This window comes from Alnus glutinosa, chromosome 7 (assembly GCF_958979055.1).
Source record: "Alnus glutinosa chromosome 7, dhAlnGlut1.1, whole genome shotgun sequence".
NCBI classification, from domain to species: Eukaryota; Viridiplantae; Streptophyta; class Magnoliopsida; order Fagales; family Betulaceae; genus Alnus; species Alnus glutinosa.
The window spans coordinates 21,820,502-21,964,680 of record NC_084892.1 but is presented as its reverse complement, the minus strand read 5'-3'; the positions used below and the strand labels follow the sequence as shown (position 1 = coordinate 21,964,680).

Sequence of the window (144,179 nt, the reverse complement as noted above, 5' to 3'; positions counted from 1 at the left end):
ATGACAGTCCCCTCAGCCACTTGTGGAGTGGTGGGAATTACGCGAAAACCACCACGTACAGATAGGCTTCCTTCTTTGCAAAGCTCGGGAACTGAATGTGAACGAGGAATGGGTCGACAGGCCCCTCCTTTCTATATAGTGAGGAATTATGTAAGAATCAACTAGAGAAGTGGATAACACATTGAAGGTACATTGAAATGCCAAATTATAATTATGACGTCAAATAAGTAAATAAGCTATTTAAAATAAAATAAATGAATAAACATTCACAAATTTAATTAGAATATAAATGACAACAAAGTGTTATGAACTCATGCCACTCTGGATGCAGGTTAACTGATCAAGAGAGAGATTTAACAAAGCAGTGAACTCTATATCAGAAATGCAAGAGTATGATTCAAAAACTAATCCAGGAAATTCTAGATACCTAGATGTTAAGCTCTGATAAGGAAATACATGCGATGCACCATTAGACTGATGAACCAACTAGAATTTTGTACCTGGTCTGACTCTACCTGTTATAACGACCTTTCCTATGTTTCGTATGGGAAGAAAATGTTCTGCATTGGTCTGAGCAGTGGAATATATAGTACAGAAGATGAGGGTGAAGTCAGGGAATGGCTTGGCACACTACCTGCCTTACCAGCCATAAATGTGCTCAACAAATTTAAATTTTTAAAGTTACTTGGCTTTATGAATAACAAAGAAGTTTGGCATCGACATTAGAAACCAATAAATTTCAGCGAGTAGAGAAAATTTAAGCATGTTTATGATAAGATGACAAAAGAATGAATGCCCTGAAATCAGAAGATCTGCAAACAGTTCAAGGGTTAAATTCAATTTAACTGAGGCAAAAGATGAGGGGGAAGTCAGGGAATGGCTTCACAAACTACATGCTCTGTCACTGATCTTCACAAATTTAATTAGTGGAAATTAACTGGCTTTCTGAAAGACAAAGAAGTTTGGTGTTGACCTGGAATATCATGAAATTTCAGCAAGCAAGAAATTTGACTAAGTAGTGAAACTAAAGCACATTTACCATAAGGTTACAGCAATTGATGTCCTTAAATCATGAAATTTGCAAATGTTTCAGGGTTTAAATGTGATTTCGCAATATATTTGAGAATAATCAAATGATTTTTACATCTACAAAATAAACTTTCAATTAAAAGTGTAAGATGCTGGATTAGAACCTCCAATAGATATTACAATTTTCGGTCACAATGATGCTCACCATCTATATGTTAATTCATACGAGAACACAACGTGGTCATTTAAAGTATTCAACACATAGTAATAGTTCACAAGCTAGCAAGTGGCTGATACTCACAACAGAACTTAACGGACTGGTCCTGTTCCCTCCATGCATTGACTCTGGATTTGAGTGAGCAATTGGAGTTCCAGGTACAGATGATGCTCTATTCATTTTCGGTGTGAATAGCTTTGTAAGAGACAATGTCCTTGAAATCCGACGTTTCTCCCATATTCTTGCAGGTGAATCTCCCAGTGCTATAATAGCTGCCTTCTCAATGTCTGACGTGCTACTTTGACGTTTGAAACTTAGTTTTGGAAGAAGGCTTTTTATGGTCAATTTGGTTTTTGATGATGAGGGACCTGGGGACCAATTAACTTTCACAAATTTAGGGCTGGGTAATGGTGAAAAATTTACTCTTTTAGGAGTACAACTTGGTGTTTGGGGCATGTTTATTCTCACATAATCCTCCCTGGCATCCTCAATAATTATCGTTGGTTTTTCTGATACAAGGTGATTTGGACTCTGATGGTGACCAGGTGGGGTTTCTTCAACTATTTCAGTTGAACGTTCAACCTATAAAAGAAGGAAAAGCGCAAAAAAAAGCCTTGGATCAGCACAAAAGCAAAGTACTCATTTAGCTTTTGTAATCAACCTTAACATTGATACAAGAATGTCAACAAGCATAACATGTCTCATACATGGAGAAATTACAAATGACCATTGAGAATTGGCATCAGTCAATTTAATTTGTTCCGCATAGATACGTCGAATGACAGCGCTGCAAATCATTGAGGAAAGACCAAAGGGGGGCCATGAATTGCTAAAATGTGAAATATGAATGACATATTGACAAAATAATTTTTCCTTTTTAAATTTATGCCCCTGTATAAAGCAATATAGAGATGCAGGGTTCACGTAGGTGACCCCAAATAGTCAATGAGAAAAGCTTTCTCAGATTGACTTTAGTTGAAATTTTAAAACATGCTTAAATTCTCAAAGGCTTCTAAGTGAATTGAGTATGCTACCATGCTTAGTACAAGCCAATGATGTAAGCCAACTATGCTTAGTACAAGCCTCAGCGGATTATTGAGTTGAGACTACAAACTTCTTTCAGGGTTCTTTATTTAGGAGTTGTGCTAAAACCTAGCTTTTCTTATGCACGGACTAAATATGACATATCCAGCACATATTCAAGTAAGAAAAATCTGAAAAAACTAGAACTTTTATTTTGCCTTAATTTTGAAACATCTATGGCTTCAATTCTTAGAAACCGAATTTTCAGAGAATTTAAAGAAGACCCACAAATATATGTTGTTAAGCTACTTTCAACTGGAGAAGTGGTAGAAACTGCACATGAAAAGAAGGGGACACATAACAAACTACAGGGCCCATGAGCATGAAAGAAACAGAGGAAATTGTAATTAATGATCAACCAAACGAAAAAATTAAAAAGTTAAAAAAAAATAAAGAAAGAAGAGAGGATGCCGGCCTGTCACATATTAGTAAAAAGGAAACCCCATTTCCAGTTTAGTGACATGAAGCTATGAATTTTACTAGAAGCTAAAGAAAAAGGCAGAGACAGAACAGAGGAGGGCAGCAGTGCAGAGGAACCAAAACAAAGGACCTGTTGAAGAGGAGCATCGTCCTTGCTGGTGGTGGAAGCGCTTTGATCCTTCTGCTTAGCAAAGGGTTCTTCATTCTCCATATCCGGTAAAGGAATTTCAGAAGAAAAGAAGGGAGCTTCAGGAGGTCACAACAGTGAGGTATAGCTGCGAGAGCCAAAGACACACTAAGCCAAAAACCCTTTAGACCATAGAATTATAAAATCTGAAGAAACAGAGGAGGAGGGAAAGTAAAGCAGAGTCACAAGTGGCTTCTCGGATTTGGAGCTGGCGAAGTGCAAGTGAAACTGCTGAATATGTTTTGTTTTCCTTTTGCATGGGCCCCTGGTTTCGGAGACATGACATATGACATGGTCAGTCGACCGGGAACTAGTTTCGGAGACGCGACAATTTAGATACTTTTACGGTGGTTTTGAAAAGTAATTAAATTTATTCTTGATTTGAAAAAGTATTTTCATATCTTTTAGGTGTAGGATTCATTGCGGGCCCAACGCAACAATGATTAAAAGGATTTGATTCCTACACTACACCAGTGCAAAAAGTGTATAACATCTCCTTACATGGAGGTGTGTTCATACATTGGGCCTCTTTTCTATGTGAGAGAGTGTTGTGCACTTGTTGTGGTGGTGTTGTAAATCTATCATTTTTTATAGAGAAATGATCCCTACACTCATTTCTCACAACAGCCCCACAACAAGCTGACGTGGCTAGTAATATTTTATTATTTTTTTTGTTTTCTTTTCTTTTCTTTTTGTAAAAAAATAATAAAATATTACCAGCCACGTCAGTTTATTGTGGGACTGTTGTGAGAAATAAGTGTAAGGATCATTTCTCTTTTTTATAATTTAAAACGTTAGCCTATTAGTGAAAAATATTTTTAATTTTATTTTTATTTTAAAATATTTTGTATTATAAATTATTTATTTATTAATATTTTTTTTGGGTAAAATTCACGAAGAAATGTTAGAGGTACTAAATCTTTTACTAAGAGATGAGTACTAAGATGATGTGGAGATTATTCATTGGTATGATGTAGCATTTCTTTTTAGTAATTGTTTTGATCATCTCTAATAAATAAGCTTCACATCATCTCAGTACTCATTTCTTAGTAAAAGATTTAGTACCTCTAGCATTTTTCAAGTTCATGTACCATCAAACTAACATCCAATTGACAGTGTCCACCCCTAAATTACCAAAAATCGTCAATGTTCCTCCAAGAACGAAAATATCCTTAATAAAATAATAAAATACTAATTTTTTTTTTTAAAAAAAAAAAAAAAACTAAAACTATAAAATAAAATAAAATAAGAAATACATAAAAACCAAGGGTGGGCAAATTTAAAAATTAAAAGGTTTGAAATTTTTTGTTTTTTTAAAAGAAATTAAAAAATTTTGGTTTTTTTAAATAATAATAATAATTTTCGTTTTTAAAAAAAAATTAAAATAATAATAATAATTTATTTTTCTATTTTCAAATTTATAGGGTTATTTTTTGTTTTATTGAGAAAAAAAATTAAGGTTATTTTTGTTTTTTTGCTGGCCTTGGGACATTGATAATTGTTTGGTAGTTTGGAGGTTTTTGCTGACCTTGGAGACATTGATAATTGTTTGGTAGTTTGGGGGAGGACATTTTCTCAATTAAAAGTTTGGAGGGACATTGTCAATCGGGTGATAGTTTGAAACAAGTATATGGATTTTCCCCTAATTTTTTTTTATTTTTTTTTTTAAAATATAGTTTTAATTTTGAAAATAAAATATTGTTTTGTGTATGGCTTGAATACCAGCGGGTCCTATGAGAGCCCATCCACCGAAAAGTTCAACTGTCCTCTAGAAGTATGAATAATCATGGGTTAGGGACTCGACAACATAACAGTCAGACGGCTCATAGCTTCGCCAGCTATTAGGATCCAAGTGCACCTTCAACAAAGGGATGTCAATCACCAAGCAACCAATTCTCTCTCCGCCAACTAATTTAACTGAACACCCACGACATGCTTCCACTCCTAACATATTGAGGAAGTGAATTTTTACGTTGGGTAACAACTTCTTGGCGGGAGTCCCACAAATCCTAACGGAGCTAAGATTAACCTTACAAGTATGCAATCTGACCCTTAGCAAAATCTACCAAAATATTCTTTCACCATATTCTTACTAACTTAGACATTGGAATGGCTTCACCGAATCCCACATGTGAACCATTCTAACCCTTTGTCTCTCTTGCAAAACTCTTCCATTGAAGGTATTTTTGAAGTCACTATAGAGCCTTGCACCAATATTTTGATTTAAAAAAAAAAAAAAATTATATAAAAAAAAAAAAAAAAAAAAAAAAAAAAAAAAAAAAAGCATTTTAAATTCTTCGCACATGTTGAGTTGATACAAAGTTCAAATAAATAATAATGGTAATAACAATAATGAATCCATTGAGTAGTTGGAATTTTGAGTTAAATGATAGAATTGAGGACTAGATAAGTAAGGGGGGAGGAATTATTGCTCAAAAGGTCAACCCGGATGCACCATGTACGTGGGGTGGGGGGTGGGTGATATAGACCTTTTGATTATTTTCGCGTTAAATTACTAAATTAAATAGTTTTAGAACCTTTGAGAAGTATTTCTAAATTAGCGTAAAATTCTGATGAGTATAATAAATATATTTTATTTTATCGAAAATATTTAGTTAATCGTGTTGACTTTTTGAACAAAAACTTTAAGAAAATACTAAGCACGCCAATTAGTTCCAATCATTAAAAGAAGCGTGCTGCGGCAAAAACCAATCATCACTGGCTCACTGCCATAAAGAATATCTGAATATGAGAGGACAAGGCTAGTTTGTTAATTTTTTTTTAAAATTTTTTTTTTTGACCTTTTAAAAATTAAAAATATTAACAAACAATTCATTACATAAAATATCCATAAAACATTTAAAATTATTTTTACTTTTATAATAATAATAATAATTACTACGTTCACAAAAATTTACTTATATATATATATAGATTGTAATTTAAATTGAAAGACTTAGTTCAATTTTCTTTTCTTTTTCTTTTTTTTTAGATGAAAGACTTAAGTTCATGAATAATGAGTACTTTTGTTCTGTTTGTTTTGGCGTAAAATATTTTTTAAAAAATATTTTTTATATTTTTTTATGTTTGATGCAACCGAAAATAATGGTCAACGGAATTCATTTTCAATTTGATTGTAACAGCCTCTTTAATTTTTGGAAAACGATTTATGGTTTTGAAATTCGTAAATTGTTTTATGTATTTAAACTCTTCATTATTGCATGTATATTTGTAGGAATTCGCCACCGCCGGGCATGTTGGAAATAATTTTGGATGGTGCACAAAATTCTTATTGAAATAAAATAATATCAATCTTGAAAATTAACAATTAAATAAATAATTGTTAAACAAATAATTGGTTGAAAAATTATTGTTGATACTAGACTATATTGATCCGAAATAATAATAATAATAATAAAATAAATACTTTACAAGATATTAAAATTAAATTAAGGAAATATCTCACAATGCTATAGAATCACGCAAGAAGAGCGTTGTCCTTAAATGTTGATTCGTGCCTCCCGGAGTGTATAACTCGGTGTGATCGGATCTCTTGACACGCAACCTCCCAGGATTAGACTATAGCGTCTATCTTCGTTAAGGACATACTTCCAAGAACGAAGATAAAATAGAACAACCCTTTGATCAAAGTGGATGGGGGACTTCAAAATATTTTTTCTTGTAGAAAAAATATTAATATAACAAATAGCTTCTTGGCTTAAAATAAATTCACTCCGGAATAAACTACACGCTGGAAAATATGTTGGAAGCCAAAGAAGGAGTAAGTTCTCAAATACTCATTGGGAACTTAATATATATATGAAAAAATGAACATAAGTTTTTTCTTTCTCTTTAATGACCAAGACAAGAGTTTTAATCACCAACGGTAAAAAAACGTTTAAAATATTAATAGTCAAAACCGTTTAAAATGTTAATGCATCTTAATGACCAAACGGTTAAAACAAGATTTAATGATTTGTAAACACCCAACGGTTATATTTTGAGATTTTATGACTAACCGTCATAATTCTTTAAGAAAAAATAAACGGTCAAAACACTTTAAGATAAATTATAAAACTGATTTTTCTTCCTCATAAAAACTCATAAACATTTTGAGAAACGGTAATATGTTTTAAATACTTCAAAAAAGAAATAATGTTTGTAACAAATACAACGCATTGGAGTTTGTTCGTTTCCTGAATCTACCGCCAAAGAATTCGGCTATTCTATGCCGAATTTCGACTAGTTTGGCCAACCCATATTCTGGCGAAACTAGCTGGAATCTGGCCATTGCAATCTCTGGAATCTGGCAACAGTAGCAGTAATCCAGTGAAAGTGGCCGAAATCCTGCCGACCCATGACAAAATTTCGTCACCGGTGATTTTTTCGTACGAGCTAAACACTGAAAAATATTTTCAAAAGAATCATTTTTTCTGAAAATAATTTCTTATGAAAATTGTTTTGTTATTTCTTTCATCAAGTTAATTTATGAGGATTTGTGCAATGACAATTAAAAGCATTCATTTCTGGCCTTTTTTATTTCTTTTTTGGTTTGTTTATCTGATTACTTTGACGTATGTGTAGGGATAGAGCCAAAAGCTCTTATGGACAGGGGCCAAAAAAATTTATTGACAGAGGCCAGTGGCTAAAAAAATTTATTGACATGGGCCAATGGGCTAAATTTTTAACTTTTTATCTTATATTTCTTTTAAAAAAAAATAAAAAAAATCAACCTCCTAATCTTTTTTTTTTTTTTTGAAGAAATTGTCCCTGCTAGCTCCCTCCCTCCCTCCCTCCCTCCGTCACTGCCTACATGGAAGAAGGAAGAACCGTATATGGGGGGATTATTCTGCAACGGACCTGACGTAGACAAGATATTAATTGGATAGGATTAACACTTAATTATACAAAAATAGTAGTGCTAAGCTCTCATTTACCATTCTCAGCCTATCTTTACGGGTTTTAATAACAATAATGCTTTGCTAATGATGTCACCAATGGACCGGTTCCTTTTCTCCTATTTTTAAATGAGAGCACGCCACTTGTTAAAAAAACAAAAAAAATCATCCAAAGGTTTAAAAAAGGCCAAGTCACTCCTCTCTCAAATAATCAAATTTAAGGTAAGCCGGCTCCAATTCATTGTTAAACATATGATAGATTGATAGCATTAAGATTTAATGTAATTAAGTAAATTGTTATAGGACTCCCATATAATTAAAATGTTATAGCAAAAAATTAGTTATTGATTTTTTTTTTTTTTTTTTTGTTTCTTACAAGCTTATGTTGATCTAAATGTTAATTTTCATTGTAGTTATATGTCAGATTGTCTGTCGTATAGTCTATTAAATATTATTACTCTATAAACAAAGCAGAAAATTGAGTAGAAGGAAGAGAATATGAGAGGTTGTAATGGAGTTTTTTTTTTTTTTTTTTGAAGTGTAATGGAGTTATTTAACAGAGAATGATGTGGCCTTTTTTAAACCGTTGGGTGATTTTTTTGACAAGTGCCGTACACCCACTTAAAAATTAAAGGGGAAGCGCTGAGTAATTCTAAAAGTTCCTCTAGTATCCCTTAAAAAAATGATGTACCTTTTAAAATCACCATACGATCAAAATCTAATAGTGATCTATCATAAATCAAATGGTTATTTTAAAAGTCACATTATTTTTTTAAGGACACAAGAACACAAGGGAGACTTCTAACATTAATTTGTTATGAAACCTAATTAAAATTTCATATTTAATAACATTTATATATATATATATAGAGAGAGAGAGAGAGAGAGAGAGAGAGAGAGAGAGAACCTCATTATATTTTACAAGCCAAAATAACTAAAAATCATTTTTCTTTTTTTAGCTATCCACTTTTATTATTTTATTTAAATATTATTTTTTAAAGATTTCTTTATTAATTCTTTCTTAACCTCTATATTTTTGAACGTTTGTCTTTTTCTAAAACCATTGGTTAATGGTTATTTGGGTGTATATAGGGGGGGTTCAGTGAATGAGAAACAAGAAACAAAAATATATATTAGAAATAATGCAGCATCAATGGCATTCAATTCCTAAATTATTCAGTTGCGGGCAATTAGAAGAAAGGATTTGTTTAGTGGATAAAAATCAATGCACATTATTCTTTTGTTTTGTTTTTTTTCCCATTATTCTAGTGTGAAGGCAAGAAGCACGTAGCACCAGCACGAGCACCGTCTCCTTTTTCCTCAAAGAGAAGGTCATTAGGACGTTACAAAGTTGGCATCCTCCGCCTGGTTTGACAATCAAGGACCCCATATATGAGTCATGAGTCTCATTTCACAGGTAGTCTAAATAGACATTTATGGATCCACAGAGAAATGAAGTTGTTTTTCTGTACACATGTTGTGTAAACTCTTCCACAAAATGCACCTTTAAGTGAAAAGATTTTTGCTCAAAGCTTATAAAGCCCACAACATACCTTGGCAATGTGGGACTAACCTTAACACACCCCCTCACGTGTGTCACTATTTTTTAAACACGTGTATAACGTGAGAGAAAGCCCGACATTGTCTAAGGTACTAAGGCTTTGATACCATGATAAAGTCCATTGAGCTTTTTTCTTTCACAAAAGACACCTTAAAGGAAAATGTTTTCTCAAGACTTATAAAACTCACAACCCAAACATACCTTGATAATGTGGGACTAGTCTTAACATTGCAAAATCATGACTCTGTCTATTTTGATAAGTTAGAGAGAGAGAATTGGAAAAGCAAGTTAATTAGTATCTACCAACAAAAAATTCCAATTGGGCTTTAGGCCCAAAAGAAACACATGGGCTTTATAAGCCGAAACCCAAGCTTCCCTCCATGTTCGGTTGTTCGACTCTTCTGTTTCTTTTCAATTACAAGCAAACAATGAAAAAACTGAGGACTGATGCCTGGAGAAGACTCAGTATTCAATAAATCTTCTTCTTCCTCTTTTTCTCTTAGCTAATCTCGTCATATTGTATTATTTTGGTCGGGTTATAGACAAAGTCAACTACTTTAGATGTTAGGCCCCAACTTAGGTCATGTCAACACTAACAAACAGCACAAAATTTGTTAAATTGTTAGGCTGAGTAGATGCTTTGTCGTACGTATTGGTGTATTTATGTGAATAATTGAAAGCAAATGCCAAGTCGTTTTTTTTTTTTAACACATTATGTTGATTGTTGATGCAATGATTTTGTTGTTTTTCATTTTCTATTTTCTAGTTACTTGTTTTGTTTTTTTGTTTTTGGCAAAATAAAACAGAAAACTAGTTATTTGTGAAAATAAAAAATAAAAAAATCTGACATTTAAAGTAAGTTTTTTTTTTATTATTATTTTCTTTTTCGCTTAATTTGTGTACAGAGTTTAAACACGTAATGCAGTAATTATCTGAAACGTTTAAGATTGGTCATAACAATTTTAATACAAATAATAATAAACAAATTTGAAAATAATGCGGTTCATAGTGATCGATGGGACAAATTGAAGGGGTTCAACTCTTAGATGTTAAAATAAATGTATAAGTATTAAGTTTGATCCATATTTTTTATTTTAATTAAATATTTTACGTGTTTGATTTTACCTGTTAAAAATAAATTTGAGCATACTTGTGAGAAGGGTGCTAAAATATGATTAAATGACTAAATTTATCTTTTTTTTTTATTAGTTTAAAATCATGTTAAATGGTTCTTAGGATATTGAATGGCCTAAAAATTGACATGTCATTCCAAAAAAAAAAGATTGCATTTCTTTTTCACTATTGTTTCACATTGCCACCCACGGCTGCCTCTCCATTTACTCGTCTGTTATCTTTCTAACTATGGAGACATTCTATTTCCTTGTGTCCTTACTCCTATTAATTCATAATTACATTTCTCTTCTCCCTTCTCGCCTTAGAATAATGCTTTACATATTTTCATTCCTACATTTTCACTTTCATATTTTTTGATGTGACTATTAAAATCACAATTGAATTTGGAATGGATCACTATTGAATTTTAATCTAATAATAATTTCAAAAGTGACATTAGGGAGTGTAAGAGTACTGTTGGAGTGAAAGTGTGTGTGTATCATTTCTCTTCTTCCTTACCCTTTAAAGCTCGAGTTCCAAGTTAATATCACACACTTGTCAGAACATTCCTAGTTTTGCATGGCGTCAACACATACTTAATCTATTATTTTATTTCTGTATTTTTAATTTTATAAATTTCTTTGGCTTTTATTTTTCCCAAGTGCTATAGGGGCCAGCTCCATGCAATGCCTAATTGTCACATGGTATTACTAAGTTATTTTGATACGATTTGTAATGACCTAGGAAAGCGATAGCCCCATATCTGCGCTATTATTTTAAAATGACTAGTCAAGTTGTAATTAGAATTCTTTAAAATTACTTATAAAACATAGTTTCCCCTAATTATATTAGTTGCATGAGATAAAATATTTTATTAAGAAAAAATATAATAATATTTTATAAATTTGGCTCCCTAATAGAAAAATGTAGGAAAATTGATCTGCGTTGCATGCACATCAAATGCAGCTAAAACACACCAGGATTATGCCTCATAGTTTTGCACACGTCACAACTTAAAAAAAAAAAAAAACAAAAAAACAACAAACAAACTTTTATTCAACTAAACATGAGTAACTTTACTTCCAAAAAAAAAAAGACCATGAGTAACTTAAATCAAGGTAAATTGTTTTGTGCTCTTAGAACACTTAGGGCTCGTTTGAATGTGTGATTTTTGAAAAAAAATTACGAATATCAAAAGAATTTATTTTTTAAAATTATGTTTAGATGGTTTAGAAAACATGAGACAAAATTAAAAAAAATAAATAAAATCTAAGTAGAATTTGATATTTTTAAAAAAAATTCTCACCGAAACATACCCTTAAAAATCTTCTCCTCCATGCCTATTTAAAAGCTAGGAGAGTGGGCTCCTTAATTTGTTTTCTCCTTGGCATGTGGGCCTAGAGAAGGAGTGAGAAAACTCTTTTCTCCCTCCAATAAACCCTTAGTCACACACCCTATAGGGACAAAATAATATATAAATGGCCACCCCTAATAGGTCATTTTAAATAGCTTGATAAGGAACTTAAGGAAAAAAAAAATTGCTTCATCGGGCTTTAGACTTTTGTTATCTCATAAATAGTTCAAAGTTACTACTAAATATTGTATTTGACTCATCCATAAAATATCTCAAGAGAAATAAAGTTGAGTAAATTTATTATCACTTTATTTATTCTACCTCTTATTTCCTTTGAGTATCATTAACTACTAAATATTGCATTTGACTTATTCATAAAATATCCCTAAAGAAATAAAGTCAAATAAATTTACTGTCATTTTATTTATTCTACCTCTTATTTCCTTGAGTAGTTAATTTAATCTCTTGATTATTTTTCTACTCTTAGAATTAAATTCTATAAAGTATATTTATTTTAGTAACTCTTTATTAAAATGTTTATGCCTGAAACTCAGAATAATCAATTCTCACTAAATATATTGTACATGGATATTTTGTATCTCAAAAAGAATTATAGATTCCATCCTGAAGGTTAGTATTCCCACAATGCTAAATGTGATTACCTAACGTATTGAGGCTTTTACCAAACAATGTTTCGCACCTATATACATCAAAGTAACTTACATGTCACGTTTAAGTTCATAGTTCTCTTAGGATTATGAGTCAATGCTATTAGCAATTGTTGAGTTTTTAATATTGGCAAATTCGGTGTCAAAACTTATTTGGTTAATTCAAGAAAGGAAAGAGCCAAGTAAAAAATAATATTGCAAAGTATTTCTCAAGAAAATGAAAGAGCTAGCCAAGAAAGAAAATATTGCAGAATATTTTTCAAAAAAAGGAAATAGTTGAGTGGTGAAAATATTACAGAATATTAATCAAGAAATAAAATATCTAAGATGTGAAAAATATTCTTCATAATTAATTGTTCCTAATTGGTCCTTATTTTGTTGACAAAAAGATTCATTATCAGCATACTTTTCAAGGACACCGTGATTCAGAGTTTATTTCAAATAATATTGCAAAATATTTATTCCAATATATAAAGAATTGTACAAGGCAAGATCTGCAATATACTGCTCAAGAAATGAAAGATTTTGAGACAAGGAAGATTCTGACAACTTTACAGATGTCAAAGTAGATTTTTCCTTCAAACCGTCTGAACGACTTAGAGGAAGCGTTCGGATACTAGTCAGTGTTTCATCCTATCCAAACAATGTATCAGACACAAACCATAGGGACTTGGTGTTCATATAACTGTTCAGACGCCCAGCGGATGCGACCCACAGAGAGCAAATGTTTGCTTCAATGTCCGAACGCAAATGCGGTAGCTATGAACAGTGAAGGCTAGGTGTTCTACACAACCGTCCGAATGCTAGGGCAAGTCGTCAGGACGCGCTTCGACAAACTTATGAAGAACGCTGCTTATAGTCCGGACGCCGCCTATGGAAATCCGATTTCTTGTAGAATTAGGTTTTCCATAGTCTATTGAAAGGGGCTTCTAGGTTGTGCTTTGTAAGAGTTCAATGGTAGAATTCTTAGTGTGCTAAGAGAGGGTGTTTAGACAGATATTGTTAGATGTGCTAACTATCTTAGAGTTTTTATTGTGTGTGATTTGATCAACCATTGAAGTCTAACTTTGAGAGGAGCTCTAAGTTAAATGAATCCATTGAATAAATCTTCAGACAGAAGGTCAAGTTGAGAAGCGTTCATATATAGGTACGTGTTAGAGTTTAAGGTACGACTACTGCAATCGAATTTGTGAGTACAACTGTCTTGTAACTAGTTATTTCTTCTAAATAGTAGATTTCTTGAGTTTGGCTGCCGCTGAGTGGTTTTTCTCTTTGTTCAAAAAGTTTCCACTTCGACACCAAAATATGTGTTAATTACTTTATTTACTGCTTTATATATTTTGGTAGCATGCTTAGTTGTGATTACACACACCCATTAGGAGTCGTTTATTTTTCAGCAATCATGGGATAATTATTCAATTGATAGTAGTTCTTAGAATATAATAATGACGATTGAGTCCAATATATTCTAAATATACCAACATACCAATATGAAGTCTCCCCTTCCATAATCAACATAACACCCAGGAAAAATATAAACTAAAAGGAAAAAAAAAAATAGAATAAGATTATGCCAACACTCTATAGAAATAGTGATATTCTGACAAAAGTGGGATAATAAGTTAAAAGTTAGAAGATAAATTTGCAAAAGTGACAAGAATTGGCAGTTTTTACACAAAATGGTAATTCGGTGTATCCAATGTCACACTTGTCAGTTCATGAGACCAACTCAAAAACGGGTGATAGTTCATGAGATTTAAATATATTTACCCCTTTATCAAATGAAATGCCCAATTTCATTATTGACTACGAACTAATATTCATAAGTTACAAGGAACTTGTGATTTGGATATTATGTGGCCGGACTACATTCATCAAATGAATGTACCCTAAGGAATACATTCATAAAATGATTATGCAGTGCCCAAATTCTTGGAAGATAAAACATTTTTAATTTATTAAATGAAAATGTCATACAAATTTCTTAACAATCTCTCACTTGCCCTCCAAGCCAACTTGACATACATCTGACTTGTTGGTACAGTTTCCGGTATGGTGTGAATCTGCACGTTCCTTTGATATTCTTCACGCTTCTTAATAACTCTGCAAAATAACAAAACCTAGGGACCCTTCCGGGGGTCCCGCTCCGATGCCTAAGTTAGCTTCTGTGAGAGAAATAATGCTCTATGCATAAAAATTGAGACTTCGTTTATACCTGGGGTATGAGCCTATTTATAGACATAGAGGTGGAGTCAAACCTGGATTAGGACTCCTGCTCCTTGTTGATCTAGAACTGCTGTCCGAGTTCTAATTGGACTTCAATCCTTTACTAGACTTCTAATTGAGTATCTTCTGATCTGATATCTTCTTAGACTTCTGATCTGATATCTTCTTAGACTTCTGATAATGATCATTATTCTTATCTGATCATTATTCTTATCTGTCTGGACCTTATTAGACTTTTGAATCTCCTCTTTGGATCGGGTTGAGTGGGATTTATCCCCAACAGTTACCCTCCAATTCCCTTATCCAAAGCTTGCTTGAATAATGGGAATTCCATGTCTAAGGAAACCCGATCTTTGTCTCCTTCTGAAAACCTGCTAACCTGCAAAACCCGAGGGTTAAATCTTACCCCCCAATTACCTTCTTGTTTTTCCTTAGGGTTTTCTCCCTGTATCTTGAAAAACCTGCAAAACCCGAGGGTTAAATCCGACCCCCCGAGAAGTTTCTTCTTGCTTTCGGCTAGGACTGATCCGAGAGTTTTCTTCTTGGTCTCGGCTAGGACTGATCCGAGAGTTTTCTTCTTGGTCTCGGCTAGGACTGATCCGAGAGGCTCCTTCTCGGCTAGGACTGATCCGAGAAGTTTTTCTTGCTCTCGGCTAGGACTGATCCGAGAGGCTCCTTCTCGGCTAGGACTGATCCGAGAAGTTTTTCTTGCTCTCGGCTAGGACTGATCCGAGAGGCTCCTTCTCGGCTAGGACTGATCCGAGAAGTTTTTTTTTTTTTGCTCTCGGCTAGGACTGATCCGAGAGGCTCCTTCTCGGCTAGGACTGATCCGAGAAGTTTTTCTTGCTCTCGGCTAGGACTGATCCGAGAGTTTTTGCCTGCAAAAGAAACAACATCAACGGGTTCCTGGTCCCTAGACCGGGAACACTCCGATGCTTAAGTCAGCTTTATTCATTTATTCTGAAAATACTTATTCCCAAAATCTGGGGAATTTTCTGTCTAGTCTGAATTAAAAATAAAAATCTAGTTCTTTGCAAATATAAATGCTAAAAAATAAAAGCAAGCCTGAAATTCCCGAGAGTCCTTTTTATGGGATCACGGGCAGATACTGCTGTTGCCTCGGCTCTCTATGCCTAGGGCTTCTGCTTCCTCGGTCCTCTCTTCTTTCTATGTCATCTCGGGGAGCATTCCCTTGATGCCTTTCGTCTAGCTGAGGACGGTCTCGGGGATAGTAATCCCGTGGCTGTTGATCTCGGGGTTGATAGTCCTGATGATTCCGAGGCCTGTTATTTCCTTGATGGTTCCGTCGCTCTCCCAAGAACCGAACTAGCTTGCCATTCTTTATGAATTCTTCTATTAACAACCTTAGGGTTACGCACCCCTCGGTGTAATGACCTGCTTGTTTATGGAAATCACAATACTTCCCTGCATTCCTATAAGGAGGATTACCTGGTATCTTTTGCGGTTCCCGAAACGCCGGATCTCTCTTGATCTCCATGAGGACTTCTGATATCTCGGCATTGAGAGGTGTAAAGTTGTAATCTTTGAACTTCTTTACCTGCCTCTGCTCTTCCCCGTCAGCTTTTCTAAATTCTTTCCTTTTCTTTTCTGGGGCTGTCTCTCGGGGTAGTCTAGAACTGGCCATAGACTTCAGCGTCTCTTCCTGGTTAATGAATTCTTCTACCTTATCCATGAGGCCCTGCAAGGTATTCGGTTGCTTCCGGATCAACTTTTTCATCAAAGGCTCCTCGGGTAAAATTCCCTGATAAATGGCAGCAAAGATCATATCCTCGGTCGGATCTTCGACTGTAGCCTTCTCTCGGTTGAACCGAGCCATAAACTCCTTAAGACTCTCATTGCCCTGCTGGTGCAATGATAGCAAATATCCTGAAGGCTTCTTCCTTGTCCGGAAAGCCAAGAACTCCGTTAGGAATATCTTGGACAATTCCTTGAACTGATCAACAGAATTCGGGGGCAGCTTCCTGAACCAGTCTCGGGCATTCCCCGAAAGAGTAAGAGGGAAGGCCCGACATGCTACTTCATCGGGTGTCCCGTGAAGGTCTAGATGAGCTTTGAAATTCTCTAGGTGATCCAAGGGATCTCTGTCTCCTGCATAACTTATAATTTGGGGTACCTTAAACTTATTGGGAAGCTGATAGTCTGCCACCCGTCTGGTGAAGGGTGAGTCTGTACCCATTAGGAGCTTGTCCACCATTACGGATCTGCTTTTGTCCTTTCTTTCCATCTCCATGTACGTGCACCTTCTCTCCAGCTCGGCAATAACTCTGCTCAGATCTCCTTGGCGGTCATCCTCCCTCCGAGAATTAGTGTTGCTGTTGTGATCTTCTTCCTCACGCTCATCCCTGTTCATCTCGGGATTGGGCTGTTCCGGCCTCCTGCGCAGCAACTCGGCATTCCGCTGTGTTAAGGATTCAATCTGGGCTTCCAACTCTGCTATGCGATCTTGATCTCCACCCCCCGGGGGAGGGTTCGGTGGAGGCTGCTGATTATTCTGAATACCTGGCTCCATTCGGACTATGGGCTCTCGGTTGGTCTGGCTTCCGGAACGTGTGTTCATCACCATGCTGGATCTTATTTTTCTTTTATGAGGAACGAATAATCGTTTCCCACAGACGGCGCCAAACTGTTGGTACAGTTTCCGGTATGGTGTGAATCTGCACTTTCCTTTGATGTTCTTCACGCTTCTTAATAACTCTGCAAAATAACAAAACCTAGGGACCCTTCCGGGGGTCCCGCTCCGATGCCTAAGTTAGCTTCTGTGAGAGAAATAATGCTCTATGCATAAAAATTGAGACTTCGTTTATACCTGGGGTATGAGCCTATTTATAGGCATAGAGGTGGAGTCAAACCTGGATTAGGACTCCTGCTCCTTGTTGATCTAGAACTGCTGTCCGAGTTCTAATTGGACTTCAATCCTTTACTAGACTTCTAATTGAGTATCTTCTGATCTGATATCTTCTTAGACTTCTGATCTGATATCTTCTTAGACTTCTGATAATGATCATTATTCTTATCTGATCATTATTCTTATCTGTTTGGACCTTATTAGACTTTTGAATCTCCTATTTGGATCGGGTTGAGTGGGATTTATCCCCAACATGACCCATTCCCTCCAAATGAGACTCAAAAGTCTTCTATGACAGGGTCTTGGCAAAGGTATCAGTCAGGTTTTCTGCAAATGCACTCTTTGCTATGACCATATTTAACTATTAGTTGAAACTCTTGTGTTAATACTATAGGATAAAAATGTAATTTATAACATTATTCAATTATTAAATCCAGCCGTGTGCATATGTACCGTTTGTCATTTGCATGTTAATCCTACTTAATTGGTTTGGTGGGTGGGAGAGCTTTTTGCGGCGTATAAATGATATAATATAAATGCAACCATATACATTGAAGCTTTTGGACGTGTGGGGGGCATTCAATCCTGTAAGCATCAAAGGGACCACAAGTGAGACTGTGAGAGTGATATTATTCGTAGAAGTGCTCGTAATTAATGGACAGGCAGGCAAATAAAAGTTGATGGGATTCTTCTTTTATATTTCATACTGTAGGTTACCAACGAGATTTTTTTTTTTTTTTTTTAATCTTGGATTAATAATACTTTCTTCTTTCTTATTTATTTATTATTATTATTTTTCTATTCAATGGCCTCATAATATATTGACATTGCTTGGTAGTCTCTTTACTACCAAAACTTTCAGTCACCTTTCTTATTAATTATGGTATTATAAAAACCACACGCCCATGCTTTGCAATATTGCAATTGGAACATGATCAACCTCTTGTACTTATGTTTCATTTGTTTCGGATTAAAATATTTTCTTAAAAAAGTGTTTGAAATTTTTTAGTGTTTGGTGAGGGTAAAAAAAAATAATAGTCAACGAAAATCATTTTCAATTTGACCGTAAAAACTTCTTTAATTTTTAAAAATAGTAAATCGTTTTTTGGATTTAAACTAGATCTTCATTCTTGCATACACATTTGTGGTAATCTGCTACCGTCGGATATTAGCTAGAGTTTATTGGTAATCCGAATCTACTGTCGAAGGTTTCCGAATTTTGGTATCCGATAGCCGGATTCCGACGCTAGCGACTACCACCGGATTCCAACAAAACGGGTTGGATCTGACCGGTGCCGGAATATGATAAAAATGATCAGATTCCGACGAAATCAGTCTATAAAAATGTCATATGTTCCTTTATATGTGAGAAATACGTGCTTTGCTTTTTAATAAAATTTATTTCAATTTTGCCCTTATTATTAAAAAAGCATGAGCGTTTTACGTGACATTTTTATAGGTTGAGTTGAAAAAAAATCTTTATCCAAAATAGAATACCAAAATTGAGAAAAAAACCAAAAATTCCCATTGGGATTTCTACTCCCGTAGAAAAGAAACTAGGGACAAACAAGAGAAGACCAACACCAGCGACAACCACCTTGGGACTTGCCCAAAAGGCATAAATTGTTCTTCGGCAAAGGCTTTTCGGTTTTTTTTATTTTTTATTTTATTTTTTGGGATCTCAGAGGAAAGCTTGGATGTGTTTAATTTTGGGGCATAAAGTAGTCTTTTTTAGATTAACGAAGAGAAAGACATATTTTTCATAAAGTAGTCCGCCGATGGTAACTAATTTCGTTTCTCTTAATATCTGAAAAACAAATATGTTTTCATAGGTTGTGATTCACACATATTTTTTTTTTTTATATATATATATAGTATTAAATGTTTGTTGCACAATAGATATATACACTTTGTACAATAAAATTAACGTGAAAATTTTATTTTATTTTATTTTTAAAAAAATATCTTAAAAAAATTCTTATCGTGTCTGGGTCTGACATCTTGGAGCGAGGGAAGTCTTGTGAATGGATGAAAATTGTTGCAAATCCTCTGCTTGGGCACGGGCTTGTCCAACGCCATCCAGAATCCCGTTAGCAGTTGGGCCCTACAACTCACAGTTGAAAACTTTTTCTCCCTTTATTTTTATTATTATTATTATTATTATGGATTGAAATCACATAAATGCCCACATAATTTGCTTTAAATTGAATATCCAAAAGTTCGTTTAACAAATCAAATTTGAGCTAAAAAAAATAAGGTTTGATTGTTTAGATCCGTCAACAGACTTATTAAAACATCATATTTTTCTATTTTAATTACTTATTTAAAAAATAAAAAATAAAAAATTCTTACATCCAATTCAACATTTTAACTATACATTTCTATTATTCTATTTACATATTATTATTTTTTATTCTTTCTCTCATAATCATATAATTCTTAAACAGGTTATTTTGGGCGGTCATTTACGCAAGATTGAAAACTAAGGTACTATTTGTGATACTTAATGAAACCACATGAGGCATAATATGAAATTAATAAAACCACATGAGATTCAAACTTACATAATTCACATACATATGTCAAACTACAAAATCACTTAACAAGTGCAACACAAGCAACTAACAATATTGCAAACCATCACAACAACAAAGCACACATAAAAAATTTTCTCTTGCCCTATAGATGTCATTTTCCTTTTCTAGACACTTGATGATTTCCATGTGTTTATCATCTCCCTTCTCCATTTGCTTAACCCTTTTCATGTAATTGTCATTTTTATTCTCCAATTCTTTAATCCTTACCACCAAGGTACCATTTTCATCCTCTAGATCATTAACCTTCATCACAATGGCAGAGCCAGGAATCTGTTTTAGTAGGGGTAGAATTAAAATAATAAAATATAATGATAAATAATTTTTTTTTTTATCATATTTTCTATTAAACTATCAAAAATTCAAAACATCAACAAAGAACCACAAAAAAAAAGGACACATGTCCTGACGGCTCACTCTCTCACTCACGACTGTCTTCAGCCTTTTTTTTTTTTTTTTTTTTTCGTATTCACTTTTCAGTTTTCACTCACAGCCTACTCTTCTTCCTCTCCTCATCTCTGTCTTCTTCTTTTTTTCTTTTCTTTTTTCTCTCTTTTTCGTCTAATCATCTCTTTGACTCATTATGTGATGATACTCAAAAGTTCATAGTTTAAAATAAAAATCAGAGACAGAGAGACTTAAATACAAAAATACTTACAAGTTACAGGCTTACAACGTAGGAGAAGCGTAGCAGCTCGGCCTCGGCGACAGGGGATTGAAGAACTGAAGAAGAAGATTTGAGGAAGATTTGCGTGTAGAGGAAAATTTGCTAGTACCCTAGTAGCGTGTAGAGAAAGATTTGAGACGTGTCGATCATTCATGGTGTCTAATTTTGGTTTTGGGTTGAGATTTTTTAGTTTTGGGTTGAGTTTTCTTAGTTCAATATCAGCCTAAATTTGAGGGTAACTTTCACTTTTTAAAGGTGCTGCTGGGGCTGGGCTAAGCTATCTTGAATTTTTTTTTTTTTTTATTATTATTATTTTTTTTTCTTATGGGCAAATACAGATGAATGAATATTTTGATTTAATTTGTAGGGGCATTATTGTAGGGGCAGAATAGAGTTTGAGTTAAAAAATTACATAGTTTTTTATTTTTATTTTTTTTAGACATTTATTGGGGGGGGGGGGGGGGGGGGGGGGGGGGGCACACCCCTTGCACAAGTTGGTGTGTCCAGCCATTTGAAATATTTGCATGCAACTTTTGTTTGTATGTTGAAGTATAGATAGTCAGCAAGAACTCATTCAAATTATCTAATGGAAGTACTTTAATCATAAAACTGCTTACTCTTGAGTTGTAGGTGGCCCATCCCCAAAATCTTTTTCCAGATTTTCCTGAGTACATGAGGTCTTCAATGGTGTTGGTAAATCTCAAAAACATCGATCAGACATCTCAATAAGCCCCACTGAGAAAGATCCAGAAGATAACTTCATTTGATTCAAATGTCAAAATAACAAAACAAAAACAAATTTTTTTATCGGCCGATAAAAAAAAATCTAAACAAAACTCAAAAACAAAACTCAAAAACAAAACAATGGGTTAAGAACACACTTTGTCTAAAGAATGGAAAACTTCTTTCCCTTCCGAAGCTGTGAACAATGTGACTTAATGATGCCATTCGTCCAATTGTGAAGTAGATTTTGGGAGAAACAGTTGTGCCGAAGCTGTGGGAAGCCACAAAAATCTACGTCAACCTTATCTTTAGGCTATGATTGATTCTTCGGATTCCTCCAATCTTGGCCTCACTTAATACTTTCTTCTTTCTTTTTTATTTTATTTTATTTTTCTATTCAATGGCCTCGTAATATATTGACATGAAAAATAATCCCTACACTCATTTCTCACAACAACCCCACAACAATTTCATTTCTCCCTCCAACTAATTTTCACCCAAAACAAAAAGAAAACGAAACAAAACAAAAAAAATAATAAAATATTACCAGCCACGTTAGCTTGTTGTGGGGTTGTTGTGAGAAATGAGCGTATGAATCATTTCTCTATTGACATTGCTTGGTAGTCTCTTTACTACCAAAACTTTCAGTCACTTTCTTATTATGGAATTTTAACAACCATACATGCCCATGCTTTGCAATATTGCAATTGGAACAGGATCAACCTACTAATACTTTGTTTGTTTCGGTGTAAAATGTTTTTTTTTAAAAATATTTTGGCATTTTTTGTGTTTGGTGAGGGCGAAAATAATGGTCAACGGCAATGACGGAGAGAGAGGGGGGGCCAGTGGGGGCCATGACCTCCCCTCAACTCTTAAGAGAAAAAAATAATAATAAAAAATAAAGGTAAAACAAAAAAAATTAAATTAAGGTATTTTGTTTTTTAGATGAATCAAATTAATGTTTTTTTTGCCTATTGGCCCCTAGCAAGATTTTTTTTTTCCTTGCCCCCTTCCCTTTTTTCATCTCTTCAACTATCATCAAAACTTTTTTCCTTTAATATTTTACGGGTAGCAATGGACATGCCTGAGAATGTAACAATGAAATGATCTTTACAAAGTTGTAGAGGCTTTGTTCAAAGTAAACGAAAATGGTTTAGTAAAGTAGTGCATTGGAAGAAGACAGATGTAGATTTGAGGAGTCACAAACTTAATCAAGCTCGATTTACTAAGAATGTGCGGAAAAAATAACTGAGACTTTTTTTATTTTTATTTTTATTTCTTATTTTTTATTTTCTGAATCTTTGGACTGTGGTTTTCTTTACTTTTTTTTTTTTTCTAAAAACTCTTTTTACTTTTGCTTATTGATTTTTAATTTGAATAGAATAATAAAAATATCAAAACTGGGTTATATTTAATTTACTTAAAATTTGCCTTTATACATATACTTTAATCCCTACTTAAGAAAAAAAAATTTTCGGCCTCCTCCCATTAAAATGTTTGGCTTCGTCCCTGGTCAACGGAAATCATTTTCAGTTTGACTATAAAAACTTCTTTACTTTTTGAAAACAGTAAATTGTTTTTTAAATTTAAACTCTTCATTCTTGCATGCACATTTGTGGTAATCCGTTATCGTTGGACATTGAAATTTATTGGTAGCCTGAATCTACCGTCGAAGGTCCCTGAATTTCGGTATCCAATTGCTGGATTCGGCGCTAGTGACTACCACTGGATTCCAGCAAAATGGGCCGGATCTTATCGGTGCCGAAATCCGATAAAAATGATCAAATTTCGACAAAATCGGTCTATAAAAATGTCATGTGTCTTTTTGCATGTGAGAAATACATGCTTTACTTTTTTAATATTTTTTTTTTCAACTTTGTCCTTACTATTAAAAAATTATGAGTTTTTTACCTCTAAAATGATATGCGACATTTTTATAGATTAAGTCGAGAAAAATCTTTATACAAAATAGAATACCAAAATTGAGAAAAAAAAAAAAAAACCAAAAGTTCCCAATGGGATTTCTACTCCTATAGAAGAGAAACTAGGGACAGACAAGAAAAGACCAACACCAGCGACAACCACCTTGGGACTTGCCCAAAAGGCAGAAATTGTTCTTCGGCCAAGGCTTCTCGGTTTTTTTTTCTTTTTTGGGGATCTCATAGGAAAGCTTGGATGTGTTTAATTTTGGGGCATAAAGTAGTCTTTTTTAGATTAACGAAGACAGAGATACTCGCCGATGGTAACTATGAAAAATGATTGCTGTCCTCCTCCACCCAATTGATATTAAAAAATTTGATTTTTTATTAAAAAATTGTCTCTAATGTGATATCGTTTCCTGTCTATCAGGATTCAGGACTCTAGATATATAGTATTAAATGTTTGTTTGTTTTTTTATTATTTTTACGTGTCCATAACTTCAATCAAGCAGTGGTAAAAACTTATTGATTTTTACCCTCCAACGAGAGATTGACACGTCACCCTTAAACAAGAAAAGTAAATATTAACAAAACCTAACAAAACATTGAATCTAAACCCTCTCTTTCACTCTTTTAGTCTTAAAAAAAAAAAAAAACCATTCCGGCCAGACACCGCTGCTGCCACTGCCCCACGCCGGAATTGGGAGTGGCTGCCACCACGCGGCTGTTTCTGGCGTGGAGTAGTGACGGCGGCGGCAGTGATGGCGGCGTTTGAGATAGGTGGTAGTTGGGAGTTTTTTTTTTTGGTTTTTTTTCAGACTAAAAAAAAAAAAAAAGGGGATTGCATTCAGTGTTTTGCAAATAATTATTATTTTTTGTTATAGATTGATGTGTCAATTTTTTATTGGTGAGCATAAAACCAATATTTTCTCATTTTTGGGATAGAAGGGATTCTCTAAATGTATACACACCCTGAATAATAAAATTAACGTGAAAATTTTATTTTATTTTATTTAAAAAAAATTCTAATTTTTTCTACCCATCTGGTTTGTTTAGATTTTTTTTTTTTTTTTTTTTTTTAAAAAAAAAAAAAAATAAAAAATTTCACGTCAACTTTATTAAAAATCGTTATCGTGTATCGTGTCTGAGTATGACATCTTGGCGTGAGGGAAGTCTGAGTGGACGGATGAAAATTGTTGCAAATCCTCTGCTTGGGCATGGGCTTGTCCAACGCCCATTAGCCGTTAGCCGTTGGGCCCTACAACTCACAGTTGAAAACTTTTTCTCCTTTTTTATTATTATTATTTTGAATTGAAATCACACAAATGCCCACATAATTTGCTTTATATTGAATATCCAAATGTTCGTTTAACAAATCAAATTTGAGCAAAAAAAATAAGGTTTGATTGTTTAGATCCGTCAACAAGCTTATTAAAAGTTCTTTTTTATTTATTATTTTTTTTATTTTAACTACATCCAATTCAACATTTTAACTACACATTTCTATTATTCTATTTAAATATTATTATTTTTTCTCTCACAATCATATAATTTTTCTTATGTGTGCTATAACCTTTTCACTATTTAAATTATGGAAAATTATATTCATTAGTTTATGTGGTTTACTTAAATAATTATAAGATATTTGTAGTAGACGAAATTTATAAACTTCTTTCTAAAGTCATTTTTCATCCACAAACTTAACATAAATCGTTAGTTGCCATGTCAATTCAATAAAAATGTGCATGTGCCCATGGGGAGGTGGTGAGCCACCCTCCCAAAACTTCTATTTTTTATTTTTAAAAAAAAATAAAAAAAATGAAATTTTAGGTTTTTAATTTTTAATATATCAATATTTTTTTTTTATTAAGAGTAATTCGTATCGTGTTTTTATGGGATTAACGTGACAATTTAACGGTTTTGTTAAGTTTATGGATTGAAAGAATAATTTATAATTTTCACCTACCACAAAAAAGTCATAATTCTATTTTTTATACCAAATTTGTAATTTAGTTCGATTACAAAGACTAAAAATGCAATTTTCTCTTTAAATTATTCCAATGTGAACGCTCATGCTTTTCAATAAAAAAACAAAAAAAAAAAAAAAGAAAGAAGATGGGCTCTTTCATTTCATGTCACCATGTGCCTCTGCCCCTCATCCCAATTTTTTATTTTTATTTTTTTAGATCCCTATCCCAAATTTCCAATCCCTAAAATAATTAAGCGCCACGTTTGTCAAGATCCCATCATAAAAAAAAAAAAATGGATTATTCGACCTGTCACTATCAAAGGACAAGTGGGCTCCGCGCTTTCAAGTAATTGGGCCTGCTTTACAGCTAAGTTTGTTGTGAAGCTTCCTGGTAATGCCACAAACCCCTTGACGTCAGCCCAGGTCTCCCACCGACAAAGCCCCCCCCCCCCCCCCCCCCCCAACCCCATAATTATAGAGCCTCGTAGTGTTGGCTCCTTCGCTCAACAACTCACACTCCACAAGTTCACTTCCACCTCCACGCAGGTCCCAATCCATAGTTTTGGATCCAACAGTTCCAAAATCTAGGGTTTGTGAGAATCTAACACAGATAAAACCCCATCATACAGAGGCGTAGTATAATGTGATGTGATGTAGATTTCTGTAATCAATGCTCCGATTCAAGATGGGGTTCGAGCCAATGCAGCCAAGGATTCCGAGAAGGGTCTGGTTAGGGTTCCAAAAATCAATGGGAGTCCTCGTGGGTGGGAATCACACCTCCTCCAGGTTTTGCACTCGCTAATCTCTCTGTCAATCTCTGTTTTCGGCTTAATTCCTCTCAAGTTTTTACGCAAATCCCTCTTTGAGTGTTTGTTAAAATCTTCCAAACCAACTCTTCGATTTACTCGAGGATCCCAAAAAACCTGTCCGTTTCATGGATCTGAAGGCCGTGAAATATCAGATCCTTCATGGGTCTATTGCGAGGCGCCTGCTTTATCGCACTTTCGTAATCTCCTCGGTGATTTCAATCATTCCCTTGCTGCACATCTTATCTGGTTCCGATCTGGGAACATTTGCCTCTATGACCTCTAGTGACTGTGCCGTGAATTCGGGCATTGCGATGGCTAGTGAGGCTCCGGGCACGAATTTGTTTCATACCCAGATCCTGAATCCCATATGGGACTCACTGCAATCAATGCAGTGCAAGAGGAATGTGAATTTGACTGTTAGTGTGGTCAGAGAGCTGGTGAGCAAGAAGTTGTTGAATTATAATGCGAAAGCTCTCTGCGTTGGAGAAGGCTCGGCCTTCGCCTTGTTGGCATTGCGAGATTTGGGATTCTCCAATGCCCGCGGTGTTTACAGGCGCCACTTTTTCTCGCTTACGCGAAAACTGTTCGTTCATGAGTTTGATTACGCGGACAATTCATTTGATTTCGTGCTGTCCAAGGATATAGACCAGGTTCCTGTCCCTGCATTGCTCGTGCTTGAAATTGAGCGCGTTCTTAGCCCTGGTGGAATTGGTGCCATTCTTGTGGGTGTTAGCGGTTCCTCCCCGAATAGCTTGATTAGGTCTGCCACCCCGGTTTCCTCATTACTGAAATGTTCCAATGTTGTGTATGTTGGTTATGTGCACAACTTCACTCTGGTTGTCTTCAAGAAAATATCCGAAAATGGCAGTTACTTCAAGCAGTATACCCTTCCGGCTGACTGCCCATCTATTGCGAATAATAAACCTGTAATGGACCGAATTGAGCCTCTAGTGGAGGAAAAACCAATGGGATTTGAGAACAGGTTTTCTTATTTGCCCAAGCTCATGGATATTGATACTAAGAAGCGGTTGGTCTATATTGATATCGGGGCAGGGGTGCATCTCAACTCTAGTGTCATGAACTGGTTCCTGCCATCTTATCCCGTGGGTCGAAAAGCTTTCAATGTTTATTTTGTTGACCATAACACATCGGTCCTGTTATCCTATGTCAAAAGGCCTGGTATCACCTTTGTTTATCATCCGGGCTTGGCTGGAAATGAGGCTACGGCCAACGTTAGCACTGAAGAAGACGTTGATCCACCTTTGGAGAAAGAAGGGTTCAATTTTCTTTCTTGGTTTAAAGAAACAGTGCGATATGCAGACTTTGTGGTCCTGAAGATGAACGCAGGCAAAGTGGAAATGAAATTTCTCACCGAGTTATTTGAAAGCGGAGCAATATGCTTTGTTGATGAGATGTTCCTTCACTGCTCGGGCAGTGTGGATGGTGAAGAAGGTGAAATAAAGGGAGACTGCATGGACCTCTTCAAGGGCCTTAGAAACCGTGGCGTCTTTGTCCATCAGTGGTGGGGAGACTAAACTGCATTGCTTTCTTGTATTTCATTTGACCTGTCTTCAGTCTAGTACTGTGCTGTGTGGTATGTTGTTTTGAGTCTGTCGTTTAGGATGTATGAACATCCAAGTTGCTTTGTGGTTGGGCAATTAAGCTAAATAAACAACCATATGTTTTATGTTGTTTCGAGTCTGTCGTTTAGGATGTATGAGCATCCAGGTTGCTTTGTGGTTGGGCACTTAAGCTAAATAAACAACCATATATGTTTATGTTGTTTCGAGTCTGTCGTCTAGGATGTATGAGCATCCAAGTTGCTTTGTGGTTGGGGGCACTTAAGCTAATAAATAAACAACCAAATGCTTATGTTGTCGTTTCATCAATAAGTTGTGTGAATGTTAGATTAGGATCTCTCAAATTATTTGTCAAAATTTGCGTAGTTAATTGTGAAATATCACTTATAGAACCCACTTGACTAAATGGACTAGATAAAGTAGTTAGACAGTATAATTTTTATTTGATCGGGTAAGTTTTATAAATAGTTTTTTACAATCATTGTTTGAATTCTCCCAAAGAAGATAAATAATTTAAGAGGATCTTGGGCAAGTTTTATAAATAGTTTTTTACAATCATTGTTTGAATTCTCCCAAAAAGATAAATAATTTAAGAGGATCTTGGGCCGTGATTGTATGGGTTTGAATCAATAATTAATTTCTATTCACGTTGCCACCGACCTTGGATTCCCCAGAGAATCCAATGTCTTTCGCTTCTTGTAATGCTAGAGCCTAAAGAACCAATATTATTATGCCACAGTCCCACAAGTAGAACGTGCCCCAGCAGTCAAGCATCTGGCTTTGGGATGGAATGGACTCACATTTTAGGTTAATTAATCAGGATTCGCATTTCATACTGCTCGTAATTTGTATTAAACTAAAATTCAAAGAAAAATTTCAAGGGAGCATTCACAGGTCCTGGAACTGGGGTTTTCTCACAATCGCCTTAACTAAATTGATCCTTCTTGAAAAATGAAGGCAAATGGAAAACCAAAAATAAAATGCAGCAAGCATGTATCATATACATATATTTTCGAGGAATTGACACAAAACACTCACCCAAGCATACAGAAGGCAGTGCCAGCATGTTACCATGCCAAACTGCTTATCAAATATATATTCTCTTTTGATAATTCTAAAACCAAAGATGTAAAAGAAGAAAATAGAAAAAGGAAAGAAATACAACAACCGGGCTATACAGCATTCGAGTGGCCGAATATATATATATATATATACTACACTTGATCTTAGCCATATATATATATCCTCTTTTCATTCCTCAGATTCATTGGTGACCTTAATCTCCAAAAGCCTCTCAACTAATTGTCTGCATATTGGGCACCGGTCTGTCTGGAACCTTAAAACCTTAGCACATCCACTGCACATACACTGCAACATGGAAAGAAAACCAATCAATACTACAAGAATAACAAGCTATTAAGTAATTATCTACATTCAGGATATGTAAATGGGCAACATAACATTTTGCTTAGGACAGAAAAAGGATTGGTGCATCCCATTATAGCCCATATTTACCTTTAGTAGCAATATGAGCAAAATTGATGCTCTTGAACATGTAGCCTGGGAAATCAGTCCACAATACATCCTAAGATTTCAGGATGAAATCAATACATGCAATTGCTAACCATGGCATATCAACTCACTATAAACAAGGGTTGCGATTAATTCAGGTTCACAATGTTACTTTTTTTTTTTTTTCATGGGCCGGGGTGTTAGGGAGGGTTTCCGAGGTCAATGCAGTAAAATGGCTCCCATACTAAAAATGAAGACAACCCCAACAGGGCCAACACGCATGATATAAGTTGCTCTGATAGGCTGAGAATTGCAACCATTGTACAAGAAACTAATTTGGGCAACTTAATGTCTAATCATACAACTTTAAATGGGAAAACAAGAGAGTTTGATTACCATATGTCTGCAGGGAAGGACGGTTGTGTCCCGGGGTTCTGACAAGCAGATGACACATTCTTTTCCCAGGTCATTCCCATCCAAGTCACCCTCAACCGAATTGCCAATCCCGTATATCTCCTGCAGCTCATACCTCATTCTATTGACCCACAAGATCTGCTTTACTACCCTCACCCGGTATTCACCTTTCTCCTTCTCAAACACCGCCTGAGTTATCTGAGAGTTTGTGGTTGCAGGTATTGGGTTTCCATCTGTACCATTCTTGATAACTGGAATTGCCTCTGCCTTAACTGCCAAAGGGTAGACGTCCATATCACCCACCTTCCGTAACTCTGTCTCCTCAAACATTGAGAAGTCAATCCCAGTTCCAGAGGACTGCCTGAACTTCTGGCCCAGACCTTGTTGGAAATTTACTGTCACTGGTGCAAGAAGGTTTTCCTTCTTTGGTGTCAGGCTACAGTCTCCACCTTCTTCTTTTGCAAAGAAAATAATGGTGATGCTGTTGAGCAAAGCAAATGAAACTTCTAGTCAAGACAAATATTAAGAAAAAATGTCATATAAATAAAAAAAATAAAAAGGAAGAAAAAAGAAAGCAAAATATCTGAAAGGTGGAAACACCATAACAAAGAAAGACAATATTTGAATATCTCAGTAAATATCAAAGAACCAAAATTAACAGTCTGATTATAAACAAAATGCTCATACTGGACAATAGAAAGTGATGCTCTGTTGCAGATGAGACTGCAAATTGAACACCAAGGGAAACAAAACTACAACCAAAATATGCTACTTGATCATACCAAATGGAAAACATTTTAATAACAATGATCCTATAATACCATATGAAAGCCAGGTACTGTACTACTAAAGGAACATTGTAATGATTGTGATCTCATAATAGTTGAGATCTTCGAGTATAATGCATAGAACAAAATATCAGTCTTCTCAGTTTTTAATCAGCAGCAACATAAACCACCATAACAATGAAAGCTGAAATGGAATCATGCATACACCAGGACAATATCTTTGAATTTTTTTTTCTAAAGATCCAAATACAGACTAAGGTCTCCATAAGATCATTTTGTATTTGCCTGAAGAGACATGTTGAACGTCCTACTCAGCCACCTTGATCTATTCTCACTAATTAAAGAGTGCCACAAATGCTCACCACTTAAGATGAATAATTAAAGAAGCAAATAACTCATTATCGTCATCCAAGCCTTCATGCCATCTCTATTGACGACACAATCTTCTGCAACCCACTTTATTGAAAAAACAATTTGCTTGATTCCAAAAGTTTTTCCATTACTCTCACTGTGCTCAAACTCGAAGCCTCATTTATCAACTTTTCACCAATATCGTGGCCAAATATCCCCCCCCCCCCCCCCCCCCCCCCCCAAATTAGCGACACCTAAAAGTTTCTACGAATATCATTAAACCATCTCAATCATCCCTCTACCTGTTTAAGCTTTATTATAGTTTCTCCAAACTTTCTTCACCACTCACAATCTTATCACTCCCAGTGTCACTAGATAAAGTTGTAAGAACACTGACCTAATCTTTAATTCCAACTTCCTCGCTCATTATAATCTTTAACTCCAACTTCCTCCTTCATTACAATCACAGCAAGTTATTTTCAAGGGCCATACAGCAATAGTTATAAAAACACATTCAAACACGAAAATAGATTGAGACAGAATACTAATTTTAGTCTTTAGAAAGCATGGAAGCATTGTTCTTAATTTTAAGCTTCAACTCTTTCCCAGCTATAAATCTATGATGCATATAAATACGTAAGTGCAACCTGATATAAAAATAATAATAATAACATTAGGATATAATTGAGGCAAGTAAGATTGGAACTTTCATAATTTATAAAATTAGTTTCTATATGCCACTTGGTAGGTCAGAAAAGTAGAAGCCCCCACGAGACACATGCAAGGTTCAAGTGGTTCAGTTGTCCAATCTGGTCTAGGATAAATTAACAATTAGCATCTATAAGTGATTTTTTTTAATAGAAAAGGAATTTTTTTTTTTCATTCTTGATCCACGGATATCTATAGAAACTGAAGGTCATTCTGGCATTGTACAAACTAAGAACACGATGTTCATCTACATGAGGTAAAATGTGAAACCTTCTCCATTGCAACAAACATGGTGCCCATTCAAGAAAGGTACACATTAGTGACTGTTTCCACTACTCTTTTTCTTCTTATTTAAGAAACATGCAGCTTGTCTACTCTTCCACCAATACTAGTTGCAATATTTCTCTCCTCTCACAGAATCCTAATATACTCTTCAGCAACCAGATTCCACCTTTAGCTATCTTCCCAGAAAGGTAATGCAAGTTTAAAAGCCATAGCAAACCTGATAAAAGCTCTCTCATGGCTAGCAAACTCCTGTTTTTTTTTTTGATAAGTAATGGATAGCAAACTCCTGTTACCATCAACTTCAGCTCGTGGAGAATTATAATGATAACAACTAATTAAACATTACATCCAATCTTAGAAGATTATGTAAAATGCAAAAGAAAATGCCATATTTAGAGGATTTTGGCCCATGCTCAGCCAAACCTAGGCAACATAATGCTTCCTTTTTATTCATATATTTCAGCATGCCTAATTCCATTAAAATTAGAGTCAACGAGTACAACTACTGCAAAAGAAAATGGAACTAGCTTCCTACAGGGACATTTGACTCTTTAAGACAAACAAACGCCACGGATTACTAACTTATACTGTATACAATATGGAATTTTAAGCGAAAGTACTTCAGCGATAATCACTAAAATCACTTAGTTGTAGCAAATTACAAAGTTCTCCAAAATACCCACAAACCCATAAACCTCTGCACCAACAAAGAAATAACACTTTCCCATAGCATCTCTCCTTCATCAAGAGAATACATTTTTTCGAAGTCATCAATGCATCAAATTACTTAATTTACATGTGCAAGGGACCGGATATGCTAAAAATAAAAAAGCAAATTATAACCAGACTAATATTAACAAAAGGGACTATAGATCATAATATAGAAATCTCATTCGCAGCTAGTGATTTGAAAATTCTCAACGTCATTATCCAAAACGACCTCCCTTATATTTAACCACACAGATTGACCCGGTAATGAATTATATATAAGCAGCGAATCCTAAAGCAACGCATCAAACAATTGACAACAAAGTTGAAAGCTGAAACACATTTCAACATATTGTACAGGAGAATCCCCATCTATATACGAACAAACTCTAGCTCTTTTAAGAAATTAAAAAACCAAACAAGCACAAGCTTACATACCGCCCGGTAACAGTGGCATCGAAGGTGAACGATACGAGAAACCGGCCGGGATTTTCCTCGTCCGGTTCGATCCTCAGAGTCTCTTTCTTCAGATTAACATCGTTCCGTATAGTAACAGCCTTCTGGTGGTCGACATAGGGGGTCGGAGGACCCGGGTAACTCCCGCCGACCCAATGGGCCTGGGCCTGGGACGGGTCTAGGTGGGGATGGGCATGAGGCCCACCTCGGTGGTGGTGGTCGTACGGAGCCGGTAGAGACGCCGGAACGGCCGGTGGCTGAGGGCCATAGTAGCCTGGGTATTGGGAGTACGGGAGGTGAGGGTGGCTAGGGTTTGGATACGGTGTGGCGGCGGCGACGAACACGTAACGGTTGGCCGATATCTCCGGCTGAGGCGGCGCCGGGGGAGGCGGAGGAGGGTGGCTCCGACGGCTCCGGTGTCTCCGAGGGCCGTTCACGCCGCTACTCACGACGTTTCCCATGGAATTTTTCCTCCCGAAGTCCGAGAAGCGAGACGGCACACCCCGAGAGAAAATCCCAAATCTTTCTCCACCCTGTTTTCAGCTGTCGGAAACGAAGCGCATCCGATTGCGATAGGAGGTGCATGCAATGTGTCTCATTTTCTTTTCCTTCGCAAAGCAAGAGAAAGTGTAGGATTCGACACCGCCAGGAACTTTAAAGAAGAAAATGAAATGCAGTGGAAGGAGAATTGTGGAGACCGAGGAGGTGGGGCTCAGGAACAGGAATCCATGGATAGTTGGTATAATGGGATTGCGTAAAGCTCCACCAAAACACCATCGATGGATTTGGAATACCATCGATGGATTTGGATTTGGATTAGGGAAATGCTAAAGTTAATTGCAACTGCTTTTCCTTTTTCCTTTTTTTTTTTTTTTTTTTTTTTTTTTTTTTTTTTTTGTATTTTTCCTTCTTCTTTACTTTTTAATAATTATTATTTAAATGTAAAGAAATATAGGATTTCCTTTTCTTACGAAAATGCCCTAAAGTTCTGCTTACTCTTTGTTTGTTCTGCGATGCCTTTTTTCTGCTTTACTCCTGGTGTAAAAGATGCCATAATGCGATTACACTTTGGCCAAAAACGGAATAAAACACAACTTGGTATATATATTTTTCAATTCAATCTAGCAATCATTACTAATAAGACAGAACTTGGAATACTGCTAAAGATAAAGTATTTTATTGGCCATATTTAGAGGGTGTACATGCTGCTGATATTAAAGGTATGTATTTGCTATCCATATATGATATTTTTGCATAAACGAATGTAGATGCAATTAACAAAAATTATCATACGCATATACAAATGTGAATATCAATTTTAAGGTATGCAAAAACGATTAATAATCATGTCCGCGTTTCAAAATGATGTTGCTTTGATGTTTAATACAAAAGAGATGTCATTTTAGATTAGATATCGGTTATATTTACATTAGTTTAGTTGATATATTGTCTTTGGGGCTATCAACGTCGTCAATTCCTCTCCTCCCATAGTCTTTCACAATCATGCCGGTGCCCATCTTTCTTTTGTACTTGTCCATAATTGTATCACAATTAACCTTTCACAAAGCCTTGGTGGGCATTGACCACTTTTTTTTTTTTGGATAAATTGGGAATAATGGGGAAATGGGATAAATCCACACAGCCTAGTTGAGAGAGCAAGAGGTTTTCAATCGAGAACGCAAACTTAATCCAACACATCTCACAAAAAAGGTCTATCTCTTGATGGGGGGAAGGAGCTTATATTCTCAGCCTACTGACTTTGTTTAACCGGTGTGGGACAAACACACTCACACAGAGTAAAAGCATTACCACTTTTACAATAGCATTTTTGAAGTCATTCGGGGATTCCAATGCTTTCCTCACAAGTTGAATACGATGACTAAACGCCCCTCCATAGGCCGCACAATTCCTCCTAAACCACATATTTCAAGCCACTACCGCCGTGAGCTCAAGATCCTCATCCTCCACCTTATTTTGCAAACCCTCCACTATATTGATAAAACCGTCATTTTCGGAGCAACTCCTCTAAAGTTTCTTTCCACATATATTCTATGCATCTAGGGGTGTAAGATGAGCTCGGCCACTCGTCAGCTCGGCTTGATTCGGTTCGGTTAAACTCGATTCGGTCTCGGCTTGAATAATAAATGAGCCGTTCGTGAACACAATAATATATTCGAATATTAAACGAGACATACTCGTATAAACTCGGCTCGATTCGGATAGACTCGGATAAGCTTGTATAAACTCGTATAACTTCATTTTTACAATTTTTTCTTACTATTATTTTAATTTTGTAATAAGAACATCTTAAGTAAAAATGAATCATTATCCAAATATGATAGATATAGCTTGAATTATTGTTGTGAGTTTAATTTTATAGATTTGTATGTACATAAGTGTGTTTGTGAGTATGTGTGGTTATATGTGTTTGTGTGCACACATGTAATTTGTGTATGTGCATAATAAATTTATATACATACATATAAACTCGAGATTATATTATTTAAGATTCAAGTTAATTTATTTAATGAACTCAGATGATAAAATTTTAATAAGACTTGATTAATTAATGATTAATATGGATTTATGAAAATATAAACAATCATGATATTTACTTTATATAAGAAATGAATAAGTTAATTGAGCAGCTCGTGATAAGATCGAGCTCGACTCGTATTCGAAATAAAATTAAACGAGCCAAGCTTGAACAGAATATTTCGTTCGATGATAAATTCGAATTCGACTCGTGTTCGAAATAAAATTAAATGAGCCGAGCTTGAACATTCAATACTCGATTCGACTCGGCTCGAATACAGCCCTATATGCATCTTTTGCCGTAAGGCAACTCTACAAAATATGTTTCGTAGTCTCCGTCTAAAGAAAAAATTAATTACAAGAGATTTTAATGGATAAAAATGTTAATTTTAAAGAATTTATCTCCTAAAAAAAACATATTATTTAGAAAGAAAGAAAAAAATTAAAATTTTCGAAGCTTACCTGTATTTCCGTGAGTAATGTTAAAAGTTTCTTTTGTGTCCCTCTAAAAATGAAGTAGCTCTTAAAATTAGTATTAGGCTTGTGATTAATCACCATTAAATTTTGATTAAATGGTAATTTTAAAAGTCACCTTATTTTTAGAGAGACACAAAAATAATACATAAAAGACTTATAGAATTACTCGTGAGCTCTAGTGAATTTTGGCAATGATTTTGTCAAAAGAGTTTTTTAAATATTATTTTTATTTTTTATTCAAATCAAGGTAAAAAGGAGTCAAAGATAGGAAGGAAAGGATATGGGAAACAAATTCAGAATAGGGATATTATATACGTATATGGTTGGGTGGAGTAGTAATTTTAGATAACTAAATTATAATGGCTGAAGTGAAGTACTTTAAGTGGTTGACATAAAAAATTATTTAAAGACATTATATCAACCGATATAAATAATATGTGCAAGAATAGAATTACTCTTTGTTTAATTACTTTGAGGCGATTTGTTTAGTTGAGGCATTTTTTTTTTCCTAAGAAAATTACAGGGGAACGAGACGGGGGAATAAACTACGCAGAACATGCAAAAAATAAGGGTGAGGCAACTCAAAACAACTCCAAAACAACCAATACAATGCTTAAAAGCCTAAGATCTCTGTCTGGATGGGCATAAAGATTGGCATGATCTCATGAGTTACCGACTCAAAAGCCAAGAGAGGGGCCACCCAAGTTGGCGGTTTGAAGAGGCAAGAAGTTGCCTAAAACACCTGTTACAACAACAAGATTTGAGATTCCCGGCCAGGGGTTAATGGGAGGAGGGGCCCAAATAATTATTATTATTTTTTTTTTAAAGTAGGGGTTAATATATATATATATATAAAGGCAAATTTTAAGTAAATTAAACATAACCCAATTTTTATATTTTTATTATTCCCTTCAAATTAAAAATCAATAAGCAAAATTGAAAAGAAAGTTTTTTGAGAAAAAAAAACCGTTATCTAAAGATTCAGAAAATTTTTTTTTTTTTAAAAAAAAAAAAAAAAGTCCCAATTTCTGTATTGAAATTGAGAAATTTTAGTTGAATAAATTATGTACTTCTCGGTATTCTCACAAGGCTTTACTGGGATGACATGACTCTTGAAGCTAAAATTTTCTTGCTCATTTTGTTAGAACAACCCACTTTAACTAACACAGTAGCCCACTAACAGTTATACAAACACATTATATATATTCTACACAAAACACATTATGCTAAACATAACACAAAACAAATGAAACACATATCTTCTAGACTTTTCTAATGTCATCTAGTTATATTGAAATAAATCCCCATTTTACGTTATCTTTGCCACGCATTTTTAGGAAATCGAACTTTGCCAGGCATATGATTCCTCAAGTCCACATTTGTCTTATTCCAATACACTGCTTTACTAAACCCCTTTCATTTACTTTGAATAAAACATCTGCAACTTTGTAAAGCTCCTTCCATTATTACCTTCCTCAGCCATGTCTGTTGTTACCCGTGAAATATTAAAAGCAAAAGTTTTGGCAATGAAGTTATTGTTCCAAATGAGATGAAATCAGTTGAAGATATGATAAAAATGAAGGGGCCAAAAAAATTTCTTACTAAAAGTCAATAGTCAAAAAAACCTTATAATTTTTATTTTTTATTTTTACCTTAAAATTTTTTCTTCTTATGAGTTGAACGAGAGCCATGGCCTATACCGGCCCCCCTCCCTCTGCCCCGTCCACGACAAGAAGAGGAGCACTAAAGCTTACTAAACCGAAGCCGCAAAAAAGGAGCACCATCGTGGCATATATATATATATATATATATAGAGAGAGAGAGAGAGAGAGAGAGAGAGAGAGAGAGAGAGGCACCCAAAAACTTAAGCTTGGTGGACACCACCTTTTTGGTTGAGGTTGATGGGCAAGTGGGTGAGGATTTTGTCCATCCTAGTTTTTCAAATGCAAATTAAAAGGGAGAAAAAAAAAAAATCTTAATTGTGATCTATCAGTCTATTATATGTTTAATAGTAATTTTAAAAATTAAATCAATTTTAAAAAAAATTAAATAAAACATTAGTCTTTATTTTAGTATTACTCTAAAAAGAGTGTAGTGATAAATCATAAATAAACCTTGATCTCCTCTATTTGCTTGATAAAATCTTAAAGTGCACAAAACAAGGTTTGTGTATAGACACGCAGGATTGATGGTCTATCCATTATAATAATGATGTGCCAAACTGCCAATTCAAAGTTTATTTTGCAATGCCAAAGTAGGAATAACAAATTGAAATACGTTACTCTTTTAGATGATCATTCATAACAAAACAAAGAGAAGTATATTTAATGACAAAAGAGAAATATGGTGTCAGTTGGAAAAAGGAGTGTCTTTTTCCCATCCAATAGGGAGACGTTACGTTGCCCCACGAGTCACGACGACGATAAAAGACTAAAAGAGTGTAAAAAATCCCCCCGATTGAGATGGTCGTATCTACCACAAATTAGTTATGAAAATAATTGAAGATATTCTTATCCTACGCCTACCTTTTTTTTTTTTGTTTTTTTTATAAACCACTAATTTGTCTGAGTCTGAACCTGCCTTGGGTGGATGGATGGTGGGTGGGTGGGTGAGAGTGAAATGACTACATGCATTGTGCATACGTTTCTGTTTGGCCACGCAATCAAGCTGCAGTGTAAACCAAGTAGCCACTCTGCCATACCATAAGGGGGAGTCTTGATCAATGATTGGTGTAAATCATTTTAGTTTCCATTAATGTTATGGTGGGAGGGGTCATACTATACTACGATTCAATCAGATCTGAATGAGTGCTTGCGATTTCTACTGTTTAGACCCCTTTTTTCATATGCAACTCCCATTGAATATTTGCTACACTGATTAAGCCCGAGTAAAATAGTTACAGTTAGTTTCTATTAGCTGCTATTTTTTGAATAAGAAAGGGTAAAGCGGCTCAATGGCCATAGTTTGGTTGATAATTTTTAATACGATTCGTAAAATATAAAGTTAGAAGTGATATTTAGGGCTAGTAATTTTTTACACGACCCATGTACTGAATACGAAATTAACATATCGATTATGATCGATGAATCTGACAAATTTAATTAAAAAAAATTAATCTATATAATCTTCTATTTATATTTCTCAATACGAGAGGATCTCCAACATAATAAGTAAATGATTTTTTTTTTTCTCTCTCTTTCTTTTCCTTCTTTCTCTTTATTTCTCTTCCTATTTCTTATACACTTTTTTCTACGTAAAATAATATTTAAAGATAAGTAGAGGGTATAATAAATAATTTATTAAAAAAAATATAATTAAAATAAAATATTGTACTTTTTGATTATTATCAGAGATGCTCTGATTCGAATGGGACAAGCGAAGACGACACCGCACGGCACCGGCAGGCCACAAAACAGTAAAAGAAGCGTACAAATATGTGTTGAGTTGAAGGGCACTCGAGTGAGACTCAAGTGTCTTCTCCACTTGAATAGACTCGAGAGTGTGTGCTCCATTTTTTTGTTTTGATCATCATTATCCTCCTTTGATTTTGACAGTCTATCAATCCCGCGCTACCAAACGAAACGTCTGATTTCAACGCCACACGTGTGATTGCACATTTCGCATTCATTTTAATATTTTATCATATTACATGTACGGCGACGTGACATGAGAGAACCGAGATAGGAATTTTTTTTTTTTTTTTTTTTAAGTGGTCAATGATAAAATAAATGTAAAAGTACGATTTTTTGAATTTTTAATCTAAATATAATTTAGTACGTATATTTCGAAACAAATAAAGTTAAAAAAGATGTTAGAATAATTTGATTTTTTGAGATAAAATTAAAATAAGTGAAATAAAATCTTATTTATTTTTAAAAAACTTGAACACCGTAGCAAATATCAAGATTTTTCTTGTTTCCAAATATATAATTATTCTTAAAAACACTTATGATGAGACATTCCTGTCTTCAAAACACGAGCTACATACGAAGATGTTGGAGTTTATCACTAGGGTGTGTTTGGTAAAGAATGTTGAGTTGAATTTTTTTGTGAATAATTATAAGAAAGTGAGCGGTGTGATATACGGTATAAATGATTTTTTTATGAAAAAATGAAAATGTTTTGTATTGTAGTTGATTTTTTTATGTGAATAGTAATTAAAAATTATTGATGTTTATATAAAAAAAAAAGTGAAAAAAATTAAAATGTTTTGAAGTTGATTGTTTTTTGAAAAAGTAAAAATAAATTAATTACCAAACGAGTAATTCTAAATGTACATCAAGTGTCCATAAAAAATGAGATGTCTTTTAAAATCACAATTTAATCAAAATCACAATTTGATCAATTATACGCTCAATGGTGATTTTAAAAGCCATCTCATTTTTTGATGGACAGTTAATGTACATTTAGAATTACTCTTACCAATCAGTCTCGTTTAAATGGTAAGAGTTATTTTATTTCATTTTTTTTTTAATTTTTTTTTATTTGATGGTATAGCTATAATTTTGTAAAAGCAAAAATGAAAAATGGAATTTGACTGTCATACAAAGACACTCAAACAAACTGACGCATGCTTTGTAGGATTTGTTGTAGAGAAGGGGAAGTGTTTGTAAAAAGTTTTCTCTCAGAACTTCTGGCCCATGAGAATGCTTTGTTATAGCTGTAATGTTGGTAGATCCTGTGTTTATCTCATTGTAAAGTTCTATTGGATTAATGGAAGTTTCTCATTTGATTCAAACACTTCTACCTAATTCACGTGAGTATGTTGATGTTGGACCTAACGATGTTGATGTTGTTTTCACATGCCATGAACGGAGATAACTTCATATTTTAGTTCAATGGCACAAAGAAAAATTATATTTTATGACTAAAAATCAAGTTTGAAATCTCGATGACTTATCAAAATGAGTTGCAACCATAGGTTGGAAATGAGCTAAAACAAACTAAAAGAGATGCTTTTGGTAACGTTGAACAATGTAAAGCTAGATTTGTAGCCAATAATTTTACTCAATATGAAGGCATTGATTATCACGAAACCTTATTTCCAGTATCTAAGGATTCATTTAGGATAATCATAATATTAGTATCTATTTTTGATCTAGAGCTATGCCAAATGGATGTGAAAACAACTTTTTTAAATAGAGATCTTGAAAATGAGGTTTACATATCACAATATGAAGGTTTTGGTGAAAACAGTGGGAAGGCTTGCAAAATAAGGAAATTTATTTATGGTTACTAGGACATGCCTATCGCCAATGGTGTCTAAAATTTCACAAGGTTATTACTTTGTACGATTTTATTAAGACCTTGTTGATCAATGTATATACCTTAAGGTCGGTGAGAGTAAAATTATCTTTCTAGTCATTTGCGTAGATGATATTTTGCTTGCAAACAATGATTTGGGTTTGTTATATATCCTCTCTCAAAACTTTGAAACAAAGGATTTATGTAATACCTCTTATATCATTAACATAAAGATTCACATAGATATAAAATAAAAAATATTAAGATTGTTTTAGAAGGCTTACATTGAAAATGATTTGGAGAGATTCGGAATAAAGGATTGTCCACTTTTAGTAGCACTTGTTATTAAAGGTGACAAATTTTGTAAAGACCAGTGTCCTTAAATGCATTGAAACGAGCAAATGAAAAATATTTCATATACATCTATAGTAGACAGTCTGATGAATGCACATGTTTAAACTAGATTTGACATTGGATTGGCAGTAAGATTACTGGGTCGGTATTACTGGGTCGGTACCTAAACAATCCATGTTTGAAACATTTGAGAGGTACAAATAAATTTTTGCGGTATATACAAAGAACCAAAGACTACAATTAGACATACAAATACACCAACCATTTTGAAGTGATTAATTATTTAGATTCAGATTTTATTAAATGTCTAGATAACATAAAGTTTACTTTAGGTTATATTTTTCTTCTTGCTGGAGGGGCTATATTTAGGAAATGCAATAAGCAAACTATGATTGTTATGTCTACCATGTAAACATAATTTATTAAATGTTATTGTATTTCAAATCAAAGACAAACTCGAACAAATATAGCTAGAGGTAGGTCTAAATTTTTCACTGAGTATTCTAATATATTTTCTTATGTGCTAACAACATGAGCTTGACCAAACCAAAAAATGCGATCATTCATGAGAAAAGAAATCAAGCTTAATCTTGTCTTTGAACCAAATCATCTTGTTTAAACCAAGTTTTAACAATTTAGTACTTAGGAAAATGTTTGGGTGATTTTTGTTTTTCAAATACTGTTTGTTAGAATTCAAATTCTACTTAGATTTTATTCATTTTTTTTTTTTTAAATTTTGTCTTAGGTTTTTTAAACCATCCCAACATAATTTTAAAAAACAAATTCTCTCGGTATTTATAATTTTAAATATTTTTCAAAAAAATTGTACAACCAAACGAGCCCTAAAGTTGATGGGCATACTTGGAATCACGTGTTATGCACGGTGAGCAAAGAAGTTGACAGCCTTTGAACATTATCCCTGTGTTTATCATGTTGGGCTTGACAGGCCCATTGGTTAATATTGATCTAAATCTCTATCCTTGTCCTATTTTGTCTTCAGGCTGGACGATGAACCTAAACTGTGGGCTTCAAGATAAAATCAAGAACACAAACAGGCCCAATACTATAAAATATTTTGGAAATGGTAAAAATTAAGAAATATTTTTTTTAGAAAAAAGGCCTATTAAGGGCCACCGGATAGATCAGCAACTACAATTGTCAGACAGACAGATTGGAGGTGGTGGCCGTCACGCAAATCTAATTGTTACCATGAGACTAGTAGACATATTGACGGCCATGGGTGGTCGCCAACAGATCTGTCTGGTGGCCACATCTAGTGACCAAAACAACGGCTGCCATGCATATTTGCTTGCCTCCCCTTTTCTTTATTATTTTTTATATATAAAAGGACAACCTCTACAAAACACCTAGAAAAAAAAACAAAAAAAAACTTGTCTCTTATTGTTTGAAAAGTATTAGATGTTTTAGAATGTGTTTTGTAGTTTGTTTTAAAATATATGTTAGTGGTAGGATCATATGTGAAAACTCATTTAAATAATTATTGTTTGAAAAGTATTTTTTGAGAAGGATTTTTTGTTTAAAAAAATTTCTGTCAAACCGTGTCTGCAGGTCCAAAAAGGGTCATCCATAAATCCAACGAATATATATTAAATTTAAGAAAAAATAGAATAAGAGAGAGAGAAAAGAAGAAGAAGAGAAAAGGCTGTTGTGGCAATATAATCCGAGGTTTCCTGGATTTATTTATTAATAAAAATTACTAAAAATAAAAATAAGAAAAGAGAAAAAAATTAAAGTAAAGGCTCATGTGGCAATATAATCCGAGGCTTCCTGGATTTTTTATATTTATTTTTTAATAAAAATTACTGATTTCCTTGAAGACATAAAAATTGAGCATATTACCCTAACAAAACAATATTGTTATAATTAAAAATTTCATCCATCCATACATAATTTATGACTTGTTTAACTGCTGATTTAACTAGTCTATGAGCAACAGAATTTGCTAATCTTCTAACATGACCAATATGCTAGTAGTTCATCAAATTTAGTACTCTTTGTGTCCTCTGCAAGTTGTTCATATCTATTCTAATTTCGTTCATTTGTTGAGAAAAAAAATAATTCAGATTTCATTTATTTATCAGGAAAATAGAGCAGATAAACTTTAACAAAACAACGTTACAAATACATTTTTAAATTTCTTCCAACCAAATATCATATTTGACGAGTTTAATTGCGAACTCAGCTAAGCTGTGTCGTAGAATTTGCCTCTAGGAGAGAATGTACAATTTGTCAATTAGACAGTAAAACAATAATTGTCCGTGCTTTTTTACTAGCTGTTAAGGGTGAAAATGCAGATGTGGATGCAGTTATTAGCAATATCTGCATCCGCATCCGTGCGATTGTTATTCAATATCCGCGTATGAGGTAATGAGAGTTTTGGATTAAATAATGCGGTTATTATTATATGCAAGTTTAAATAAATTAAGATTTCACTTGTTACACAATTTATGATTATCAACTATAGAGAGTCATTGTCTCATATAGCAATCGGGATTTGGATTACCCAAAGAAAATAAAAAAAAGTAACTGTAGTGAGGTATGACTTTGAAATTATAGGAAAAAAAACCTAACATAACCTAAAAATCATAAACTTACCAAATTCAAAACGACATCGTTTTAGTGAATTTAATTAAATATATATAAAATGAATATTATATAAAGAGAATGCAGATGTAGTTATTGCATACCTTAAAACTGTTATCTGTATCCGCATATGCAGATAATGGGTTTTGATAACTTCATCTGCATCTGCGTATGCGTATGCGGATATCGACTAGCGGTTAAATGTGGATAGCGGATACGGACGGTTATTATCGAACCGCATTTTTACCCCTACTAGCTATACAAATCTACTAAGTATAGTAGTAGTACATATCCTATAGGTGGTTCAAAAGCACGGACGATGCCTAGAAAACTTCTATGGTGGGAGGAGCCTAGAAGGGGATTCAGAGGGCCGGTAGAAGTTTGAAACTTTGACTAAGGGACCGTCGATTTGGTGTAATTTTTTTTTGTCAATTGCTGACGTGGTCACATATGGTGGTAGGTGATGGGAATTTTACAATCTTGACACGTGTGAATTGGGGGTGAAAATCTGCGGTCAATATTTATTCTCAAACTTGCCTATCCGTTTGGCCTGGGTCTTTTGGCCCCCCCTGTTCACCTTCGGTGACCTTCCTAGATTCTGCCGAATAAACGTTTTGAAAGCTTTCGGCTGTTTTTCGTGTGAAATACGATACGTGTATAATTACTATTATTATTTTCTTAAAGCTCGTTTAATTTTTAATTTTTTAAATTAATTATTAGATCTATTTTTTTACATGTGAGTTTTATATATTTATATATTTTAAATTTTTTTTGATAGAATTGTATAAGAATTTTATAGAGATTGTAAAGGTATCATATTTCTCTTTGCATTAATTGTTTACCTTTTCTCTCTCTTTTTCTCATAGCATTTAATTAAAGAATATTTAAATGTTATAGAAAAATAATTATAGAAGCTATTATGGAGTGCACTTAAAAATTCAAGCAAAATATGATTAATTAGTTCCTAACTTGAGGAAAAGTTTAAGAGAAGCTCCTACTAGTGTTATTAGATAGTTCTAATTGATTTTAAGGTTAAATCCATAACTGATACGGGTTTCTGTTCTTTATAAAGAAAGGTGCTTAATTTTTTTAAAAATTCTACAAAATTAACACATGCATTTTCCAAATATTTATTAAATATTTGATACCTATATTCATCAACCGACATCTATTACTATATATTGGGGGTGGAGGCAACCTCCATCCCCACAGAGAAAGGGTGGAGGTGCTGCCACCTCAACAGATGGAAGGTGAAGGCAGGCCTCTAGCCCTCCACAGAGGAGTAAAGGTCCGCGTTTTATTTAATTTTGTTATTTTTTAGACGTAATCATAATTTCAAGGAAATTTTCTTGTATTTTCCTATCATTTTCATATTTTTTAATTTTGTGTAGTTCCTACAAATTTAATGATTAATTCTAAAATAAAATAATAAAAAAAGACCCAAAATATATTAAATAGCATGTTTGATGATGATATAATGTATACACTTTATTACATGGTATGGGTGAGTTGACGACGACTAGCTGGAATGACATAAATTCTGTCAATAAAGTTACAAGGAAAAACTAACAAAATGAGTGATTTTTAAAGTGATGAAAAGTTGGGAAATTAATTTTTTATTTTTGAAACCTAGGAACGAATTTTTAAACACAAAAAGTTTGGGACTATATCGTTAATTTTGAGATCTGTGCACATGTATAAATACATTATAATATCTATATAAATAATTTTTTATTTTGACCTAAAATCATGTTATGTTATGTTATGTCATTAAGGGATCGGATATGCTGTAATTTTCAAAAAAAGAAAAAAAGAAAAAAGAAAAAAAAGAAATCTGACTTGTTCTTTATGGTTTGACCAATGAAAATGTTTAACCAGAAAGTCAATTTAACGTGCCAGTTTAATTTTATGTATTATAAACATTTTATGCCAGTTGATTAATTATAGGCTTTTAGCTAACTTTATTTCTTCAATTAAATCCAATTGAAGCCGTCAAAGTCCGACCACACTGAAGAAGTCTATGTATGAGAGAGAGATATTGGGAGGATACAATCCACAGTCTTGGTCTGCCTAGCTGACCCCATTTCTGCTCTCCTTCCATTTTCTTTTCCTCCATAATCTTTTTGATTAATCCATATTTCAAGATTTCAAGGAGAATTCAGCAGAATTACGAGATGAAGAACCTTTGCATGAATTGCTTCTCTTCAGCTTCACCAACGGATATAAGCAGGCAAGGTAAGTTTTGGACACCCTTTTCGCTTTTCTCTTCCTCATCATCTTCGTCTTGTTAATTCATATATTATGTTGATCGGTGGTCTCTTGATTGCTTTCTGTACATATCCCACCAATTCTAGAAGAAAGAAATCAAGAAAATTTCCGCGTGTTCTCTTACAACGAACTGAAATCGGCCACCGGCTGCTTCCATTCCTCGAGCAAGATCGGAGAAGGCGGCTTCGGCTGTGTCTACAAGGTTAATATATATCTCTTTTCCTTCATATATCTCTTTATTTAACCTTGTAGACGTACAGTGCCTGAGGCTGTTTGGTTTGACTTTGTAGGGCCGGCTCCGAGATGGCTCGCTCGTGGCTGTGAAAGTGCTTTCAATTGAACTTGAATCGATGCGAGGCGAGAGAGAGTTCATATCTGAAATAGCTACCCTCTGCAATATCCAACACGAAAATCTTGTCACCTTCAGAGGATGTTGCGTTGATGGGGCTAAAAGATTTATAGTCTACGATTACATGGAAAACAATAGCCTTGCACACACCTTTCTTGGTAATTATATATCTTTCTTTTACTTGGAATTAATCATTCTTGGGTATATATTTTCAAACTGTTCTAAACACCAATTGTGTGTTGATTGGCAGGGGCAGAGCAAAACAGGTTGAGATTTAGTTGGGAAGCAAGGCGGAATGTTTCGGTAGGTGTGGCTCGCGCGCTCGCCTATCTTCTTGACGAGGTTGAACCCCGCATTATCCACAGAGATATCAAAGCCAGCAATATACTTCTTGACAGAAACTTCACCCCAAAGGTTTCGGATTTCGGTCTGGCAAAGCTACTTATAGACAGCAGTTCCCATGTCAGCACTCGTGTTGCCGGGACATTGTAAGTCGATTCAATTCTCTGTAATTCTGCCCATCTTTTTGGATTTATCTTGTTGAAATTGCTAATGGGGTTAATTTCTTGCAATCGAAAAATGCAAAAAGAGGCTATCTTGCTCCAGAATATGCCGTCAGCGGACATTTGACACGAAAATCAGATGTTTATAGCTTCGGAGTACTACTGTTAGAAATTGTCAGCGGGCGGCCGGTGGTGGATTTTGGCCTTGACTACAGGGAACAGTACCTAGTTCAGAAGGTAACGAAATTATATATATATATATATATATATATATATATATATATAGCTTTGTTATTTGTCAGACTGTTTGATCAGAATATATAGTATATATAGTATTCATGATGTGTATGGTTTCATGGCAGGCATGGCAAGCCTACGAGGCTAATGACCTTGTAAGATTAGTGGATCCTACACTTGATAAGAACTTCCCGGAGACAGAAGCCGTCCGGTTCTTAAAGGTGGGTCTACTTTGCGTGCAAGAAACTGCAAAGCACCGGCCAGGAATGTCGGCGGTCGTGGGGATGTTGGTTAATGACGATATCAGAGATGTTCAGATTTCACCACCCGGGCTTGTTGCTGATTTCATGAATATCAGATTGCCCCAATCGCATTTATCAACCGGGTCAAGTTCCACTTTTGGGATATCCATGGTGGGTTCAGTCAATCTTGGCCGTTGATCCAACCAAATTTTTAACGGGCAGGGTACGTAAAAGAGTCCAGCACTTAAATAGAAGAGAAGAAAATGGAGCTATGTTTTGACCGCTTGAAATTACGTGTGATTTACGTACGTTCAAAGGAGACCAGTCTTCTAATTCCATTGCACATTCGCAAATAAGAAGATTGCACAAAACTTTAACTTAATTTGTTCTTGATCATGTGGATCCTGTTCTTAAGTTTTATTTTTTATTTTTTATTTTCTAATGTAAGTGATTCCATTGAAATTTTTTTGTTAATAGTACAAGGCAGTCATTCTTCAAAATGAAATACAACAAATTAATTTGATTTGTGCAAGAATTACTATTGATAATTATGTAAACGTGTTAATCTATAGCAACAAGATACCCACAAGGCAAGAGGGCAAAACATTGATGCTAAAGCCTAAGGTAAAACACAATGATTGTTCGTTACCGCAACCGCTTTTGCGCTAGCGCGTATTGCAATCGCATTGAATGAATGATTGATCGGAACTCTAAAAACAACAATCCTTTCAAATAATCATGAGTAATCAAATGAATGAAATACCTCTAACTCCATTCGGGCCAGCACATGTCGTGTTCTATCGAACAAAATAAAAGAGATCTATAAGACCCAATCACATTTGTAATTAATTAAGATAGTAAAAAATAAAAAATTAATATAAATTCATCTTTATTCATTTTCTGCTTATCTCATTTTTAAATTTATTATTGAAAAAGCCGATATTTGTTTAAGAAGATTCTTGGCCGGCATGGTAATTTCCTTACAAAATCTTCTTACAAATCGACCATAGTAAAAATTGTTTTTATTAGGGGTGGAGAAATTACCACGCCGGCCAAAGAATCTTCTTAAAAAAATCGACCATTGTATATTCCCCCTTATGAAACCTTCTAGAAATTTGGATGGTCAATTCAAATTGCACTACCGTGACAAGAGATAGCTTGCTTTCTTGAGAGCGTGACACAAATTTGATTGAAGTCCAAGGCAAAATATTAAATAAAAGTACGGATAATGATAATAATAATAATAATAGAAGTAACTTTTGGAGTAGAACTACATTGTATATGATATATAATTTTTTTTTTTTTTTTAAAACAAGTATATTCAAGTTATCATCTAGAAAAAGTGAACAAAACTATATTATAAAAAAATATTGTGCATAAAGTTTTCATTAGAAGTTGTTATGAGCTTGGATATTTGGCAGTGTGAAATGACAATAAAAGTAATAGTTTGGCATTTCAATGGGCCAAATCCTCTTCTAGCATATGGCTATAACTTTACGGGTTTTCTGATGACAATACTTTTGATATTCATTTTATTGATGATGCTGAATTTAAATACAACTAATTCAAATAACTACCAACAAGAATGCTACTTAATACCTACTACTCACAATATAGGATAACTTGTACATTTTGAAGTTTGTTTTCCATGAAATATTCTTGTGCATTTTGAAGGGCAATGAACCCCATAACCAAAGGCAGACCCATTAAGGGGCCGGGGGGTCCCTGACCCCGAGCCCTAAGATTTTTCTTAAAAAAAAAAAAAAAAAAAAAATTTATTCCTGAATTTTTCTAATTTTGCCCCCCCTAAATTTAATTTAGCCCTTCCAAATTATCAAGTCTAAGCCCGACACTGCCCGTAACACTCAAAAACCATCAAAGCAGCCTATGAACTTTCACTATCATTATGTTCTTTTTGATTCCCTTATAAAACACTCAAAATTATTTTTATTTTTACTTTTATTTCGTATCAAAACATTGGTGGTATGGTAGTACTGATTCCACGTGAGAATGACTCTTGTAGATTCCTTCAAGCTTCAATTCCGCCGTGATGCAAGTTTGAGAATTTCTGAATTTACGCTTGATCGCATCTCAGCCATTGATATTCTATAGAGGACGGCTAGTAATTAATTAACCGCCGGATCGTTAAAATTTGTAGTGTAACCAATGGCCAATGGCTGAGATGCGATGCGGCTTATATTATCTGTGAATTCAGATATTGTCCGACAATATACGCGTTGGAAGCAAGAAGTAGGGTGGGCATGGGGCGGGCAGGGGCCAGGGGGCGGTTTTTCGCCTTTTTTAGCCCGGTCTTGTATCTCTGTGAGTTTACAAATTTACACTTGTAGCCCGTTAAAAATTACTGATATCCGTGCGGTGTGGGTATGGTGCAGGTTGCGCGGGTATCCCTGATTTAGGCCAAAACATAAGAAACCATCAAATCAAAACCAAATTCAATACTTAGAAAGCTAGTAAAGATTCAGTACCCATATTCAATGCCTAAATTCAAGCCATATTCATAAAGAAATGATAGCAACAACATATGGGTGAAATTTAGAACCACATGTGTGAAGTAGATGGCTGTCGCTATCCTAATCAGATGTGGAGCTTGAAATTTCTCCTAGTAGGGGCGAAATTAGAATAATAAAATAAATTTTTATTCTCATTATATATTTATTTATATATAACACAATATGTAGATATGAATTATAAAAGGTATATATATTAGACATATAAAATGCGTCATAATTAATATATTAATAAGTTGTCTTGTAGGCAATAGTATAAATCTAAATTGAAGTTTTTAGAAATTAGGTAGTTGGAATCTACATATTTTTTCTTAAAAAATATATCAATTCTTTTTGACTTGCTCGTGTTGTAATCTAAGATTTTTCGGAAACAAGAAAATTTATTTATTTATTAGTTTTAAGTGTTTTTACACTAAAAAAAATTCTCTACTTACAATACATATTCCTATGTATAATTAAATTATTACAATATTATGATCACTATTAATCTAATCAGTCTTAAAAAAACATCTTAATAAAATGACCAAATAATAACAAATAACGTACCTGAAAGTGGTAAAAATTTACTGAAACTTGTTGACACAAGCAAAATCTTAAAGTATGAAGAAAACCTTCTTAAAAGATGCCAATGTTGTTTTTATCTGAATAAGAAAACAATTATAATAAAAAATGATGGTCAGTAAATTTATTTCTAATCACATAAATGTAAAATAAATAATCCAAAAAATTGTTAGCATAAAAAAATTATAAATTCATGATACACCACAAGTGGATAATACTAAGACTATTTAAATAGTCAATACATCTTTACATCTACTGATCTACAAAACACAACTATGCATTAAAAAAAATGCATATATATAATTAAACATAAAATAATTTTTTATTAAACAAAATCACACAAATTTGTAAATTGTAATTTATGAATGAAAGAAAAAAAATTATGTATGATGATTGATGACACATATGAGTGGTGATCGTGTAGCTAGTGTTTAAAAAAAAAAAAAAGTGAAAAGGACAAATAAAAAGATGGTCTATGTATCTAGATTCTAGGCTTTATGATGAGTCTATGACAAATAAATTATGCCAAAAGACAAATAATTTTTTTTAATAGGGGAGTTGGGCCGATAAAGGCAATGAACCTGTTTGGTAAGTCATTGTGTTGTGGAATAATTATTTGAATAATAATAAAAAATGATTGTTGTGATATAAAATTTGAGAATGTTTTAAAGAAATGTGAAAAAGTTTTGTTTTGTAGTGGATTTTATTTTTATTTATTTATTATTATTATTATTATTTTAATAGTAATAAAAAATTATTAATGTGATATAAAAAGTGTAAAAAAGTTAATTTTTTTTTTAAAAGTTAGAATTTATTTTTAGGGAGAAGTAAAAAGAAATAGAGGAAAAGTTATAATAGTTTGCCAAACAGCCCCATTGATACAACAGACATCAAAGCTGAAGTTCTGATTTCTGAATATTGATGTTGTATAGCGACTGAAAATTTGAACTTTCGGACAGATCAGGAACTGTATGATTAGTTTCTTAAAAAAAAAGAAGAAAAAAAAGAACTGTAGGATTAGAGTTGCAATACATGTCGTTTCACACAACACGAAAGTCGACACTGACACAAGCATGATTCTGAACTCTCTTTTACTCCATCTCCATCTCTATAAACCAAGACTCCATTTCCAGAAGACTTACAAAAGTACAGAACATAATGCTTACTTTTTATTCATCTCCATTACTTCTTGAGCGATTTTCTTCAACTTTCAGCCCAACGGTAGCAGCAATAGGTTTACAGAAAGAAGATTATGAAACTGTTTGTTTCATAAAAATTATTACTTTTATTGTTTGCTTCGTAGCTTCATATGAATCAGATTGAGTTACCGACGTATAAAGACTAAAGATATAAGAATATTATACGTTTGTAACAAGGTAAAAAAGTTTGGTTGAGTAACTTGTGTTGATTTTGTGAGAGGTTAGCCCAAATTTGAGGGCAACTTAATTTTTTAAAGGACAAAGCAAGTTGATTAGGCTTAAATTTAATTTGTAGGGACTAGAAACAAAGGTTTCATGCTCAAACATTTATGTCAACCATGTAATTCCCCTAGCTTTAAGTCTATTGGAAATTTTGTTTTTTTATTATTTTATGTTCTGTTTCTGTGCGCTATTTTTCCTTCCTCCGTGGCACTTTTGACAACTTGACGCTCGAAGCCTAGTGCATGCTTAGATTCTTTAAGGGGATTTACGTATGGACAACATTAAAATTCTTTGTTCATTTCAGAGTCAAATGATTGTGGGATTTCTGGATTCTATGATTTCTATTTAGTTTATGGTTTTTTTCCTTTTTTCTTTTTTCTTTCTTGGTGTTATGTATGTAGGGGATTATGATTTATAATCGCCTTTAGGAAACGCAGGGCGGGGCAGGGATCCGGGCAAAAAAAATTACTCAAACCCATGCCCCGCACAAATAGGTGACATTAGGATCCGATCCCGCGTTTTTTAGCTTAAAAACTGCTTGGGCCGGGGAGGGGACAGCGGGTCAGCGAGGTTTACCATGCGCTTGCACACCCCTAGTAAGAAGGTATGTAGAGCAACGAGTTTAATGAGGAGTCAGCACTTACCATTACGAGAAATCTACTGCCTGTGAATACTCTTAAATGCAAATCTACTTAATTAATTTTGACTCTTTCAGTTAGTTTACGTACGATTAAAACACAAAACAACAAAAAAATTTTGGAGTTCAGTTAGCCTTCCGCCTGTTTTTAGGGTAATACTTGGGTGAGCAAAATATTCAGATAAATTTTGAATATTTTGCTTCTCCATAGCACTGCTCTAGTTTTTATCGGGCGGCCTTCTGTGATGATGATGATGATGATAACGAGGAGTAGGTGCTTGGTCAAACTTAAGAGACGAGTTGCCAGTTGCCACAGTGAGGACGCGGAAACCCATGATGGCCCATGTTTTGACCGCTATAGCTCGTTCCAAGAGCAATTGCGTGGGCGCGCCATATATATATATATATATATATATATATATATATATATATATGTTCAAAGAAGACCATTTCTCCCAATTAATTGCAAATAGGCATGAGTGTAATATATAATAATGTGTAATTGGAGGAGCGGGAAGTTTTTCTCTTGATCAAGTTAATGATTTTCTGACATTAATTACGAAGTCATTATTCAAAGTTAGGCTGCACAAATTTGTACTTTCTAGAAACTATTATTCTGCATTTTTTAATTGGGCCAACTAATATGATTTGAATATTGAACAAATTGCACGGACTTCTAATTTATTTTCATACAACGGGTCAAATTAAATAAACTACGTACATCATCAAAAACAGAAGCAAGTTAAAGGTTAAAGGAGGTGGTGATCTGATCCATCACTTAGGTATGCTAGGAGAGTAGGAGGAGCTGGACCACCTTCAAAATATATATATTTTTTTGGAATAGTCCCTTATCTCAGTATATCTTGGGTGTGAAAGTATATTTTGAAGATGGTCTAGCCGCCTTTACTAATGGTGGCTGGCCGGACCATCTTCAAAATATATATATTTTTGGGATGGTCCATGGAGAGGAATTCAATTGCAGGGGATGTCCTTCAATATATAATTAATGGGGTACAACATTAATTAAGATGATCTTAAATTAGTTGTTTGAATTTGAGAGAATTTGAGTAATAATTGTGAGAGACCATTTATAAAACCAACTGATCAAATAAAAATTAAGCTACCTAACTACTTATCTGGTGAGGTGGGTCCTATAAGTAATTTTGCATAATCACCTGCTCAAAACCTCTTAAATTTTGACAAATAATTTAAGAAGATCCTAATCTGATCCTACAACATTAGTGGAGTGGTTGTGGTTGGAACATTAATTCTTGGACCATATAGTTAACCCAATGTACGTCTAGCAGTGCAAAACATGGAGATGTATCGCGATATTAACGGTCGCGATTCAGAATCTAATTTCGAGAATTTGTATCACAATCTTGTTCTAGTTCGGGAATAACTTGGTCGGGATGAAGAGTTTGTTGATGAAGAGTTTCAACATGAAGAAGACGTTGGAGATTATTCTCAATTTTTTGTAGATTAGAATTCTCCACCAACTAATGATACTTATATATGTCAATGATGAAGATCTTATAGAGGTAAATTTTTATTTTTTATTTATTTTTTTATATGGTCAAGATGTTGAGCAAAAAGTGGATAATCATGTGTTTAATGAAAGTTCAAATAGTGGAATATCTCAATAGGGTCTTGAGAAAATTAATTATGTTGATTTTGTTGGGATTAAAAATTTTTTGTCAAATTTTCCTAAACAAAATTTTGAAGTTGGTTTTGGCATGGTTGGAGAAAATTTGATTTTTCATGGTCAAGAAAGAATTGAAATTTTTTTGAAATATTTTACGGAGAATGAATTTATGACAATCAATCAAGAGCTTGGAAATATTATTTCATCTCAAGTTGGTGCGAGTAATTTCAGATTTAATATTCAGAATCATGTTGTGATGGGTTACAAGTTGTAGTTTTTAGAAAAATAATTTTTGCATAACATTTGCACAACAAGACACATTGGTGGAACCCATGCATGCAACTAACACATTCATTTTTCTTATAGTATCAAGTTGCTTTGGTGTTGAGAAGTATAGAATGGAATGAATTGATTGAAAATCCAAAAGATCGATGCAAAGATGATTTGAATTCGAGGGTGAATTCTTTCCAACCCGGTGAGACTGATGCAGGAGAAAATCAGGCATAAGATTTGAAAATTATTTCTTAAATAAGATCAGCTCACGAATGGAAAGAATCATAAAAAATATTTGAATATTGTTTTTAGAATAATAAATTTATTTTATGTACAAGAATTTCACTTTGTCTCTAAGTTTATGGTTATGTTTTGTATTTTTATTTTTTTTCTAAGTATTCTGCTTGAAAAGTGCTCAAACTTTGTCTATATAAATATATGTTTGTATTATTTTGGAAGGGGAGTGTTACAAAAATAGTATTCCTTACATATCCCTTACACACTTATCCTCTCACATGGGGTGGGATCCACATCACATGGCCCCACCCCATGTGAGAGAGTGGGTGTGAAAAGGGTGTGTAAGGAGTGTTTTTTTTTTTTTTTTTTTTTTTTTTTTTTTTTTTTAATTTATCTATTTTTATTTTGGAATTAAGTTTTGAAGTTTCAATTAAATTTAAGTCTTTCAGAGTTATTTCTTTATTTGTTTATTTGAGGCAATTATGGTATTTTTCTTCCTTATTTGTTATTTATTTTAGTTTTTTTTTTTTTTTTTTTAAAATTCTCTTTTCAATCCTCAATTTTTAGTTTATGCTACTATCATACGCTGTCAAAACAATTTTAATTTTGCCCCGTGATAAAATTGCTGATGATAAACACCAACAAATTTTGGATATACATATCCTACATGCCCAAGAAAAAAGGGCCGGGTTTTGTGCATTAAATATAAAGAGTCGTGTTTTGTAGGAAAGAATTGGAGATGCACAGTTTAAAGCTTTATGCGAGTATAGCATTATTATGATTATTTAATTGTTCTTGACTCCTCACCAGTAGGATACCGTGGATGCTTATTAAGGCTACTCATTTATATCCTTGAAAACTTGCCGGTGGTTTGCTTCACACTTACCTGGCAAATTTTGACATATAATCACTCTCTCGTGGTGGTCAGAGGTGTACAAGCGGTTGAGGTTAATGGTTACTATCTTTAATCGTCAACCACAACCGTTTTAAGTAGTTTTTAAATTTTCTTAACCGCAACAGTAACAGATCCGCCACAGGTGTTTAACAGTTTTAAACTAACTGTAAGTTAACGGTTATTGAAATTCATAACCGTACTGCATAACTATATTTTAGAAATAGTTTTTTTGGGCCTATTTTGATGTTTTGGGCCTTCATTGAGCCTCTTTTTATGGCCTATTTTAAATGGTTTTGAGCATTTTTTTAAATAATTAGAAGGCTTCAAAATGTAACAAAATTCAAGAATATTATTATTTTATTAATAAAGTTCAATTTCATTAAACTCAAAATGAAAAATCCTATATCAAACACATCAAAAACTCGTCGTTTTGTATATATATATATATATATATATATATATATATATTTATTATTATTATTATTATTATAATATATATAAGTTTAATTAGGCGGTTAGCGGGTTATAACCGCCTCGATCCGCCTATCCCTAAAATTGCTAACCACTTTGCCTTAGTTGGTTAGCGATTTTTTCCAATTGCTTACAAAAACGATTATACGGTTAGTGGTTATTAGGCGGTTAATAAATGGTTGCTTGTTCTATAACGATTCAGGAAAAAGTTCTAACAACATATGCGTTAGCATCCTAAAATGACTAGTAAATTTAGAGCATTTCTAAAATTCTGTATAAAACTCAATTTCACCCAGTAACTAAACAACGTGAGAATTAACACTAATGACTGGTGACTATCTTTATAAATCACTCACTTCATATGAGCTCTTCATCTGCTTAATAAAAGATTAGAATATTACATGTTCACCCCTAGCGGCAGTTATGTGGGTCAGAAATTCCGATCCCAGCTACAGAGGCCACAAGGGCGAAAATTTATTGCTTTTCCTGTCCTAAATGAATTGCATATTTTATTTACTATCATATATGGTTAATGAGGTAGGCTTGCAACCAATATTTAGTCATCCAGGATATAAAAACAAAGAAACATAAATATAAATTAAATTGAATATTAGAAAAAAATAAAATAATAAAGTTACCAATTATACAAGGCCGATCGGACTAGCTTCTTCCGTGATTTGATCAAGAAATGCACCGCGCGCCATGCACGTCATCTTTCCGTGGCGAACGATACACATTAATGCATGACTCCTCGCACGCCATACACGAAGGCCACCATCATTCTGATGGGCGTTGCATATGGCATACAGGGAGCCAGGCATGCAGGCTTGTAACGCGCGTATGCCTACGTCATATATATATATATATATATATATATATATATATATATATATATATATATATCAGTTTAACTTACGTGATGATGATGTGAAGATGGAAGATGGAAGATGATATGCACCATCCATTGATGCTAAGAAATGGAAGTGCATGCATTGAGGAAGCACTGCATTAATTTGAGCAATTCTGTATATATAGGAGGGAAGGAGAAGGAGAAGGAGAAGGAGGTTTCTTCTGTCCAAAACTAGTCATATACAAGTTGGCTTCTAAAATGCCTCTTCGGCCAACCAAGTAGCTTTTGAGTTGGCAATTTTGGCGTAAAACCAAAACCAGCTGTACAGACCACTGCAACCTGAACTGCCACCGTCTGTTTTTTTGTTTCTACTTTTGCCTCTAATCTTAGGAAAAGTTTGTAGCGGTCGTGTGGGGCTTTAAGAATATAAAAGAAGGAAGCTCGGGGGGCGGTGGGTGGCCATTTGTGTGTCCGATAGAGCGAAAGGATACGTTGGACTAATCTTTCTTTCGAAAAGCCTGCCGCGTTTGCTTTTCGGGACCTTTACCTTATTTTCTGGAGCGTAATGCAGAGGTTCTTTTTCACTTTAGAAACTGATTAATTTGTTTGGGAGTGCCTGTCCTAGAATATTACTTATATTTTTACTTTTTTAATTAATTTAAATTTTTTAAGAGTAATTAGTAACTTATCATAGTATTATAACAATGATTCTGGTTAATTAGAATCCTGACTTCGTAAATCTCTTATTTTAATTAAAACAGAGTAAATTTAGGGATTTTAGATAGGGATGACAATTCATGTTCGCTTGTTAGGTTCAAATCGTATCGAAGCAAATGTAAGAGATTATATATGTCAACCCTAATCCGATTAATTTAATTAAACGGGTCAAACTCCTAAATCCTAACCCTTTAATTTTGTATTAGGTTTATGTCGGGTTCATGGGTTATGTCAAAAATTGAATGTCATTATATTGCTTGTCGGGTTCGGATCGTGTTGAAGCATGGATATAAGATTATATAGTTCAATCCTAACTCGACCCATTTAATTAAATAGGTTAGACTCATTAACCCTAACCCTTTAATTTCCTATCGGATTCGTGAGTCGTGTCAAAAATTGTCAGCTCTAATTTCGGATCAGAATGCTAAACAACCTTAGAAAATAAGAAAATAGCTTCTTTTATTTTATTAAATCACCATCTAGGAAAAGCTAATAGGAAAAACCTTTTTAATAAGTGAGACTCAACCCATAAAATATTTAATTGAAATAAAAAGTGAATTGATCGACGGAGACAATGTTCTAACATCTCAGAACTAGTACTAAATACTAGTAATAATAGAATATTAGCATGGCTGTCCCCTCATAAAAAATCTTTCCCAATCAGCCAATCTTGTATACATATGACCATTAGCTCTTGAGTGATTGGTCTTATATTTTTATTGCTTTTTATCTCTTTTTAATTGACTGGCTTTGTGTATTTACCATGCATTTTTCACAACGGGTATCTTCCGGAGGCATACTTTATTAAATTTCGCTCTTGAAAAACAACGAATGGTACAACCAAAGAGTTCAAAGTTTATGTCTTTTTGTACACATTTCTTGTACTTAACAGCTCCTAACCCTGTAACCCACCTAGCCTCGATAATATTGGACTGCACCGATCGACCATCCATGGATTGTCCTTATATATACATGCATGTGCTTGTAGCAGCTCCCTGATCATTACATTTTTGGCACATTCTCTCTCTCCGTTTTATATTCCTTCATGAAAAATGTACTTAGAGATTTCCGATCTACTTCATTTTCTTCAGACTTCTACTTCAAGAATTTGTAAAGTCAGATTCAGATAGAAAGTGAAGAGGGGTCTTCCTTTGAGATAAGGATATCCAGTAATTTGCTCTACAAATTTTTAGACAAAGCTCATATGAAATTTATCTGTTAGAATACGTAGCTAGACAACTCAAAATTTATTTAGATACATAACAAGCAAATTATTGGAGATTCCAATCATTTTCAAAGGGATAAAACTTTTGTCGTGACCCTGATGAGGACGTCTAGAATTTTAGGAGGGGAGATAATTGTAATACATACCTTAGTCCCATATTGAAAAAATGAGTAGCTCCCATAAAATTTGGTGGATTATAAAGGTACTTATGAGTACTAAGTCTTATATTAAAGATTTTAAGGAGCTTTAATTGCAATTTAACTAGTCTTTTTAAAGTAATAACGTAATTGTAACTAGCATTTTTCCTAAGTTGTTAGACTTGCTATATCCCCACATGCACCAAGATTCACGTGAAGTTGTAGCCATTTCAAAGCTTTTTAACAAAAGCATGATACCAGCATGTAGCATTTTAGCATGTCTAATCTGATCATGAATTGGTAATGATTCAAATATTTGTAAATACTTTATCAATAAAGTACATTCCTCACGTTGAGGAGCAATAGCTAGAGCTAAATGACTCATGCATGCGTCACATTTCATCATCAACTTTAGAAAACTGAACAAGAACCACCAATGCCCAAAGCTCTTCATCAAACACTCCCACTAGCTAGCCTCCACCATTTCATCATCATCAACAAACTCACAAGAGATGATGTCTCTTGTACGTGGAAAGCACAAATAGTCCCGCGCGTAATTACAATGATGACATGTGTATGGATTTGTCGATTTGCTCCAATATTCCATGCTCTCAATTCATCTGTTAGCTAGGAATTATCTCCTATAAGTCAATTTCTTTGTGTATGTCAATTTTGATTTATTAATAAAGCCTTTTTTTTTTCTTTTTCTTTTTTTAATCTTTAAAGGTGGGCATGCATATCATAATATATACGAACGTGTAGTCCTTAAGTTACATTGAATATAGTTTAAGTATGTTAATGATATTATCACATAGAAGATCTAAGCCATTAATCTTGTGACTTTTAAACTATAGTTCATACTCGGTAATTGAATTGGACATTCTATTTGATAAGACTATAAAAGCATTCGACTGTAGGTATAACCGCCTATGCTAAAAGATGCTAAAAAAGTGATGTGAATTGATGTTCTTGCATGACACAAGGCTAGGGTTTTAAACCCTAGCTTGGCCGTGTTTTACTAAGGTGGAGGCTAGAGTTTTTGCCTCCTCTACAAATAAATTAATACATACCTATAAATAAAGGAGCATGTATGCACACAACATAACACAAAATGTTCTCAAGAGTTGAGAGACGCAATTAAGTTGAGTGCTGACTTTCTTGGTCATATTTAGCTATTGGAGCTAGAAAATACTTACAGGTTTAATAAATTAATTAGCCGGCCTAATTCATCCGTGTTCCATTGAAAGAAAGAAGAGAAACCAATTAGCCCATTCAAACAAGGAGTGGCCGAATACCCATAATCCCAATAGTCTTTTTTTCTTTTTCTTTTTTGTTTTTTTTCTAAAACTTTTTGGGGTTATTTTGATGTTCATATGATATCCATAATCCCAATAGTCTCTTCATAGCCTGTTGATATTGGCTTATTCTGATAGACTGACGGGCCTTTTGCCAAACAGGCCCTTTGGCAGGCGAGCCTTATCAGCTTTGTTGGTAGCAAAGGATTTTGGCAGTGTTTGGGCCCGGGTGGCCTTGGGGTACAGTTGACGAGTCCTATTGGGCTAGCGGGACTAGACACACCAAACCTAAAAGAAAAACGATTTGTGGTAAAGGCCAAATTTGGTGATCAACCTTTATTCGGGATGCTGCTAGAGGACGCTGAAGGTCCTATCTTGCTTAATTCCTTGTAACGTTGAATTATTCTACAAAGTGTTAATGGATATGGATAGTAACGAGGATATTAGTCTTAGTTGCAGCTTTGCTAAAGGTTATGGTTCCTTAATCCCACACAACCTTTGAAAGAGATAAATGCCCAAACCTAGAAAAAAAAATTCACTAGTTCTAGAGGGGTGGGTGGTAGCGTTCCAAATGATGATTTAAAAATAAAGAATTTTGGTTTTGAAACTTAATCGCTTTTCACAACTACGTGGATTTTAATATTTGTAACTACTTGTAATAGTACGAGACTTTGTAGGATAGGACTAAGGAGGGTATTGTACCACAAGGATTGTGGGTTGTTTGGTTATGAAATACTTGAGACGTTCTCCAATTTAATTTGGGAAAAAGATATTTTGTTTGATTTTTATCACTAAGCTAACATGAACTAAAAACAATTAAAAGTGGAGAGATTTAAGGAAATGAAAAGTATAGGGAATTGATTTCTCTCAATCCTCATACATATGGCATATTGTGTCTATCTCGGATTTCATCAACATGGATAATACGAGCGCGTAATGATTGTCAATCACGCGACAACCTCAACATGAAATTACTTTAGTTAAAAAGTAATGATAATCCATCTACTTATACAATAGTCATCCAACTAATATCTATGCATGAATGATTAATGCTCCCTAGTATGGACTATAAGACCTCTCAATAAACATACACATCTATGAAAAAAAAGCATAAACCATTTTAGTTTAGCACATAACCTCCACATAAAATTACACTATAATTAAAAAGCATCTAAACAACAATTAAACTAAAATGATGTGGAGTAATACATGTTCCCTAGTATGATTTATTAAGTTCACATAAATTATGTTACAAGCACTATCACATAACCATCATTCCCTTAATTAAAGAAAAAGGAAATGTTAAGTTCAATCAAGAATCAAAAGATTCTCATAGACAAGAGATCATTCTTTTCAAGATTGAATTTGTTTTGAAGAACATTCACAAGAGTTTTGTAAACCTCTAGGCTATGTAATCCTTACACATGCATAGAAATCCAAGAATAACACAATCAAGCCATGACAATTGGAAATAGTTCCATCAATACCCTATAACTAATTTAGCTACTAATAGAGATATGAGATTATCTTATAGAAGAAGAAGAATCCATTTCTCTAAGAGGATTAGAAGCTACAAATCAACTAACACTATGTAAAATAACTTAATCTAATAAAAGAGTTAATCTAAGAACAAAGAACAAGTATTAAGAGAGAAAATATAAAGAAAAGCATTAAAAGAATTAGCTAAACTCTGGAATTTTCAGATTTCAGGGTTGTATCAACCATAAAATGCAACAAAGAAGAAAGGAAGAAGAAAGAAGTTGCTAGAAAATATAAAGGAAAATTGCATTAAACTAATTTCAAACTTTACTTGAATAAAAACAGAATTAAATTGAGTTGCAAAACTAAAATATAGTAAATCTAAGCTCTCTGAAAAATATAAAGGAAATGGTGCATCAAAGAAATGCACAAAAACTAAAACTAAAAATAAAGACTAAAAACTCTCTCCTTTTAACTCTCACGTCCATCCTCTATTTATGGAGGATTTGATACAACAAATCTCACCCGTTCAATCACTTTCAGCCGCACAAATGAAGGGTGACAACATCTGATTAGAATCGCACAGCTTGAGGATGAATTTGGATCACACAAAAATATGTCGACATCTGAAGATATTTGCTGAAATATCTAAAGTCGATCGATCTATTATTTAGCCTTGAAAATTTCGATCGATCGCATGTAGATCGATCTCTTTTAGTTCGATTGCAAAATCAATCGATCGCATTGCTTATGCATGGAATTTTCGATCGATCGATTTTTCTTGACCGGTTTTTCTCTTCTTGGCAGGAGCATTTGAACCTCAAATGTCTTCAATTTTTGTCATTGATGTACCTTAGGCCTAATTTTGATGATTTTGCTCTTATTTTCAATTAGAACCTAAAAAAGAGTTAAAACACTAGAACACAATAACACATTATTTAACAACACATTTTAGGGTTTAACATATGCGAATTAAGGCGCTTTGAATGTAAACATTCAACACTTATCAGTGGAAACCCCGTTGGTCCCCACAAATTAATAGGTTGACAGGTAGTAGAGTGAGAAATTGGCTGGGATGAAAGTGCCAATCGAATGGCTCGTATTATCATGTCGGATTAGTTGGTAGTTAACTGTTATCTTAAAGTAATTTTTGTTTGAAAGCCCTTAGTCTATGATAGATGATACTTGGTTCTGTTTTAAAAGTTCATTGTTAGAAATCTCAGATCAATTTATTCCGCTTTCCGATAAGTATAATCTGATTATTAGTATATCGTAATGAATTCTGCTAATTACTAGGTAATTAATTGATGACATTACTAGTAGAACTCCAAATTAACTAAATATAATTATTTAATTTTGAAAGCGTTACATTACCTTTTTGCACTTTTTAAACAAATACCAATTGAAATATTCAAGAATACACAAGTTTGCCCTCCAAAATCGCTTCTTAATTTCTTAAAGCTTTTATGGAAGCCTATGACCTCGTCAAGGGACATTAATACTTAAAAAAAAAAAAAGTATTTAAAGTAAAAAATATTAAAATTTGATTTGCCAAAAGGTTGTATTCTTAGATAAATGAATAATTCTTATATATTAACTTGTTTAAATAAATACCAATTACATCTCACAATAAGCTAGGTGCAAAGTTAATGTCATACGGGTTAATGTGAAGCAACATGATGGAGGCTCGTATGGGTATGGCTATTATATTATTACAAATATCTTGCGTGTCAACTAGCATTCCTCCAAGCTTTAATCATTTATTTTTAATGATAATAAAACTTTTTTTTGTTCTAAACATGGTAAATGTAATTTTTTATTTGAGGACATTTAAAAAAAAAACAAAAACGATTCTTCCACTTTTTTTTTTTCTTTTTTTTATTATTTTTATAAAAGGCTTTTGAAATTCATATTGTGAGCATGGATAATTTAAAATGAATAAAAGTTATTTTGGCGCTTCGACAATTTATGTTATCAAATAATAAATAACTCCATTGTGACAATTAATGCTATATATAAGGTCTAATACTTAAATATTGTTTCTCCATTTAACTTCTAAACAAGAAAAGTGGTACTAGAAAACCGATCATGGCCAAGAAATCTCTGCGAAAAGCAATGATTTTGGTGATGGAGTTGATTATCCTTTCAATATTTAAAGCTGAGGCCAATGTCCTTGCCCATTGCTCTCTTTCTGGCACTTCACTCCCCATTCGTCGTCTTCTTCAATCCTCTAAACCTGGCAATGATTACATCCCTCCTCGTTGCTTTGAAAGCACAATTGAAAAATGTGAACATATAAAAGAAGCCCATCAAATGGCGTTCTGCGTTACTCATATATTTTTCTCTTGCATTTTTAAGACTCAGTTTCCTATTGATATGGAAAAATTTTATAAGGCTATCCAGAAATGCACATTTTGCTTGGGGAATAATGTGGAAGCTGTCCACCGTCAACATGCATATTGTTTTGTACATTGTCTTGATGTCCACATTTGAGATGTCGTTGATCTCCACATGGAATCTCGACCATGATCGATCATGATACGAATTATGTGCACACCCATGAGCAAGATATCTTATGTAATACATGCTTATTCAATTTAATTTCTCCTGTGCAAGCACATGTGTGCAAGTTGTTGTTTTTTGTTTTTCGTTTTTAATAGGCACGTGTGGTGCAAGAATAAGTGACCTAGTCGCACGTGAGGGGTAGTTAAACTATCATATATATGTATATAAACAAATTTGTATTTTCTGACTTTTTAATGTTGTTGGATTTACATTTGTACATCTGCCCTTTGTAATTTGTATGTTTGTATTTTCGGGATGAACCCATCATATATTTTTGTTATTTTCATATAAGACATTAGAGCTTAAAAAGAAAAAAGAAAAAAAAAAAAAGAAAAAAAAAAGGACCAACCTAAAAGACTAAAAACAGGCCCAAATTTTTTTCAAAATAATTTTAAAAAGGCCCTAATTGAGGCTTAAAAGACCAAAATAGACCTTAAACGCCTATTACCTTATATGCAGATAGCGGTTAATAACTGCATTTAATAACCATAATAATTGCGCGAAAAATGTCAGCAGCGAAGAGTAATTTTAGGATCCGACGTTTTCATAATTAGTAGTTAGAATGACTTGATTACACACTTACACGGAATATATAGGTTTGGGTTGCACTTTTGGGTAGTAGGGCACTCTTTTATTTTGAAGGAATTTCTAAAGTAAGAAAGAGAATTTAATTGTGTCTAATTTTTATTAGGAGGGGAGAATATAATACCCCAAAAATAATTTTAAAAAATAAACAAGTAACTAAAAACCTTATATATATATAACTTGTATTATAAATTAATAAATTAGTGTCTTCCATTAATTTTTTAAAAATCAAAAACAAATAAATAGTTTTGTCCCTTGCTCCAAGGTTCGAGATGGATCCCAACTGATCCATATGCTTGCTTTTTTTTTTTTTTTTGAACAAATAGCACAGTGCCATCTTCATTACTAAGAAACCGCCCCAAAAGGTATACAATCAGGATGACTATTACAGAGAAAAACAGGCACCCAAATACAAAGCTACCAACGCCCAAAGGCGAAGAACAGAGCCCAAAGGCCATCAGAGTGATTAGAGAAAAAGATTCTCTACCCACAAAGCTAGAAACCTAGCTTAAAGCAACTACCATTACAGTAGACTGTGATCAAAGGCAAGAATATACAATCTAAGACAAACAGAAAACCCCCAGAAACAAGAACCGGAAGAACCGCTGCTGGAGCCGACTCGTGTAGAGCACGCTCCTTCTCCGGGAACCCTCTTGCGTCGGATAACCTTCAAGAGTCCAGATCGTCACCATCCGAGACCGGAGAAGTGAACGGTGACCCACACGCGCATGATCAAGGATATGAAACCCTCGGCGCGTGCTGGTCACGCGTCAAAACTAGAACGAACTGCATGGGCTCTTCAAATGACCACCATGACCAGAGAAGGCCGGCGACCACAACAGAAAGGTCCTTGTCGGAGAAATTCCAGCCAAGTCTTGTAGATCTAGCTTTGACAACATCTCTGCAGGAAACCACCAACACCCGCCGTTCACCACAGACCTGGACCAGAAATCTCCTGTTTGCACCAACACACAACAACAAAACAAAGAAAACGAAACTACCTCCACCGGATCTAGTTCTGGGGATAAAAAAGCACCACTGGAAACAAACCAGGGGGACAAAAATCACCCTCGCCCACGGAGGCTCGGGGACAAAACCAGTGCCGAGAGGGGGAGGTGTGAGGCCTCCCCCTTCACGCCTCCCCCTCCGGCAAAATCATCTCACACAGAGGTCTCTCTTTCTAGAAGTTTTAGACGTTCTCTCAGGGGGCGAAAGAGACAGTTGCGCATTGATCCACATGCTATATTGCGCGGCTTTGCGCCATCTTGCCCTTTATCGTAACCTTTATTGTACCAAACACTATTTACCAATGTTTATGATAATACTCAATTTTATTATAAACATTTTTCCATCAAAAAGTTATTTTTCACAAAACACGTCAAGTCTTATAATTTAGTAAAAGATAAAAGAGTAATGATATGTACTACATTCTTATTTTAAAAATATTTTATAATGTTAACGTGGTTGTCTCAACTAATCATTGAATTATTATTTTTTTTAACAATAATTGATCTAATAGTTAGTTGGGATTGTTACACAAAAGTTGTAGTCAAACATATGGGCACAAACATGGGCAACCTTGAAAGCATAAAAACCTCAGCCTTTTGTTTGTTTCCCATGAAAATGAAGAAATAAAACAAAATAAAATGTCACATTGCATATATCCTTATTAACAATAACCCATTTTGGTTAGACAAATGTTATATAATATACTTTCATTTCATTCTATCTTATTAGACTGATGTGGCATACGGTTGTGTCTATCGATCATTGAATTATTATTATTTTTTCAGTAAGGTTAATCCAAGGGCTGATAAGCCTAATAGAATGAGGATGAGATGTGAGTATTATATGGGTGCATAACTATACAATTAATATAAAATAACCTATGCTAAAGATTAGAAACTATATTTTTATTTCATAATTATATCATAATGCCGGTGTGACAGTTCCAACTAACCACTGGATCAATTATTGTTAAAAATAATAATAATAAAAAAAATCAAGGATTGGTTGGGACAACCACATTAACATTGTGAAATATTTATAAAATAAAAATATGATATACATCATTACTCTTTTATCTTTTACTAAATTATAAAACTTGATGTGTTTTGTGAAAAATAACTTTTTGATGGAAAAATGTTTATAATAAAATTGAGTTTTATTATAAACATTGGTAAATAGTGCTTGGTACAATAAAGGTTACATAAAAGGGCAAGATGTCATAATATCTTGGGATTTAGTGCTTCTGAGATACTTGGCTTCTTGCAAGATATTCCCGGATGGACTTTAACTTTTATATCTTGATGGGCCTCTACTAGAACAGTTAATGTGGTTGGCCTCTTTTTAGGATTAATATTAGTAGATGGGCTAGCATAAATTAAATAGGCCCATCTACTAAATATTGAGAATATTTCCCAACAGACATGTCAATTCACAATTAACAGTAATAAACTACTAGTTTAACCGCTAATTTAACCATCATTAACCACTAATCTAACCGTCACTAAAATTTGATCAATAGATATCAATAGACACTTAATCTTGACCGTTAGATTAAAATTACAATTAACGGTTATATAATTATAATCGTTAGATTGTAAGTATTAGTAACAATTACTTAATCTCATTCATGAGATCAAATTCAATTTAATCTTACAGTTCTTACGGTTGACTTTACTAATGATCACGTAAGTCACCGTTGGATCTACCTTAAAAGCATCATACGATCCAGATCAAACTACTAAATTGTATGATCGTGACTGTCCAAAAATCAATGGTCATGATCTGATCACTCTGAGCTCCTATATCAAGTGCCACTTACAGTTCAGTGCTTCGCAGAGTACTAGATAATACACACAAGCATATACACTAATCAGGTTGAGCATGGTCCTTGACTCCTTGCAACTTCAATTGCCAGGCTTCCACGACGTCGTTTGGCTTAAAGGTATTGGAGTTATCCTGGACTTTTCTCAACAGAATGTAAGCCAGATCCTTGATAGGGTATAAAAGTAGCCCTCCCATGTTTACATGAAAGTAAGCCAGATTATTGAGTGAAGTGAAGTCCCAAGAAAAACAAAAAAAATAATACAATGTAAAATGGTCCAACAATTGCCATCTTCTTAACTTCGTAATGATAAAGGAAATAAGCACAAAGGAGAAAAAAGACCAAAACCACTAAGCAACATCATTTTTATAAGAAGCTCTAAACAAAATGTACAATTGCGGAAGAGCAGTGAGCAGTGAAGCTGCTGTCATACTCAGATGAATCCAAAGTTTGTCCCAAAATTTTTGCTATAAGATCAATCCATCTTTGACAATTTGCTCCAACCGAGATGCCACATCTGACATGGTAGGACGCTCACTAGGATTTTTTCTCACAGCCAGCTCACCCACATCAGCGAGTTTAAGCAGAGGCTCAACATTTCTAGGAAGGGCTACATAGCGATCAAAGATGGCTGCTGCCTTACCCTGTCTAATTAAGGGCACAGCCCACTCGACTATACTTGGAGGTGTGTAGTCTCTGTCATATGCTTTCCTTCCACTAAGAAGTTCTAGCAGAACAATCCCAAAGTTGTGAACATCACTTTCTAAATCTCCACTAAGATCCTTGTCATTAGAAGTGATAAGCCCAAAGTCTGCAATTCGTGCTCCCCAATCTGAATCCAAAAGAATGTTTGAAGTCTTGACATCCCGATGGGCAATTGGAGGCACAAGTTCGTTGTGAAGGTATTCAAGTCCCTTTGCAGCTTGCATTGAAATCTTCAACCGGAGGCCCCAATTCAGAGGAGAAAGCCCACCATGGAGATGGTCATGAAGTGTCCCGTGTGGCATGTACTCATAAACGAGCAGCCTCTCTCCCATTTCTGAGCAATAACCCAACAAGTTCACAATATTACAATGCCGGATTTTGCATAGGATTTCCAGCTCCATCTCAAAGTCACGGTTGTTTTTGTGAATTATTGTGGCAGCGTTTGCTCTTTTGACTGCAACTTGCCGCCCATCTGCTAGGACAGCTTTATAAACAAAACCATAGCTTCCCCTGCCAAGCTCATTAAACTCCTTGAACCCATTAGTGGCATCTTTTAGGTCTGAGAGTCGGAAAACCTGAGCCATCCCAGGGCAGGGGGCCACAGAAGGAGGAGGCTGTGAATCTGCAATAGTGTCAGTTTCCAACTCCGGCTTGCCCATGCAAGACTTGAATTGTCTTTTGGTCCCTTCTCCTTTTTGGTTAGTAATCACACGGGGAAGAAGACACCAACCAGCTAAGAGGAATAACAAACCTGAAACAGAAGACCCAATAATGAATACTAGTCTACGCAAGTGATGCCAATGCTTCTGCTGCATCTCCCGAGATGAATGAAGTTGACAAACATCCCAACAAGAGCTGTTCTGGCAAAGAGAGCAAGCGGTGCATACTCTGTCAGCATTATCAGTACACGAACTAGACAAGAAGAAACCTTCAGAACAATTTGAGGCACAAGGTGAACATATATTTAGATCTTTTCGGACACACAAGCTCGTCAAATCTTGCTCATTAAGAATGCTTGCATTGTAAGCAAATTGCCCTTGACTACAAGAACGAGGAGTACAAAGACCCGGACTGCACAATTCCAATGGGGGATCAAAATCAGGCGGTGAGGGGGAATCCACAAACCAGCAATCAAGAACCAAATCATCCTCTCTAATACCACAACTAACGATATCAGATGAAGCTATTGCCATAAACCCATAACCCTTTGGAACCGATGACGAATTAAAGATCCCCCAACACTCCACCCCATGATTGTCCCCACGGATACCACAAAAATGTTTAGCACCAGCAGTCAAAGCTACAAACTGAATCCCAACCGGAGGAGAAACATGTGAATCGTTATCAGCCCAACATTTCACCTCATTAGACATTTCCAAAATCCCACAAAGAGAACCTCTCCCTGGAGCTAAAACTAGGAGCTTCTCGGATATAACAGAAACCCCCAAACCCGCCGAGTTTGGTCCCCAACAAACAACCCCTCCTTCTCTAAATGCACCACAACTGAATCCTTCACCGGACACAACTATTTTGAAAACAAGGCTGCTAATAGACTGATCATAAAACAGAGTACTCTGTTTAGCACACAAACTATTATTAGAATTTTTCACGATTTCCCAACAGTCAACGGTACCCGAATCATGATCAGAGTAATAAGAGCCTCTAATAGCACAAACGTGATTCTTGCCCGCGGCTATATGCGAGTAAGCAGTGGTTCGATATATTGAAGGTATGAGATCCATACCTGAACTGGTTGAGCTCCAACAATACGCCTGTGAAGTGTTAGCTAAAATGCCACATAGAAATCCGTCGCCGCCGGAGAGAGCTGCCATTGGGGGAATGTTTTTGAAAGAGGGAGAGGCGGAAGACGATGATGGTGACGAAGAAGAGCTGTTCTTTCCCCAACAAATTACGTTCTGCTTGCCACTTGCGTCTATGGCGCAGAAGAACCCGTCTTCGCCGAATGCAGCGGAGATTGGTCCCATTGATCCGAACCCAGATGCGGTAGTGGAGCACAGAAGCAGAAGAAGTGGAAAAAGATGTAAAGATTGGGAAAACCCAGAAAGGGTGGCGAGGATTTGCATGGTGGAAGTGGGTTTTGATGGTGGGTTTGGATCAGTGGTATCATGGACTGGTGTGAATGTGAAGGTGCTTGGTGTTTGTGTTGTTGTTTGCCGAGTCTAGACTCTAGAGCTGGGATTATGTTGGTGACGATGAAAGAACGTGGAGGGTTGCCATTTTTTTACAGTTTGGTTTGGACCGTTATAGAACCCATAGTACCGAATACACAACTATTAACTTTTTCTTTTTTCTTTTTTTTTTAAAAAAAATACAAAATTAAACCCCAACTCATTTACATAATTTTATAATTTTTTGTTTAATAATTAAAAAAAAAAGAAAAAAAGAAGAAGAAGTTAATAGGTGTGTCATGGGTTGACATGCATGACTCGTTGTGCTTTCTGACATGCATGACTCGTTCTCAACCGTTCATTACAAACGAATTGTTGAGATTGAGAGAATTGCGTGCCTTTGCAATTCCTAAAAATTGTAAGAAAGCTAATCCTTTGCTAAAGAAGTTAACCATTCAAATATGCCAAGAATATATATTTATATATTTTACTTATCACTTGGATCCTTATAATTAATCACGACTTATTATAGTATATCAACTAATTAAACATATTCAATCAAGTCAAATTTCTTAGTGCTTGCGTATAAATTAAGATTTTTCTGGACAAAATTTGACTACAAATTAAAAGTAACGTGTGTTCTTAAAAATTACAAATTTAAATAATTTTTACATATCAAACAACATATGTCAATTTTTATTTAAAAATTAGCTAAAAATCAATTTTTTTTTTCCCACCTCTGGAAGAGAGCACTCGAATTTACAGATCTGATAAAAGATGGTATCATTTTCTCTAGAATTAAGGCTAATATAATCCAAAAAAGACTTTATGACACGTTCAACAAGACCAATTATCAAATGACTGCTTCTCATCATGTGCAGGTCGTACCAATGTGCAATGTACAGATCCAAAGAAGTAAAAGCCAATTTACCATTAAAGTTGTATTTTTTTTAAAAAGAAAAAAAAAATAATAATGATTCATCAGACAACTAAAATAATAAAAGAATCTTCATAAACTTTAGAAAAGGAAATAAGTTAGGATTTGTAGGACGGTGGATGCTTTAATTACTTGTACTTTTATCTATATATTTTAATGGGGATTGAAAGTGGCCCACTTGGGAAGCATATAATTGGTTGCTTGTGGCTTCTCCATTGAACCACTAGACAGCATGGATTAGGTTACCATATTGCGTTCTTAATTGCTTGGTAGCCAAGAAAAAAACACATCTATTTTTTTTGTCCTAGAAATTCTAAACCGCCGATTGCATGGGGATCACGTGGCTGTTTGCTTCAGGACTCAGAGCTGTCTGGCAGTGGCCGGACTTGAATGATTGAGTCGATGACTCTGGTCAAATATTTGTACACCTCCTTTTGCTCTCTCTTGTCTTCTCACTCCAACAGTCCAACCCACGCTCACTGGGGCTGTCCTAAAATCTTCCAAAACCCAAATCCCATTTGTCTAATCCTGCAAAATAGTGGGACCTTTTGCATCATCATCATCCATTCTTGTATAGTTGTATCCAAATATAAAAGGATATATATATATATAATTAAAAAGTAATCATAAACATAAAGATTTAGGTAATTCACCACCGAGGACTACAAACACAAGATCGTAGTGCATGACGGTTCATTGTTTTTTGAAAAACAATACAAGAAGACGTCAATACATCGTGAAACCCTAAAAAGCAAAAGCAACTATAAATACGACTCTCAATTGGGTCAAAACATTGAAACAAACCAAAAAAACCCTATGCTTGAGCTAAGCCTCAGAGGAAAAAGAAAAGAAAAGGAAAACATAGCACTTCCAACGACGAACTAGGTCGGGTCCAAACCAGGTCGGATGCAAACCGTGCTCCATATAGCCTAACAGAATCTACCTGTCCAAAATGCTCAAAAAATTCAAAAATTATTTTAATAAGTAAGTTTTATATTAACTATCTCACATTGCTGATCGAAAAGGCATTCTAATTATGAGCCCTCTACATTTTTGTCCTTGTTTTACTCCAACGAGTATCTCCTACACACGTACGCCTTGTCATCATCCCATTTATCGTTTTGTGTTGGTCCGAATCGTGAGATTTCACCTTCATAGACATTGCATGGATGCACAGTACGTACTTTAATCAAAATTAAGATGGTAAAACTTGAAAAATTATTTAAATATGATAATTAGAATATTTTAAGACGTTGTTGTGATCCTTTGAGCATAATGTTTTAATATTAACCGAAAACATTATTAATATTTAATAAGAAGCTTATTATAAAATTTTTTAATGAAATATATGTCAGGTAGCAACGTATTAAATAGCATTTTTCCAAAACATGAAACAACCCATTTTGTCTTCGTTCACAACATCTGAAGAGCCAGATCCGGGATAAAGGAACGCTGAGTGGGCAGGGGGCTCACTGCGGGGACCACTCGTTTCAATGACACTCATCCTGCACGTGATCTGTCGTCCAAGAAGATTTTATCTGAAACTAACCCTTGATTTTCCATTATTTTCTTTTGGACGTTTTTAGACGCCTTTTTTCTTTTGTCTTTTACAAAAAAAAAAAAAAAATGTAAAATAGGTCCATACAGTTAGCTTAATTTACAAATCACTTCTTATAATATAAAAAATCATTTTAAGGTTATTGCGGTAGACGAAAATTACAAATTTGAAGTGCCAACTTAAAAATCATATATATATTACTTTTTTGTTGGCCAGAGGCCCCCAATCAAATTGAATCAATAGGGAAAAAAGCAAAACAAGCATCCTCTTACCAGTGTCACCGTTCGCCCTCCGCCCGGTTTTGCTTCCCCCTCTTAGCCCTTCTTGGGTTATAGAGGTTTTTTGTTCCTCCTTAGGTTGGTCTAGTGAAGGTTTAGAGTCTCCTAGCCATTAGGGCTGTGGAATTTTTTGTCCCCCCGGACTAGATTCAGTGGAGGCTTATGTCTTTTAGTTTTTCTTTGTTTGTTGGCAGGAAAGTACTTTAGAGAGGTTTCGAAGGGAAAGAGTTTGCTGCTCGCGTCGTTGGCAGGAAGGTTTTGATTGTGCTTCAGTTCTCAACAATCTTTGAGGCCAGATCTGTGGTATTCCGCCGCCCTCTGGTCGACACGTGCCCCCCATCCTTGTTCGCTGCTGTCCTCTCGTCCAGCCGCCGCTTGCTACGGCCGAAACGCTCTTCGGTATTCGACGCGTGGTCCTTATGCGCTATGGTGTTTTCACAACTTGAGTCACGCGTGAAGGCTACGCTCTGTTCCCTTTGCCATGTCTGGCGGCGTTCGGTGGCCTATGGTGTTTGATTGTTGGTGGGGTGTTTTCCAACGAAGGCGCGTGTTACACGTGCCGTCTTTGGTGGCGGTTTCTCCTCTGTCGGCAGCTCTGTTTTGGGTGTTTTTCCTATTTTGTTTTTTTGGTTAGTTCTTTGGTAGTTTGCTCTATGGTTATTAACCTGGTCATTGTTTTTTGCCTAGAATATGTAACCTTCTCCCACTTCAAGGACAATTCTATGTCATCGCAGATGCATCATTCTGTTTGGTCAGATTTTATTTGTAACAACTGTCTGTATTGGTCTGAGTCTTGTTTTGGCTTAGGTTGGGTGCACACATTTATGGTGGTGTAATATGTACACCTTTATGATGGTGTCTTGTGTACACCTATATGATAGTTTATTATGTACATTTTTTTCATTATTAATGAAAGTTTCAATTTTCCTTAAAAATAAAATAAAATGAATCAATAGGGCTGTGCAATGTTTTATATAAGATAATCTTTAAAATTAAAATTATAGCCGCTCGGTTGAACAAATTTCTTCAAAAGAATAACTGTTCTCTTTAAATCATCTTTCACTCTAGGCAAAAGAATTCAAGATAATTCTATCCCGCTTCATCAACCGTTCCATTCAATAAAAACACGAGCAAAAATGAAGGATTGATGGCTATAAAGCTAGACATCAAAAAAGTGTTCTACAAGTTTAAATGGTCCTTCATTCTTCGTATCCTTGAGAGTCTTAGAATTTACTTTTAAGGCCTATGTTTATTTTGACGTAAAATATTTTTATTTGAAAATGTTTTTAGAAAAATTATTTTTAGCAAAATGTGTTTTTGCTGAAAATATTTTTTAGTGTTTGGCACGTATGGAAAATCAAAAATATTTTTTATATTTTCATTCAATTATATTAACTTATAAAAATCAATTTTTAATTACGACAAAAATATTAATATAAATTTTTGAAAAAAAAAATTAACTTAATAATTTGAGTCATTATAGAGGCCTATCGGTGGTCTGGTCATGTTTAGAGTGACTTGGTAGTTGTCTGGGGGGTGAGTTGGCTCGGTGGTGGGCTGGTAGTGGCCCGGTACTTGATGGTGGTCTAGCGTTGGTCAGAAGTGGTCCGACGGTTTGAAAATGAGAAACTAAAATTCGAAAAATGATATACGATATTTAAAAATAAAAATTATTTTTCAAAACTAAAAAAGCTTTTTTTGACCGAAACGAATATATTTTCGGTCACACCAAAAAACCGAAAAATATGAAAAATATTTTTCAAAATATATTTAACGCCGAAACAAGCAGAGCCTTAAACTCTGTAAAAATTTTGTTTCAACAATATGATTACATATTAATTACTTCTGGATAATAATTGAATTATCTAGTTCAACCAAAATGCTCTTAAATTAAATGGCACTACCCTTGTTTAGTGTAAAAAGCACAGCACTCCTAAATATTGTGATCAGACAGTGCTACTGTTTCTCCCAGTCTAGCATATGCTGGACCACGAGGGATGGGCTGACGCAGAATTCGGCATGTATACCAAACTCTTGGAAGATTGATTTTGGACATGTCCAACAGGAGTGCGACATGCACCCCATGTGGAACTTACACATTTAATGGATTCACAATTCGATACAATGTACCAAAATATCACCATGATTTTAGTTGAAATCCCTACCAACCCACAAAGCTAGGGATGTAACCCAACCCCCTCGGTTCGGAAGGGGTATGGGGTTGGAAGTCGAAGATCCCAGCTGAACCAAGCTGACCCGACGCCGACAACTTCGGTCGATAGTCAGTCAGCTAGTTCGAATGGCCCGGGCCTTTTTTTTTTTTTTTTTTTTGAAGTACAGGGAAGAAGTGGCTAAAGATCAGTTTGAATGGAAAGAAAGATTTATGGAGAAGAAGAGAGAAAACGAAGAAAACATAATTTTATTCAAGGGATTAAGTAGAGTAGACAACATAACAATTACCAGAACAAGAATCCTATCCACAGCACGCAGGAAAGCTAAGGTCCAGGATGAAACAGTCCAAAATTAACAAGATTTAGGAGTTTGCAATATCACCTTTACCATCCACGAGACCTTAATTTTTCACACTCGTCACATGCTTCAGAAGCATGTTAACAACATCTTGTGATATTCTTGCAGCTTCTGTTTTCAGGTGATGGATCTTCGCCTCTGTCTCTTGTTCAAGCCGCTTAACATTTGCACCTGAATCCCCGCTGCTCTGTTATGGAAGGAAAAAGAAATAGAAAAAGAAGAAGCAGGATTTAGAAAGAGCTTTGCGCTATAAAACCCTTGCTAATTCACTATTTCAAGTTCTCACTTCCTGCCAAGGATCTCAAGGCATACATATCAAAATGAGATTGATAAACGATCAGCACAACTCAGAATGACCTAGTTAACACCATGAATCAGTTTCTTTTTCTTTTTTGTTTTCTCCAGGGAAAATAGAACACAATGAATCTGTATCAAGAACATGTACAAACCTCGGCGACTTTCCTCTGGAACTCAAACTCCATTTGGGCCCGATATTCAGCTATCTCCTTTTCAGCCTCTTCTTTGGCTTGTTTCAACCTAGCCATTTTTGCTAACAACAGAAAAACAATGTCCCAAAGCAATTAGGGATCAAATTTCAAGAAAGGGGTGGTGTAACAAACATAAAAAAAAAATAAAAATAAATAAAAATAAAATAAAAATAAATAAAAAAATAAATAAATAGAAGTGCCATCTTAGCTCAGGAAATGCATTTTTTGAATAAACACTGGTTATTTTGTAAAAGAGAAGCCTTTATTACACATGAACTCACATAACTAAAGCCTTCTAAAACTATGAATTCATCCTTCCACATGGCAAGAAAAATTAGACAGTCCACCGAAGAAAAAACTTCTTGTTTTCTAAGTCAAAACAACTAAGCATTACTTATACATCAAACATATACACACCGGTACACAAATAGACACAGATTGATAAAGATATATCCATGGAACAAGATATAGATAACATTAAAATGTGCACATATCCGGATAAAGAACAGCAAGACTACCACTTCTGGCAGCATTGGTGATGCGTTGAGCTTCTTGTTCTGCAGCCAGCAATTGTTGGATTCCACCTTGAGCCCTATTGGAAGCCATGCTTTCCTGGAAATAATTACACCAAGTTCTAAGAATAAGAATGACAGATTGAAACTGGGACCAAAAGCCATCAAGAAAATCCTTCGCTCCATAGCATAAACAGCTCATTTGGTGAAAAATATAACCAGCTGATAAAAGTGTATAGACTGAACTTGTTAGAGCCTACTAGGACTTTTGAGATTTAAATTCACCATATAGTATCCAATATATGGTTAAAAAGAAATTAGTTTATGGTTTCTACATTCTCAAAAGATACAAAGCAATCAATCTAAAAAGACGAAGTAAAGGAAGGTAAATTTTGCATTTGGAAAAACTACAAATTTGCAAATTTCCTTATAACAGTTCATCAAACCACATGCAAGAGAGGATCTAGATAATATTTCACAAATTTCAGCCCTTTCTAACCAATAGATAACATAATAAATACAATTCTTCATGTTTGATAACATCCTTTCAACCATTACAGGCATAATTGAACCAGGAAAAAAAAAAAAAAAAAAGAACAATTATTTAAGCATATTTATATCACCTTAACTCGTAATACTCCCATAGGTTACATCATTATTTAAGTATCTAAATAATCATGGGAGCAATGACTTAAGCTCCAATTTCTTCTGACAAGAAATTGAAGAAAGAGATTTCTTAAAAAAAGTACAGCAGTAATCAATTGGGTATCCAACAGTTTTGAGGGTGTTCTGACCACTGAACCGGGCACTTCAGTGTTAGAAAATTACCAACTGAACCACACGGCTGGAGGCTAACTGAGAGTCGTTGTGGTTAGTTTCGTCGGTGCAGTCAGTCAGTGAGAGGATGGTGGAATTGGGCTAGATGTAAGTTGTGGCCTAGATGTCAATAAGTGACAGCAGATTTGTATGAAATAAGGTAGAGTTGGCCTGGTCAGAGCTTCAATTTTGAGAGGCGAAAATGAGTTAATCGACTGCGAGAGAGTGACTCTGTTTGGAGTGAGAGGATGGAGGAGTTTAGGAATGAGATTGTGGTGGAGAAGTGATGCAACTTGAAGTATACAGCAGAATAGAGAAGGGACTAGGACTGAGGGAAGCCTAAGATGGATATGGGTTTTGAATCGAGGCAATAATTCCATGTTGGCCTGTGTACTATGTGATACCTAAGAAAGTTAATCTTACATTTTGTGAGACGTAGAAATTTAAGTGGGGAGATGATGACATCCCAAAAAATTAGTCTCACATTGGTTCCTCTCTAGGTAAGACTAAACTTTATAAATGATTCTAGAGAGCTACAATTGCAACTTGACTAGTCTTTTTGGAATAATAGCACTTATATGGTTAGCGTTTTCCCTAAGTCGTTATAAATGGTATCAAAGCAACCTAATAACACCATGTGACGCTAGAACATTATATGACCTCGAAAAATTTAATTTGAGTGGAGAAGATTGTGACCTCCAAAAAGTTAATCTCACATTAAATGGGTGGGTTGCCTACATTGAGTGGGACGTCAGGAATTTGAGTAGGGGAGATTGTAACGTCCCAAAACGTTGGTCTCACATTGGGTGGATGGGTTGACCTATTGAGTGAGTGGATAATAAAGTGTTCATAGGTATTAAATCATTGGCTTCTTACTAGGTGAGTCTGAGTTTTATAAATAATTTTAAGGAATTCCAAATGCAACTTGACTAGTCCTTTTAGAGTAATAACATAAATGTGGCTAACACTTTCCCTAAATCGTTACACACTACTTACTATTGAGTGAGTGGATTATAAAGTGCTCATAGGTATTAAATCATTAGCTTCTTACTAGGTGAAACTGAGTTTTATAAATAATTTTAAGAAATTTCAAGTGCAACTTGACTAGTCCTTTTGGAATAATAACATAAATGTGGCTAACATTTTCCCTAAACTGTTGCACACTACTTCCTTAGTTTATCAATGATCGTTGCCACGTGCTAGAGAGAGTGAGTGAGAGAGAGAGAGAGAGAAATCAAGCAAACCTCGGCCATTGGCAATTTTTGTTGTGGTGAAGAAATTCAAAACTGAACATCAAACCGAGGGTGTTGATTTTCTAAAATAGACACTACACCCAAGATTGTGATAAAGTCTATTAAGCCTTACTCTTCCACAAAAGGCACTTTAAGGGAAGAGGTTTGCTCAAGGCTGATAAAGCCCACAACCCAAGTATACCTCGGCAATGTGGGACTCTTAACACGCCTTCTCACGTATGTCACTATTGTCCAAACACATGTACAACAGGAGGGAAGGCCAACATTGTCCAAGATCCTGAAGCTCTGATAGTATGATAAAATCCATTGAGCCTTACTCTTCCACAAAAAGCACCTTAAGGGAAGAAGTTTGCTCAAGGCTTATAAAGCCCACAACCCAAGTATATCTTGGTAATATGGGACTCTTAACAGATTGATCAGCACGATGCATGGTTTCTATAGATCCATAATCAACCCTACTAAAACGGACAATACCATAGATCCCTGAAAGTTGGTTGGCGAGAGGATTTGAGGAAAGGGAGGTGTTGGAGGTAGTGAAAGCAATGAATGGTGACTAAGCACCGGGCTTTAACGGTTTCTTTATGGCGTTCTTCCAAGCTTGCTGGGATGTGTTAAAGAGAAGACATTACGAAGGTCTTTCATAACCTCCATGCTAGTGGTACTTTATGGCGTTCTTCCAAGCTTGCTGGGATGTGTTAAAGAGAAGACATTACAAAGGTCTTTCATAACTTCCATGCTAGTGGTAAATTCGAAAGGAGCCTTAATCTTACATTCATTGCCCTCATTCCGAAGATTCTAGGGGTTATTGATCCCAAAGACCGTCGCTCGATTAGCCTTGTCTCACATTTACAAAGTTATTGCTAAGATTTTGGCAAACAGGCAAAAAATGGTGTTGCAAAAGATTATCTCTAGGTAGTACAATGCCTTCATCCAGGATAGGCAGCTCTTAGATCCTATTCTTTTTGCCAATGAATGCATTGTTAGTAGAAAAAGATCTGAGAAGCCGGGTGTACTCTGCAAGCTAGACTTAGAGAAAGCTTGTGATCATGTTAATTGGGATTTTTTGATGTACATGTTGAGGTGTGGTTTCGGGGGGGGGGGGGGGGGGGGGGGGGGGAACTGGTTCTCCTGGATAGCTCATTGTATTTCTGCAGGGCGGTTATCGGTTTTGGTGAACAACACTCCCACCAGTTTTTTTGGTAGCTCTCAAGGCTTGAAACAAAGGGACCCTCTGTCCCCTATGCTGTTTGTCATCATGATGGAGGCGTTGGGTACAATGATTTCTTTACAGTGAGTGGCAACTATTATTTGGCTTCTTTGTGTGGAAAGGGATTCATATTTTTCATCTTCTGTTTGCGAATGATTTTGATTTTCAGTAGGGCTGACCCAAATTATCTATTACATCTGCGGTGCTTGTTTTTATGTTTTAAAGTTGTTTTGGCTTGAAGGTTAACTTGGCTAAGTTTTGGTTCATGTGGGTGATGTTGTTGATGTAGATAGGTTGGCAAGTATTCTGGGATGTGGGGTTTTGTTAGAATTTATCCCTTAAAGTCCAATTACCTGTTATGAAATTTTAGTTTTAATTAAAAAAAGTTGTTTATTTACAGTTTTATTTAATGAACATTGGACATGTAAATGGTTATCTCCCATTTACATGTATGCATCACATAATTATTATTTATCATATACATGTAAGGTTCATAGGTTATATTGAATATGACTTCGGTGTGAGTAATAAGATTATCACACAAAATGTCAAAGTCATAAACCTTGTAGCTTATAAATTATTGTTCATAGTTGGTAATGGAATTGGACATTCCATTTAATAAGACTATCATGATGATCTATCTTGATCGTATGAAGTAGGGACTTCGGGTTGATGATGTGTTAGTGTGGATGCAATGTGCTGAACGGGCCACGTAAGTTGTCATTCTTTTATAACGATGTCAAAAGAATGATGTGAAAGTCACGATTACTAATAGCATTGACTCTCAATCTTAAGAAGGTTGTGAACTCAAATGTGAAGTGGAGACCACTTTGATACTTTTAAGAGTTAAACCTTTTTCGGTCAAAATTCTTGGTGTGTTGGGTGATCACATGTAAAATTGTGGGAACCCAACTCCTCAAGAAGAAATCTAAATCCTTTGATTAAGTCAAAGAGATAAAAAAAATATCTCATTGAGATAGATTTAATGAAATTGATTATTCTTAATCTCAAGCCCAAATGTTTTAGTAAGAGATACTAAAACTTAATTTATAAGGTGAAATGAGATTTCATAAGCACAAAAATAATCAAGGAATTAAATTGGGTACTCAAGAATAAGTAGTGAAATAAAAAGGCAGTCATTTATGACTTTAATTCGACTACAAAAACATTTCATGGAGTGGTCAAGTGCAAAATACAAGTATAATCAATGAGATTAATTGAATAAATTAAAAATAGTAAATAGAGTGCAATTACAATTGATTCCACACTACAATTATTTAGTGGAATCAATTGTAATTAATAGTAACTTATAATACGTCATGAGACGATATGTGTCATTATCCTATTGGAACTACTTTTTATTTTTCCATTTTAGGTCTCTCTTCAAGTTGATGTAATTTGACCCAAGTGTAAAAGCTTCTAAAATCTTATGGTAGCCGTGTTTTACATGAGGCAAAGTCAGGGTTTTTAATCCATAGCTTGGCCGTGTATCCCAAGGGGTGTGGAGGCTAGGGTTTTTCCTCTGCCTATAAATAAGAAGCATGTGTAGGCATTGAATGCACACAAGAAAATACATAGTGTTCTCAAGAGTTTAGAGCCCACTCCTTGGTCATATTTAGTCATTAGGGAGAAGACTTAAAGGTTTGGTAAACCCTAATTTGCACGTGTTCCATTGAAAGAAGGAAGAAACATCAATTCAAACCCAAAGCACCAAGGTGGCCAAAACACCCATTGTAAGTGTTCTTTGATTTTTTTTTTTTTTCTTTTTCTTTTTTAATGCATGAACTAGCCTCGTGTTCTTAAAGTGTTCATAGGATTATTCTACTGTGAATATGATGTGCATGATCCCAACAGGTTTCCCCTCTGCCTTTGAAATATCTTGGTCTTCCGTTAAGGGTCTCCTAAAAGGCCAAGTCTATTTGGAGCTACGTTATTGAAAAGATATAACTTTGCTTGGCTAGTTGGAAAATTATATATTTGTCTAAGGGTGGTAGGGTTACCCTTATAAAGTACACTTTTCAACTTACCCAAGTACTTCATGTTCTTCTTTCCTCTTCTTGCAGGTGTTGCAAATCGTATTGAAAAGCTTCAACGTGATTTCCTTTGGGTAGGCTAGGTTGCGAGTTCAAATATCACCTAGTAAGCGGATTCAAGGTTTGTTCTCCGATCTCTAAATAAGGGTTGGGGGTCTGGAACTTGCTAATGTTCAATCACTCTCTTAGGGAAATGGATATGGCGTAATGTGCATGAGAGATAAACTTGGTGGAGAGTGGTGGTAGACACTAAATTCAGAAGTTCGTGGGGTGGGTGGTGTTCTAATGAACCTCTTGGGACATATGGAGTGGGTTTATGGAAGTATACTAGGGGGGGTTGGGAGAAGTTCTATAACCATACTAGATTTGAGGTGGGAGATGGCTCCAGGTCAGTCTTGGGACATATGGAGTGGGTTTATGGAAGTATACTAGGGGGGGTTGGGAGAAGTTCTATAACCATACTAGATTTGAGGTGGGAGATGGCTCCAGGTCAGTTTCTGGCATGAACTGTAGTATGGGGTATGGCTCTTAAGGATGCATTTCCAAATTTATTTGGCATTGCGTGTGCGAATGACGCTTCTGTTGCGGCTTACGTCAAGTTTTCAAGTGGCTCTACTCAGTGGAATATAAGCTTTGCTAGAATGACTCATGATTGGGAGATGGATGTCTTTTCCTCTTTCTTTATGGTGTTGTATTCAACCAAAGTGAGACGAAAATGTGAAGACAAGCTTTGGTAGGTCCCCTCTAAAAGAAGTGTGTTTGTTGTTAGATCTTTCTATAGTGTCTTGGCTTGCAATGATGACTTACATTTCCCTTGGAAGAGTGTTAGGTGGACTAAGGTTCTTTTGAGGGCAATCTTTTTTGCTTGATCGGCAGCCCTAGGAAAAATCCTTACCATGGATAATCTGAGAAAACAACATGTCATAGTGGTTGATAGGTTTTGTATGTTTAAAAGGAGCGGGGAGTCAGTGGACCATTTTCTTCTCCATTGTGAGGCTGTCGGTGCCTTATAGGATGTTTTCTTCAGTCGATTTAGGTTGTCTTGGGTTATGCCTAGACAAGTTAGTCTACTTATATGCATGTTGATGGACTGTCGGGAGTGCTCAGAGTACTGCTATGTGGAAGATGGTGCCTTCATGCATCTTGTGGTGTCTGTAGAGGGAATTGAATGATAGAAGTTTTGAGAACCTTAAAGGAGCTTAAGTCGTTATTTTTCTATACTTTGTATCTTTGGACAACATTTTTATTTCTCCTTGGTGATTAGTTATCATGATTTTATTGTTCTCCTTTCTCTTTCTAATTAGGTGTTTTCTCATGTATTCTTCTTGTGTACCTGGAGGTGTCTAACGCTTTTAATGATATCTCTATTTCTTCTAAAAAAAAATTAACACCGCAAGACAACCATATTAAACAGGCACCCACAATGTATACATCCTAGTTAGCAAATTATATTATTACATGAACTTGGACTACTCCAATTGATTACACCATCTGTTGCGCACAATTTTTACATGTTAGGAAATGCCTGGAGATCAAATCCTCATCAACAAACCTCAGATAAAGCGTTATGTCAGAGACCTCAAGGTAAGTCTAAAGCACGAACTATATAGCAAACGTTAGAAACTTAAATCACACAAAATCTACAAAGAGACTTCCTATTATTCTGGCAAATTACAGAAAACAATATGCACCCAAAAAAAAAAAAATGATAACCCAATTCCACACATTATAAGTGTCAGCTTGAACTTGGAGACCTAATCGGTAACTATATCCATTGAAGATATACACATATGATATACTGAACCCTGAAAATGATCGATCTAATGAACATTGCAGAAACTGACACCAGAAGACCCATTAGTTTCAGATCAACCAAAAAATATTAGAGCTAGGATAAGATATACAACACAGAACCAAACTAATGGCTGCTGGGTGATAGAAAATGACATCAGCAATCAGATTGAAGTAAATTCGAATAAACAATTTTCTCCAACCAAAAAGTGATACAAGACTAACGCTCTATCTGCTTGCTGGGTAAATGCGGGAAACGGATCAAAAAAGATCAAATTTGATTTCTACCCAAGAGAATTAACCCCACTACCAACACCCCAAAACTCAGTAAAGGATAGAAATCCGAATCAGATTTTGTTTTCTTTCTCAGTTTTCCCATAAACCACAGAGATAAATCATCTAACTGGGCTGATAATCAATTCAAAAGACCCACAAATAATTACAGCACAGCGACAAGAAAATCTGGAGACATCAGAGTGAAATCTATTTACAGTTCTACACAAAGCAACACCCATCAAAGTTAAAGATCTGATTCAGTTAACAGAGCCATTAGAGGCATCACTTTAACGGAAAGAAAGAGAGAGCAATTGAGAAAGGATAGCAGATTATGTTAGACGGAGATTCATGGGGACGCCAACGTACCTCTTCAGTCTTGCTTTATCAGAAGAAGTTTCGGAGAAAAGCGGAACAAAAACACACGAAATTCACTGGGGACCTTCCTTACCAATATATAAAAGAAGACGACGAGAGCAAAGTGATTTTGCCACCGAAACATTTTATCCGTACAAGGAAAGAAGAAGATATAAAATGTTGTCGTTTTGATTTTCTCGGATTTTTCTATTTGAATTTCGAACTAACGACCAATTAATGAAAATAAAAGATTAAGTTAGCCTAAAAAACCCTTAGGTTGGTTTGGGTGTGTGATTTTTTTGTATTGTATTTTATTATTCTTTATTATATTCAAAATTGCAAGTACTAAAAAATTTTGTCTTTTAAAATTATGTTTAGATGATTTAGAGAACTTGAGACAAAATTGGAAAAAAGTTTGATTAAACTTGAGTAGAATTGGATTTTAAAAATCAACCCAAACATATTTTTCAAAAATAATAAAATATAATAAAAAAACATGAGTTTTCTAAACATGCCCTTATATTGGTTTTTTCTTTTATAATAATACTTTTTTTTGTAAACTGTTATATATACAACTGTCATATATGATGATTTGTTAGCAGTGAAAATTAGTCATTTAGATCAACAAAAACTTATAAAAAAAATAAAAAATCAATAGTTAATTTTCATTGTCACATATGATATAACAGTCTATTAAATAAAATTACTATTTTCTTTTTTCCTTTTTTTTAGACTATATATCTATGCTAAACTATTCCAAAATAATTTAGGTCCTAAAATTGCTTAGCTAAAAAGAGATCTGAACTTTTCAAGTTAGTAATAATTTCGAGACTTTGATGGACTTGCAACCCCATAGAATTAGACTGATTCTAAGATTATTATTTTTTGTTATTATTATTATTATTTTTTCTTTCAAGATTGATGCCCATTGATGGACAAATTAAGGAGGGATCGATGGCCGCGATAGAACATAGACATAATAACAACAATAGTATCCAATTCAATTATTATTCATATAAACCAACATACCCTCAATACACATCTAATAATTCAATGTGCATGAAATGTTACCCATTACTTCATAAGAAAATAATAATAATAATAATTACCCAAAAGAGAGGTAAATATTATCTTCTAAATAATTTTCCTACTAAAGAAAATTTAAGTGGTTGTTCTTAAATTAATGAGGTATATATATATATATATATATATATATATATATATATATATATCCAAAAGCTTTAGTATATATATCTTGTAGAGAAAAGAATTCTATAGGCAGAGAATTGGCCATAGGCTTTTAGGGCTCCTCTCTCTTAGCCAAGTCGTAGGGTTTGTACTCTTGGCTTCGCTTCTTATCCTTCCTCTTCTTGTACAACAAACCTCCCAATCCAACAAGACAAACGACAGCAATTATAAACCCGGTCGTGTTTCCCTGGCTCCAACCCGAAGAACCTTCGGATTCTTGTACAAACACCGCTGCAGCATCGTCTTCAGCACTGTAATTGAAGGGCGTCACCGGGGAAGTACTCTCATTGTCCGATGCCAGGGCTGGAAGTGCCGTGGACGGCGAGAGCGCGGGGGCTTCAAGTGGAGAGTAATAGTCACTGCTCTCAATCTCAGAAGGTGGAGAAGCATATGCTAGAGAGAGAGAGTTAACATTGTCTTCAAATTCAGGAGCCCACGCTTCTTCGTCCATGTAAGGAGAAGGAGAAGGAGGATATTCTGGCGAGAGGAAGTCTTCTCCGTATGCTGGAGCCCACGCTTCTTCGTCCATGTAAGGAGAAGGAGAAGGAGGATATTCTGGCGAGAGGAAGTCTTCTCCGTATGCTGGAGCCCACGCTTCTTCGTCCATGTAAGGAGAAGGAGAAGGAGAAGGAGGATATTCTGGCGAGAGGAAGTCTTCTCCGTATGCTGGAGCCCACGCTTCATCGTCCATGTAAGGAGAAGGAGAAGGAGAAGGAGAAGGAGGATATTCTGGCGACAGGAAGTCTTCTCCATACGCTGGAGCCCACGCTTCTTCGTCTATGTAAGGAGCAGGAGAAGGAGAAGGAGGATATTCTGGTGAGAGGAAGTCTTCTCCGTATGCAGGGGCCCACACTTCTTCATCCATGTAAGGAGAAGGAGAAGGAGAATATTCTGGGGAGAGAAGGTTTTCTTCGTTGCCTAATTGGAGCTCAGATGGATCTGTAGGCAAGGTGTGGACTGCTAATGAAAGGAACATAAGAACAAAGAAATATAGTTTTGTGAATTCAGCCATGTTTAAAGGTTTTGGTGAGTTTAACGTTGTGATGATCAGAGAGAAAGAGAGTTTGAACGTGAGAAAACTTCTTAGCAAAGTTGAGAGCAGATTAATACAGAAAAGGGATGCAAATATGTGGACTCGAAGCCCGCCAAAACCACAAAGTTCAGAAAACTATTGAAGTAAAGCCAATACAAATTATAGTAAGAATTTGGAGTGTTTCAGCCTTCAGGAAAAGAATTGGAAACTCTACGGTTTTAAGAGTGGAGAAGCTAGAAGAGCTTAAATATGTGTTTTAGAGAGAGAGAGAGAGAGAGAGAGAGAGGACGTTGTTTTCAGGTTATTGGCAATGAATAAATGGTGGGAAATGGATTCTCTTTCGCATTTCAATCTGTGGGATGAGACGTTCTGGCTCGAAGGTTTATTAGAAAATACGACGTCTATTGTTGTCGACGACCAAATGATCACGTACGTCGTGTAGTTTTGCCTTGTGTTAATGAATAGTTTGTCAAATTAATTGTCTTATTAATTTCTAGGTCTTTTATGCATTACACCTCTTATATTTATATGTTATTTGTTAACGTCACATTTAATACTTACATTTAACATTAATGACACGAATGAGAAATATAGAAGAGTTTAAAAATGTGTAAATGACATTTTCTATAGAATTTCTTTCAGATGTTTTAATGCTTTGCCAAGTTAAAGCTCAGTCGGCCAAATGATATAAATTAAGGACGTAGCCCTCCTAAATAAATTTCCAAGAAAGAGAAACTTAATTAAATGAGAGAAAATGAGGAACAAGTTTCCACATTTCACACGTGAAAAAAAAAAATCAAATTAAATTAAAATTAATAAAAAAAAAAATTAACATGATTCTAGTTGCATGCCGATTGTGACACATGCGGTTCATTGGATTGCCACGTTGCAAGAATTAATTGAACGATATTGGGGGGTTTAATTACTGAGTAATGATAGGCAGGGGACGACAGCCGTCCCCTGTCCGGCTCTTTCCTACGTGTAAAGGACCTTTTCACTTTTAATATTTTTTTTAAAATTTTTTTTTTTGAAAAATTAAAAATTAAAAATTTCGAAATTTGAAACCAGCACAGTGCCATTTTCTCATTTTACTTCCCAGACCGAGCTTCCCCCCAAATTTTCCCTCCCTCTCTCCAACTACCTATTTTCTCCCCAGACCGAGCGCGCCACCACTCACGAGCCCGCCACTATGCGTTCTCCATCTCCGGCCAAAACCCAACCACCGTGTGTTCTCCATCTCCGGTCGTCTTCCATCTCCAACCGAACGACCGCCGAACAAGATCCCCTAGTTCCGGCGACCATTTCCCTCATTTTCGGCTCTGGTACCGATATCCTCAATTTTTTGGTTTTTTCAGTTGTTTTCGGATCTGCCTTTTTTAGTTGCTTGCTGTGATTTGTGGTTTTTTGCTATTGGGTTTCTGGTTATAAAATGCTTTCTTACATGTTTGTTTATGTGGATTGTGGAACCTTGATTGTAAACCGAAAAACCTCCATGGAACATGATGTTTCAGAATGGGATGTTGATGCTGGTTTAGGTCAATCTCTGAATGGGTATTGGTTCTTGCTGCCTGATTGGATATTTAGTGGGTTATGGTAGAATTTTACTTGAAACAACTTGATTGTTTGGGGGTAACCGAAGCTCCTTAGAGGAGATGTTGAAATTCTTGAAGCATGTGGAGTACCCGATTTGTTGGAAATTGAAAGATAAACTGAAATTCTTAATGTTTGGTTAATTTTTCTTGAAGAAAATAATGTGAGTATGAGTCTGAAGGTTTAGTTCTGGTTTAGGAGAGTTTAACTGCAATTACTATTGCTTTAGTTGACGCCACATCCAACCAGATTTCTTAAACTTAAATAGTTTGTTTCTATTAATTTGGCTTTAATGAACTGAAATAAGTTTTTTTTTTTTTTTTTTTTTGGATAATTGCACCGTTGGTCCCTGTGGTATACCATAATTATTTTTCACTCCCTATGGTTTAAAAAGTTCATGAGAGGTCCTCGTGATATGCAATAATTACAAATCGATCCCTACCATCAAATTCTGTTAAAATTTTTAACAGATTCCGTCAAATGCCACGTCAGCACCACGTGTCGCCAATAAGATGGCGACACGTGTCCACCGTAATAAAAAAAATATAAATTTATTAAAAAATAAATAAAAATACTTATTTTTTTATAAAATTTTTTTTAAAAAAAAAACAAAATAAAAAAAGCTGAAGGGGTGGCAGCGCGCCACCCCCAATGGCCTTGGGGGTGGCCGTGCGCCACCCCCGGCCACTGGGGTGGCGCGCCCCAGGCGGCATCTGGGGGTGGCGCACGGCCACCCCCAGTGGCCGGGGGTGGCCCGAAGGTCACCCCCAATGGCCTGGGGGTGGCCGCGCGCCACCCCAGGCGGCCTCTGGGGGTGGCGCGCGGCCACCCCTTTCCCCATTTTTGTTTCTTCTTTTTTTTTTTTTGTTTTTTTTTTTTGAATTTTTATTTTTTAAAAAAAAAGTATTTTTATTTATTTTTTAATAAATTTATATTATTTTATTAAGATTGGACATGTCAGCGCCACGTGCCACCAATAAGATGACGACACGTGGCGCTGACGTGGCATTTGACGGAATCTGTTAAAATTTTTAACAGAATTTGACGTCAGGGATCGATTTGTAATTATTGCATATCACAAGGACCTCCCATGAACTTTTTAAACCATAGGGAGTGAAAAATAATTATGGTATACCACAGGGACCAACGGTGCAATTATCTTTTTTTTTTTTTTGGGGGAATTTTGAAACACTAATGACGTATTTCTAAGTTTCTATTTCGCTATGTTTCTATTCCTTGACTTTATCCGCAATAAAAAAATATGGATTTTGTTGATTGGTTGAGTTTTTTTTTTTTTGCTCTGCCTTGACAATACAGTTTTTTCTTGGTGTATTCTAGGCCTGTTCCCTTGATACAAAAATAAATTCTGATATTTGTATTTTATGTTTTGCATTAACTAGTTCTACTACTATTTAGAATTTTGAATATTTTGCTTTTTTGACACTTTTATGGAACTGGGTATATTCAATCTTTGTTGTTGAGCTGATTTTCAGAAATAATACATATACAGAAACCGGCCATCTTGACCCAAAAACCTTAAAAAACCTCATTTTATTGAGATTCAGTAATTAGTCTAAAAATCCAAGTGCAAAGTTAAAATCTTTAATGTTTTTAAGTGTTTCTTTCTTGTATTTCCTTTGTGTTTGCACGTGTGTTCCTTGTATTTATATGAAAATCGAATCAGTTGCTGCACTGCTGATTCTAATGGTTTGTCATAAGGTGTAAACCTTTCTATTTTTTTTCTCTCTCTATGTTTCTTGAGTGCTTTTCTTGTAATTATGAACTAAATGATAATGTACATAATTTAGAATAGATATATATTTTGTTTAATCTTCTTGACCAAGTGATTGAAACTCAAAATAGCGTACTTACACAGGTGCTGAAAGGGGGAAAAAATGTTCATATATGTGCATTTGATTCGTACATGTTGACGAAGAGTTTAATTTCATATGTTAATCATTCGAGGTATTTGTTTCAGACGTTCGGGAATTCACTGTCTTCATGTCTTTTTTAAGGAGATTTCATATACTTGTCGTAAGTGGTAAGGTCTATTTGATTAAAGTAATTTTTTTTTTCAAGGTTCCAACCGGTTATGTTTTATATCTCATTTGTTTATTTAAGTAAATTGGTAGTTTGAGAATTCCATTTTGATTATCTTAGTTGGTTGAATTGTGGTGTTTGCTCACGGATTTAAGGCCTCAATTGGGACTCTCTTTTCTTTTATTGTTCAATCTTTCTATTTCTTTGTTCATGTTTGAGGAATTCTCAACTCTAGTTTTGTCACCACCTGAATTTATTTTTATTTACGGGGATCTTAATTCTTTCTGGTTATCGCATGAGAATTGAGGAAATAATTGTAACATAGTTCTCTTCTGAATCTTGGTTGCTGTTTTTAGTTGATGGTTAATAAGGTTAGTAATATGTGAGAAATGGATTATATTCTCATAGTAGCTGCCATTTGCATTTATCCTTATTTGAGTCCATATTTTTTTGTTTTAGTTTGTGTCAAATCTGATGCTAGATTTGAATTCCATGATTTGGAACTTTATACTGGATGATTGTCATTATGAGAGATGTCCATGAATTTCCCTTTCTGAGCTTTTTGAAGTAACTGGCAGGAGTTGCCTTAGCTCAGACTGTTAAAGTTTGCTTGTGTGTTGATTTCTTTGGTTTTCAAGAGTTAGGTACATGTGCATCATATCTCTGTTTTTCAAGTGTTTGATGCATCACTTGTGCTTCCTTATTGCAGGGAACTCAATTTGGTCCGTAGGTAAATGCTGAAAGAAGACGGCCGGAAGTGGGGCCTGCTTGTTTGGTAGTTTGGTTGTATTTTGGTTCTTTTGCTTTATTTGGACCTGTAATCATCCACAAATGCTTTATTTGGACCTGGACGTAGGACTAATTGTTGTGTTTTTCTTTTTTGTTTCAACTTGATTAGCAATGATACAATCTTGTAAGATAGGTTGCCATGTCTCTCTATGTGGATCTTTGGTTTCACTCAATGCAGATTCAGTGAAGCAAATGGCCCTAAGTGGAAAATGTGTTTGAAATAATGAGACATTGATTTTGCACATATTATCAAATTGAAAAAACCGTAGCATTGTTTTGTTACTTTTGTACATGCACTCAATGTATCTAAAAATCAGGTCATTAAAGACAAAGTTGTTATGTACAAATGCAAGAAATGTAGCTGTTCATTTCTCTATTTTCCTTTTAGAGAGATCAACAATGTGAACTAACACACAAGTCATGTTAGGTTTAAAAAGCTTCAGTAATGTGCATTGGCCAGAATTTTTAACATTGGTGCAAAAGCATTAACATAGCTAAATTAGCTAATGTCAGGTTTAAGCCTCCCATTGGGATTTTGCATTCATGTAAAAGTTGAAAACAAAGCTTTTTTATTTTTTGGAATTATATCCGACAATACAACAAAACCACAAAGCCAACCAAAAGTCCTAGCAGATAAATAAGAAAAGTGAGAACAATAATAAAAGAAACCCAAAACTAGAGAAGTCAATACATCCAAGAGCTATAAGATGAAATTGTTGAGAATATTTGGTTTTTGTGCCCTTTACATAATAGTATTGTTACATACAATCACACTCTAGGAAGTAAATGGGTCGGAAGAGTGTCCACAATCGCAACCTACATTCATCTCCTTCCTTTCCAGGCTCTCCCTTCCTAATTGACCTGGATATCTCCTTAATAGGAATTAAAGGCAAATGGCCAAAGAGAAGATAACCCTACTGGGTCACGCCCTTCACCACACGATTGTACTTCTTTGACCACTATTGGAGGAATACTGGTTCAATCCAACCCACATCCGCATGCTTTAGGACACAAGGAACTGCTTATACTCTAAAGTAGCATAATACACAGCAGCACACAAGGAACTGCTTATACTCTAAAGTAGCATAATATACAGCAGCACACGGACACCCAGTTTGCAAAAGGTAGAGCATCTTCATCACATTTATGCGAAGCTTCATCTATTCCTACAGTAATCAAACAATTGATAAGTTCCACGAAATAATTCCACTTATGTTGATAAAAAAAATTGAAAAAAATGGGAATAGAAGGCTATAAACATATTACTAGCACCAATAATTCCACCTATGCAGATTTTCGACTTGAACAAACCAATGACATATATCCGGCAGAAGATTAAGTCACATTATATCATGTTATGGAAGTTGGAAGTGAGATGAAAACGTCAAATTAAAACAATCAAGTGACCTACGAGATGTCATTAGAAAAATTGAAATGTTAAAGAGGTTAATATCAACAGCTTACTGGGAAACACATTCAGAATTTTTTTAATTGATGGAGAGTGAAGCCAAATAAAGCCACATACTAAAAGTGGGTGGGGTTGGGAAATACTGAAGACCCATTTAAATTGATGGAATTTTCAGTATTTCTCGTTCACTGTCATTATGGCCAAACAAATGTTTAAGTGCAGTTCAATAAGCATATACTAGTTAAAACTTTGTACAAAATAGATCGAACTGGGAAAAAAGAAATAACAAAATCCCAATGAACTAATAAGATAGCAACATGTGCTCAAGCCTAATGTGGAAAAATTCCAACTCATGTTGGCATTACGATAATCGTGCAATCTGTATAAAAACAATAATTTCAGTGTGAAAAAATTCAAAAAATTCAAATGAAACAAACTCTATCAGCATGATTCATCTAAAATTAATAGAAGAATTCATATTCTACAACTAAAATACTTGATTATTATGAAAGTTCTCGAAAAATCCAAGAGATGAGCCTATGGTCTCTCAGAATTCTCTTCAAGCTTCAAAAAATACTTAATAGTCAATTAATCAAAATGGAAAAGCCAGACAAGTTGGGAAATCTCAAGAATCAAATGGAAAGGCCAGTTAATTACCCAAGTATATGGGAAATGTGAACCTAAAACAGAATATTAAACATAATTTTCCAAAAAAATTAATGGACTTGCAATAGTAAAAAAAAAAACAAAAAAAAAAAATTAAACACAAAAAGGAATTGATTCATATCTGCGAGAGATTATTCACCAAAAACATAGCAGAAATGAATAAAAAATAATAATAAAAAAAAAAAAAAAAAAAAGAGAAGAAGAAGAATAGGTGTTAAAAATGGAAGTGGATGAGATCAATTATATTTCCCCAAGACCTTTCCAACTTTAAGCTCCGTTTCCCTTCATTTCCCAGTTCTCTCTTTCATTTTCACCAACTGGTAATAACCCCATCTCTCTGTTCTTGTATTTATTATATGTATATGTAAGTCTTTAGGATATTCATGCCCGAGACAATAACTCCAGCAAAGGGATCTAGAAATTTAACTCCAAGAATAGAGCCTCTTAAAGTTGAGATAAATAATATAAAGTCAGCAAGTTTTCACCAGATTGAAGAGAACTAGGTTTTCGAAGAAAATTTATAAAGAACAGGTTGAATAAACAAATAATATGAACATGGTTGATCTCTCTAAAGGCATTTAGTCAACAGGGAACCACCAACCATTGTTGGAAGGGAAGACGAAATAGTGCATATGCACTGCATCACTCATCATTTTTCCTAAGTCTAATCAAACTCAGATGGATTTTGGAAAGTAACATAGAAGATACATTTTAGTAACCCAGCCCAGAAAAAATTGAACCCAAAAGGGAGCAGGTTTGGCACAAAACATCACTGGATAGTGATAAGTCTTGAATTATTTGATTCAAGACCCCTTAATTTGCATTTGTTAGACTTAGTTTGTGTTGTATATATAACGTTTTGTTGTAGTTTTATGTTATGTCTTATTTTTAGGTCTTATTTGAAATATAGTTCAAAACACTTGAATTAGACCTAAAAATACATCAAGGGCAATTTGGTCATTTCTAGAGTCCGAGGTTGATCATGAAAAGTTGAAAAATTGTCCAAGGCATTTCGATCGATCGATTATTTGTACAGCCAATAATTCGATCGATTGACTTTCAATCAACCCAACTTCGATTGATCCAGATGCGATCGATCGATTCTCAGAGCATATTAAAATCGATTGATCGACTTCACATCTTTCAGAAGGTTCAGATATTTTCAAATCTTTGTGCGATCCAAATCAAAAGTTGAGTTCTATGGACAGAAATGGACGGCGACCAGCTCTGAATACTTGGCTAGAATTAACTCTTGTAGTCTTTTTGTAAATCCAATTTCCTATATATATAAAATTCAGATTTAGGTTTATTTTATGCATCTTTTGGGGGTTTCGGATTTTATCAGGTGTATCACTTAATGTTTAGTGTTTTATAATTCCTTTAATACACGTTCTTTGGGCCAAAATCCAAAGAGCAATTTCTTCTTCTTTTTCCTATTTGTTCTTCATGTTCTAGCTTAGGTTTATTTTCTTTTTGTAATTCGAATTTTATAATTTTAATATAGTTATTTTTATTCATTTTCTTCTTGCTTCTTTACTGTTTTCCATAGATTTCATGCTTAGATTATATTCAATTATGTCTAGATAAATTAGTTCTTAGGGTTTGATCAAAATCTTTGCCAAAAACCATGAAGTACTCTTGATGTTCTTGAGTTTTTCATAAGATGTTTGATGATTGTGTAAGGCTAGAGGATTGCAAAACCCATGCTAAAAGGTTTTGTCTTCAAGATTCCAATCCATTTATTCATGAAAAAGAGTCATGCTTGTCTATGAATTTTCTTAGATTCATGAATAAAACCAACATTCTTGAAAGAGAATGATGTCTTTTGCAATGGTTCTATTTGACATGATACATGTTTACCTATTAGAATCATCTTATAGGGTATGCTAGGGAACACCGGTCATTTCATACCTTTGGTAGTGTAAAATGTCTTTTCATTGTAGTTTAATCTTTACATGGAATAGATCGGTGTGAAACTAAGATACCTTATCATTGTGACTTAATTAGGGTATTCATGCATTGTGTATGTTTATTAGGATGTTTTATAGAGTAGTAAGTTAGGGAGCACTAATCACCCCACACATTTTGTAGTGTATACGTTTTTCAATTATAGACTAATCTTTACGTGGAGTTGTTTAATGTGAAACTAGGTGCTTTATAATTATGTCCTAATGAAAGTATTTTCATGTCGAGGTCGTTGTAATGGTTGACGCTCATTATGCTCTCATATCATACATGTTAGGAAAATCCATATAGACTTTAAGCATTTCATTGATTGAGGATTAGATGCGATAATTTCCTTAAGTTTCCTTTAAGTTTGTTTTCATTTTCCGCTTTCCTTTACTTTACTCGTTGTAGCTTCAATTCTACAACCCTTACTTTTATTTTTATTTCAAAATTAGATTAAATACGTTCCTTTGAATATCCCATTACGCAAAACAACCCCCAATCTCTATGGTTCGATAACTCTTACTATAGTACAATTGACACGTACTATTGCGAAGTGGTAAAACTTAAAAATTTAAAATCCACGTAGTCAAGTTGACTACCAAATAGCATTTTGGGCCAACAAATAGATAATTTAAGAAACGAGGCAATCAAAATAGAGAATGAGATAACTAAAGTTGGAGATGCAATGTCTTTGAAGATGATAAATATGCAAAATTCAAACATGTAGATTGCATCATTTCAGTACACTATATAAATTTTCCAACAATACGAATGCTAGCTTCTTAAATTGAGAATCAAAATTGGCTAAAAATGGGAGCTTTCAGTGCTATATATATAGCCATGGGAATCAATTATGTATTTCAGTTTTTGGCAACTTTGGTGGCAGGGAGGAGAAGTAAGAAATGAGGATTGCAAAAAAAGTGACAGGGTCATTACCATGCCAAGATATAATAAAAAAAGCATGGGAGCAGAAACCAAATTCTTACATCATCTTCAAGGAACTGCTCAAGGGCTACAATAATCAAGATACAATCAAAGAATACAAATTGTAGAAATTCTGCAGAAAAGAAAAGAGGAACAACTACAAGCCAAAAACAACCAATAGGTTGAAATAAAGAAAATGCCTAAACAAACACCAAGCAGAGCCAACAATCTACCACATCAAACCCAATTAACGAAAAATACAGATCTGAGTTTCAAACCCAACTATATTGAGAATAATGGAACCGAGATTCTAGATCCAAAAACAAGTGGAAAAACGAGATCTCTACTACCAGAGGAGAAGAAAAATTGAAAAAAAAAAATAATAATAGAGAAAACCTTACCTCATTTGATGGCTAGGCTCGTCGACGGTGATGGTAGTTCAGCTGGGCTCGTTGAATCTGTACGGTAGGAAGAGATGGGGATGGGTTGTCCTGGAGGGAATTGAGATTCTAGATCCAAAAACAAGTGGAAAAACGAGATCTTTACTACCAGAAAAGAGGGAAAATCCAAAAAAAAAGAAGAAGAGAAAACCTTACCTCTTTTGATGGTTGGGCTCACCTGATCTGTTTGGTGGGAAGAGATGGAAATGGGTCGTCGTGGAGGGAGACCGAGATGGGTATGGGTCGTCGGAGATGGTGCCTGGTGGTACCTAGTGGCCGGAGATGGAGATGGACGTAGGCAGTGGTCGACGGTGCTTTTGGGCCATTTGGTGGGCAGCGATCGGACAATGGGGGAGAGAGCCGGTGGCCTGTGGGGGGAAATTTTGGGGGAAATGCTTTTTGTTCCTGCTATGTGGTAGCACAGTGGAGTGGCGGGCTCGTGAGTTGTCGACGATGGCGGGTTCTCGGTGGGGTTGAGGAGAAGAGATGGAGAGAGAGAGAGAGAGAGAGAGAGAGAGGGAAGGAAAGATTTGAGGGGAAAATGACTTTTGGGGACAAAAAATGGGTGTAGAAGACGCAATGCGCTTTTTCAAAATCAGAAATTTGCTTATTCTTTTTTTCTTTTTTAAATGAATATATATATATATATATTAAAAGTGAAAAAGCCCTTTCAACATAGGAAAGGGCCGGGCAGCCGTCCCCTGCCTATCATTACTTTTAATTACTCGAGTAATGCAACGTACAGAGCAGCAAACCATTCGCATTTGATCCCTTTTTTTGGTTGGTTAACACAATTTGAGTTAATTAGCCTTTAAAAAAAAAAAAAAAAAAAAAAAAACAATACCAAAACAGCGTGGGTTTTGTTTCAATTAGTATATTTCATTTTCATTTCCCCTCTCTCTCTCCCCCCCAATTTTTTTCCTCCCCACCCTCTCCCACCCACCACCAACTAGTGCTGGCAACCACAAAGCAACTCCGCTGCTCACCATCCACCCGTTTTCCCATCTTTCTCTCTCCCCCTCTCCCACTGACCACCAAATACATCTCCGATCACCTCCGTCCAGTGCTCCACCTCTTCCCACCGAAGGAAAATAAGCCACAGGTTTCTTTCTCTTTTGATTCTTTGGCTCTTTTGGGTTCTCCCATCAGGGGAGACATGTATATTTATTGTACAAAATGGTTGCTATTAGATTCAGCTTTTGGGTTGATTATGAATTTTGGATCCCTTATCCTTCATGCGCTCACGCGCAAGAATGACTTAAAGTACACTATTGATCTGTTTGGATTCAGAATAGAATTTAAATTCTATTCTGAATCCAATTCTACCTTCAATGATCACTGGGACCCATGCACAGTGCGTGGGTCCCGCATTTACTTAATAAAATAATAATAAATTATTTTTTTTAAAAAAAAAAATAATTTTCTTTTAATTTTTTTAAAAAAATAATAATTTTTTTTTTTTTTTTTTAAAAAAAAGAGGCAGGGTGGCTGCCGGTTGGTAGCCACCCCTCAAAGGGGGTGGCGCACTGCCACCACCATAGGTGGCCGGGGGCGCCACCCCCGACCTCGGGGGTGGCCGCGCGGCCACCATTAAATCTAGGGGTTGGCCTCGCGCCACCCCCTAGATTTAATGGGGGTGGCAGCGCGCCACCCCCAACCACTTGGGGAAGGCCGCGCGGCCTCCCCCGACCACTGGGGGTGGCCGCGCGGCCTCCCCCGACAACTGGGGGTGGCCGCGCGGCCATCCCCGACCACTGGGGGGTGGCCGCGCGGCCACCTTTAAATCTAGGGGTTGGCCTCGCGCCACCCCCAACCACTTGGGGAAGGCCGCGCGGCCTCCCCCGACCACTGGGGGTGGCCGCCAACCGGCAGCCACCCCTTGCTTCTATTTTTTTTTTTTAAATTTTAATTTTAATTTTGTTTTTTCTTTTAAAAAGAAAAAATATTTATTTTTTAATTAAATAATTATTATTTAAATCATTATTTCACATAACTTTTCACAAATACCAATCATTATACACAACTTTTCAAACTTCCAATCATTTCTTACTATTAAAAATAATATTTTTTAATCTAAAAATTCAACACCTAAACACAACTTTTTGCCTCGAACTTCGCAATTAGAATAAGAATTCAATTCTAATTCTAAAAATTCAATACCCAAACGCACCATATATGTTCTGATCGCAAGCACCTCATATTATATTCGTTTTTAAACTAATAAACCATCTTAAGGTTAAGTTGCTTGGCGTTGGGGATTATGCTTTAATCACATTAGTCGCAGTAGAATACCGATCCCAGAAAAATTTTCTTTAAGATAAACAAAGTTAGATTATTTAAACAAACATGTTCAGAGTACTTACAATCTGAAATTGGCCTCTCCTAGGCTACTAGAGCCAATTGACTTTGAAACTTGCATGTTGAATGATGAAGAACGCGTTCTTCGTGTTGTTGACTCAACCTTTAGAAACTACAAAAAAACAGGTGTTTTGAGCCTTTGTAAGCCCTAAAAACGACTCAAAACAATTTAAGTCGGTTTTTTTGAACCGTTTTGACAACATGTCAACACATCTAGTATTAAAGTTTCGGGTTGAGCCGTTTTAGACGAAAACGGCTCTAATTAGAGTCGTTATAACCAAAGCAGCTCAAAACGTTTGGAGCCGTTTTTGACAAAAACGACTCAAATAGTTGGAGTCGTTTTCAGGACCCAAAACGACTCCAAATATATATATACATATATAATCGTTTTAGGGTCCCTAAAACGAATCTAAATTGAAAAAAAAAAAAAAAAAACCATTTTTTTGGAGTCGTTTTAAGGACCCCCAAAAGGACCCCCTAAATTGACTAAAAATTACCTGGAAAGAACGCAACCAATCCAGAGATTCCTCTCTCGAGCGGCTCATTTTAGCCTTTTATTCCAAACTCTGTAAATCAAATATTTTCCATACAATCAATCAACCAAAATGAAAACATATTGTCTCTAAACTACAATAACTACAATAACAGATTTTAAAGTACAATTTTTATTTTATTTATTTATTTATTTATTTATTTATTATTATTTTTTTTTTACTAAAGCAACAAAATGGAAAAAAAAACAAAAAAAAACAAAAAAAAAGACGAAGAAGCTAGCTTTAGCTAGCAAGAGATGGTGTTCGTGGGTCTTAAGAGACCCACGGCGGTTGTCGCAGAGAGAGAGAGAGAGAGGAAGAATGGAGAAGATGAACAAGAAAGAAAAGGCTAGGGAGAAAGGAAGACGTTGTAGAGTGATGGAGAGATGAGAGTGACGGAGGTCAAAGAGAGAGAGAGTAAAGAAAGAAAGAGATCTAGTGTTTCTAGAGATTAAGAGAGATAAGAGTGAACGAGATATTTGATAGGTGTCACGTGAGAGAAAAAAAAAATTGAAACTCAAAAACCTGAAATTTTTTTGGGTGTGGCACGCGCGGGGCACGAAAGTTTCATGTCCCGTACGCACCACCCCCCCCCCCCCCCCCCCCCCCCCCCAAAAAAAAAATATTAAATTCGTTTTTATCACAAAACAACTCCAGTTGGAGCCATTTTTGCCAAAAACAGCTCCAATCACTTATTTTTATTTTTAAATTAGTTTATTGATTAAAAAAAATTATACACACACACACACACACACTAAATAAGCATATAGTATACTAGCTAATTAAATATAGTATTACATATTAATTATAATACATTGATAATAGTATTTATATAGTATGTTAATCTAACTTATTAATTAGTTACTAATACTTAGTATATAACATATATTGCATAGTTAGTATATATATATAAACACACATATATCACATTACTCATGGTTAATTAATAATAGTTTTATATATATATATATATATATATATATATATATATATATATATATATATACATTATACTTTTATTATAGTTACTTAGTTATATAGAATATATTAGACTTACTACTTGCTCATATCATAGTTACTTAGTTAGCTAGGATCAATCAGATGGTTTATCGATCATATTATTCTATCATGATCGATCAGACTACTACACTAGGATCGATCGAACGTTAAATTGAACATTCACCGTGTCAAGTTTGATTGATCAAATATTCGTATCACAATAGATAGGACCGATACACTAGGATGAATTAGATATTCAATCAAACCTTCAATTGTGTCAAGTTTGATCGATCATTTGATCGTATCACGATCGATAAGACTAATGCACTAGGATCGATCAGAGTAAACATCAGGTTTGATTGGATGATTCTATCGATCCTATGATCCTATCATGATTGATCATACTAGTCCTTAAGATCAATCGCACGTTAGATCGAACATTCACTGTGTCAAGTTTGATTGATCGAACATTCGTATACCAATAGATTGGACTGATGCACTAGGATGAATTAGATATTCTATCAAACCTTCAATTGTATTAAGTTTTATCGATCATTTGATCGTATCACGATCAAGTAGACTAATGCACTAGGATCAATCGGAATAATACATCAGGATCGATTGGATGATTCTCGATCCTATGATCCTATCATGATCGATCAGACCAGTACTTAGGATCAATCGCATGTTAGATCGAACTTTTACTGTGTTAAGTTTGATTGATTGAACTCTATTATGATCGATCAAACTAATGCACTATGATTGATTAGATGTTTGATCGATCAGAATAATACATTTTGATTGATCAAATCTTCTATCGCTCCTATGATCTTGCTATGATCGGCTTTAGTTTGAGATCAACTATTTAATTAAGCTGAACTCATAAATGAGACGGTCTTGAAATCTCAAAGCTCGCCTCGTCTCGATTACAATCCTAAATACAACTTATGTAGTGATATATATATATATATATTAATTAATGTTATATATAGCATATAGGGTTAGAGTTATTATAAATGAAGTCGTTTTTATTTTTTAAAACGAATCTAATTTGAGACTTTTTTTTGTTAAAACGACTCAAATTATAGCATTTTTTAAATAAAAACGGCTCAAATTTGAGCCATTTTAGAAAAACGTTCCAGTTAGAGCCGTTTTCTTCAAAATGGCTCGAATTAGAGTCGTTTTCCCTAAAGAGGTGGCTGCCACAACCCATTCATTCCTATTTTTTTTAAAAAAAATAAAATAATATTTTAAGATGAGGTGGCAAAAATGCTGACGTGGCACTAACGAAGCTTAAAAATATGGACGGAATGACTTGCTTCAAATTCACAAAAAACTAAAAGGATTCAATGTTGAAAAAAAAAGGGGGGTTAAATAGCCCATTGGTATCTGGGTTTTAAGCGTTTTTAAATTTAGTACCTGAGTTTTCATTTGTATTTTAGGTGCTACCTGAGTTAGGGATAAAAACCCATTTGGTACCTTTGTTAGATTTTCCGTCCTAAAATTAATGGTCTGCCACGTGTCAACCAATGAGGTTGACACATGGCACTATATAAAAAATTAAGAAATTAAGAATAAATCTTGAAAAAATTATATAAAAATAATACAATTTTAAAAATAAATAAATAAATTGAAAAAAAGAAAAAAAATAATAAGAAAAGCTCCGGTTTAACTTTTGGGAAGGGGCGTGCACGCGGGACACGAAAATTTTATATATATTCTTAATTTACAATAGAATTGTTTTTTTTAATCGAAAGCTGGTTTTACTTTTTTATTTTTCGTTAGTTTGGTTTTTTTTTTTTTTTTTTTTTTTTAAAAAAAAAAAATTTGTTTTCATAATTTTTTGTTTTTCGTTTCTCTTTATTTTTTTTAATTTATTTTTAAAAACTAACTTGGCAAATTTTGGCACATTACTAAATAATTTTTATTTAATATAATTATATTATTAATTAACTAAATTCGCACGTCACTAAAGAATTTAATTTCAATTTATTTTTATATATGTCTAGTATGATTGATCTAACTCTATCACGATCGATCGGACTAACTAATGTACTATGATTGATCGGATGGCTATCGATTATATTGTTCTATCATGATCGATTAGTTTACTACACTAGAATCGATCAGAGGTTCGATCGAACCTTCACTGTGTCAAGTTTGGTCGATCAAACTCTATCACGATCAATAGATCATCCGATCAATCATGATAGATCAATAAGATCGATAGATCATCCGATCAATCATGGTAGATTATCTGATCGATCATGATAGATCAATAGGATTGATAAATCATCCAATCGATCATGATATAACAATAAGATCGATAGATCATTCGATCGATCATGATAGATCAATAGCATCGATAGATCATCTGATCAATCATGATATATCAATAGGATCGATAGATCATCTGATCGATTATGATAGATCAATATGATTGATATATTATCCAATCAATCATGATAGATCAATAGGATCGATAAATTATCCGATCAATCATGGTAGATGATCTGATCAATTATGATAGATCAATATGATCGATAGATCATCCAATTGGTCATGATCGATCAAACTTTCACTGTGTCAAGTCTGGTCGATCGAACTCTATCACGATCGATCGGGCCAATTAATGCAATAGGATCAATCGCACATTAGCTTGATCGAACACTCAATGTCTCAAGTATAATTGATCGAACTCATTCACGATCAAACAGACTAATGCACTAGGATAGATAAGATGATCTATCGATCATATTATTCTATCATGATTTGACACGTCATTAATAATTTAAAATTCAAATTATTTTTTAAAAAATTATATCAACTTAATATTTTGGCACATCACTAATCATTTAATTTTTTTTTTTTTTAAAAAAAAATATATCAACTTATTATTTAATGAGGTGTTAAATTTGACACATCATTAATAATTTAAATTTTTAAATTATTTTTTAAAAAAAATCATACCAACTTAGTAACGTGCAAACAATTTGAACATTACTAAATTTAGTAATGTGCAAAATTAGTCATGTTACTAATTATTTAAAAATTATATTATTTTTTAAAAAATTATATTGACATAATATTTAGTAACCTGCAAATTTTTAGGGTTAGTAAATAGAAACGTGCTAAATTTTGCACATTACTAATGTAGTAATGTGCAAAATTTTAAGGTTATTACTTTAGTAACGTGTCAAATTTAGTAACATGCAAATTTTCGCACGTTACTAAATAGTACGTGCAGATTTTCGCATTTTACTAAATAGTAACGTGCTAAAATTAGCAGGTTACTAAAGTTTTTAGTAACTTGCGAATTGTTAGCATGCATGTTACTAATGTTAGTAACCCACGAAAATTTGCACGTTACTAAATCCTCAATTTTTTGTAGTGTTTTTCTTTTTAATAAACAAAATTGAGACTAAAAAGAAAACACACAAGACACCAAAAGGCACATAACTATTTTTAATTTTTTTTTTTTTTTCAAATTAAACATACAGAAAGCAAATACAATTTTGGGTAATTACTTTTTCACCCCATGAATTACCAAAAAATGCGCGATGCCCCCATGAACTACCAACTCGACCAAAATAGAGCATTCAACTACCAAAGACAACAATTTTCCCCCCTTCCGTTAGTTAGAGGGGTTAAAAGAAACAGTCAACAGGTCATGTGCCGTTTTACATGGGGGCATGTTGGAAGATAGTGGTAGTTCATGGGGGGGAAAGAGGAAGATTGTGGTAGTTCATGGGGGGAAAAGAGGAAGAAAATGAGGGTAAAACGGCGTATGACGGTCACGTGACCCGTTGACCGTTTGTTTTAACCCATTTGACTGACAGAAGGGGGGAAAAGGATTGTCTTTGGTAGTTGAATGCTCTATTTTGGTCGAGTTGGTAGTTCATGGGGGCATTGCGCATTTTTTGGTAGTTCATGAGAGGAAAAGGTAATTACCCTTTTTTTTTTCAAACATAAATAAACAAAGCAATTACTTGAAAACAACAACATACATCAAACTCCTCCCCCAACCTAAAACTTACATTGTAATGACCATGATCCTCTTTTGGGGAGAGAATAGTAATTTATTGATAGTTGAGACATTAGGAAAGGGTAACCAGTACTCTCGAGTCTTCTCCTTTGCCACTCGCCAGTCGCTGACTCGCCGCCTACCAGGTAACCACTAACCTTCTTCTTCTTCTTAGTTCTTCACTTCTTCTTCTTCTTAGTTCTTTCTTCCTTTCCCGTGCTTCTCCTTTATAATGGATGCTTCCCTCTTCCACTTTCACGTATCTATTTTCTCTTCCTTATTCTGTCTTTCTTTATTTCGTATCTATTTTCTCTTCCTTATTCTGTCTTTCTTTATTTCTTCTTTATTGCTCTTTCTTTTGTCTTTCATTCAAGAAAAAGAGAGAAGAGATGAGAGGGAGAAAATCGAAGAGTGAGAGGAAGAAAACCGAGGGAGAGGGCTAAAAGAGAGAGAGATCGGGACTGGTTTTCCGATGGGTTGCCGGTGGTTGATGATGTCGACACCCGCGGAGCTCGTGACCTATAACATGTCAAACCCGAAGATGACCCAATGACCCGAGAGTCGACGGTGGTGCCTGAAGCAGATTCGACCAAAACCGAATGTGCGATTTCTGGTTGGACTCCGGTGGGTTGATAATGGCAGAATCAGGGGCCAAATTCCGACAGTTCCAGGTGTGATTTTCGACGAGTAACCCAATTTTACTGTCTTCTCGGTGGATTTTCTGTGGAAAATTCTTAAAGTGAGTTATTCTGATAAATTGGGTTGTTGTTTGATTTCTGTGATAGTTATTTGATAAATTGGTTCCTTTCTTTTCTTTTTTTTCTTTTTTCTTTTTTTTTTGTTTTTGTTTTTGTTTTTGTTTTTCTTTCTCCTTCTGTTGCTCTGTTTTGTGCTTCAGTGTAACTTTTTTTTTAAAAAAAAAAAAAAAAAAAAAAAAATACCATCTGACCCGGATAACTGGTTTTACCCGGGTACCGGTTAACCGGGGTACCCAGTTCCTGAGCCGGATGTTAAAAATCAATACCCGGGGACGTTGGAGCCGGTTCCCAGTTATTACCCAATAACTGGGAACCCACTCCGGGTTTACACTCCTAATTAGCAGGTTACTAAAGTTTTTGGTAACTAGCGAATTGTTGGCATGTTACTAATATTAGTAACCCACGAAAATTTGCACGTTACTAAATCCTCAATTTTTTGCAGTGTGTTTTTTTTTAAATAAACAAAATTGAGACTAAAAAGAAAATACATAAAGACACCAAAAAGCATATAACTATTTTTAATTTTTTTTTTTTCAAATTAAACATACTAAAAGCAAATACGATTTTTTTTTAAACATAAATAAACAAAGCAATTACTTGAAAACAACAACATACATCAAATTCCTCCCCCAACCTAAAATAAGAAAATGCCGTTTTTTTTGGTGTGGCTTAAACAAAAACTAATATTTTACTTCACTAAACCCCAACCCAACCCTAGGAGCCAGGTTCAAAAACCAAAAAAAAACCCTAAGCTTGTTGCCGCCCAATATATATATTTTCCTCTTCTTGTCTTTTCCCTCCTAGTCTATTTATTGGATGTTAGAGAAACCCTAAAGCCTTCAAACACTTCCACTTTTCGCTCTCTTTGTTCCTCCTACCGATTCAGACTGCCCGTTCTTTCTTACTGTGCGTGCAAGGTAAGATATCACTACTGTCTTGAGCTACTCTCTTCCATTGTGTAATTACTAGAATTTAGTCAAAGAGTTGGTATTGCATGAAAAGTTGTTGGTCCAATAGTGGAGGACACCTTTGAGATCACGTATGACTACATATTCCTTGTCTTTTGTGATGATGATACTCATTTTGTTGCCTTACCACATTGTGTCACCCTTTAATTAGGTGAAAAAAAGTTATCCTTCCTACTGTACGCATGTGCTTAGTGAAAGCCATGGTCCTTGTGTCTTTTTAGCCCTTGTTTTATCATCCAAAGCTTTTGTTTTTATTTTCTTTATATATATACATTGCAAACGGTGGTCTTATCAATAGCACACACTGTCACGTGATTCATTTTCTTTAAGAAACCATTTGTTATTTTCATGAGCATAACGTCGTTGCAGGGACAGAATTCGTTCCCCAGAACTCCATACTGTCTGTTTTATGCATGTCACTTATATTTTAAAAATATTAGAAACTCCTTTTCAGCCATAAGTATTGACTTGGATAATATATATATATATACACAGATTTTAGGACTACTTTCTACACACCATGTATGCTCAGACATGTTTATAATAGTGTAGTATATGTATTCCTTTGATCCCAAAATTTTTAATATGGGGTTTCATGATTTTATACAAGATGTTAGGTTTTTTTTGTGTACGTTGGCAAATTCGGTGTCAAAATTTATTTGGTTGTAAGTTTTAGTCTACTGGTTAAGTCGGTGAAGAATTTTATCCAAAACTGAATCCAACTCAAATTGAAAGACCTAGAAGATGTAATTAAGCCTAATCTATTAAGGAAATGAGCAAATTGAAATTTCATTAAGTGGAGTTACTTAAAATCAAATTTGTCAATTGCAAATTGATCACGTCTCTGTATTTTAACCTACTTCAAACTGTTTCTCTTTGTGATGCTTGTTGTAAACTTGGGACATATGATATTGAGCCTTTAGCAACCTATCTCTTGCTTCCTGGCCGAAGGAGTATGTCATGCTCCACCAAAGTTTTATCAATAGCTTCCACCTGTGCTATCCCCTCGACATAAGATAATAAGGTGGGTGGTGGTCTGCCATAAACTAACTCAAAAGGGGTGACGTTATGAGCTGAGTGGATACTAGTGTTGTAGCAATACTCGACCCATGAAAGCCAGGTAAACCATTCTTTAGGCTTAGAACTTGTTAAACATTGCAAGTACATCTCAACCGTGTGATTGAAAACTTTGGTTTGAGCGTCGGTTTGTGGAAGATAGGTCGAACTAAAATTGAATTTAGTTCCATGAAGTGAGAACAATTCAGTCCAAAAACGGCTTGTGAATGCTGGATCCCGACCACACACAATAGATTCTGGCATAACATGAAGTTTGAAGATGTTGTCAAAATAAACCCTGGCAATTTAAGGAGCTGTGTAAGGATGGCTTATGGAAATAAAATGGCCATATTTTGTAAGCCTATCAACTATCACCAAAATAGTAGATTTTTTGCATGACTTGGGTAAACCATCGATGAAGTCCATTGAGACCTCAGCCCAAACCTAAGTAGAAAGTTGCAACAGGCCTGAAGGCATGGTTGTCTCTATTTTGTGCCTTTGACACACATCGCAGTGTCTAATGAAAGCCTTGACCCGATTTTTCATTTTAAGCCAAAAAAACACTGCTCTCAACCTTTTCATTGTTTTAAAAAAACCTTCATGAGTGCTCCCATGTATTTCTGTAATGATGGGAGGAATGAGAGAAGAAGTATTGGACAAATACACTCGCTCCTTAAAGAAAATAAGGCCCCCTGGAATTTCCACGGTCCCATTGCCTCTCTTGCTTGGATTTTTACCACTAGAGCTTGTAACTCTAGATTCTAGTGAACTTCATCTTGAATAGGTTCGAGCCAATGGAGTGTGGGTTGAGATATCGCCATCAATATTTGGGGTTCTTCTATTTGAGAGAGAGCATGGGCGACAAAATTTTGTTTTCCTCCTTATACTGAATCTCATAATCATATCCCAACAATTTGACCAACCACCGTTGCTAAGTTGCAGTTGATATAGTCTGATCTAAGAGAAACTTCATGCTTTTCTGATTTGTGCAAACAATAAATTTGGAACCCAATAAATAAGGTCTCCACCGTTAGACAGCCAAAACTTAAGCTAGCATCTCCTTTTCATATGTAGATAAGCTCAGCTCCTTCCCTTTGATGGCTTTACTAAAAAAGCAATAGGTCGAGTATCTTGTAGTAAGACTACCCCAATGCCTAACCCAAAAGCATCGCACTTTACTATGAAGGGTTTGGATAAATCAAGTAAAGCCAGAACTGGAGCATGCGTCATAGCTTGTTTCAGTTGATTAAATGATTCCTCCGCTTGGATTGACCACCCAAAGGCATTTTTTTTTTTTTTTTTTTTTTAAGTAGCTCTATTAATGGTTTAGCTATTGCACCATACCCTTTGATGAACTTACGATAGTACCTGATGAGGCCTAAAAATCCTCTTAATGCCTTGAGAGTAGTGGGTCTGGGCGACCTCACACTACAAAAAAATAGGTGTTTTGACCCTTTTTTTTTTTTTTTTTTTTTTTTTTTTTTAATTTTTTTTTATTTTATTTTATAGCCGTTTTAAGGCCTTAAAAAGGCTCAAAATGTTTTGTGCCCTTTTTTTTTTTTAAACCGTTTTCAAAATGGCTCAACATATCGTGTATTAAAGTCTCAGTTTGAGTCGTTTTGATAAAAATGGCTCAAACCGGTTTAAGCCGCTTTTTAAAACGGCTCAAATCGGTTGGAGTCGTTTTTGAAAAAACGACTCAAACTGGTTTGAGCCGTTTTGGACCAAAACGACTCTAAATAATTGAAGCCGTTTTAAGGAACCTAAAACAGCTCTAATTTTTTTTTTTTTTTTAAAAAAAGAATCCATTAATTTCTTTAGAACCGTTTTAGGGTCCCAAAACGACTCTAAATAAAAACAATTTACAATATATATATATATATATATATATATATATTTTAGAGTCGTTTTAGGGACTCTAAATAAAAAATTTTATAAAAAAAATATATATATTTTTAGAATCGTTTTAGGGACTCTAAAACGACTCTAAATAAAAAGAAATTATATATATATATATATATATATATATATATATATATATATATATATATATATATATATATATATATATATATATATATATATATATATATATATATATATATATATATATATATATATATATATCAAAATCCCTTTTCAGTACACTATATACATCCGATCAAAATAACCCCATATCAGAATACCCATCAACAAAGGTCACAAACCAAACCCACAAATACTTATATAAATTTATCACAGCATCAAGACCATTAGGTTACTAACATTACCACAACCCACAATACACAACTTGCCAGAACACCACACCACCAGAAAACCGTCAAAGCATAATCACATTCACGGCTCAATCCATCAAGAACCCCAAAACAGAGAAACATCCAATTAATACCAAGAATATTGCGAGCAAACCTGCATTGGTAGTATTGTTTATTACAACTGTTGCAACCGGGACACCCCTTGGCATCTGCATAATCATAAAAGAGAGAGAAAAAAAAAAAAAAAAAAAAGGTTTTAGGACTTTCTGCCTAACAATTGAAAAAAAAAAAAAAAATCAATGAAAAAAAAAGAAAGGGAAATAGAGATCAAATATGAACTGGGAGATCACAAATAAAGCAACATATTTTACAAGAGTTATTTACCTAAAGGATTTTGGTAGAAAATCAACTGGAAATCATGTCTCAAGCCGCCGTAAATTTCACCAAAAGCCTCCCCTGATTCTGTCGTCGTCGACCCCTTGTCCAGTCGCTGGAAATCGCTCCTAATCCCCGAAAATCGGCTTCTGGCTGGGTGTCTTGAGACCCACGACGTGAGACGGTGGTCGTCAAGAGAGAGAGAGAGAGAGAGAGAGAGAGAGAGAGAGAGGAAGAAGGAAGAACAAGAACAAGAAAGAAGAAAGAAAGGGAGAAAGGAAAAAATGGAGAGATGAGAGTGACGGATCATAGAGAGAGTGAGGTGATATTTTATTAGTGTGTGAAAGGAAAAAATAAATTAAAATTCAAAACTTGAATTTCTTTTTGGCTGTGCGCGTGCAAGACACGAAAATTTCATGTCCCGCGCACAGGGCCCTAAAATTTGGAGTCGTTTTGGCAAGAAAACGACTCCAGTTGGAGTTGTTTTCTTCCAAAACGGCTCCAACTGAGAAAAGAACACATAAAAAATATTTTTAAAAAATAAATTAAATAAAGAAATAAATAAAAACAAATAAAAAACAAATTTTTGTTTAAAAAAGAAAACTAAAAAAACTATAAATAAAAAAAATAAATAAATGAAAAAAAATTAAAACAAGTTTTTATTTTTTTTTAGGGTTTAGGGACTCCAGTTGGAGTCGTTTTCTTCCAAAACGGCTCCAATTGTGAAAAGAACACATAAAAAATATTTTTAAAAAATAAATTAAAAAAATAAAAACAAATAAAAAACAAATTTTTGTTTAAAAAAGAAAACTAAAAAAGCTATAAATAAATAAAATAAATACATGAAAAAAAATTAAAACAAATTTTTTTTTTTTTTTTTCTAGAATTTTTTGTTATTTTATATATTTTTTTAATTTTAATAATTTTATGAAGGGTATTTTTGTCATTATGAGGAACATTGACATTTTTTGGTAGTTTGAGGGGGAATATTGACATAATTGGTAGTTTGGGGGGACATTGACAATTAAATGATAGTTTGAGGGAGATATATAGATCGTACGATGATCAATCACATAAATCGTGTCACAATCGATCACATAGATCGTACCACAATACATCACATGATCGTACCACGATCAATCACATAAATCGTACCACTACCCATCACATTGATCGTACCATGATTATATCACAATCGATCACTTTGATCGTACCACGATTGATCACACATGATCGTACCACGATCGATCACATAGATTGTACCACGATTGATCACAAAGATCATACCACTATCGATCACATAGATCGTACCACGACTGATCACTTAAATCGTACTACAATCGATCACACATGATCGTACGATCTATGTGATGGATCGTGGTACGATTTAAGTGATCAGTCGTGGTACGATCTATGTGATCGATAGTGGTATGATCTTTGTGATCAATCGTGGTACAATCTATGTGATCGATCGTGGTGCAATCTATGTAATCGGTCTTGGTACGATCTATGTGATGGTTTGTGGTACGATCATGTGATCGTTTGTGGTACGATCATGTGATCGATCGTGGTACGATCTATGTAATCGGTCATGGTACGATCAATGTGATCGGTCGTGTACAATCTATGTGATCAATCGTGGTATGATCAATGTGATCGGTCGTGTACAATCTATGTGATTGATCATGGTACGATCAATGTGATGAATCGTGGTACGATCTGTGTGAGACTTTTTTTTGTTTAAACGGCTCTAATTTGAGACATTTTTTTTTTTGTTTAAACGACTGCAATTAGAGCCGTTTTGATCAAAACGGCTCTATTTCGAACCGTTTTTCGTTAAAACGGCTCTAATTTGAGCTGTTTTTTTTTTTAAAAAAAAGCTCTAATTTGAGCCGCTTTTGTTAAAACGATTCAAACTCAAAAAGAGCTCTAATTCTAAATTAATTAAAGCTGTTTTAAAAAAGTGGCTCTAATCAGAGCCCTTTTTATTAAAACAGCTCTAATTAGAGCCCTCTTTATTAAAATGACTCTAATTAGAGCCGCTTTTTTAAAACGGTTCTAAATGAAGTCATTTTAGTTAAAAAAAGGCTCAAATTAGAGCCGTTTAACAAAATGGCTCTATCAGAAATTGCTCAAAAAGTTGTTTTTTTTTTTTTTGTAGTGCTATGAATGAATCAATTTTTCCCGAATCTATAGCCACTCCCTGCAGTGATATTATGTGCCCGAGGTAACACACAACAGTTTTGCCAAATTAGCATTTATCCCTCCTTACGAACAAATGATGGTTCCGTAAAATTTCAAAAACTTAACTAACATGATGCAAGTTTACTGTAAATTTCAATTAAATCATTAATTAATTTACTGTAAATAATAATAATAAAAAAAATTACCGCTGTTTTTCTCTAGACAGTTATTTCACTGTACGTATACTGTGCCTACATGCAACTTCAATTTCCAGAGGCATGGGTAAAAGGTCGTGCTTCATTTCTTGTTATTATTTTATAAGAATTTTGGTGTTATTGGCTTATTGATGAATGATGATAATAGTCGTATAGCAGTGAGTTAAAATTGGCGGCGCCAGAAAATATTTTATTGAATAGTTTACATCATGTGGTGTTGAATGTTGATAATGTTAAATAGCATCATCATCATCATCATCATCATTTTAATTGGAATCAATGTTTGCCTACCTTCTAGACAGCTGGATAGAATACTTGGATGATATTCACCTGAGTGGCTCAATGATTCTCTAGGCTAAAAAAATTGATCACTCTAATTAAAGTGAGTTATTTTCATAACGTGAGGTGATGAGTTGCCCTTCTTGAGTGGGGAGGTGTTTGTTATTGGCAGCGATGGTGTTTATATGTAAAATACTTGCACCCTAGTTGCACAATTTAGTAAAAGAGGCATATAATCTTAAAAAATGCACTTGTATGGCACGTGATTGATCAAGATTTCGTATATTTTTATCAAGTTCTTGCGTTTTAGTTATTCATGATGATAATGTATAAATGAGTCGTTGTTGAAGGGTTAAGGGTTAAGTGTGAGATTGATAGACAGAAGTAACACAAAGAACTTGTTGATCATTTGGACCATAAGATCATGAGTACACAGGACAAAAGGAAAAGACCAGAAATGCAAAGGAAAATTGGAGACAACAACGACATTAACATAATGGCACATTTAAAATGGGTGCCAAAACACAAAAGTAAGATCACGAAGGACACATCCTTGCCATAAACTTAAAAATGTACAAATTCCCCTTCCTTGTGACCATATAAAAGTGCCATTGCTCTTTGAAGCAATTGGTAAGCAGGGACACACATCTTTGGCATAGTTTAAAAGTTGGATGAGCTCCTGAAGGACCCAAGAGCTTTAGCGGCGGCTGCTCTCAAAATGAACTGGTGATAGAACGCAGCAATAGCAGCACCGATAAATGGTCCGACCCAGAAAATCCACTGAAAATTAAAATCAAACCCATTTTTTAAGTTAGCACCACTACTCTATGACATAAATCCAGAGAGAAAAAGGAACCAAAAAGAGATGGGTAGGTGGTGCATACTTGGTCATCCCATGCCTTGTTCTCGTTGTAGATCACCGCAGCTCCGAAGCTCCGGGCGGGATTAATACCAGTTCCGGTGATTGGAATGGTGGCCAGGTGAACCATGAACACCGCAAATCCGATTGGTAGTGGTGCCAAGACCTTTGATTCACATACAAACGAGATTAATTAAAATTAAATTAAAGCCTACAACTGACTGATTTGTTCAAGTTAAATTCAAAAAATGGTGCTTACGGGAACATGGGAATCCCTTGCGCTTCTCTTGGGATCAGTGGCAGAGAAGACTGTGTAGACAAGCACAAAGGTACCAATGATCTCGGCGGCCAACCCAGTGCCCTTGCTGTATCCAGCGGAGAGCTCGTTGGCACCGCCACCGTACCTGCCGTAGTGAGCGCTCTGGAATGCCTTCACCAGCCCACATCCGCATATGGCCCCCAAGCACTGAGCTACCATGTACAAAATGGCTCGGACCAGCGAGACCTTCCTAGCCAGGAACAGCCCGAATGTCACCGCCGGGTTAATGTGCCCTCCTGCTCAGTTTGGAACAATTATTAGCCATTAGTGAACAAATTTTAAAAGAACAATGAGGTTGAAGTTGTGTATGTGACAGAGGACCAACCTGAAATACCAGCAGTGCAGTAAACAAGGACGAAGATCATGCCACCAAAGGCCCACGCTATGCCAAGAATGCCAACGCCACCGCAGTCCTCGCCGCCGGCGGTTTTGTCGACCTGGCTCTTGTATCCAATGACCGTCAACACGGTAATGTATAGGAACAAGAGCGTGGCAATGAACTCGGCAATGATAGCCCTGTAGAAGGACCACTTGGCGAGCTCCTCAGCGTCAATCAGCGGCGCCGGCGGTGGGTCTTGGTAGTCCTTGGCGGGGAACCCACCTTGGCCTCCAACTTCAATGTCCTTCGCCATGGCACTCGTGCTTACTAGAGTGGATGACAGAGAGAGAGAGAGAGAGAGAGAGAGAGAGATGAGTGAGTGGTTTGGTGAGAAAATTGTGTTGTTGTTGTGGAAGAAGCAGAGGAGATAGTGGGGGTATATATGGGGTTGTTTCCAGACTCCAGTTGAGTAAGCTTGTTAATTAATAAGCTTAGCTTTGCCGCCCCATCTCAAATTCTCAGTCTCTTTCACTTTCGATGACCCCACCATTTGGTAAATGTTTATGTCCCTGCCTCTCTGGCCTCTTCTGATTCGCCTTTTGCTAAATACGACTCCAGTAGCTTTTGGAAGTCGCTGAAAAACTGTCTTTTGCTTTATTAAAAAAAAACATATCTTCAAAAATTAAATAAATAAATAAAATTGAAGGAATTTTTTTTTTTTTTTTTTCTTTTATGGCTAGATAACATGCCACCTTTTTAATAAATAACATTTTTTCAAGCCGTTCGATGTAAGAAACAACAATTCATAATAATTTGAAAATTTACAATTTTTTTAAAATTATAATGACCCTGATTCCAAATATTATCTTAGAAAACTTTTGGGCAGCGGGGTTTAACCTTTTAATTCTTTATTTTATTATTATTATTATTATTATTATTTATTTTTCATTGGCAGGAGTTTCTTGAAGTTTTGTACGTCATGGAAAACTGAGGGAAATAGACTTTTCTCATGCTTTCTTTTTTCGCCTCCTTCAAAAGATTTTAGGTAAGACATGACTGAAAAGGAAAAAATGAACATTGGTTTTGAATCAAGGCCACTAAACAGGAAGCTAAAGACTAAAAAGAACAAATAAATGTTGTTTTAGCAGTAATCTGCAGGTACACAATAGTACGTGGAGTAAGTAAGGGTTTTTCACTTTTATAGAAAAAAAAAAAAATTAAATAATAAATATAAACTTTAATGTAAGAGTCCCGTTTGCAATAACATATAATTTAAGGAGGATTATAGAAGAATTACTATGAATATATTATTCCTTATTTGCAAAGTTCAAAAAGAAATATTTCTTTTGAACAACCATACCCCAAAGCACAATATACTTTTCCATGGAATATACATACATATACCTCCAACCCCAATGTCGGACTTATTAAAATAAAAATATTTTTAGCGAAATCATTTTTTAGGATGGCAAAAAACGATTGGCAACTTTCGACGGACTTCGGTGACGGCAAATAATAAACTTTGAGAAAGAAGGCGTATGAGAATAAGAGACTCAAATTTAAAAAATAATTTATGATATGAAAAAATAAAAATTATTTTATAATTTTTTTTTAATTGTATAGATAACATCAAAAAATATAAAAATAAATTTTAGGCGGAAATAGACGGTCGATATGTGATGGACGGTCCAGCACCAATTCAAGTTTATCACGTGCTGTCATAGGGGCGGAGCAAAAGTCTTCTCTTTTGAGGAATAATAGGGGCGGACCCACCATAAATATTGTAGGCGATGGACATGTCAAAATCACATGACTCATGAGGCAACCGACCAATTCAGCACCACCGCCCCCTTCCGACATTCCAACCACAGCCCCACCACGCCACCTCTTTCCATTTCCTCAACCACTCACGTCCGTCCACGTTTCCCTGCCTCACCCTCCTCCAATCATTGTTCTCATTTTGTATATATATATATATATAAAGCCAATTTGTTTCTATGATAAGCTGCTACGTAAATCACTAATCATGGTTAATTAACTTAATTATCCTATCCTAATATACAGAAACTCTTAGCGTGGACCCCGCCAAGAAAAAGAAAAAGAAAATGGTTGGCTTCTATGTTGCCACGTTTCACGCACAGACACGAACATTTGTCCAGGCCTTCAACCTCTTTCTTGGCTCTTTATTATCGACCACAACATTTTATTTTATTTTATTTTTTATTTTCTCTCTTTTTGTTTTTCTTTCACTGGAGTATCGAAGATATATATATATATATATATATATACGTGATTTAGGCCATCTAAACCGTTAAACAACCTTCATCATCTGGTCACATTGAAGCTAACTCACGACAATTATATGCTATGGAAGGTCCAATTGGTGCCTTACCTTTTAGGACAAATGTTATTAGAGCTATTTCGAAATGACACGTGGTGTTTGAGTATTGCATGACGTAATTTTGACAGAAACATTAAAAATTTAAGTTGAGAATTTGTAACACTTCAGTCCTATATTAAAAAAAAATAAGGAATATACCATATAGATTAAGTGATTTATAAAGACAGTCATAAATGTTAAGACTCACATTGTTTAATTATTATATAAAATTGAGCTTTATAAAGAAGAAAAATAATTTTTGCATAACAATATTGTACACCAACCACTCTTCTATAAAGTATTCTAGAAAAACTTCTTTCATTTCGGTCAAAGAGTCTTTCGAATTTTAACTTTTAGTGATGTTTGAGACCTTTCCTTACTTTATCAAATAATGGTCATTTTTATGAGTCCTTTGTAGATGATTTCAGTAAATTTACCTAGATTTTTCTATATGTGCTAAATCGGATGTCAAAAATATTTTTCTACAATTTCAGGCGTATGTCGAGATATTTCTTGCCACCAAAATTTAAGGGCATGTTTGGATAACATATTTTTTTTAATTATATTTATTATTTTTGAAATACATGTTTGGATTGTAGAAATATAATACAAAAAGAAAAAAATAAAATAAAAAAATTGCACACTCAAACATGCTAAGTTAGTAAGAATATGGTGAAAGAATATTTTGGTAGATTTTGCTAAGGGTCAGATTGCATACTTGTAAGGTTAATCTTAGCTCCGTTAGGATTTGTGGGACTCCCGCCAAGAAGTTGTTACCCAACGTAAAAATTCACTTCCTCAATATGTTAGGAGTGGAAGCATGTCGTGGGTGTTCAGTTAAATTAGTTGGCGGAGAGAGAATTGGTTGCTTGGTGATTGACATCCCTTTGTTGAAGGTGCACTTGGATCCTAATAGCTGGCGAAAGCTATGAGCCGTCTGACTGTTATGTTGTCGAGTCCCTAAGAGCATTCCTAATGGTTTATGTATTTTTCAATCTAGAATAGCTAATCAAAATCTATTTTATATAGTTTAGCTAATGAATTTTAAATGCACTATACATCCGATTATCTATTCTTAACTCTATATTATTTTTTTATTATTTTTAATTTATTTATTTCATTATAGTATTTTTTTTTCACGTGGGTCCCGCTTTATAACTCCACTACTTTGCACACTTTCTCTTAAATCTCCACTATAAAGGAAGAAAAAAAAAAAAAAAACGTGAAGTGGTGGAGGGAAAAAGGAAAAAAGCAAAGCTAAAAAAGTGGAGATAAAGAATAAAAAAAATAGATAAGTGAATAGTATAACTCTACATGTAGAGTTCCACTATTTATGGAATTAAGGAAAATCTATTATAGAGTTGGAATACATAAGCTGATGGAGTCTCTTTTTAACACTTTTATTATCTATTCTAGTTTAAAGTTGCAAATAGATAATCCATTAGGAATGCTCTAAGCAATCCAAATTAAAGTGCTTGGGGGCCAAGAGCTCTGTGCTCTAAGCCCAATTTTTATATAGCTCAAAGAATTTTACACCACATTACGTGTACCCAAACCCATCAACAACAAAATGGGTATAAATAGGGTTGGCCCTTTAGCACAAGCCTCAATTCCATAAAAGACACCGACTCCATTTTTCTTTGCAATAAATCACCATTTGAAGTCCTTTTAAATGAAAGTCCAACCAAAATATTTGGCTGTGCATGTTGGCCCTACTTACGGCCCAATAACAACCATAAAATGAATTTCGGTCCAAAACTTGTGTCTTTATGGGCTATAGAATGACACCAAGCTTACCTTCATCCGATGTGAGAAGCTGGAGCTATAACCTTTTTATTAAAGCAGGTTTGATTGAAACCCGACCCGCATCAACGTGCCATTAGGTATGAAATCACCTATTGGAGAAAAGGAGCAGAAGTTCGATTAAGGGAAGAAAAATGGACAACATTGTTAAAATAGGGGAATCAGCTCCTCCAACAAAAGGCACGAGGTTAGGAAGATGACCGGCTGATGCCCAAGCGCGGCAGCCTCTACCGAAGAAAAAAGGGAGGAAGTCTGTTGGGAAGCTTAATGAGTCCAGCAAAAATGTTTGAGAGAAAAAGAAAGTACAAAGGTTTATAGCCGTACTTACAAAGGCTATAACTTTATAAGCAATAGACCTTATTCACTCTCAAAAGACGCATTGAGAGATAATGGGTTTTTGAAAGAATGAATGCCCATGGCTTATAAAGTTTTCAGGTCATATATCTATTGGCAATGTGGAACACTTTATCACGCCCCTTCACGTGTGGCAACTTTGGCTAAATATGTGTTCAACATCTAGAAGAAAATGCTCATCATCGTCCAAAGAATCCGCTCTGATACTATGTAAAAGTTCATGGGCCTTACTCACTTTCAAAAGACGTCTTGAGAGATGAGGGATGTTCATGGCTCATAAAGTTCCTAGGTCATGTATCTCTTAGCAATGTAGAACACTTTAGCAGTAGGCAATGATTAATGCACGAGAAAAAGAAAATGACAAATATGGAAGAAAAAGACTCTAATTACCCACAAATAAGCAAATTCAAAAATAACTTTAAAAGACTAAAATTTAATTGATACTTTAAAATAATACAAACATTCTTTTAAATAAGCTAAGTTTGGATACCTTCCAAACAAAATGCTTGGAGAAAAAGAAAGAATTAAAAATGTGAAAATATCCATAAACTTGGAGATAAAGCAAAATACTTGTAGAAAAAGTAAAAGAAATTTTCTAAAAATAATCTCAAAATATTATACATAATTCTTTTCGTTTTTGTGCAGATCTTATTTATTAAAATATTTCAATTAATGCCTTTAATTCACTATCTGAACCTTCGTTGATTTAGGCATAGGAAGCATCCCCTGCTGTCTGCTAGCAAACTCGATCGGCAAGTCTTCGAGGTCATTTTTATCTCCTCTTTTGTAGGCAGTCCCAGTCGGCATTTGGCGTGCGTCAACTGTATTAACAAAGACCATGCATCCATGAGTCAAGACCACTCCACAAATATTGGACTTTTCAATTTGGAGCACTCCATAATTTTGAAGTTGGAATTATCCACCATGAAAAACTGGAACCAAAACTAGGCTTCCAATTGCACCTTAATTTGAAACGTTTAACCAAGCCAAGCCCCATTTGCCAATTTGCCTCTTGTCGCCCACCTTCCAATTTCAGATTTTTCTCACTTGATAATTAGACAAGCATAGAGTCGTGTTTGTAGCCTTATTCTTGCAAGTTTGAAGAGATTTTTCATGACTTTTCTAGAAAAGTTGTCATTTTTGTATGTGTTGGTTTTAAAAGCCACCGGTGTAGAGAAATAGATGTGAAGTAAGAGTGTGTGTAACATTACACTTTTGTGAATGCCAATGAATTAGTTGGAGGAAAATAATTAAAGAAGGAATATATAGGATTAATCTCATATCTTTATGTAATTCTCTTAAATAGCAGTTAATAGTACGTAGTTTCCCCAACAAACCAAACTAAAATAATTGGAATCGCCCATATGGCTCTGGTAAGTTTTTAATCAATTCGGCATATCTTACACATTCAATCTCATCTACCAATATGTTGTCCTACTCTCAATCTTGAAAATTTTATCATTGAATGTGACTCTCAATTGGTAATTTTATCTCTGCAAAATCTTCAAAATTCCCTTGATTGGCACATCTCATATGTTATTTATGATATCATTGACCCTCTTCCGGTCTCCATCTCTTAGAGTGCTAGTTAGAAAAGTTAATAAAAGTATAAACTTATGTGCTTATTTAGTGGCACATTAGGCCACAACCAAGTCTTTTTATGTATGCATTCCCACCGCTCCTCTTCCCCACCCTCAATCCGTATTGTAAGTGGGAATGACCCACCTCCTATTAGATTATTAAGTAGTTAGTTTATTTTTTGCATTAAGTTCGTTCAGTGCTTGTTTCTTGTTCAATGCATGGACTTAAAAAAAACATAATGATAATAATAATAATTGGAGTCTCGATTCTCACTCTCAATAGATCACTGAACACGTCAGCCCAGCAACCAATTTGATTAGACTATAATTTTCCCTAAGAAAAGTCCAATAATCATGCATGTTGTAGCCTGACTTTATAATCATTGTAGCAGGTGGATTAAAACTCATCACTAGCTCACTCAATACGTCAGACCAATTTATATATGTGTATATATGAACATGCTCATTATTGTTTCTCAGTACTTTGCTTTCTGAGTGTGGAAATTAGAGATAAATGGCGAAATTGCCGGAGCAAGAGCATCCCAAGAAGGCCTTTGGATGGGCAGCCAGGGATTCTTTGGGAGTCCTTTCGCCCTTCAAATTCTCCAGAAGGTACCGCTTCTCTTTTGTCATGCAATAAATCACTTAATATTTTTAATTCATTTTTATGAAAGCCAAACATTCATTAAAATGGGAGAATATTCATTGCATGCCAAACATTTTCTCTTTTGTAGTTGTTTCAAATTTATTATTTATTATTATTATTATTTTTTGTTTTGAATTCTTTAAAAATGGTGTGCCCACAGAGCAACCGGAGAGGAAGACGTTACGTTCAGAGTTCTTTATTGCGGGGTGTGCCACTCGGACCTTCACATGAACAAGAACGAATGGGGCACGTCCATCTACCCACTTGTCCCTGGGTATGTTTCCTAGGAATCCCACTACTCCTATATTATTTTGGAGGAGAGAGTAAATTTTTCTTTTTTTTTCTTTACGAATAAGTAAGCTTTTTCATTCAACAACTAAACCAATACAAGCAAATCAGCAGACAAGCTAAAACACGACAGGAAATACATGTAAAAACTAAGCCCTGTTTCAAACCCCCCAAAACAGAGCATAAAAACTAAAACACAAGAAAACTAGCATCAAGCCTGCAAATCCATAGTAATATTCCAGTTTTGAGAAAGAAGAAGATTTGCCCGAGTCTTCTTAAAACTGCCCCTGCCAAAAAGTCTGGATCGCACGTCCGAGAGTGTAAATTTTTATATCAAAAGCTCGATAACACTGAAATTTGGACTTGCAGGCACGAAATGGTTGGAGAAGTGACAGAAGTAGGGAGCAAGGTGAAAAAAGTTAAAGTAGGAGACAAAGTGGGTGTGGGCTACGTGATCGGTGCATGCCATTCCTGCGAGAATTGTAACAACGACCTTGAAGTTTATTGTCCCGACATGATCCTTACCTACAGTGCCGTTTACTACGACGGAACAGTCACATATGGAGGCTACTCAGACACAATGGTAGCCAATGAGCGCTACATCATTAGCTTCCCCGAAAACATCCCACTTCACGCCAGCGCTCCACTACTTTGCGCCGGGATCACAGTTTACAGTCCCCTGAAATATTATGGTTTAGCCGAGCCGGGTAAGCATGTTGGAGTTGTCGGCCTAGGTGGGCTTGGCCATCTAGCCGTTAAATTTGCAAAGGCTTTTGGAGTGAAAGTGACGGTAATTAGCACCTCCATTAGCAAAAAGGATGAAGCTTTGGAACATCTCGGTGCTGACTCATTTTTGCTTAGCCATGACCAAGAACAAGTTCAGGTAAATAAATAGTAGAGAAAACTACACTTTGTATTTCATATTTTAAATTTTAAAAAATATCAATTTAGTGTATTTATCTTTTTTTTTTTATTATTTTTTTTATTTCACCATTCATTAGGATTTTCCGTTACATCCTATTAAAATTTTTAAAATACCCTTGTTTCATTTTTAAAAAAGAAAAAAAAATCAAAGATTCAAACATGAATATTTTTGCAAGTTTCATTAAATCCTAACCAATGTCTAAATTTTTGTAATTTTTTTCTTTATAAAAAAAGAAGAAGAAATATTTTAGGAATTTTGACACCCATCCATTAGGTTTTAATGAAAAAACCTAATGAATGGGTGAAATTTAAATAAATTAAAAAATGGATACACTAAATTGACACTTTTTAAAATTTATTAATATGATTACAAAAATGATAAAAAAAAAATCAAGGCTGATAAGTGAAGTTTTTTCTAAATAGTGGTTGATGATTGATGCTCCTCATATATATATATATAGTCGTACTTTTTGATAGATTGGGTGTGTAATTTTGGGTACATGTTAATTAATTTGTACAGGCAGCCAAGAATACAATGGATGGTATCATTGATACCGTATCTGCTATGCACCCCATTTTGCCATTAATTGATCTTTTGAAAACTCATGGGAAGCTTGTTTTGCTGGGGGCACCAGAAAAGCCGCTTGAGCTACCCGTCTTTCCTCTGCTTGTAGGTAAATTCTATAAGATTGAAAAACTTTTGAGTGGTTGTATCGTTTTTTATTCATTCATAGTTATAGAGTAAATAAGACTTGTAAAACAGGTAGGAAGATGGTTGCCGGAAGTGCCACTGGAGGAATGAAGGAGATACAAGAAATGGTAGATTTTGCAGCAAAACATAACATCACGGCAGACACAGAGGTTATTCCAATGGAGTACGTGAACACGGCGATGGAGCGCCTTGCTAAGGGTGATGTCAGATACCGATTTGTCATCGACGTTGGAAACACCTTGGCCGCTACCATGCCTGAGGAGTAGCTTGGTTTCTTAATTTTGTTGTACTGTTCCAATAAATTTGTTTAATTGCTGTCTCCACTGGAGCCTTCTTTTTATAATATAATGCATATTTAATAAAACATATATGGACGGCCTTTTATATGTTTAGGCTTAAATTGATGCAACTCCAACAAGGAAAAGTTTGGATATTAATATATAAGAAGAAAGAAATCTATCATTTTCTCCCAAATTAATATTCCACATGAGTAATACTGTAAGGATTAAGGAAGACTTATGTTTTCTTTGAGTTCTCTTAAAATCGATATGACTTTTAAAATCACTATTAGATATATGATAGATTACTATTCAATTTTGATTCAATGGTAATTTTAAAAGCAACATTAATTTTGAGATGACTTAAAGAAGACATGATCTTCATCTCGAATGTTTAGTGTTGGGCAGAAACCAGTTTTCAAATCAAAACCCAACCAAACCATCTAGAGGCCTAACATGATTCCTAACAAAGTCTTAAGCCACAATAACATTCTCATGCAACACATGATATGTCTAATATCATCAATATGCTAAACCATCGTTAAGCTTGTGTTCAGGCCAACAAAACTATTTAGAGGCCTAAACCTACGAGTTTATGTTATAAAAACAAACCAACAATGTAACAACAACAAATAAAACGAGTTAGGTTAAAAATGTAACCTTCTTTGAAGAATAAGAACTAAGAGAGCTCATTCTTTTTCTCCAAATCATTCTCTCACTCTTATTAGAAATGTCACATAGTAGAATGGCAGAATGGAGGTGAAAGGAGTGTGGGGTGGGGTATTTATGGAGAAAAAAGGGACTGAGGATAAGGATGATGTGTTTTTCACAATATTGTCACATGTCGAACGTTCGTATACTATTAGGGTTTTTGCGAACGTTTAGTGTACGAATCAAACGTTCGGTGTACAATCTAACATACATACTAAACGCATGGACAACTTTTTGATATACGGTAAACAACAAATGTTGGAACGTTCGGGGATGGCTAATCGAATGTTTGTTGAGCGACAAGGGTCAAACGTTCAACTATTACTGCGAATGTTCGGTGAGAAAGTAAAATATATATATATAAAACAAATCCTAACATTCAAATAAGGCTCATTTAATCTTATTTAATATTTTTGGGGTATTACACGTTTAGGCAGAAGGAGTCCATCTCAAACATTCTAGAGATGCTTCGAACGTTCGGTTAGGATTAAAATTATTTTAGAACACTTAATTGAATAAATTTAACAATATGAGTATATTTTTATAAAATTAAATTTATAACGGTTAATTACTTGTCATTTTTATTTTATTATTTTGGGGTATTACAAGTTCGCATGAAGCCCCACTCACACGAGAAATGCTAAAAAAACATCCCTTCATCCCCCCTTCATTCCCCCCTTTTCATTAAATAAATTGATTTTAATGAAAAAGTAGTCTCTAATGTGACATCAAATACTACTTTTTCATTAAAATCAATTTGTTTAATGAAAAAGGAAGATTAGAGGGAGATGAGGGGTGCATGTGTAGCACCCCTCCTCACACAAAGGATGAGAAAGCCTGAGAGCCTCCTGCCTGCAGACAATTAATAGTTAGCCACGTGGCAATCATCCAAGGAACCATCCCTAAAGAGCATCCCATTAAAATGGGTCACTACCCCCAAAAAGAAGGTATGCACATTTCTCTCTCTCTCTCCATTCAATTTTTCCTGGAAGTCATTTATTGACTTATCATCGGAGACTCCCTGTTAACTCTTGATTGGGCGCCACTCTAGTAGTTTTCTCCTTGTTTTGCAAGAACCCATCCCTCAGTCCGGCTGCCAAAAATATGCCTCAACATATCTAAACTCAGTCTCCAGTATATCAAATTGAAAGTTTAAGATTTAAAGTTAAAATACCTAATAACACATGAGATCACAAACTAGCCAAAAAAAAATCGATAATCTATGGATCAGGTAATTGGGTAGGAAAATTAGAAAGAACAAAACAAAAACAAAAGGATCAGTTCACGTCATTCTAAAAAATCAAATTAATATGAATACTAATTTGATCGGTGGTTTAAGATTATATATATATAATACTATTTAGTATGGTAAAAAAAAAAAAATATATATATTATTTTGTAGATTGTTATGTGACTGCCATATAACTGAAATGGCATGGCAGTAAAAATCAACCTTTGAATCAACGAAGACTTAAAAAACAGAAAAATCAATTACTGATTATCACTGTCACATCATCTCAATTGTATAGCATAATAGTCTACTAAATATTATTTCTCTATTCTTTTTTTTAAAAGTAATGCTAAATACTCAACTCTCATCCTATTCCCATACAATTGAACTGATATGGCAATGCCCATTAGGTCTTAAGTTTTTTTCTTTTTAATAAAAGCTCATACAATAGTCTATATGCACTACCACATCAGCCCAATTATATTTTGGCGATATAGTCGTTGAAATTCGGCGATGTCCAGCCACCGTTTTTGAATTCCAGCGGACCAGATTCTGGCTAAAGTGGCAGGAATCTGGCCATTTGTGCCGGATTCCGGCCACCTTCGCCGGAATCTGGTCCGTCGAAATTCGGCGATGATGGTCAGACATAGTCGAATTCCAGCAGAAATTTCTAGATTTCGACATCGGCCAGATTCTGGCAAAACTTGCCACCTTCGACGGTAGATTCGGGTTACCAAAAAATTCCAATGTCCTGTTGTGACGAATTTCCATAAACGTACGTGCAAGAATGAATAATTTAAATTCAGAAAACAATTTACGGTTTTCGTTTTTTAAAAATTAAAAAGGCTTTTATAATTAAACTGAAAATAATTTTTATATATTAACCATCATTTTCAGCTGTGCCAAATACCAAAAAATATATTCTAAAAAATATTTTACGCCCAAATAATCAATACATACGTTAACTACCAGCCTACCAAACACCCTCGTTTCGCTTGCCTCACTCACACCCCCCTATTGGCCTAGATCAACATTCTCAATTTTTGTTCTTTTCTAATATGTATGCTAATGTATTTGTATAATTAAATTATTTTCTGGCAATTAAAAATGCAGACTTGCTCTCTGTGGCTCCAATTTTTTCATATTATTATGGGCAAATTTCATTCTTATTTTTGCTGAAACAAGTAAAGAGCTGAGCTTTTGTTATCGTCTAAACCTTATAAAAATAGTCTAAAAGCTAATGATAGGTTCAGATCTCTCTCAACTCTCTCTTTATCTTAGAGAGTATATTTTGATCACAAGGCCTTTTTGTTAAGCTTATGACATTACATTTTTTTTAATACATATTTATTGGAAGTGCAGTTGAATGAGTTGGGTACAAAAACAACATTGAAAACATTACTGATATGTGAGGATAAAAGCACAAAATTTAACTACAAGGTCCACTTGGTTACCCTTCAAATCATTGAATGAAAGGTCTATATGCACAACAAACTGATCATACAAATCCAAAGATTTCCTGAAAGAGAAAGAAAAGCAGAGTGAAAAATATTCAGGAGTCATCGTCGTATTCCTCAGCCTCCTCCTCGGTAATTGTCTCCAATACAGGAGAAATGGGAACCTTGGTCATGGAAATTATGAGAAGGGCCGGTGCAACCTCAATCCAAGAAGTCAAATTTCTCATCTCCTTTGCCATTGCAGCAAGCAACCCAATAAAGCAATATTGAGATTGAGACGGCCTGGAGACTCTGACAATGACCACGATGATGAAAAGCCTGGAGACTCTGACAATGACCACGATGATGAAAAGGGAGTGGGTTTCCAGCTTTCTTCCTCAGCTTCAGCAAAGAGACTTATAGAAGATGGGGGAAAAGGATTGTTTCAGAGCCTTTCTTGATTGCAGTGGAATTGTGGGTTGGGGATGAAGTGAGTGGAGTGGCGTTTTTATATGGGTGAAACAGTGAAATGATAACGACGATCATGAAAGGACGCGGCACCAAAAAGCTTATTGAAATAAATAAAGTTACTTATTAAAATAAATAAATAAATAAATAAAGTTTGTTTTACATGTGTTTTTTTTTTTTTTTTGTAAGTATGTTTTACATGTGTTAAATATGCAATGTGTAGAGGAGAGTCAGGAGACAGGTGAAAAATATCTACTGCAATTATTGACGGACAGTGACCCACCGACAATGTTTTTGTCGCGTCTGTCGGCGAACTCTGCCTTTGGGAGATGGATCTCTTAACAATTCACTAATAATATTACATGAATTAATAGTCCAGATTCCTGTTAATTTTAAACCTAATTGGAGACTAAATTATAAGATTAGTAGTCAAGCTTCAAATTTCTGATCTCCTTGCCCATTGAAGCTTGACTTCTGTTGACAAATTCTCTAAGACGCCACAATTTTAGTATGCGGTATTTTTCATGTGTTTTAATGTAAAAAAAATTGTTTTAATTTTATAAATTGAGAATTTATAATTTATTTATAATTATAGAGGATTCTAATCCAAAAGGTTAAAAAGGATATTTTGAAAGTCTTGATGTGACTTGGAATCTTCATTCAATAAGCATTAGGACTAAGCTTCTCAACTATTTCCAACCGTCCAATTTTTCTGGCAGCAAGCATGTTATATACTTCCACAAAAAATCTATCTTTAGTCAGCAAGCTTGATTGATCCCCCTTATAGACGTCAAATAAATCTAGCATGTTGATTGTTGTTGAAAGGTTAGTCTTGTTAGTGCAGTTTTCGGTCTTGAGGATCACTTCTAGATCGGAGGAAGAAGACCAACAAAAGAAGTAAGAATCAGAACTTGTTGGGAATGGTCCAATAGGGATAGCTCCAATGCTTTTGTCGGTCTCTTTGTGAAGAGAAGTAATAGACTTTTTTGTTTTTTTTTTTTTGAAGCAATAAGCTCAGGGCTCTTGCATTAAAAAAACCAACAGGCCCGAGGGCATATTACAGTGAGTAGAAATACAAATGCATGCTACCTATTAGGCCAAAAATCAGACTTGGATGTTGCCTACAAATAAACAAATATTACAAAATCAGGTATTTGAGCCATTCTCTACATTTAAGCACCATTCCTAAAGATGAGAAGGCTAATCCGGACAAAACAAGCCCTAAAATAGACTAATAATATCTGAAAACCCATAGACAGACTTAAAGAAGATAAAAATTATACAAGGAGCACAACAACAAACAAATAGACAAACAGAAGCATCAAACAAGCCGTCGTCTGAAAATCTTCACCTGTGCCGATGCGTGAACAACACACGCCGTACACAAACACCACCTCAATGGCAGCCGACCGTCGCACACCATCCCCACCACAGGCCAAGACCAAGAAAAGAGACTCGTGACCCACACGCGTAGAAACAAAGAAGGAGAACCTTGGCGCGTGCAGGTCATGCACCGACCATTGGAGACCCACATGGCCGTGGCTGAAGGTGGTAGGACCGGAGAGCGACGATGAACTCAACTAAGAGGCGCATGTCCCAAAAAGCCCAGCGTATGGGCACAGATCTAGCGACGAAAATAAAGAAGACAGTGAAGATCGGCCAAAAAATCTCTCCTCAAACAATCTTCTCTTGCTTGCCATTCCTAAAAAAAAACAAAAAAACTACAACACAAAATAAACACTCTCTACTGATTTTACAAACCAAAGAGGACAACCACTCCATAACCTTAAAAGTTAGGAGGCAAAACACCCCTAAATTTAATCATGGAAAAAACAAAAGACCTTCTAAAATGTCACAAAAAATACCATGAGGAGGAGAGAGGCGTGAAACCTCCCTTCCCCACGCCACAAAGCATCTCTCTCTACTCTCTCTCTATAGAAACTTTCGGGGGATTCTCTCTTTAGAATGAGAAGCGGCTCTATCAACGTACAACTAATAGACTTATTGAATAAAGTGTTCTTGGGAGAGAAATTATGAACCCCTTTTACGTGGACTTTGTCCTCCTTTTATAGGAGTTTTGAAGCTTGTATTTGGGGGCTCAATCCCTTGATTCTCAGAATTGAGCAGTTGTACGTACTGAGCTCTTCCTTTTCCCGAGATATTCAGGATTTGATGAACTGTTGGCGTAGGACTTTGAATTGGAGTTTCCTGCAATCTTAGGATACCCGGAGATTGAGGCAGGTTAAACTTTACGATTTGAATTGGGCCTTCCTGCTGTTGGGCTGTGTTTGGGCTGTCCTAGTGGGCCATTGGACTAGTCAGCCCAATCCCTAACAATTCTGAATATATGACGTAAAAAAAAATAAATAAAATCGTAACCCTAGAGAATACGGACAAAAATTAACTACAAACCAGTTTAGTAAGCTGATAAGTGTCCTAAAACATGTGAAATGCACATGTGACTTTTAATAGACTTTAACAATATTTAACTTCCTGTTTTATTTTTTCTTTTCTTTTTTAAACCTTTATTCTTCTAACCTAATCTCTCTCTCAAATAAACCTGAGAGATAGATTAGGTTAGAAGAAGAAATGTTTAAAAAAAAAAAAAAAAAAAGGAAGTTAACACCATTAAAGTTTATTAAAAGTCACATGTGCCTCCGCATGTTTTAAGACACTTGTCAGCTTATTAAATCGGTTTCTAACCTTTGACTACAAACCGATTTGTAGCCAATTTTCGTCCAGAAAATACATTTCGTGCATTTGGTTCGTAGGAGAGTCGTTACTGTAATTTTTCAAATATATTAGTTTTTTTTTTTTTTTTTTTATACGTAAGTGAAACATGTTAGTTATTAGGGTTAAATACTCTATTGGTACTTGAGTTTTAGACTTTTTTAAATTTAATACCTGAGTTTTCATTTGTTTCTTAGGTGGTACCCGAGTTAGAGATAAAAACCTATTTGATACATCTGTTACAGTTTCCGTCCAAATATTAACTGTCGGCCACATGTCAACCGCTGAGGTTAACACGTGGTGAGCCGTTAATATTTGAACGGAAAATATAACAGAGGTACCGAATGAGTTTTTACCCCTAACTCACATACTACCTATGAAACAAATAAAAACCTAGGTACTAAATTTAAAAAAACTTAAAAACTCAAGTACCAATAAAATAATTAACTCTGATTATTAATTCGTCGTAAGAATATTTACCTTTCTGTAGTGGGAACTTATTATCATTGAATATTATAAAAAATGGTTGGTGAGGAATCCGAGACCGAGAAGAATAAGTTGAATATTATCATACAATTGATTTGAGTAGGAAAATTACTGTTTAATTTAGGAAAGTTTTCCAATTTTAAAATACCTAGTTTTAAATGAAAAATGCTTGTCATTCTAATTTTATTTTATTTTTATTTTTTTTTAAGAATTTGGTTACAACTTGATGTCACAATTCTATGAGATTGTGACACATTTCTCAAAATAATAGATCTCATAAGATTGTGACACATCAAATTGAAATCAAATTCTAAAAAATATATATATCTATATATATATATATATATATATATATATATATATGTCTAACCTTCCTCGTTTTAAATATACTAAATATAATATAAGAATGACACCATAGGCATTATTGCTGTCCTTGTCAATGGATGGCAAGTGGGTCTCGAGAGTTTGCAAGTGTCGTAAAAGATTACAAATGAAGACATAATCATTATGGACAAAAAAGGAATCTTGGGAGGAGATTTTTTTATTTTTTTATTTATTTTTTTTTATTATTATTTTTTAAGAGAGAGAGATGGGAGGAGATTTTTTAGATACGGGAAGATAATTAATAAGATAAAACAGACATGTTGCTCTAAATAAGTTAATGAAATTAAACTTATAAAACCTTAAGTAACATGTGTTTATTTTCGTACAATTTCTAGACACAATATCAATGTCTTTCTTTGAATGGCACGATTGACCCACTAGGAAAATGAAGATGCACAAAGGAAAGAAAACGTATTCGATTTGGTTCATGATCGTGTCTTGGGTGATAGTGTTGAACTTAATACTCCGTTTGCTTCGACATAAAATGGTTTTCGTCATAAAATATTTTCGAGGAAATTATTTGTTGGGGATAAATCCCACACAACCCGAATCCAAAGAGGAGATTCAAAAGTCAAATAGGTCCAAACAGATAAGAATAATGATCATATCAGAAGTCTAAGAAGATATCAGATCAGAAGTCTAAGAAGATATCCAATTAAAAGTCTAGTAAAGGATTGAAGTCCAATTAGAATTCGGACAGCAGTTCTAGATCAACAAGGAGCAAGAGTCCTAATCCAGCTTTGACTCCACCTCTTTGCCTATAAATAGGCCCATACCCCAGGTATAAACGAAGACTCAATTTTATGCATAGAGCATTATTTTTCTCACAGAAGCTAACTTAGGCATCGGAGTGGGACCCCCGGAAGGGTCCCTAGGTTTTGTTGTTTTGCAGAGTTATTGAGAAGCGTGAAGAACATCAAAGGAACGTGCAGATTCACACCATACCAGAAACTGTACCAACAGTTTGGCACCGTCTGTGGGAAACGATTATTCGTTCCTCATAAAAGAAAAATAAGATCCAGCATGGTGATGAACACACGTTCCGGAAGCCAGACCAACCGAGAGCCCATAGTCCGAATGGAGCCAGGTATTCAGAATAATCAGCAGCCTCCACCGAACCCTCCCCCGGGGGGTGGAGATCAAGATCGCATAGCAGCGTTGGAAGCCCAGATTGAATCCTTAACACAGCGGAATGCCGAGTTGCTGCGCAGGAGGCCAGAACAGCCCAATCCCGAGATGAACAGGGATGAGCGAGAGGAAGAAGATCACAACAGCAACACTAATCCTCGGAGGGAGGATGACCGCCAAGGAGATCTGAGCAGAGTTATTGCCGAGCTGGAGAGAAGGTGCACGTACATGGAGATGGAAAGAAAGGACAAAAGCGGATCCGTAATGGTGGACAAGCTCCTAATGGGTACAGACTCACCCTTCACCAGACGGGTGGCAGACTATCAGCTTCCCAATAAGTTTAAGGTACCCCAAATTCTAAGTTATGCAGGAGACAGAGATCCCTTGGATCACTTAGAGAATTTCAAAGCTCATCTAGACCTTTACGGGACACCCGATGAAGTAGCATGTCGGGCCTTCCCTCTTACTCTTTCGGGGAATGCCCGAGACTGGTTCAGGAAGCTGCCCCCGAATTTCGTTGATCAGTTCAAGGAATTGTCCAAGATATTCCTAACGGAGTTCTTGGCTTTCCGGACAAGGAAGAAGCCTTCGGGATATTTGCTATCATTGCACCAGCAGGGTAATGAGAGTCTTAAGGAGTTTATGGCTCTGTTCAACCGAGAGAAGGCTACGGTCGAAGATCCGACCGAGGATATGATCTTTGCTGCCATTTATCAGGGAATTTCACCCGAGGAGCCTTTGATGAAAAAGTTGATCCGGAAGCAACCGAATACCTTGTAGGGCCTCATGGATAAGGTAGAAGAATTCATTAACTAGGAAGAGACGCTGAAGTCTATGGCCAGTTCTAGACTACCCCGAGAGACAGCCCCAGAAAAGAAAAGGAAAGAATTCAGAAAAGCTGACGGGGAAGAGCAGAGGCAGGTAAAGAAGTTCAAAGATTACAACTTTACACCTCTCAATGCCGAGATATCAGAAGTCCTCATGGAGATCAAGAGAGATCCGGCGTTTCGGGAACCGCAAAAGATACCAGGTAATCCTCCTTATAGGAATGTAGGGAAGTATTGTGATTTCCATAAACAAGCAGGTCATTAAACCGAGGGGTGCGTAACCCTAAGGTTGTTAATAGAAGAATTCATAAAGAATGGCAAGCTAGTTCGGTTCTTGGGAGAGCGACGGAACCATCCAGGAAATAACAGGCCTCGGAATCATCAGGACTATCAGCCCCGAGATCAACAGCCACGGGATTACTATCCCCGAGACCGTCCTCAGCTAGACGAGAGGCATCAAGAGAATGCTCCCCGAGATGACATAGAAAGAAGAGAGGACTGAAGAAGCAAAAGCCCACAGCATAGAGAGCCGAGGCAACAACAGTATCTGCCCGTGATCCCATAAAAAAGACTCTCGGGAATTTCAGGCTTGCTTTTATTTTTTAGCATTTATATTTGCAAAGAACTAGACTTTTATTTTTAATTCAGACTAGACAGAAAATTCCCCAGATTTTGGGAATAAGTATTTTCAGAATAAATGAATAAAGCTGACTTAAGCATCGGAGTGTTCCCGGTCTAGGGACCGGGAACCCGTCGATGTCGCTTATTTTGTAGGTAAAGCCTCTCGGATCAGTCCTAGCCGAGAGCAAGAAGAAACTTCTCGGATCAGTCCTAGCCGAGAAGGAGCCTCTCGGATCAGTCCTAGCCGAGAGCAAGAAGAAACTTCTCGGATCAGTCCTAGCCGAGAAGGAGCCTCTCGGATCAGTCCTAGCCGAGAGCAAGAAAAAACTTCTCGGATCAGTCCTAGCCGAGAAGGAGCCTCTCGGATCAGTCCTAGCCGAGAGCAAGAAGAAAACTCTCGGATCAGTCCTAGCCGAGAGTCTCGAATCAATCCTAGCCGAGCCCAAGAAGAAAACTCTCGGATCAGTCCTAGCCGAGAGTCCCGGATCAATCCTAGCCGAGAGCAAGAAGAAAGGGGGGTCGGATTTAACCCTCGATTTTTGCAAGTTTTTCAGGAGTTAGCCATTCCAAGAGACAGGGAGAAAACCCTAATGAAAAACAAGAAAGTAATGGGGGGTAAGATTTAACCCTCAGGTTTTGCAGGTTAGCAGGTTTTCAGAAGGAGACAAAGATCGGGTTTCCTTAGACATGGAATTCCCATTATTCAAGCAAGCTTCGGATAAGGGAATTGGGGGGTAACTGTTGGGGATAAATCTCACACAACCCGATCCAAAGAGGAGATTCAAAAGTCAAATAGGTCCAAACAGATAAGAATAATGATCAGATAAGAATAATGATCATATCAGAAGTCTAAGAAGATATCAGATCAGAAGTCTAAGAAGATATCCAATTAGAAGTCTAGTAAAGGATTGAAGTCCAATTAGAACTCGGACAGCAGTTCTAGATCAACAAGGAGCAGGAGTCCTAATCCAGCTTTGACTCCACCTCTTTGCCTATAAATAGGCCCATACCCCAGGTATAAACGAAGACTCAATTTTATGCATAGAGCATTATTTTTCTCACAGAAGCTAACTTAGGCATCGGAGCGGAACCCCCGGAAGGGTCCCTAGGTTTTGTTGTTTTGCAGAGTTATTGAGAAGCGTGAAGAACATCAAAGGAACGTGCAGATTCACACCATACCGGAAACTGTACCAACATTATTTTTCAAAAAAAAAAAGAAAAAAAAATAATTTCCCTGAAAATATTTTCCGGCGTTTGACTCGTACGAAAAAATCATAAACGGCGTAAAACGAAATCCGGCGACGTTTGGCCACCGTCGCCGGAATCCGGCGAAGTTTGATCAGAATATGACAAGTACGGCTGGAATATGGCCAAATTTGATTGGAATCCAGCTAAAATTTTTAGATTCCGATCAAAGTGGCCGAAATCCGGCTGTACTGGTTTGAGATTCCAGCCGTACTGGTCAGTTTTCAACCAGTTTGGCCAGAATATGTTATGCCAAAATCTGGCGACGTCGTCGAATTGCTGCAAAAATTTTCAGATTCCGGCCAAAACTGTTCAGAATCTGATCTGCCGGAATCTGGCGATATTGTGGGAATCCGACCAGTGCTGTTGGATTCCAAAAATCGGATACAAAAATTCAGGGATCTTCGGTGGTAGAGTCGAGCTACCAATAAACACCAATGCCTGGCAGTTGCGAATTCTCACAAACGTGCGTGCAAGAATGAAGAGTTTAAATAATTTTTCAAAAATTAAATAGGTTTTTACGATCAAACTGAAAATGATTTCCGTTGACCATATTTTCACCCCACCAAACACCGAAAAATGCCGTAAACATTTTCCAAAAAAAAAGTTTATGGCAAAACAAACGGAACATAAAATACTAGTTCTTCCGTCCATCTGTCATAAGCTTTGTTTGTCAACTATACCAAAAAATTAAAAAAAAAAAATAATAATTGTAGAAGAAGAAGAGAAAGGGTAAAGATAGGAAAAGCCCCTCCAATGGTGATGGTGTGGTTTTGTAGTGACCCACCCCTACTCCGCAGAGGTGGCTTGCAATGAACCCCCACCCCGCAAAAGTAGGTCATGGGGTGGGGTTCCCACAACCCAACTTCTCTCGTGATGTGATGGATCATATGGGACCCTACCCTTTGCGACCACTGCAACACGGGAGAAGGTTTCTCAAACCTTAAACGTCACCTTGATTGTTGCCTCCGTAAGGATTAAAAATTTACAAAACAAAAAAGCAACAGAAGTGAGAAGTGGTGAGGCCAATTCTTCAACGAATGTGGGGGTAACTGACCGCCCCTTGAAGCTTTTTTTATTGGGTAGCAAACCACCCCTTACCCTTTGATTAAGTGGTTTGACATTCCTATAGTTGGCTTGGAGATGGTCGACCACACCCTAAAACTTCTTTTATTGGCTCGTCAACCACCCCTTATCCTTTGATGGGCTGGTTTTTTATTCTCATTGTAACGACCCGGGGAAAAACACTAGTCACAATTGCGTTATCACCCCAAAAGGACTAGTCAGTTTAAAGTTTCTCTAGAATTTCTTATAAAACTTAGTTTCACCTAGTTAGTAGACAATGTAAAACTTAGCACCCATGAGTATTTTTATAAATCACTCACTCTATGTGAGCTATTCATCTATTCTCAATATAAGACGGGGGTGTTACAAACTCCTTCCTTAAACCCCTGACATCCTTGTCAGGACCACGTTATGTGGTGCTCCAGTACCACATGGTCTGGCGTTACTAAGTGGTTCTGATACCATTTGTAACGACCCAATGAAAAACGCTAATTACATATATACTATCACCCCAAAAAGACTAGTCAATTTGAAATTTCCCTAGAATTCCTTATAAAGCTCAATTTCACCTAGTAACTTGACAATTTGAGACCTAACACCATGAGTATCTTTATAAACCACTCACTCTATGTGAGTTATTCATCTCTTCTCAATATGGGATTGAGTGTTACTCTCATAGTTGGCTTTTAGGGATGATTGACTACACCCTTAATTTATTTTTTATTTATTTTTTTTGAGTGGCCAATCATAACCGCTTACCCTTTAAGGGGTAGTCAACTATCCCCTTAATTTGCTTGGGGTAGTCGACCACCCTCTTAAAGCTGATGCCATATTTTTAGGTCGACCTGTGGAACCACCTTCTAGGATTTAGGTGTTGGTTAGAATTTAACGGAATTTGCAAAAATACCCATACTTGAATCTTTAAAAAAAATTACAAATTTTTTTAAGAAAATAAACACAAAGGTATTTTGAGAATTTTTGCAAGATTTAACAGCAAATTCTAACAGACTACCCTTAAGTGAAACGTTTGAAAACTTGGATACTTAAATTTGAAACGTTTGCTAATTCAGTATCCTTATTTCAAAACGGCGTATAATTCAGTACCCTTTTTTAAAGTTGTCCCTTTTTAATTTTAATTTTTTGGGTTGACCACATCAAGTTAGTTTTGGGTGACCCACCACTCTAACTACTCCCTTAAAGGTGGCCTCCCCTTTAGAGTGAGGAGTGAGTCAAGTCAGTCGACCATTCCCTTAGAGGAGTTAGGCCACCCAATCACCACCTTAGAGTATGGACTACCTTAAGAGATAATATGATGACTTCTTAATTTCTTTTATTATTATTTCAATTTTTTGTACTTTCGTGAATTACCTGAATTGGGGAATCTAAGCATCTACGAAATTCCTAAAAAATTGCAGGTGAATTGGATCTTGGACTGTGAATACATTGTAACCGCAGTGGAATAAGTTAGCTCGAAAGACAGTATTGATTTAATTAGTCCTTGCACTAAACATTACGAATCTGTGAGTATGTATGTAATACAAAATTTAATTACAAGGTCCACTTTTAAAGAGTTGGAGAAATCTCTGTTTTGGTTGCTTAACCAAAGAGCAGAGTAGTTCTTGTATTTATAGCCAAAGAGAGTGGAATGAGTTCTAAAGAGATTACAAATACTACTAGAGACAAAAGCAAAGTAAAAGAGAAAGAGGCCACATGTTACTATTGCATGCTTGAATTCTGGTGTCTTCGATCTATGGCTGCTGTGTGAGAGTGAATTCTGGTGACTTCTATCACTTTAACACACTTGGTTGGTACTCTTCAAATCATTGAATCAAATCCAAAGAATTCCAGAAAGAGAAAGAAGAGCAGAGTGAAATATTCAGGAGTCATCGTCGTATTCCTCTGCCTCCTCCTCCTCCTCGGTAATTGTCTCCAAGACAGGAGAAATGGGAACCTTGGTGGGGGAAATTATGAGAAGGGCTGGTGCAACCTCAATCCAAGAACTCAAATTTCTCATCTCCTTTGCCATTGCAGCAAGAGACCCACTAAAGCAATATTCAGATTGAGACCCCGGAGACTAAGACGATGACCAGGACGATGAAAAGGGGGTCGGATCCTGACTTTCTTCCTCTGCTGCAATGGGGGAGAAGGATTGTTTCAGAGCCTTTCTTGGAGGGTTTCTTGATTGCAGTGGGAATGGGTTGAAGGTAAAGTTGGTGGAGATGTCATTTTATAGTGGTTAAAATGATAATGACAAAAATGAGACAATGACGCGGTACCAAAAAGATTATTAAAATGAATAAAACAAAAAGCTATAAAGAATCACAAAATTTGTTACACGTGGAGAATATGAAAAGTTGGGGGGACACTTGTAAAAAACATGTGTTATAATTAGTGATGGCCAGAGAGCAGCCCATCGAGAATGTTCTTGTCGTGTTCGTTGGAGCACTAAAAGGTGGAGAAATATCTTTTAGGAGTCTTATTGAGACACTGTAAATATTTAATTTGTGGTTGGTGAATGACTTAAATGGGATATTTTAAAGAGTCTTCGAAGAAAAGAATTCCACGGAATAATAAAAAATATATATATATATATAAAAAATTAACATTTAAAAGTTATAATGCACATCATGTGCTTGCTTTAAAGTAAGCAATTCTTGGGTGTCAACAGTAAGGCTCTAGTGATGCTTGATGGCGTACTTTGGAGTTCGAATGGAATCAGATCATGACCGCTAAATTTTAGGATGGTCATAATTATACGATCTGGTAATTTGATTTAAACTATAAGAAGCTTTTAAGGTAGATTCAACGATTGAATTTATTAGACTGCTAGTAAAATAGCAATTTTCTATGCTTAATTGTCTTGCCTGTTAGTGAACAAATATTAAAAACTGTTGTTTGAATACTATAATTAGTCAACTGCATATCAGTTTTAATTCTCTCTTCCTCTATCTCTCTCAAAACCTTATGTAATTTTAAAAATTCAAGTCTCTCTCTTGCTAGAATAGAAAATCTTAGAGTGCTTAGTTTTGATTTCGTTTGTGCAAAACACAGCCAAACTAAAAATGTTTTTCTGAGCTCTATTGTATCCTGAAAAAATATTTGTTGTCACTTTTTGTATACCAATTGATTAGATTTGGTAGAGACAAATAATTTCTTAACGAAAGCGACTTTATAATGCACCCGAAGAGCATTTCTATTTATGTATTAATACAAATTTATCATATAATCTTAAGTTTTAACTCCAACCCCTCACTTTTCTCCCCAAAACAATGAAACGGATTCTTCAATAAATTAAGCAGGGTAAGAGTAAGGTTTTGGTGACCATGTCTCATATTTCACCTTCAACACCTCCAAATTTGTTGGGCAAATTCATAAGATAATAGCATGTCTGAAATGAAGAAGAAATCTTGTTTTCCTTGAAAGGATATTTATTGGATTTACAAATTACGCTACTATTTACAAATTTACAGTAGAGTGTTGTTAAGAAGAAATCTCAGCACAACGTGAATCCTTTACATGGGATCTTGATTCATGAACGACCCAGAACAGAGGAAGAGGAACAACAGCAACAGAGACTATGAATCATCATCGTACTCCTCCAAATCCTCTTCAGGGATAGGCTCGAGCCTTGGTGAATTAGAAGGCTTCTGCGGGTAAATGATGGGGGCTGGAGCAACCTCAATCCAAAAATTCAACTTTTTTATCTCCTTAGCCATTGAAGCTTGACTTGTGTGGACAAATTCTAAATCTTAAGGGCTACTGACGATTTTCTCTCTTCCCCCTGTCTTTCCAAGGGGGGCTCTATTTATCGAAAAGCACAAGAACCTGAACCAAATGAATATGAATGAGGCTCTTATCTTATATAGAGGGAGATGATGGGATCCACAGGATTCTTATTAAAATAAATTAAAGTAATAGGAGAAAAAGAGAAATGAGAGATCACTTCGAGGGGATCGGGCCTCCAATGTTTGCTTCAAGCAAAGATAGTTTTTCTTTTCATGCTCTTGCCATACGGCATCTACATCTTTATATAGGGAAAACTAGGCTGAATTGAGTTTAATGAAACATTGTAATTTGTAGAAAGCAATAAATGAAAGATATTGTATCTTGCAGAATTTAAACAATCAATGCATAGGGACTCACTAAAGGGAAAGGTTCAAGGCATCGGGACTAACAAACATATGAACTTAACAAAGGGGAATGTTCGAGAAATGAGAATCCTATCATTCCCCCACCCTTAAAGCCAACCTTGTCCTCAAGGTTGAGTATCAAGGAAGTCAGGAAATCGTTCCTTGATTGCTTCGTAGGGTTCCCATGTGGCATCTTTGGGGGACATGTGGGCCCATTGAATGAGAACTTCAACGGCAGCTTGATTATGGCGTTTGACAAGCCGGCGATCCAGAATGGCAGCGGGTTGAATGCGTACTTCGCCGGTAGAGGTAATGTCTGGCAAGTGCTGTTGGGGAAGGACTTGGTTGCCCAATTTTTTTTTTAAACATGAAACATGGAAAACTGGATGGATCTTGGAGTGAGATGGAAGGTCGAGGCGCTAGGCGACTGGACCAATGCGCTGCAATACTTTATATGGCCCATAAAAACGTGGCGAGAGCTTCATGGAAGATCGCACCTGAATAGAGAGTTGGCGATAAGGTTGTAGGCGGAGGAAAACCCAATCACCAATTTTAAATTCGCGTTCACTTCGATGTTTATCAGCTTGATGCTTCATGCGGAATTGTGCAGCGGTAAGATTTTCTTTGAGAAGACGCAAGATTTGAGTGCGATCGCGAAGAACACGATCTACCTGATCTACCATCGATGAGCCAATAGTGTAGGTGGGTAGGATCGGGGGAGGCCGACCATAAACCGCTTCAAAAGGAGTCATTTTGGTAGCCGATTGATAAGTGGTGTTATACCACCATTCGGCCCATGGGAGCCACTTAACCCACTCCTTGGGCTTGTCTCCCGTGAAACATCGTAAGTAGTTCTCCAAACACCGATTTACCACCTTTGTCTGCCCATCGGTCTGGGGATGATAAGATGTGCTCATTTTCAACTGAGTGCCCTGCAAACGGAAAAGTTCTTTCCAAAAGTGAGAGGTGAAAATCTTATCTCGATCACTTACTATTGACTGAGGAACTCCATGTAATTTGACAATGTTGTCTACGAAGAGCTGTGCAATAGTGGAGGCAGTGTAGGGATGGGCAACTGGACAGAAGTGAGCATACTTCGTGAGGCGATCCACCACAACAAGGATAGTGGTTTTACCCTGCGAGGATGGTAAACCCTCGATGAAGTCCATTGAAATATCTAGCCAAGTTTCAGTAGGAATTGCCAACGGTTGTAGTTATCCAGGGCTTGCTACTGTTTCACCTTTTTGTCGTTGACAAACTTCGCATTCGGCCACAAATTGTTTGATATCCCGCTTCATTCCTTTCCAATAGAATAATCGTGATATGCGTTTGTAGGTCCGAAGGAACCCGAAATGCCCGGCACTTGGGGCTGCATGTAATTCCTGCAAAATAGTAATTTTGTGAGTGGAGTTGGCAGCAAAGATGATTCAGCCTTTGTAGCGGAGGTGATCCCGAGCCAATGAGTGGTGTGGAATGGAGGAGGGGTCGTGGGTTAGCCTTTGAACAATCTGTTGGAGCTTAGGGTCACGGTGTTGTTCTTCCTTAATGAGCTCAAAAGTGGGCCAGGTGGGCGTTGAGATATTATGGAGCTCTGCATATTCAGGGATGCGTGAGAGTGCATCGGCCGCCAAATTCTCAGCTCCTTTCTTGTAGACAATTTCATAATCATACCCGAGCAATTTGGTTACCCATTTTTGTTTTTCCATGGAAGAGATCCGTTGTTCCAACAAATATTTGAGGCTACGGTGGTCAGTGCGTATTTGGAACCGACGACCAATTAAGTAAGGCCGCCATTTGGTAACAGCATGTACGATAGCAAGCATCTCCTTGTCATAAACTGACATACTGAGGTGTAATGGTGACAACGCCTTGCTAGTAAAGGCTAATGGTTGACCCTCCTGCATAAGAACTGCTCCAATGCCTACCCCGGAAGCATCACTCTCAATGACGAAAAGTTTAGTGAAATCCGGCAAGGCAAGCACTGGTGTGGTTGTCATGGCATGCTTGAGTCTGGCAAAGGCTTCTTCTGCAACCTCAGTCCATCGGAATGCCTCTTTTTTTAGCAAAGCTGTTAATGGAGCACTGATCGTGCCATAATCCAGTACAAACTTACGGTAATAGCCTGTCAAACCCAAGAACCCACGCAAAGCCTTAATTGTCTTCGGAATAGGCCATTCGACCATGGCTTGAATCTTAGAGGGGTCAGCTGCTACCCTGTCTTTGGATACAATGTGGCCAAGATATTCTACTGCAAAGCTTGCAAAGCTGCACTTGGACTTCTTCACAAAGAGGGAATGTTTTTGAAGTAAAGAAAATACAGTTCGTAGATGACATAAATGATCGTCAAGAGTCGAACTGTAGATGAGTATATCATCGAAAAAAATTAGAACAAACTTACTTAAATATGGCCAAAAGATGTCATTCATAAGACTCTGAAATGTTGAGGGAGCGTTGGTCAACCCAAAGGGCATTACCAAGAATTCATAATGACCATCATGAGTTCGAAATGCGGTCTTCGGTATATCGTCACTATGGACGCGAATTTGATGGTATCCTGAGCGAAGATCCAGTTTAGAGAATTGTTTTGCCCCGCCCAATTCATCAAGTAACTCATCTATGACAGGAATAGGATACTTGTCTTTAACAGTAATGCCGTTTAAAGCTCGGTAGTCGACGCACATTCGCCAGGATCCATCTTTTTTGCGTACTAGTAATACCGGAAAAGAATAGGGGCTGACGCTTGGGCGGATGATGCCAGCGTTGCACATTTCCTGGACGATTCGTTCAATCTCTGTTTTTTGAAAGTGAGGATAGCGGTACGGCCGTACATTGGTGGGTGCATTCCCTGGCAATAAAGGAATCCGGTGATCATGTGACCTTTGGGGTGGTAGTCCGGTAGGTTCAGCAAAAATATCATAAAATTCAGATAGCAATGGAGCTAATGCTAAGCTCGATTCGTCTGACAGGGTTTCAGTTTCACTTCTTAATTGTAACAAGTACCCCTTGCAGGACTTCTTCAAAATCCGTTCCATCATGTGGCTACTGACAGTGGTGATGTTGTTACCAAGTTTCCCACGGAATGTTACTCTGGTCCCATTCAATGTAAACTTCATGGTGAGCTTGGAGAAATTCCATAGCACATCACCGAGGGTTCTTAGCCATTCAATACCCAAAACCACCTCATAATCGCCATGTGGTAGTAAGTATAAATCAGTTCAAAGCTCTTGATCTTGCACGACTAACTTGACATTTGAGCACTAACTCTTACATGTCAAAGTACCCCCATCTGCTAATTTGACTTCAAATTGCTCACAAGGTTCCACAAGAACAGAGAGTTTTTTAGCAATACCTTCATCAAGGAAATTATTGGTGCTACCTGTGTCAATTAACACCGTAACTAGCTGGCGTTTGAGGAAACCACTAACCTTCATTGTTTGCGGGTTGGAATAGCCGGCCAATGCATGTACAGTGTAAGTCACCTCGTCTTCGTTAGTGTCAAGTGTATTGTCTTCGTGCTCAGACTCATCACTGTGTATTTCTGGCGCCATTGGTTCAATCATCAAAAGTTTCCCTTGTTTGCACACATGCCCTTTGTGCCACTTCTCATCGCAATGCCAACAAAGCCCCTTGGCAGTTTTTTCTTTAAGTTCTTCTTGGGTTAAGCGAGTAGTTTTCCGTGTTGGTGCGGAGGAGGAGCCATTCCCCCCAGTGACTAATCTACTTGACACCCTAGTTGGTCTGCGTGCCTCGTCACTAATTTTTTCTTCTTGGACTCTTGCAAATGAAAATGCAGCTACTGTGGTCCGTGGTCTGTAAGTCTTGACTTCTCTCCTGATATCAGGTCGAAGTCCCTCGACGAATGTACTGATTAGTTGTCTCTCCGACCAATCGTGGGTACGGTTCGCCAAACGCTCAAATCGGCTTTGATATTCGCTGACTGTGGAGGTTCGTCGAATCTTGGCTAGTTCACCATCGACGTCCTCAAATGCAGAGGGGCCAAATCGTACTAAGAGTCCTTCCACAAATGC

General features: G+C 35.5%; 8 protein-coding genes and 1 long non-coding RNA gene across 12 annotated transcripts in view; 3 read left to right on the top strand and 6 right to left on the bottom strand.

Moving 5' to 3' along the window:
- LOC133873897 (uncharacterized) overlaps positions 1-3,161 on the bottom strand; it is a 5,621-nt gene extending 2,460 nt beyond the window's left edge. For both annotated transcript variants that reach the window (XM_062311691.1, XM_062311692.1), the window contains exons 1-3: positions 2,880-3,161; positions 1,331-1,828; positions 1-131 (exon numbers count right to left, since the gene is read on the bottom strand). The exon at positions 1-131 is cut by the window's left edge and continues 35 nt beyond it. In XM_062311691.1, coding sequence (XP_062167675.1) covers positions 1-131; positions 1,331-1,828; positions 2,880-2,960 — 710 coding nt within the window. In that variant the 5' untranslated portion in view covers positions 2,961-3,161. The remainder of the gene's footprint in view (positions 132-1,330; positions 1,829-2,879) is intronic.
- Positions 3,162-25,980: 22,819 nt separating this feature from the next.
- Positions 25,981-28,175, top strand: LOC133872632 (uncharacterized). The gene has a single exon (XM_062310209.1). The coding sequence runs from the start codon at positions 26,429-26,431 to the stop codon at positions 27,836-27,838; it is 1,410 nt and encodes a 469-aa protein (XP_062166193.1). The 5' UTR covers positions 25,981-26,428; the 3' UTR covers positions 27,839-28,175.
- A 672-nt stretch (positions 28,176-28,847) lies between these two features.
- LOC133872447 (probable E3 ubiquitin-protein ligase LOG2) lies at positions 28,848-33,896 on the bottom strand. Its single transcript, XM_062309953.1, has 4 exons — positions 33,088-33,896; positions 29,792-30,290; positions 29,128-29,251; positions 28,848-29,094 (listed from the first exon to the last, which is right to left on the bottom strand). Exons 1-3 carry the CDS (start codon positions 33,564-33,566, stop codon positions 29,135-29,137), a joined length of 1,095 nt encoding a protein of 364 aa, XP_062165937.1. The 5' UTR covers positions 33,567-33,896; the 3' UTR covers positions 28,848-29,094; positions 29,128-29,134.
- Positions 33,897-46,306: 12,410 nt separating this feature from the next.
- LOC133873722 (putative serine/threonine-protein kinase) lies at positions 46,307-48,362 on the top strand. Of its 2 annotated transcripts, none has more exons than XM_062311468.1 (6): positions 46,307-46,554; positions 46,674-46,789; positions 46,878-47,094; positions 47,193-47,424; positions 47,526-47,676; positions 47,802-48,362. In XM_062311468.1, the coding sequence occupies exons 1-6, from the start codon at positions 46,494-46,496 to the stop codon at positions 48,114-48,116; spliced, it is 1,092 nt and encodes a 363-aa protein (XP_062167452.1). In that variant the 5' UTR covers positions 46,307-46,493; the 3' UTR covers positions 48,117-48,362. The 2 variants fall into 2 exon arrangements, with proteins under 2 accessions (XP_062167452.1, XP_062167451.1); XM_062311467.1 differs by having other exon boundaries at positions 46,308-46,554; positions 47,187-47,424.
- A 19,677-nt stretch (positions 48,363-68,039) lies between these two features.
- On the bottom strand, positions 68,040-71,223 carry LOC133872470 (serine/threonine-protein kinase-like protein CCR1). Its single transcript, XM_062309975.1, has one exon. The coding sequence runs from the start codon at positions 71,056-71,058 to the stop codon at positions 68,737-68,739; it is 2,322 nt and encodes a 773-aa protein (XP_062165959.1). The 5' UTR covers positions 71,059-71,223; the 3' UTR covers positions 68,040-68,736.
- A 5,051-nt stretch (positions 71,224-76,274) lies between these two features.
- Positions 76,275-85,271, bottom strand: LOC133872448 (V-type proton ATPase subunit G-like). Its single transcript, XM_062309954.1, has 4 exons — positions 85,148-85,271; positions 77,412-77,505; positions 76,855-76,955; positions 76,275-76,592 (listed from the first exon to the last, which is right to left on the bottom strand). Exons 2-4 carry the CDS (start codon positions 77,497-77,499, stop codon positions 76,449-76,451), a joined length of 333 nt encoding a protein of 110 aa, XP_062165938.1. The 5' UTR covers positions 77,500-77,505; positions 85,148-85,271; the 3' UTR covers positions 76,275-76,448.
- A 7,252-nt stretch (positions 85,272-92,523) lies between these two features.
- On the bottom strand, positions 92,524-97,830 carry LOC133874235 (uncharacterized). The gene is made up of 3 exons (XR_009901226.1): positions 97,402-97,830; positions 97,185-97,292; positions 92,524-93,001 (listed from the first exon to the last, which is right to left on the bottom strand). It is a non-coding gene; the product is annotated as an uncharacterized LOC133874235 (long non-coding RNA).
- A 15,782-nt stretch (positions 97,831-113,612) lies between these two features.
- LOC133872974 (aquaporin PIP2-1) lies at positions 113,613-115,151 on the bottom strand. The gene is made up of 4 exons (XM_062310671.1): positions 114,731-115,151; positions 114,346-114,641; positions 114,112-114,252; positions 113,613-114,007 (listed from the first exon to the last, which is right to left on the bottom strand). The coding sequence occupies exons 1-4, from the start codon at positions 115,035-115,037 to the stop codon at positions 113,888-113,890; spliced, it is 864 nt and encodes a 287-aa protein (XP_062166655.1). The 5' UTR covers positions 115,038-115,151; the 3' UTR covers positions 113,613-113,887.
- Positions 115,152-121,294: 6,143 nt separating this feature from the next.
- Positions 121,295-123,797, top strand: LOC133873062 (probable mannitol dehydrogenase). 2 transcript variants are annotated; one of them, XM_062310778.1, is made up of 5 exons: positions 121,295-121,453; positions 121,648-121,761; positions 122,145-122,658; positions 123,220-123,373; positions 123,463-123,797. In XM_062310778.1, the coding sequence occupies exons 1-5, from the start codon at positions 121,356-121,358 to the stop codon at positions 123,675-123,677; spliced, it is 1,095 nt and encodes a 364-aa protein (XP_062166762.1). In that variant the 5' UTR covers positions 121,295-121,355; the 3' UTR covers positions 123,678-123,797. The 2 variants fall into 2 exon arrangements, with proteins under 2 accessions (XP_062166762.1, XP_062166763.1); XM_062310779.1 differs by having other exon boundaries at positions 123,467-123,731.
- Positions 123,798-144,179: the final 20,382 nt, after the last annotated feature.

Coding starts and splice junctions, on each gene's coding strand:
- LOC133872632 (XM_062310209.1), top strand. CDS start 26,429: ATGGATCTGAAGGCCGTGAAATATCAGATCCTTCATGGGTCTATTGCG.
- LOC133872447 (XM_062309953.1), bottom strand. CDS start 33,566: ATGGGAAACGTCGTGAGTAGCGGCGTGAACGGCCCTCGGAGACACCGG. Junction 30,291..33,087: donor GATGCCACTGTTACCGGGCG/GTATGTAAGCTT, acceptor TTTGCTCAACAG/CATCACCATTATTTTCTTTG. Junction 29,252..29,791: donor TCCTTCCCTGCAGACATATG/GTAATCAAACTC, acceptor TCCATGTTGCAG/TGTATGTGCAGTGGATGTGC.
- LOC133873722 (XM_062311467.1), top strand. CDS start 46,494: ATGAAGAACCTTTGCATGAATTGCTTCTCTTCAGCTTCACCAACGGAT. Junction 46,790..46,877: donor GCTTCGGCTGTGTCTACAAG/GTTAATATATAT, acceptor TTGACTTTGTAG/GGCCGGCTCCGAGATGGCTC. Junction 47,425..47,525: donor ACTCGTGTTGCCGGGACATT/GTAAGTCGATTC, acceptor AAATGCAAAAAG/AGGCTATCTTGCTCCAGAAT.
- LOC133872470 (XM_062309975.1), bottom strand. CDS start 71,058: ATGCAAATCCTCGCCACCCTTTCTGGGTTTTCCCAATCTTTACATCTT.
- LOC133872448 (XM_062309954.1), bottom strand. CDS start 77,499: ATGGCTTCCAATAGGGCTCAAGGTGGAATCCAACAATTGCTGGCTGCA. Junction 76,956..77,411: donor CACCAATGCTGCCAGAAGTG/GTAGTCTTGCTG, acceptor TTCTGTTGTTAG/CAAAAATGGCTAGGTTGAAA. Junction 76,593..76,854: donor TCCAGAGGAAAGTCGCCGAG/GTTTGTACATGT, acceptor CTTCCATAACAG/AGCAGCGGGGATTCAGGTGC.
- LOC133872974 (XM_062310671.1), bottom strand. CDS start 115,037: ATGGCGAAGGACATTGAAGTTGGAGGCCAAGGTGGGTTCCCCGCCAAG. Junction 114,642..114,730: donor CTGCACTGCTGGTATTTCAG/GTTGGTCCTCTG, acceptor CAAACTGAGCAG/GAGGGCACATTAACCCGGCG. Junction 114,253..114,345: donor CAAGGGATTCCCATGTTCCC/GTAAGCACCATT, acceptor TGTGAATCAAAG/GTCTTGGCACCACTACCAAT.
- LOC133873062 (XM_062310778.1), top strand. CDS start 121,356: ATGGCGAAATTGCCGGAGCAAGAGCATCCCAAGAAGGCCTTTGGATGG. Junction 121,454..121,647: donor CCCTTCAAATTCTCCAGAAG/GTACCGCTTCTC, acceptor GTGTGCCCACAG/AGCAACCGGAGAGGAAGACG. Junction 123,374..123,462: donor CGTCTTTCCTCTGCTTGTAG/GTAAATTCTATA, acceptor CTTGTAAAACAG/GTAGGAAGATGGTTGCCGGA.